This window comes from Chiloscyllium punctatum, chromosome 9, assembly GCF_047496795.1.
Source record: "Chiloscyllium punctatum isolate Juve2018m chromosome 9, sChiPun1.3, whole genome shotgun sequence".
Lineage (NCBI taxonomy): Eukaryota > Metazoa > Chordata > Chondrichthyes > Orectolobiformes > Hemiscylliidae > Chiloscyllium > Chiloscyllium punctatum.
In genome coordinates, this window is record NC_092747.1 from 94,039,536 (window position 1) to 94,183,714 (window position 144,179).

Here is a 144,179-nt window from a genome sequence, read left to right on the forward strand (position 1 = left end):
TTTATTAATTAAGAAGATCAATGTCCAAAACAGTTATATGGGGTCAGATTAATTGGAATACAATAAAATCAATTTTAGGTTTATAATACATTTGTGTAAATAAATAAATGAGATAATTAATATTCATGAGCTGTCAGAGGTATATATAGATATATATATATATCTGTATATACATATATATATATGCATGGTTTAGAACTCCTGCTGATTTTCCATCATTTTTATTTTTATTCTTTTAGTGATTTTTGAATAGCCACCTGGAAATGATTTGTGGACTTTGAGACAGCCTGCAGTAAACTTAAAACAGCAGGGCAAACAAGTTTGTTTGTTTTTGAGGCCAGGCCTGAAGGCTAATTGGAGTTTGAAGCTTGATTATAAAAGATTCTCACAGACACAGTATCCCTGGAAACAACATTGTGTTTAAATACATAACAGGAGTTGGCTAGTAATGAGGTAAGTACCTGTAAATTGGTTCTGGCAAATCTGGAAGAGACCTTACGTTCAAGCAGGTGGCAGTTTTTGAATGGTACTTGAGGCCTCAGGAAGAGATGATCCGTCTGTTATGGCGGAACTAGAATTAGAAGCTGTTTCTTTTGAACTACATTTTCTGAGAGATGGTTCTGGGCTTCTGCTGAGACATCATGAAGATTTAAAAGTTCCCTGCCCAATCTGCCACACAGACTGCTGGAAGCCCGAGGAATAGAGAGTAAAGTTAGAAGTATCAATATATTTGTCTGGGTGAACTAAGAAGGTGACCTTGATCAATATTTCAGAAACATAGCCACGACAATGTGAAACAACACATTGTGAAAGCCAATTAAATAATCTGGCCAATTTTGTAATTTACTTTTATTTATGCCTTCACTGTGCTTGTTTGTGTTTCAGTATTTGTGTGAATGGGAGCTAGTAATCAATGCTTCAAGTTTAAACCATATACATGAATCAGCTTACTGTGTTGTTTAACGTTCTCTCTGCTAAAGTTATTGTGTACTTCATTTAAAGTTAAATCTTTTGTTTACAATCCAAAACCAGTGACTGGGAATTAATTATTTACAAAGTCTGAAAATGGTTTTTCAAAGGTCCAGTTAGGAACAATTTGCGTGACTACTTAAGGTCTAAAATGATTTAGTTTTGCTGTGTTACCAATGCAAAGTTAAAATGGCCGATTTGACTTGGTTGTGTGTCTCTATATCATAACAATTGGAACATGATGTTTCATTGCTCGCAGAGTTCTGGCTTAACAAACATCAGAATCAAGTGCTAAATATTCCTGGATCCAAGGTTCTCAGGCAATATCGGGAAGGAATGAAAGGAGGAGAAGTAACAGGATAGAATCAGAAGAATTTAACAATGCTGCTGAGAAAGGATGTCCTGGAGAATCAAAGACAGAATGGTTTGTTTTGACTAAGAAACAAGTGATGTTATTAGTGGGTGTATCTGACTGTCCTCGAGCTACTAAACAAGATATAGAAGGAAAATTACAGAGTTGGAAAGAAAAAAGCAAAATGATCATATGCAATTTCAATTATCCTAACCCAAATTGGGATAGTAATAATGTAAACAGCAGAGAGCAGAATAAACCTCTGTAGTATGTTCAGGAGAATTAATTTGATCAGTACATTTCAGTTCCAATGAATTGTGAGGCATTGCTGGAATCGGTTTTGTGGAATCAGATGGGTGAAATGTACCAAATGCCCATTGAGTAACGTTTAGAGAACAGCAATTATTGCATCATTCGATTAGATTAACAATGAGGAAGACCTGAGTGTGAACCTGCCAGTCTATTCTGGTCATACAGGACTAAAGCACCATACAATATGATAGATAGCCATCATTTTCACTTTTGTCTTTTGGGCCATCTTCATACTTTGGTCATTTCTCATTGTTTCATCTTCTCCTTATTCAAATTAATGGCTGTGAAGTTTTTTGGCCACTTTTCAACTCATTTAAATTTTAGCCATCCAGACTCCTGATGATGCCAATGCACTGAGCCACTTCCAACCCCATCCTTTCCCTCTCCCGCCACAGCAATTTTGATTAACCAATGTCAGGCCTGAGGTAAGGCCTCAGGCACACACAATTGACTGACAAAAGGGGAGTTGAGAGACTGGATAAAAGCAAATTTTGGGAAGAGTTTGGCTGAGCGCAGAGCAAGACCAGAGTTAGAGAAAAATCTCCATAAGTGGAGAAGAGGTAAGGGGGTGATATCTGAACTTGGTGAGATATTAGACCAGAATAATAATAGCTGCCGTCTTGATTCCCTCTTCAGGATGATGATGTGTAGCCTATTGGTTGACATCATTGTCTGGATTGCCAGAATATGATTGTCGGAAACTCTAATTAGGCAAGAGACTCGGATATGTGTGCTAGGTGGTTTGTCCCAGCATCAGCAAGTTAATGTCAGAATGGTATTTTGTGGATCCATCCCAACAAATCCCCCATGATGTTTGAGTGTAACAACCAATGGGTTGTGTATAGGATGGCAAATGGGAGCTCAGATTATTACTACCAGAGTACAGGTACCACGGGTGACTGGCAGGGTTTTTCTACAAATGGATGTTTGGCTACAGGCCCAGAGTAGGGACTGGCAATAGGGCAACCAATCCCTGGGATGGTCACCATGGGAAATATGTCCTGTACAGGATTAGAAATGGTCTAAAACTAGCCTGAAGTGCACCTCTGCACTTTTGTCCAAGAACTACCCCAGGACTGCAAAATGGTGTGGTTTTAAATCAGGCAAATAAAATCCTGTACAGCAACATATATTATGCATTGGTACTGGTGGTGTTAGACATATCCTGAACCCAGCTGCTAGAGTGGCGCCCTTTCCAACTTCAGAAATTATACTTTTATTTGACCTGTCAGCTATTGGGTTGGAAAACAGGGATTGACATGGGGGAGGCAAGGGTCAGGCTTACCTTATGCAGTAAAAATGATATATTGAATGCTTTGGCAACAGCTTACAGAGCATTCCACAGTCAATACCCTTGATTTGGATAAGAAGCTCTGACTTTTGATCAGCAAGTCAAACAGACCTTGAATGAAATTAATCTGGACAGTTGGCAAGATGCTGAGGGGAAAATAAAACAAAATCAGGCAGACCAACATCTGGTAATGGTGGTCGAAGGGCACACCAGGACTATAAACGAGATCATCAGGAGAATAATAGATGATGATTGTAGGCAGCTGAATAGGGGCCTGTGCAGTGTCTACAGCCAGTAGATGATAGAATATATGAGGGAGAATCTTGAGCAGGTTAAGCAGAGATTAGTCCCATTTTGGATGAGTGATAAACAGATAGAGGACTTGTTCCCTTGGAAGAAACACTCCAATGTTTCAAATTGTCAATTACAGCAACTAACCAAAGTCTGGTTTAATGATGATTGAAAGGCACCCTAGGAAAGGTGGTACTGGGGATCCCGATCACAACATCAAACCAAAATCAGTTACAAGTCTTCAAGGTGTAAAACATCTGGGAGGGAGTATGGTTAAAATAACATGGCACCCTTCCATACTCTGTTGAGAAAGAGAGAAAGCTCATAGTTACCACTCTGGAGAAATGTTAGCAGAGAAAGGAAATAATTATATGCCCTTATCCTGTATATTCAAATGAATGTGCCTTGCGTGGTTTTCAGATGAATACCACTCCAAATTGAACTGTCGTGATCCAAAGACTGAACACAAGCATCACCAGGGTAGCATATAGGGAAAGGAGATTACTGCAACATAACTTCCCTGAAACACTCTGAGCACAGAACCTTCACAAATGTACACCTAAAACATAACATTTTGTACTAGACCAGATACCAGTCAGAGTCGACCTAATCGAGCTCACAGACACCCACAGGAGGAGTGAAATCTTTGTCAATGTCAGTGACAAACTCAGATAAATTTTAGGTGATTATTGGGAGAGATACAACACTGCCATTGAACTTCTACTATATCACAGCGAGTCTGGGCACACATAAAATATTTGCTCCTGTTAATCAGTAGACAGAAATTCTGGGACTGAGGCTCAAATGTCCAGATAAATCCAAGGATATGTCTCCTCTTACACCTTCCCCATAGCATTGTTCACCTTGTTTACTTTGATCTACCTCACCACATTAATGGTTAAATTTGTCCAATGGAAGTTGGAACTCATCCAGAGACTAACTATAGACTCTGTGCTCCTACAGCGGGAGCCAAGAAATCAAACAATCAAGAGTGCTTTGTGAAAGGACTATGTAAATTGTTGCTAGGTATAAATTTTACTCTATTGAGTTCTGCTGATTGCCAAAGAGGCTTGAGGGGAAGCCAATATACATAAATAGTAGTTAAGCCTCAATTTATGCATTAAGTTTTTTTGTCTGTAGTATTGTTAAGCTTATTGATGCACATAAAGAAGATAGTCTATAGGGGGTTGTTTTATAGGATGGGGAACCCAGATACCAGGCTATCTGTCTGAGAATTGATACATGCATGGTCTGAGCCTATGATTCCATTTTTGCTGGATGTTTCAAGGGATTAATAGGAAGAACTGTGCTCAAAATTTGGCATTCTAACTTGCCCCACAGGTCTGACAGAAAATTAGCCAAACTAAATTAAGCAGTCATTGGCTGCAAAGAAGAGTGGAGACCAAGGTCAAAGAGGTGACAAAGGTTTGGGGGAATCAGTTACAACCAGCCCCCAAGGGTTGTGTATTGGAGAATTACCGATCAGACTTTCTGGCACCTTGATTTCCAGCAGTGCCTGAGGATATATTTTATGGAAATATGGAATTCACATTTTACGGAAACAATGAGAGGTATTGACGTGCTTGTGACAATGATGTCACTTTAAAATGGTTATTTTGTTCCTGGTGTTTTTGAAAAGATGTTGCAAATGCAGAGGTGATGAAGAGTCTAGAGACCTAGAAAGCTAAAACAGTTTTACAATGGAAGGGGAGTGGCCTGTTCTCCCAGTTCAGGGTCTTCTAGTTTTATTTTAGCTTCGGCAGTCACAAGATGTGTAAGTACCAGAAGGGTTGCAAGCTTCAGTAAAGGATTGCTAGCTGACTTTCTCTGAAATCTCTTTGGTTGTTGTTCCCTTCTACATGTAAGAATCTGTGTTTGATTTTTCTTTTTTCCCATGGCATGGATTCATGGGATGTTACTATATTAAAACAGTTAACTAGTTAGGTTGCTCTATAGTTATAGTTTAGTTATAATTATCGTTGCACAATAGTTAAGTTATTCTAAATTCTGCTTTCCTTTGTGTTTCAATTATAGTGGTTAAATAAATTGTTTTTTCTCAAAGCCAGGTGGTTTGACCAGTTGCATCACACCTGGAACACATACTTCACATCTCCCTTTAAAATAGGAAGAAGGAATGGAATCATGTATGTATCAATTCTCAGATGGATAGCCTAACTGATATCTGGGTTCTCCATCCTATGAAAAGAACCCCCTTAGAATAAGGTCTAGGCTACCTTCTTAAAATACATTGAAGGGGTCCAGCTGGTCCATGACACGCAACCCTATTGGATGCAATTAACCTAGCTCATGGTCCCATTCACCAAAGGCCATAGAACATTCTGGAATGTTTGGAGCAAGGGAGGATAATATTACACAAATGGAGGCCACGCACCCCTCAGCAAAGACTCATAGAAAGACTCATAGCAGAAGATCGTGTAAGAAACCAAGACCCAGGAGATGATCTGCTCTGACCTGAGAGATCCAGCCTTACATTGAACAGGAAGGAGATCCCAACAACTAATACCCTTTCACAGATGGAAAGAGCTGGATAAACAATAAAGTACTGTGGGAATTTAAAAAATGCTCACATGGTGTTTTCAATAAGGAATATTTTGTCAATATAATTGAATTGAACTGCAAACCAAAGTCTGTGACCATTTGCCTGACTTATTGACAAGCGCTCTTGGTAAAGAATTTTTAATACATAAGCTGGTCAAAGTGTCCAGAACAAGGGCAACACAACAAAAAAGAAATATATGGGCCCTCTTGTGGTGTAGTGATAGTGTCGCTATTCCTGAACCAGGAAGCTGATGTTTAAGTCTCACTTGCTCTAGAGGTATGTAATGACATATCTGAACAGGTTGATTAGAAAAATAGGTTACGTTAGAAAAAGAAATAAAACGGACCCAAGGAGAGAGTGAAAAAAGTGATTGTTAGCTACTGTAAGTTGAATTTCAACACTTGATAAAATTGTTGAACATGGATTGTACATGGATTGTAAGAGGAGTAATGAGGGGTATTAAAGACCAGGAAGAATCAGAGGTCAAGATAAGAAAGCAACTGAGCACTTTTTATCTGTTTACACTAAGGAGGAGGATGCTATCAAAAGTCATAGTGGAAAGGAAAGTGATTGGAATACAATGTGGCCAAAAATTGATCAAGCAAAGAAAGGCCATATACATTTACAATTGGTAAGTCAGCTTCACTCATTAAATACAGGCTTGGTTGCAGAGGATTGGAGAATTGCATTTGCTATAGCTTTGTGGGCCGCACAGTGTTTAGCACTGCTGCCTCACAGTGCCAGAGACCGGGGTTCAATTCTCGCTTCAGACAACTGTCTGTGTGGAGTTTGCACATTCTCCCTGTGTCAGCGTGGCTTTCCTCCGGGTGCTCTGGTTTCCTCCCACAGTCCAAAAATGTGCAGGTTAGGTGAATTGGCCATTCTAAATTGCCCGTAGTGTTAGATGTAGGGGAAAGAGTCCGGGTGAGTGGGTTGGTGTGGACTTGTTGGGCCGAAGGGCCTGTTTCCACACTGTAAGTAATCTAATCCAATCTTGTTCAAAAAGATTATAAGTAATATCTCAACAATTGAAGAGTACTTTAAGTGTAATGATATGAAATATGTTTGAAATGATTGTCTAGTTTAAAAAATTAAAGAAAGTTAGCATGGATGTTTTCAAGCCAACTATGTTTAACTAACTTGATTAAACTTTTTGATGAGTTAATAGAAAGGGTTGATCAGATATTATGGGAACATTTTGTGAATATCGACTTCCAAAATGCATTTTAAAAAATACAACTCAACAACCTTTTTATCAAAGTGGAAATCTATGATAAAAAAGCAAAAATGCCAGCATGGATCTGAAATGGACTGACAGTTGGGAAGTGGAGAGTAATGGTGAATATTTGTTTTTGGAGCAGTTGGAAGACATTCAGTGGTGGATCCCAGGGGTCAATTGTAAGATTTATGTTTTTTTAAAAAAGCTATATTAATGATTCACAAGGCACAGTTTTGAAATTTGTAGATGACATAAAACTTAGAATTATCGTGAGCTGTGAAAAGGATAGAGATAGATTTCAAGAAGATATAAACAGGCCCGAAGGATGTGAAGAATGAGAGAGGATGCAGAAAAGATTAATGAGGAAGATTCCATGAATGAGAGATGTCAGTTATGCCAGAGGAGTTGGGGCTGTTCTCTTGAGAAAAGGGAATGCTGAAAGAAGATTTGATAGAGCAGTTAAAAGCATTGAGAGATCTAGACTGAGTCACTAAAGAGAAACTGTTCCATTGGCAGAAGGATCATGCAGCAGAGGATAAGGTATTTGACAAAAGAATTAAAGCAACATGAGGAAAATCTTTTTAAAAACAACATGGTTAAGACTTGGAATTCACAGGTAGGTCCAACTCAGAAGGGAATTGAATAGGTTCCTGAAGGGAAAGGAAATTGCACTGCTATGGAGAAAGGATCAAAATGTGGGATTAATTTGGATTTGCAAAATTATCCTTGAAGACTTGAACTCTGTGAATTGAATGACCTCCTTCTGTCCCGTAACCATTCATGATTCTACAATTCACCTTGACCAAGTTTTCGCAACTTTTATAAAAATACTGTAGTATCTGTTGTGTTGAGTCACAGAAGATGTGTGATACAGAGAAACACAGAAAGTAAGTGCAGGTGTAGGCCAATTAGTGCTTTGAACCTGCCATATGATTCAATATGATCATGGCTGGCCATACAATGTCAGTACCCCACTCCCGCTTGCTCTCCATAACCCCTTAATCACTTAAGACAAAAGGGCTATGTCCAGTTACCCCTTGAATATATCTAGCATAATAGCCCCAACAGCTTTCTGTGGTCAGGAGTTTAAGGCACCTTTAAGGTACTTATGATGTCATTACCATGTCATGGTATTTAACCAAATGGTGTTGTATAAGGGTGTAAATGTCTGAAAGAGTTCATGCTAAGGAGTGCCTTAGACCCCACCCATTAGGATGTTAGTGGAGTAAGATCTATCGTTCTTATGCTTGTTATGGTTTCTGTAACAATGCCTGTAAAATCAGTGTTACTTGTATGTAATTATCATCATGTAAAAAAGCTACCTCTGTTTAAGACAAGAAAATCTTATAATTAAACTACAACATGTTTTGTCTTCTACCATGTAACTCCTCATGGTTCTTGTAGACCTGTAACCTAAAAGGATTTGGTGGCAGCTAATCTACCCCATAATGTTCAATTTCTGGATTTCACAATATGATTGTTAATAAAACAAGGTGACAAGAAGTGCAGATTGTATCTCACTGTTGCCTATAAGTTAGGCAGTTTTGGAGGCCTGAACTCGTTTTTAGACACAGCTTGAAAAATGTTCCTCATTCTGACCGTCAACACGTGGAAGAACCCAAATTAAGAGATCTTTGTTCTGGCTAAATGATTAACACTGCTGCTTCACGGCGGCAGAAACCCAGGTTCGATTCTACCCTTGGATGACTGTCTATGTGGAATTTGCACATTCTCCCTGTGTCTGTGTGGGTTTTCTCCAGCTGGTCCAGCTTCTTCCCATAGTTCCAAGACACCCAGGTTAGGTGCATTGGCCACGTTTAATTACCCATAGTGTCTAGGAGTGTGCAGACTTGAGGATTAGCCAAAGGTAATGCAGGTTTACAGGGATAGGATAGGGAGTTGGGTCTGCTAGGATGCTCTTTGGAAAATTGGTGTGGACTTGATGGGCTGAATGGACTGCTTCCACACTGTAAGGACTCTAAGTTTGTGGCAAGGTTCAACAAGGCAGAATCTACAATCAATGGTAATAACATTGTAGACACACTGCAGCATGAAAGTGTACAGATCTCTCTGGAGCTAGAGTATTAGTAATTCCAAGGCAATTATAGATTGCATCAGGTGCCATGGATTGAGAAGTGGTCTCGAATTGGATTTTAGCCAGACAGCAAATGGTTATCACTGGCTGTGTCAATACAGGTAATGTCTCTGGCAGACAAGGGAGAACTTGATACAGAGCAAAATCTCAGATTTATTGGCAAGGAAACTGGAAATGAAGTGTGTTGTTTCCTCAGCGAGTAGACATCACAACAGTAAGAGAAATCAATGACCTCAAAAGCTGTTTGAAAAAAGGTTGAAGTCCCAGGAGCATTAGAGAGCCAGAATTAAAGCTATAAAATGGCACTTCAAAAGTTAAAGCAGACATAATCCAATGGAAGAAGAAAAGCAGGAGATTACTGCAGATGTAATAAAGGAGAGGGAGGTCCATTATCAAAACTGTGGTAAAGGCAGGAAAAAATTATTCAAACCCCTGACAGTGGGAGTCAGATCAGAGAAAAACAAGATTAATTCATTAAAACTGTTAAGGACACAAGGGTTATTACATTGTCCGCAAATAGAAGGATTCACCCACGGAAGTCACAGAAAAGGTGTTAATCCTCTATTTTACTTGCAAAATCCGTTGATCTTCAAGATCTTCCATTTTACTCTCACAAATTTGGAAATTGCCATTTTTTACCACAGAAACATTGGAAAAAACCATCCTTGCAGCATTACACCTCAGTAGCTTTGTTACATTTCAAAACGAAAAGCATTTTTAAAAAGATATGGAAGCAGAAGTATTTGCCAGGAAGACTTACTTTCAGAGATGGGCAAAATGTAATGTAGAAACCAAAAGAACTGCAGATGCTGCAAGTCAGAAACAAGAACAGAAATTTCTAGAAAAACTCAGCAGCTGTGGGAGCATCTATAGAGAGAAATCAGAGTTAACATTCTGCAGGAGGATCACTGGACCTAAAACATTAACTCTAACTTCTGTCCACAAATGCTGCCACTCCTGCTGAGCTTTTCCAGCAATTTCTGCTTTTGTTGTTATTGTTGAAGATGTAATGTATATTTGGACATCTTGGAGAAACTAAAACGATTCACTTATAGAATAGCTTCCAGATTTGAAATTCAATCTGAAGCTGAACAAATTCATTACAATTTATAAACAATTATGAGTATAGTTGATGGTATTACAGCTCAGAAAAATATAGAAGAAGCCAAAGATATTTTTGATGAAGCACTGAAGCCTTTTTAACTATTTTAATCTCGGAACAAATAAAATTATTCAAAGAGGTACATTAATTACAAGAGGTTAGCATTCAGGAGACTCCATAGTTCATTCCATTAATGAACTCTCCAGATTAGTCAATAATGTGACTATAGTAATTTCAAGTCAGAACTTTTAAGAGAAAGAATTATTGGAATTGCTCATGAATATTTGAGAGATTTATTACAGTCAAAAGAAGATTTGACTCTACAGAAAACTGTACTGATGGTGAGTGAAGCTGCGGTCCAAAAACAACACAGATCAATTCTAAGAGGAGAAGATCAATCTCATCACAGGAGGTCAGCAGAACAAAATCCCTGGAGACACATGAGAAAACAATACATCAAGCAGGACAGACATCAGATATTAATATTCATGGTTAATGCTGGTCCTGGAGCAGTCATTGTGGAACACCAGTTCAAAGGACAACCTGAGAAGATTTTATAAGATTCTCTTGGTTCAGGGAAGGATTCAGAGAGATGACAGAATCCATTGATACTTCTTCCCAAGTAGTAGATAAGTGTGTTAACCTGCTCTCCACTGGATTGATGTCAATTAAGAAGCTGTTTGAAACCATAGGAATTGTGTATTCCATGTCTGCTAATTCACTGAACTATCAAATAGATCTGAAATCTTTGATATTACTTGTGGAAAAATCGGGATCAGATCATTTGGTTGCATTGTTTGTTTAGCACTTAAATTTTTTTTAAAAGATTGTTTTGATTTTGAAAAATATTGCTGGTGATGGATCTTTGTGTACACCATTTACAGTCATAGAGTCATCGAGATGTACAGCATGGTATGAGACCCTTCGGTCCAACTTGTCCATAACAACCAGCTATCTCAAACTAATTTAGTCCCACCTGCCAGCACCCAGCCCGTATCCCTCACCCTTCCTATTCATATAACCATCCAGATGCCTTTTAGATGTTGCAATTGTACCAGATTCCACCACTTCTTCTGGCAGCTCATTCCATACACATACCACCCTCTGCGTGAAAAAGTTGCCCGTTAAGTCTTTCCCCTCTAACCCTAAACCTATGCCCAGTAGTTCTGGACTCCCCCACCCCAGGGAAAAGACTTTGTCTATTTATCCTATCCATGCCCTTCATGATTTTATAAACTTCAATAAGGTCACCCCTCAGCCTTTGACACTCCAGGGAAAACAGGTCAAACCTATTCAATATCTCCCTATAGTTCACATCTCCCTATAGCTCAAATCGTCCAACCCTGGTAACATCCTTGTAAATCTTTTCTGAACCCTTTCAAGTTTCACAACATCTTTCCAATAGGAAGGAGACCAGAATTGCACACAATATTCCAACAGTGGCCTAACCAATGTCCTGTACAGCCGCAACATGACCTCCCAACTCCTGTACTCAATACTCTGACCAGTAAAGGAAAGCATACTAAATGTCTTCTTCATTATCCCTATCTACCTGTAACTCAACTTTCAAGGAACTATGAACCTGCACTCCAAGGTCTCTTTGTTCAGGAACACTCCCTTGAACCTTACCATTAAGTATATAGGTCCTGCTAAGGTTTGCTTTCCCAAAATGCAGCACCTCACATTTATCTGCACTAAACTCCATCTGCCACTTCTCAGCCCATTGGCCCATCTGATCAGGGTCTTGTCGTAAGCTGAGGTAACCTTCTTTGCTGCCCACTACACCTCCAATTTTGGCATCATCTTCAAACTTACTAACTGTACCTCTTATGCTCCCATCCAAATCATTTATATAAATGATGAAAAGTAGTGGACCCAGCACCAATCCTTGTGGCACTCCACTGGTCACAGGCCTCCAGCCTGAAAAACAACCCTCCACCACCACCACCTTCCTGAAAGTTGTGTATCCAAATTCCCTGTATTCCATGAAATCTAGCCTTGCTAACCATTCTCCCATGGGAACCTTGTCGAATGCCTTACTGAAGTCCATATGAATCACGGCTACCACTCTGTCCTCATCAATCTTCCTTGTTACTTCTGTGGATAGCACCTTACAAAATGTCTTCACTCAGTAAGACATTTGGTGATTTTCCTAACAAATTCAAAGATGTCAGCCATGATGTTATTTGTACCAATTTTTTTCACTGTTTAAGATACAAAAAACAAAGAACAAAAAAACAAAAAAATTACAGCATAGGAACAGGCCCTTTGGCCCTCCAAGCCTGCACCGATCCAGATTCTCTATCTAAAACTGTCGTCTATTTTCTAAGGATCTGTATGCCTTTGCTTCCTGCCCATTCATGACAATAGACAATAAGTGCAGGAGTAGGCATTCAGCCCTTCGAGCCTGCACCACCATTCATTATGATCATGGCTGATCATCTACAATCAGTATCCTGTTGACGCTTTATCACCATAACCCTTGATTCCACTATCTTTAAGAGCTTTATCCATCTCTTTCAAGAAAGTATCCAGAGATTTGGCCTCCGCTGCCGTCTGGGCAGAGCATTCCATATATCAATCACTCTCTGGGTGAAGAAGTTTCTCCTCAACTCTGTTCTAAATGGCCTCCCCCTTATTTTTAAACTGTGTCCTCTGGTTCTGGACTCACCCTTCAGCGGAAACATGCTTCCTGCCTCCAGAGTGTTCAATCCTTTAATAATCTTATACGTCTCAATCAGATCCTTTCTCATCCTTCTAAACTCAAGTGTATACAAGCCCAGTCGCTCCAATCTTTCAACATATGATTGCCCCGCCATTTGGGAGTTGACCTCGTGAACCTACACTGCACTCCCTTAATAGCCAGAATGTGCTTCCTCAAATTTGGAGACCTAAACTGCAGACAATACTCCAGGTGCAGTCTCACCAGGGCCCTGTAGATCTGCAGAAGGACCTCCTTGCTCCTGTACTCAATTCCTCTTATTATGAAGGCCAGCATGCCATTGGTTTCTTCACTGCCTGCTGTAACTGCATGCCTACTTTCATTGACTGATGTCCAAGAACACCTAGATCTTGTTTTTCTTCCCCTTTACCTAACTTGACTCTACTTAGATAGTAATCTGCCTTCCTGTTCTGCCACCAAAGTGGATAACCACACATTTATCCACATTAAACTTCATCTGCCACGCTTCCGTCCACTCACCTAGCCTATCCAAGTCACCCTGTATTCTCCTAACATCCTCCTCACATTTCACTCTGACACCCAGTTTTGTTTCATCAGCAAATTTGCTAATATTTCTTTTAACACCTTCATCTATATCATTAATGTATATTGTAAACAACTGCAGTCCAAGCACTGAACATTGTGGTACCCCACTGGTCACCTGCCATTCTGAAAGGGACCTATTTATCACTACTCTTTGCTTCCTGTGAGGACTGCAGATGCTGGAGACCAGAGTTGAAAAATGTGGTGCTGGAAAAGCACAGCAAGCCATACAGCATCCGAGGAGCAGGAGAATCGACGTTTCGGGTGTAAGCTGAAGAAGGGCTTCTACCCGAAACATCGATTCTCCTGCTCCTTGGATGCTGTCTGGCCTGCTGTGTTTTTCCAGCACCACATTTTTCAACTTCCTGTCAGCCAGCCAATTTTCAATCCAAGTCAGTATTTTGCCCCCAATACCATGTGCCTTAGTTTTGCTCACTAATCTTCTATGTGGGACTTTATCAAAGGCTTTCAGAAAGTCCAGTTACACTACATCCACTGGCTCTCCCTTGTCCATCTTCATAGTTACATCCTCAAAAAATTCCGGAATATTAATCAAGCGTGACTTCCCCTTCGTAAATCCATGCTGACTCTGACCTATCCTGTTACTACTGTTCAAATGAGTTGTAATTTCATCTTGTATAATTGACTCCAGCATCCTTCCCACCACTGATGTAAGGCTAACCAGTCTATAAGTCCCTGTTTTCTCTCTCCCTCCTTTCTTGAAAAGAGTGACAACACGAGCCACCCTCCAATCCGCAGGAACTGACCCTGAATCTATAGAACATTGGAAAATGTCTTGGTATATCTAGACAATGTCGAGATACACTGTAAATGATGCTATCATGCCAGCCTCTACCACCTCCGCTGGTAATGTATTCCAGGCCCCCCACCACCTTCTATGTAAAGAATTTCCCATGCATATCTCCCCTAGACTTTTCCCCTCTCAATTTAAACTTATAACCCCGAGTGAGTTCCCAACTCTGGGAAAAAGCTTCTTGCTATACACTCTGTCTTTACCTCTCATGATTTCGTAGGCCTCAATCAGGTCCCCCCTCAACCTCTGTCTTTCTTATGAAAACAATCCTAATCTACTCAACCTCTTTTCAGCGCCCTCCAAATGAGGCAACATCCTACTGAACCTCTCTGCACCCTCTCCAAAGCATTATTTTGGTAATGTGACCAGAACTGTATGCAGAATTCTAAATGTGGCTGAACCAAAGTCTTATACAACTGTAACATGACCTGCCAAATCCTGTACTCAATACTCCGTCTGATGAAGGAAAGCATGCTGTATACCTTCTTGACCACTCTATTGGCCTACATTGCCACCTTCAGGAAACAATGGACCTGAATATCCAGATCTCTCTGTACATCAATTTTCCCCATGACTTTTCCATTTACCATATAGTTCACTCTTGAATTGGATCTTCCAAAATGCATCACGTTGCATTTTCCCAGATTGAACTCCATCTGCCATTTCTCTGCCCAACTCTCCAATCTATCTGCATTCTCTGACACTCCTCTTCACTATCTGCTACTCCACCAATCTTAGTGTCTTCTGCAAACTTGGTAATCAGACCACCTAAACCTTCTTCCAAATCATTTATGTATATCACAAACAACAGTGGTCCCAGCACAGATCGGTATGGAACATCACTGGTCCCAGGTCTCCATTTTGAGAAACTCCTGTCTTCTGTTGCTCAGCCAGTTCTCTATCCATCTAGCCAGTAAACCTTGTGACTTCACCTTCTTCATCAGCCTACCATGGGGAACGTATCAAACACCTTACTGAAGTGCATGTAAGGTGAAGTCACAGGGTGTACTGGTTAGATAGATAGAGAATCAATCAACTTTGTCAATTCCTCAAAGAATTCTGCTAAGTTGATAAGACATGACCTTCCCTGCAAAAAACCATGCTGCCTTTCACTGATAAGCCCATTTTCTTCCAAATGGGAATAGGTCTTATCTCTCAGTATCTTCTCCAGCAGCTTCCCTACCACTGATGCCAGGATCACTGGTCTATAATTACCTGGATTATCCCTGCTACATTTCTTAAACAAGGGAACAACATCAGCAATTTTCTAGTCCTCCAGGACCTCACCTGTGTTCAAGGATGCTGCAAAGACCCAGCTATTTCTTCTCTTATTTCCCTCAGTAGCCTGGGAGAGATCCCATCCAGACCTGGGTACTTGTCCTCCTTAATGCCTTTTAGAGCACACAACACTTCCTCCCTCCTTATGCCAACTTGACATAGAGTAATTAAAGATTTATTCCTAACCTTAACATCTGCCATATCCGTCTCCTTGGTGAATACCGATGCAAAGTACTCGTTAAGAATCTCACCCATTTTCTCTGACTCCACGCATATGTTTCCTCCTTTGTCCTTGAGTGGGCCAACCCTTTCTCTAGTTACCCTCTTGCTCCTTATATATGAATAAAAGGCTTTGGGATTTTTCCTCAGCCTGTTTCCTAAAGATAGCTCATGACCCATTTCAGGCATCTTAATTCCTTGTTTCAAATTAGTGCTACATTCCCGTTTTCTTCCAAAGCTTCATCTGTCTTCAGTCATTTAGACATTATGTACACTCCCTTTTCCCTCTGCGATAGTTTCACAATTTCACCTGTCAGCCATGATTCCATAATCTTCCCATTTCGATGCCTAATTTTCACAGGAACATATCTCTAATCAACCTCTCTTTAAAAGCCTCCCACATATTGAATGTGGATTTTCCTTTAACAGCTGCTCCCAATCTATATTCCCCAGCTTCTGCTGAATTTTGGTATAGTTGACATTCCACCAATTTAGCTCTCTTCCTTTAGGACCACTGTCATTTTTGTCCATAAGTATTCAAAAACTTACAGAATTGTGACCACTATTCCAAAAGTAATCCCCTACTGAAACTTCAACCACCTGGCCGGGCTCATTCCTCAACACCAGGTCAAGTATGGCCCCTTCCCAAGTTGGAGTATTTACATTACTGCTCTAGAAAACCCTCCTGGATGCTCTTTACAAATTCTGCTTCATTTAGACCTCTAACACTATGTGGATCCCAGTCAATGTTAGGAAAACTTAAAATGTCCAATCACCTACATCTCCAATCAGCTGCTCCTACATCTTTCTACGATCTCTCTACATATTTGCACCACTACTCACATTCGGTGTTGGAAGGCCTGTAGTACAGACCCAACATTGTTACTGCACCCTTCATATTTCTGTGCTCTGCCCATATTGTCCTACTGCTCAAGTCCTCTTTAGCGCCCCCCTTCAACACAGCTGTGATATCCTGTCTGACCAGTGTTGCAACTCTTCCACCCCTTTAACTCCCTCTCTTTCCCACTTGAAGCACTGATATCTGAGATATTTAGTTGCCAACCATAGCCTTCTTTCAACCAAGTCTCAGTAATAACAATAACATCATACTCCTAGGTACGAATGCAGGCCCTAAGTTCATCTGCCTTACCTACTACACTTCTTGCATTAAAACAAATGCACGTCAGGCCATCAGTCCTTTTACGTTCATCATTTGCTTCCTGCCTACTCTTCCTCTTAGTCACGCTGACTTCATTATCTAGTTCCTTACAGGCTTTAGTTACTACCTCCCTACTGTCCACTAAGTCCCTCATTTGGTTCCAATCCCACTGCCACATTAGTTTAAACCCAACAGTGTTAGCAAAAGCACTCACAAGAACGTTGGTTCCCTTCCAGTCCAGGTGTAGACCGTCCAATTTGTAATAGCTCCACCTTCCCCAGAACTGGTCCAAATGTCCCAAACATCTGAACCCCTCCCTCCTGCCTCATCTCTCAAGCCACTCATTCATCCTCTCTATTCTTTCATTTCCACTCTGACGAGCATGTGGCACTGGTAGCAATCCTGAGTTTACTACCTCTGGGATCCTACTTTTTAACTTGGTTCCTAACTCCCTAAATTCTACTTGTAGGACCTCATCCCATTTATTAACTGTTTCATTGGTGCCTATACACACCACGACAACTGGCTGTTCACAGTCCCCCTTCAGAATGTTTTGCAGCCAAAGGAGACTTCCCTGACCTGTGCACCTGGGAGGCAACATACCATTTGGGAGTCTCGTTTTCAATCACAGAATCTCCTATCTACTCCCCTTACAATTGAATCCCCTATGACTATAGCCCTTCCACTCGTTATTCCCGATCTTCAGTACAGCAAAGCCAGCCATGAACCTGGCTAGTGCTGCCTTGCCCTGGTGAGCCATCTTCCCAAAAGTATCCAAAACGGTATATCTGTTCTGGAGGGAGATGACAGCAGGGGACACCTTCCTGCTCTTTCTCTACCTTTTAGTCACTCATTCCCTTTTCCCTCGGCAATCCTAATCTGAGGTGTGACCAATTCACTAAATGTGCTGTCCATAACCCCCTCAGCATTGTGTCTGCTCCAAAGCGAGTCCATCGGAGCTCCTGAGCCATCATGCGGTCTAACAAAAACTACAGCTGGACACTTCCTGCACATGAAGGAGCCAGGGACATCAGACACATCCCTGATCTCCCACATTGAGCAAGAGGAGCATAACATGGGTCTGAGATCTCCTGCCATTTTTAATCTTAAACTGAAATTAGTCTTAACTTAGATAAATGAAAAAGGAAAAAAAAAGTTTTTACCAATTACACTCTATAAAAAATAGAGAAACCTTACCTTATCAACATACCACAGAGTCCTTTTATTTTGTTTAGAGGAGGACGGCGGGTGGGAGATGCTAAATATGCAGTATCTCGGGTTCAGCCGCTGCCCTATATATCAGTTCACTCACCTTCCCAGAGCGTAATTCGACCGCTCCCACTCAGCTCCTCACTGTCATCACTCGCGCAGCTACTGTTAAGGGAGGCCTCTGACGCTTGAGCTAAGTCCCTTTTAAGTGGGAAATTTACCTTCCCGGCAGCCCCCGGTCCTCTCTCTCTCACTCCTCCCTAATATGTTTGCACTAAATTCAAACTATATGATCTGATTATTTGGATTGAATTACTAAAATTGGGAAAAAGTTTTATTCAACAAAGCAAACTTTGAATTTGTCATTCAATCCTTTGAAATAATAAAATGTCAAAACTTCACTGGTAGATCTCTGATACTTGAACTTGCAGAATCAATTTCTGTTCCTGGATTTTTGTTTCTTTTTTAATCAATGTTCTTTTAACTTGTACTTGACAAATCATCTTAAGTTGTTGTTGTTAACTTTGTCACAAAGCAAGTAGTTCAGAGATTTGTTAACTTACTGTTGGAAGTTTTAATTGTGCACCTCAGCTAAGATTTTCAAGTAGAAGCATAACATTTTTGAACTTTCCCATAAACGATCGAACTTGCTTTGCATGTCTGGTAATCAGACTTTTTGTGTGTGCTCAATTCAGATTTAGCTGTAAGTCCATTTTCATTTATTCACTGTTTTTTTTTAAATGTATTTCTCTTTTTATTAGTTTTAGAAATTTCCAGTGCTCTGGTGGTTTATTTGAAGGCTTTTTCTATTCAGAGCTGCAACCTTCAGAACTCTGTGGCTACTTTGGATGGTGGAAGGCCTTCTTTTCCCTGGGAAATCTCAGGTCTGTTTCTTGATCATTACTGCTGCTACAATTTTCTAGGCAGAATATGTCATCGTGCCACTGTCTATTATTGTGTGATTTTTAAAAAAAGAATCCTTACAGTGTGGAAACAGGCCTTTGGCCCAACAAGTCCACACCAACCCACCCACCCAGACTCTTTCCCCTACCTATTATCGTACTTTTCCCCTGACTAATGCACCTAACCTATACATCCCTGAACATTATGGGCAATTTAGCATGGACAATACACCTAAACTGTACATCTTTGGACCGTGAGAGGAAACCGGAGCACCTGGAGGAAATCCACGCAGACACAGGTAGAATGTGCAAACTCCACACAGACAGTCTCCCGAGGCTGGAATCGAGCCCAGGTCCCTGGTGCCGTGAGGCAGCAGTGCTAACCACTGAGCCACAAGGTGAATGCCGCATGTTGGGATTGGGTTCAAGATGGAGTCATCAATGTGAGGACAATGTCAAGAACTGACTTCAGGCTTTAACCTAATATTACTTATTATATATTATTGCAAAATACTGCTCTACATGTTAATCATAGATATACCAGGCTCTGACTTGCAGTAACAACAAGTAAGGGCTAAACTATCTTTTTATGTTTTCATGTCTGTGTACTCATATGAGTCTTGAAAAGTGTTCTAAATTTTCCCAGAATGTAATATTTATGCTTCATGACATGAAGCTCCATGACATCATTGCAGTGACACTCATGGTCCTGATGAACTACTACAATAATATTCTCATGCCAAACATATTTCATAAAGTTGAATTTGCCGGTCAAGATTGGGAATCTACAAAGTACTGCACACAAAGTGAGAATGAATTGGAGTCCTATAGTAATATTTTAAACATATTGCAAGACAATTTTGAAATTTTGACTTCCTCCTTCAACTTACTTTTCAGCAACTCAAGGAATGCCACAGAATATGGAATTATAGTCATTGGTAGGTTGTTATTACTATTAATGTTTAAGCCATCATGTTAACATTTGCCTATCATTATGTAAGATTATATACAAATATGTCACAATGATAGAATTTTAACTCAGCCTTTTCATGGAATAATCATTCAAGAGTACATCTGATTGATTGTTTCATCGCTGGATAAAATAGAGGAAGTAGCTATAACTGACAAAACTGAATGATTGATGTAAGTAGGAATTTGATGAACAACTAAAATATAATCACCCACCAATGTCTCTTGGTTGATATCTTATTTACCAGTTTTAAAAATCTAACTCTAAACTTTGAAATTATTTTGAACATTTCAAAGATAATTGTTATTGTACTGAAAATTTATATTTAAAATATGTATTTCAATATATTCTATGACAGGTGTGACACATATATCTTGGTCATCAATTTTACTTCAGCAAAATTGTGCATTCAATGGCTGATTAAAGAGAATTCAATGAAGACAGAATGCAAATATGCAGGTGCGTTGCCATTCAAATACTTGTTTATATTGTCTTTCACCTTTAAATAAAAAACAATTTTCAATTATATGCTTCATCTTTAACAATGTTTGAAGATAGTTACTAGTTTGAAATTCACCATAGGCAAGAGAGAAGCCTGTGGCATACAGATTGCCGTTTGACAGGAACTACGATATAGGAAAATATAGTGAGTGCCAGTGTAATGAGGACTATTTCAGTAGCTAAATTAAAATCTGAAATTGAGATCTGAGATGCAATAAAACAAGAGCAAGTTTTGTTAAACATTTCCAGCTTTGTCCAAATGGAATGGAATTATGTGTTGGTTGTGACTTCAATAGTCTGTGGAAGATATTTTTAGAGTCATACCTTTTTATATGTTCTCCTCCTGCTCCTAAATTACTATGTTCCTATGTCAGAATGATGTGTGATTTGGAAGGGAATGTGGAAGGTAGCAGTGTTTCCATGTAGCAGCTGTTCCTGGTCTTCTAGTTTGGAGACACTGTTAATTTGCTTGACAGTATTGGAGGAGTCTCGGTGAGGTGTTGCATGCAATATTATGGTACACACTGCTGCCATGTGTACCATCGGTGATAGGAATGAATACTTAAGGTGGAGGATGTAATACCAGTAGTGCTGCTTTACCCTGGGTGGATGGTGCCATGCCTCTTGGGATTTGTTGGAGCCGCAGTCATCCAGATATGTAGTGGGTGTTCCATCATATTCCTGACTAGTGCCCTGCAGATGGATAAGCTTTGGGCAGTAGGGGGTTGCATTTATTGACCATGAACTATGCAATATTGATACTTCAATTATATTGGATAGTGATGTGAAATCACATAACTATGAGGAGATGTTTCTCTCCAAAAAACTATTTGCAGAAGTTAAGCCACGACCCTTAAATTAATTATCATTGCTATTTTAAATAAAGAGATAATGTTTGACCTTAAATAAAAAAAAAACACAAGCAATATTGACCATGTTCTGTACTGTACCAAGTATTCGCACAATTCCCACCGAGTTATTTAACATTAGGATGTTGATGGTTGGGGTTTCACCTATGAAACTGCCTTCGAATGGAAAGTGTGAAGTATGTTTTTATACTACTTTTGTACCATTTTCTTAATCCAGCGATTTGAAATTCTGCATGTTTCAAAGTATTACCTCATTGAATTAGCTTTCATGATTCTAGTTTCAACAGAAATCATTCCTCACTCTCATGGCCTTGGAGGGAAGTAATCTCTCTCTCAAAAAATGTGAGAATATCAATGAAGCAGAGATATCAATAAAACTTTGAAGTCAGATACTTCTTCGATAAAACCTCTGCTTATTAACTTTTACTTCCCACTGAGTACTTCACTGAAGGTAAATTGAATTTTCTAGCTTTAGATCAGAACTCCCTGGAAAGCTACACATAATAAATAAAATATTTGCTTGTTGCAGTACCTTACGTCCCCTGGAGAGTTTTTATCCATCCACAAGTTTCAAAAACATACATAAGATGAGTGTACAATGAGGTTAAGAAGAACAGTTCACTTTAGACATGGGACAAGGCAAGACAAGGCTCATTAATACCCTTCAGAGAAGGAAATCTGCCATCTCCACCTGGTCTGACCTACATATGACTCCAAAGCCACAACAATGTGGTTGACTCTCAAATTACACTAGATTATATTTAGATTCCCTAGTGTGTGGAAACAGGCCCTTCGGCCCACCAGTCCACAATGACCCTCCGAAGAGCAACCCACCCAGACCTCTGACTAATGCACCAACACTATGGGCAATTTAGCATGGCCAATTCACCTAACCTGCATATTTTTTGGATTGTGGGAGGAAACCTGAGCACATGGAGGAAACCCACACAGACACGGGGAGAATGTGCAAACTCCACACAGACAGTCACCCGAGGCTGAAATCAAACCTGGGACCCTGGTGCTGTGAGGCAGCAGTGCTAACCACTGCCACCTTGTTCTCTGAAATGGCCTAGCAAGCCTCTCAGTTGTACCAATCGCTACAAAGTCTCATCAAAGAAGTGAAATCAAATGGACTACCTGGGCATCAACCTAGGCACCAGAAAAATATGACTTCAGAACCAGCTCAGTAGACCTTGCAAAGTCCTCTTTACTAACATCTGGGGGCTAGTGCCAAAATTGGGTGAGCTGTCTCACAGACTAGTCAAGCAACAGTCTGTCATAATCACAGTCATGGAATCATACCTCATAGTCAAATCCCAGACATGGCCATCACCATCCCTGTATATGTCTTGTGTCACCAGCAGGACAGAGCCAGCAGATCTGGTGGCACAGTGGAAAACAGTCAGGGGGGTTGTCCTGGGATTCCTCAACATTGACTCCAGATCCCATGAAGTCTCATGGCTTTAGGTTTATTATGGGCAAGCAAACAGTTTCCTCCCACAGTCCAAAGATGTGCAGGTCAGGTGAATTGGCCATGCTAAATTGCCCGTAGTGTTAGGTAAGGGGTAAATGTAGGGGTATGGGTGGGTTGCGCTTTGGTGGGGCGGTGTGGACTTGTTGGGCCGAAGGCCCTGTTTCCACACTGTAAGTAATCTAATCGAATCTAAAAAAAAACCTAAGGCTGAATATGACATTCAAATGATGAATCGGTACTCCTCCATGTTGAACAACACTTGGAGAAGGCACTTGGATGGTAAAGGTGCAAAATCTACTCTGAGTGGGGTATTTCAATAACTACTACCAGGAGTGGCTCAGCAGCAGAACAATGGATCGAGCCGGTCAGTTTCTAGCCTGAGTCTGCAGCAAGTGGTCAGGGAACAAATAAGAGTGCAAAGCGTACCTGACCTCACCTTTACCAATCTGCCAGCTTTAGATATATCTGTCCATAACAGGCTCCATAAGCTCTACCACTGTACAGTCCTCGTGGAGACAAAGAATTGTCTTTAAATTGAGAGTACCCTCCATCGTGTTGTTTGTTCTATCACCATGTTAAATGAGACAGATGTTAAACAGATGTAGCAAATCAAAACTGAGCATGCATGAGGCGCTGTGGGCCATCTACAGGAACAGAATTGTACTCCAGCACAATATTACAACCTCATAGCCTGATATATCCCCCACTCAAGCATTACCATTCAGTGGAAAGTACAGGAGGGCATGTCAGGAGCAACATCAGACCTACCTAGAAATGAGGAGTCAACTTGGTGAAGCTGCCAAACAGGGCTACTTACATGCCCAAAGGCATAAGCAGCAAATGACAGACAGAACGAAGCAAGCCCTCAACCAGTGGATCAGATCTAAACTCAACAGCCCTGTCACATTCAGTCATGAATTGTGATGGACAATTAAACAACTCACTGGAGGAGAAGGGTCCACAGATATCCCCATCCTCAATGATGGAAGAGCCCAGCACATCAGTGCAAAAGATCTGGCTAAAATATTTGCAGCAATCTTCAGCCAGCAGTGCTGAGTGGATGATCCATCTCAGCCTCCTCGAGTCATCCCCAGCATCACAGATGCTCAGCTAATTCAATTCACTCCACATGATATCAAAAATGATATTGGATATTGCAAAATGCAGTGGACCCTGACAATATTGCAGAAATAGTACGAAGATTTGTGCTCCAGAACTTGTAGCTCCCCTACCCAAGCCCTTCCAGTGCAATTACAACACTGGCATTCACCTGATAATGTGGAAAATTTCCCAGATACATTCAGTAAACAAAAAGCAGGACAAATAAAATCCAACCAATTACCACCCCATCAGTCTACTCTTAATCTTCAGTACAGTGATGGAAGGTGTCATCAACAGTCCCTATCAAAACTTGAATTAATGGTTATCAGGGGGGCAAAATCTGCACTGGTTGGAGCCATACATGGCACTTGAGTTGTGGTTGTTAGAGATCAGTCAACTCAATTCCAGAACAGCTCTGCAGGAGTTCCTCAGGGGAGTGCCCTAGGCCCAATCTACTTCAGTTGCTTCATCACTGACCGTCCTTCCATTGCAAGGTCAGAAATAGGAATGTTTGCCAACGATTGCATAATATTGAGCACCATTTGTGACTCGTCAGATACTTATGTGCTCCTTGCACAAATGGAACAAGATCGGCTTGGTCTGACAAGTGGCAAGGAACATTCATGCCACAAATGCCAATCAATGAACATCTCCAAACAGAGACAATCGAACCACTGCTCCTTGACATTCAATTGTGTACCATCACTAAATCCCACATTATCAATGTCCTGAGCATCACCACATGAACTCAGTGGCTGTAAGGACAGTTCAGAAGCAAGTAATACTGCAGCAATTAACTGCCCTCCTGATATCAACTAAAAGGCACAAGTCAGAAGTGTGATGGAATCCTCCCCTGAATGGGTGCAACTCCAACAACACTCAAGAAGCTTCACTCCATCCTAGTCAAAGCAGCCTACTTGATTGGTATCACAACCACAAGCATCTACTCCCACCACTAGTGATGTTCAGTATCTATAGTGTGTACTATCTGCAAGATGCACCATGGAAATTCATCAAACATCCTTGGACAGCACATTCCAAACCCAAGACCACTCCTATCTAGGAAGACAATGTCAGTAAATACAAGGGAACACCACCACCTGCTAGTCCCCTCCAAGCCACTCACCACCCTGACTTGAAAATATATTGCCATAACTCTACTGTCACTGGGTCAAAATCTTGGAATTCCCTAAGACCATTGTGGAGCACCCCACAGCAGGTGGACTGCCGCGGTTCAAGAAGACAACGCATCACCATGTTCTCAAAGGCAACAAGGGATGGGCAAGAAGTGCTGACCAGATAGCATGCACACATCCCATGAGGGAATTTTAAACAAATCACTTGTTTTGAAGAACAAAAACTCATGCTGTTAAGATCAGTAAGACCTATAAAGTTATAATTTCCTCTGGCATTACTGAGGCTTGAGCTGATAATCACAGGATTCAATCTGCATACCAGACAGTGCTACTCATTAGAAGTGCAATTGCCTTTTTGATCTAAAAAATACTTAAAAATACACAAATTGTTCTTATAACCATTTTAAGTCATTTGCAAATTATGTTGACCTTATATCCAGCTGATATTACAGAGTTGCTTTCTAAAGCAGTGCCATTATGTCAATGAGTATTATTGTAGTTGCTACCAAGAGTACAGAATAACAATGTCATAATGTGGATTTGTGCCCTCGCTATGAAGACAGAGCAATAACATTTGTAACAATAGTGACCACTTTTAGAGGTCATCTTTTAGAGGGATGGCAGTGAAGGCAGTGCAATGTTCCTCTTGCAACATGTTTGAGGTAAGGGATGCCATGGACGTCCCTGCTGATTACACTTGCAGGAAGTGCACCCATCTCCAGCTCCTCCAAGACCGTGTTAGGGAACTGGAGCTGGAGTTGGATGAACTTCGGATCATTCGGGAGGCAGAGGGGGTCATAGATCAGAGCTTTAGGGAAGTAGTAACTCCAAAGATTGCAGACAGATGGGTGACAGTGAGGGGGACTGGGAGGAAGCAGCCAGTGCAAGGACCCCCTGCGGCCGTTCCCCTCAAGAATAAGTATACCGTTTTGGATACTTGTGGGGGGGACGACTTACCAGGGGTAAGCAATGGGGCTCAGGCCTCTGGCAGGGAGCCTATCCCCGTTGCTCAGAAGGGAAGGGTGGAGAAGAGAAGAGCAATAGTAATTGGGGACTTGATAGCTCGGGGCACAGATAGGCGGTTTTGTGGGGGCGAGAGAGACTCATGTTTGGTATGTTGCCTCCCAGGTGCAAGGGTACGTGATGTCTCTGATCGTGTTTTCCGGGTCCTTAAGGGGGAGGGGGAGCAGCCCGAAGTCGTGGTCCACATTGGCACCAACGACATAGGTAGGAGGAGGGCTGAGGATGTTAGGCAGGCTTTCAGGGAGCTAGGTTGGAAGCTCAGAGTTAGAACAAACAGAGTTGTTGTCTCTGGTTTGTTACCCGTGCCACGTGATAGAGAGTCGAGGAATAGGGAGAGAGAACAGTTAAATGCGTGGCTACAGGGATGGTGCAGGAAGGAGGGATTGTGGTATCTGGATAACTGGGGTTCTTTCTGAGGAAGGTGGGACCTCTATAAACAGGATGGTCTACACCTGAACCTGAGGGGCACCAGTATCCTTGGCGGGAGGTTTGCTAGTGCTCTTGGGGCGGGGGTGGGGGGGGTTTAAACTAACTCTGCAGGGACATGGGAACCTAGACTGCAGCTTTAGGGTGCAGGACCTGGAGTATAAGGAGGTTAGGAACAAGGCATCAATCTCAAAGGAGGGTGCCTGTAAACAGGAAAATGGCTTGAAGTGTTTATACTTCAATGCAAGAAGTATACGAAATAAGGTAGGTGAACTTGCAGCGTGGGTTGGTACCTGGGATTTCGATGTTGTGATTATTAACGAGACATGGGTGGAACAGGGACAGGATTGGCTGTTGCATGTTCCAGGGTTTAAATGTTTTAGTAGGGTCAGAGGTGGGGGTAAAAGAGGGGGAGGTGTGGCATTGCTTGTCAAAGATAGTATTACAGCGGTGGAAAGAACGATGGATGAAGACTCGCCATCTGAGGTAGTTTGGGCTGAGGTTAGGAATAGGAAAGGTGAAGTCACCCTGTTAGGAGATTTTTACAGGCCTCCTAATAGTCCTAGAAATGTAGAAGAAAGGATTGCGAGGATGATTCAGGAGAAGAGTGAAAGTAATAGGGTGGTTGTTAAGGGGTCTTTAACTTTCCTGATATTGATTGGGAAAGCTATAGCTCGAGTTCGTTAGATGGGTCGGTGTTTGTCCAATGTATGCAGGAGGGTTTCCTGACACAATATGTAGACAGGCCAACAAGAGGTGAGGCCATACTGGATTTGGTTCTGGGTAACAAACCAGGCCAGGTGTTAGAATTAGAGGTAGGTGAGCACTTTGGGGACAGTGACCACAATTCGGTGACTTTTACTCTAGTGATGGAGAGGAATAAGTGTGCACTGCAGGGCAAGAGTTAGAGCTGGGGGCAAGGAAATTATGATGCGGTGAGGCATGACTTAGGATGTGTGGCTTGGAAAAGTAGGCTTCAAGACAAGGGCGTAATTGATATGTGGAGCTTGTTCAAGGAGCAAATATTGAGTGTCCTTGATAAGTATGTACCTGTCAGGCAGGGAGGAAAGGGTCATGTGAGGGAACCGTGGTTTAATAAGGAATTGGAATCCCTTGTTAAATGGAAGAGGGCGGCCTATGTAAAGATGAGGCGTGAAGGTTCAATTGGGGTGATTGAGTGTTATAAGGGAGCAAGGAAGGTTCTGAAGAGAGAGCTAAGAGCAGCAAGGAGGGGACATGAAAAGTCCTTAGTTGGTAGGATTAGGGAAAACCCTAAGGCTTTCTTTAGGTATGTCAGGAATAAAAGAATGACTAGGGTAGGAATAGGTCCAGTCAAGGATAGTAGTGGGAAGTTGTGTGTGGAGGCTGAAGAGATTTGGGAGATACTGAATGAATACTTTTCGTCAGTATTCACTCAGGAACAGGACATTGTTGCCGATGTGAATACTGAGTCACAATTAATTAGAATGGATGGCTTTGAGGTATGTAGGGAAGAGGTGTTGGAAATTCTGGAAAGGGTGAAAATAGATAAGTCCCCTGGGCCTGATGGCATTTATCCCAGGATTCTCTGGGAAGTAAGGGAGGAGAGAAGCAGAGCTATTGGCCTTGATTTTTATGTCCTCGTTGTCGACAGGAATAGTACCAGAAGACTGGAGGATAGCAAATGTAGTTCCCTTGTTCAAGAAGGGGAGTAGGGATAACCCTAATAACTATGGGCCGGTGAGTCTCACTTCTGTTGTGGGCAAAGTCTTAGATAGAATTGTAAGGGATAGGATTTATGAACATCTGGATAGGAATAATGTGATCAGGGATAGTCAGCATGGTTTTGTGAAGGGCAGGTCGTGCCTCACAAACCTTATTGAATTCTTCGAGAAGGTGACTAAGGAGGTGGATGAGGGTAAAGCGGTAGATGTGGTGTATATGGATTTTAGTAAGGTGTTTGATAAGGTCCCCCATGGTAGGCTACTGCAAAAAATACGGAGGTATGGCATTGAGGGTGAGTTGGAGGTGTGGATTAGGAATTGGCTGGCTGGAAGAAGACAGAGGGTAGTAATTGATGGTAAAGGTTCATCTTGGAGTGCAGTTACTAGCGGTGTTCCGCAAGGATCTGTTTTGGGACCATTGCTATTTGTCATTTTTATAAATGACCTGGAGGAGGGGCTAGAAGGTTGGGTGAGCAAGTTTGCAGATGATACGAAAGTCGGTGGAGTTGTTGACAGTGAGGAAGGATGTGTCAGGTTTCAGCGGGATATAGATAAGCTGCAGAGCTGGGCAGAAAGGTGGCAATTGGAGTTCAATGTAGCTAAGTGTGAGGTGATTCACTTTGGTAAGAGTAACAAAAAGATAGGCTAATGGTCGGATACTTGGTAGTGTGGATGAGCAGAGGGATCTTGGCGTCCATGTACACAGATCTTTGAAAGTTGCCACCCAGGTAAATAGTGCGTTGAAGAAGGCATATGGCGTACTGGCTTTTATTGGTAGAGGAATTGAGTTCCGGAGTCCTGAGGTCATGTTACAGTTGTATAAGACTCTGGTACGGCCACATCTGGAATATTGTGTGCAGTTTTGGTCACCATACTATAAGAAGGATGTGGAGGCACTGGAACGGGTGCAGAGGAGGTTTACCAGGATGTTGCCTGGTATGGTAGGAAGATCGTATGAGGAAAGGCTGAGGCACTTGGGGCTGTTTTCATTGGAGAAAAGAAGGTTTAGGGGTGACTTGATAGAGGTGTACAAGATGATTAGGGGTTTAGATAGGGTTGACCATGTGAACCTTTTTCCACGTATGGAGTCAGCTATTATGAGAGGGCATAGCTTTAAATTAAGGTGTGGTAGGTATAGGACAGATGTTAGGGATAGATTCTTTACTCAGCGAGTCATGAGTTCATGGAATGCCCTGCCAGTAGCAGTGATGGACTCTCCCTCTTTATGGGCATTTAAATGGGCATTGGATAGGCATATGGAGGATAGTGGGCTAGTGTAGGTTAGGTGGGCTTGGATCGGCGCAACATCAAGGGCCAAAGGGCCTGAACTGCGCTGTATTCTTTTATGTTCTATGTTCTATGTTCTATGGTCACTAGCAAATTGGACATGACTGGACACCATTCTCTTCAGATTGAAGTCAATCAGAATCAACATACTGTGTCAGCCCACATTATAGCCATTCAGTTATTGGCTTATACATGTGACATTTAGAATGACATTTGAACAGGGAGAGAAAGCGTAAAGGAATCTGAGTGACTTGAGCTGTGGTGAAATTTGTGGCAGAATTAGATGAGAAGTCAGCAAACCTATTTTGACATCGGATGTATCTCCCTCCATCTTTAGTGTGTTTGATAAGCGGCAGGTTTCTCATGAGGCAATGGTGAATTGCCAATTAAGGGAGGTTATTACTTGTTAAACTACTTGTCCTTGGCCCAACTTGTCTTCTTCATATTCAGCTTTCCATTTTAACAAATTCACCCAACAAGGGAGATATGGAGAAAAATGTGACATGTAAGCCAATGTGGACACCTGTTGCAGCCAACCTACCAGGCCAAAGGTGTCAGCAGCAGTCATAGCCCTGCATGCACCATGTTTACCTTGCTTCCAGGTGAGATAACAGGCTCTGAACACAGATCTCCATCCATAAAGCATCAGCTCTGGCCATGATGAGGTAATTGATGATGTCACCATCTTTTTTGTCCCAAAGAGAGAAAATTATAACTACATGTCAGGTTAAAGCAGTTTCATTAATACAAAAGTAAAAAAATCTACTACAATCCATTATTACCCTCGCTGCCAAAGTGTCCTTATCAGATCTTGTTCCTCCTTTCCTCACTGCATCTTTGTGCAATCCCTGGTTAGATGGGGTGGGGGAGCCTGTTCCACAGCGGAGCTCTTCAGTTTTAGAGATTTGGTGGGTCGACTTTAGTGGCATTCACTTCTAGATGGGTCAGACATGCTGGGAGTTTTCTTGCTGACGAAAGCAGACCTTCTTCATTTTGAACTTGACGGGGGTATGCAGTGTGGAGGTTAAGGGCAAAGTTTGAAGGGCCTCAGTGTGGTTCCTCCTCCAACCAGGTGTCTTTTAGCACTTGTCTGTTTCTCTGGGAGGAAAGGGCACCTACAAAGTATGCCAGGTTCAAAGTACTCCTGCCACTGTGCTTTTGATACTAAGAAACAGTAGCTGGGGCAATAGAATGCAGGTGTATGTGTGTTGGGAAAAGACCATAAAAGGTTCTGGATCAGGATCTCCACAGCAACCACTAACCTGTTCATGCAGACAGCCAACTGATCGCATGATTTGCTGCACTACTGCAGCTTCTGGGCAATGAGGGCCATTTTATCCCACATACCTGTCTGCTGCTCCTGTTCCTCCCTCTGCATGTGGATAAGGCATGAGTGCTTACATGTCAAGGTCCTTTTCTGCCTGGGGCTGAGCAGATGCCTGATATCAAGCTTCCAAAGTGCCAGTGACCTGGAGGTGTTACTTGCTTAGCCTGCTTAGAGAGATGCTGCAGTGAGGTGCTCACCAGATTGTGCTCCCTGGCACTGGAAGGCTAACGTTTCCATTGGGTTGTTAATATCTCAGTTGATGTGGAGTGCAGGAGGCAACCTCTGAGGCCTCAGAGCTCTTTCCTCAAAGGTTGAGGAAGTGGCTTCTCCATGGCAGTGGTGGCTGCAGGCTGTATCTGCAAATCACAAGACAGAGAAAGAGAGAGAGAGAGAGAAAGAATCATGGCCACTGGTTAGAAAAGGTTTGCAATGGAAGATACTGACAGTGGAGTTAATGTGAGAGCTCTAGTAGAATGAAGAGTGGTGCTTACTCAGTTGGCAGGATATTGTTGTCTCCATATCCCCTGTATCTCCACCTTCGCCTTTGGAGGTGCAGGATTCTTTCCATAGAGGAGACCAATAAAGAGCTTAATAAAGAGTAACCCTCCACCTATTAGAGCTCACTGTGCCTTGTTCTGGGCTGTCTTGCCTTGTGATTGAGGAAACAAAGGGGATGAAAGTGGTTGGCATTTCTGATAGACCTGGTGCAGGTAGATACAAGGTGGTGCGGTGTGGCAAAGGATTGAAGAGGCAGTGCCAATGCCATGCAAATAGAGAGGGGTGTTAGAGGCTGGGATGGATGAGACCAGATTGCAAGCAATAGTAAACATGGTGAGCACAAACCTTGGTGGGAGGTGTGTAAAGTAGCTGAGAGAAAATGAGTCAGAGGTGGCAACAAGAAGAGCTGGTACTTACCATGGAAGGTTACACCCGAAACGTTAACTTCTCCACCTCCTGATGCTGCCTTGCTGTGTTCTTCCAGCCTCCTGCTTGACTTACCCTGGAAGATTGGTAAAGCTAATTAATCATCTTATGGCACCTCTGGACATTCAGACCATGGATACTGCACTGACCCAAAAAGGGACCTGAGACTAGGGTGCCAGGATCAGGTGGCATAGCCTACTCTACTTGTCCCCGAGAAGAGGTTGGCCCTACCTTGCATGATCTCCTCATCAAGGACTACAGATCTCTGTCAGAGAATTGTGGTACCATCTTCCCCTCTTCTGACATCTTATAGAAGCATCCTTTAGCCAACAGGCAGTTTCAGAATCCCAGTATTTGTCCTAGCTCACCGTGACTTTTAAAATGGCATTGACACAAGGGGTACTGGTCTTTAGTAATGAGTTCTTTGTAGTAAAATTAGGCCATGACAGATAGCATGACAGCTGACTAGGTAGTTAATGTAACAAGTTTGGTAAGATACAGTGGGAGAATTCACTTGACATCATGAAGAAAAACCTTCCAAAAGCTCAACCTTACTCAGATATAAACCAAAACAAAATTGATTCAGGTCAAATGAAGTAAATTATTAGAAGGAGAGGAGGTCTCCTGCTCATCTCTTATTAATTTATTCAAAACCCATGGGCACCTAAGAAAGTTGTGATGGAAGAGAATTGAACCGTCAGTTAAATTTGCTTCAACTGGGTAACAAAAAAAACCAATGTTTCCCAATAATTGTAACTGTGATCATTGTGCGTCAATGTTGTCACTTTATAAGGATTATTTTATCCTGATTTTTGTTGAAGAGAGTCAGAGAATCATAGAGATGTACAGCATGGAAACAGACCCTTTGGTCCAATCCATCCATGCCGACCAGGTATCCCAACCCAATCTTGTCCTAACTGCCAGCACCCGCCCCAAATCCCTCCAAATCCTTCATATTCATACACCCATTCAAATGCCTCTTAAATGTTGCAATTGTACCAGCCTCCACCACTTCCTCTGGCAGCTCATTCCATACATGTACCACCCTCTGCATGAAAAAGTTGTCCCTTAGGTCTCTTTCCCCCTCTCACCCTAAACCTATACCCTCTAACTTTGGACTCCCCCACCCCAGGAAAAAGATTTTGTCTATTTATTCTATCAATGCCCCTCATAATTTTGTAAACCTCCATAAGGTCACTCCTCAGCCTCCGATGCTCCAGGGTAAACAGCCCCAGCCTGTTCATCCTCTCCCTATAGTTTAATTACTCCAACCCGGCAACATCTTTGTAAATCTTTTCAAACTTCACACCATCTTTCTGACAGGTAGGAGATTTGAATTGCATGTGATATTCCAACAGTGGCTGAACCAATGTCCTATACAGCCGCAATATGACCTCCCAACTCCTGTACTCAATACACTGACCAATAGAAGAAAGCATACCAAATGCCATGTTCACGATCCTATCTACCTGCGACTTCACTTTCAAGGAGCTGTAAACCTGCACTCCAAGGTTTCTTTGTTCACCAACACTCCCTAGGATTTTACCATTAAGTGTGTAAGTTCTCCTAAGATTTGCTTTCCCAAAATGCAGCATCTCACATTTATCTGAATTAAACTCCATCTGCCACTTCTCAGCCCATTGGCCCATCTGATCAAGATCCCGTTGTAATCTGAGGTTACCTTCTTCGCTGTCCACTACACCTTCAATTTTTGTGTAATCTTCAAACTTACTAACTATACCTCTTATGCTCGCATCCAAATCATTTATGTAAATGATGAAAGATAGAGGACCCAGCACCAAACTTTGTGGCACTCCACTGGTCACAGGCCTCCAGTCTGAAAAACAACCCTCCCCACCACCCTCTGTCTTCTACTTTTGAGCCAGTTCTGTATCCAAATGGCTAGTTCTCCCTGTATTCCTTGAGATCTAACCTTGCTAACCAGTCTCCCTTTGGGAACCTTGTCGAAGGCCTTACTGAAGTTCATATAGATCACATCTACTGCTCTGCCCTCAGCAACCCTCTTTGTTACTTTTTCAAAAAGTTCAATCAAGTTTGTGAAACATGATTTCCCTTGCACAAAGCCATGTTGAAGATCCCTAATCAGTCCTTGCCCTTCCAAATACATCTACATCCTGTCCCTCAGGACTCCCTCTAACAACTTGCCCATCACCAACTTCAGGCTCACTGGTCTATAGTTCCCTGGCTTGTCCTTACCACCCTTCTTAAACAGTGTTACCACGTTAGCCAACCTCCAGTCTTCTGGCACCTCACTTGTGACTATTGATGATACAAATATCTCAGCAAGAGGCCTAGCAATGACCTCCCAGAGATCCCACAGAGTTCTAGGGTACACCTGATCAGGTCCTGGGAATTTATCCACCTTTATGCATTTCAAGACATCCAGCATTTCCTCCCCTGTAGAATGGACATTTTTCAAGATGTCACCATCTATTTCCTTACATTCTATATCTTCCATGTCCTTTTCCACAGTCAATACTGATGAAAAATACTCATTTAGTACCTCCCCCATTTTCTGTAGCTCCACACAAAGGCTGCCTTGCTGATCTTTGAGGGGCCCTATTCTCTCTCTAGTTACCCTTTTGTCCTTAATGCATTTGTAAAACCTCTCTGGATTCTCCTTATTTCAATTTGCCAAAGCTATCTCATGTCCCCTTTTTGCCCTCCTGATTTCCCTCTTAAGTATAATCCTACTGCCTTTATACTCTTCTAAGGATTCACCCGATCTATCCTGTCTATACCTGACATATGCTTCCTTTTTTTTCTTAACCAAACCCTCAATTTCTTTAGTCATCCAGCATTCCCTCTACCTAGAGCTATTCCTTTCACCCTAACAGGTTGTAAAGGTAGAGGTTATGAACTGGCTACTGTTTGGCTTAAGTAAATAACGTAAGAGGCCTTTACGTTTTTTTTAAACAGTTGTAACAATGGAAGGGAATAGCCAGCTCTCACAAACCAAGTTTCATGTTTCTTTTAACTGTAGCAGTCAGAGCTCTTTGGGGTCCCAGAAGGGTGGGAAGTTTCCATAAATGCTTCCTAGCTGCAACTTTCTCTGAAATCTCTCTTAACATTGTTTCCTTCTGGATTGTAGAACTGCATGTAAGAATCTGGGTCTGAATTTACCTTTTTGACAAGGGGGTGTGTTTATTGGATGTTACTATAATTAGTATTAGGTACTGTATCTATTATTTGGTTACATTTTCCAATAGTTAAGTTATTCTCAAATCCTCTTTCTTTTGTTTAGATTACTTACAGTGTGGAAACAGGCCCTTCGGGCCAACAAGTCCACACCGACCCACCAAAGTGCAACCCATTCCCCTACATTAATCCCGTCACCTAACACTACGGGCAATTTAGCATGGCCAATTCACTTAACCTGCACATTTTTGGACTGTGGGAGGAAACCAGAGCACCCGGAGGAAACCCAAGCAGACACGGGGAGAGTGTGCAAACTCCACACAGTCAGTCACCTGAGGTGGGAATTGAACCTGGGTCTCTGGTGCTGTGAGGCAGCAGTGCTAACCACTGTGCCACTGTGCCACCCACAAAAATATAGCTACTTTAGCTATAGCATGTAAATAAATTGTAATTTGCTTAATATTGAGAAGCTTGAGCAGATGTGTTGCATCACATCTGGAAGACACACTTCACATTGACCTTTAAAACAAGAAAAAGTTTGAGTCTAGGCTATCGTCTTACAATATTTTGAGGGGGTCTGGTCTGGGCCATAACAAATTGTAAATCAGAACAACACATGAAAAATATTGCATATTATTGTACTGCATATCATTAGTGTAGTCAAAGAGGAGCTTATTAAGATAGAAAAACATTCTGTTCCCTAATGACAGTAAATGAGAGTGCAGAAAGTTTTGAAGTTGGCATTACTAATCTGAAGCTGTTGAATGGAGCTTTATATTGAACGTAAATTGCTCATTCAGACAATTCATCTCTGCGGTCCACGCGCAGTCATGTGAATCCAGCAATAGACTCATCTTGAATTCAGTCAGCTATCAGAGTGCCTGTTTCTAAGTGCAAACTCATTAGTCCCATTTCCCTGCTCCATCTCTGTATAACTGCAGTCTCACAGAAGGTGTGACAGGGCTATGAGGTAAATGGGAGGGCATGAGATGGCATTTGAGATGTCATGAACGTGTGTGCATATGACAGTGCATGTGTGAGTCCGTGTGTATGTAGTATGAGAGGTGAGGGTTGAAGGGTGGGTTTTGTTTTATTGCTCATTCAAAGAAAATGTCAACCAAATGCCAATTTCATGAGGCAGGCCTTCAGCCCAGTCTGCATCCAAATGCACCTGGCAGCCCCCACAATCATCGTGGGATCACCCAGCCTGATTCCCAGAAAACCCAGGCACCCGATACAAAACTCCCATCATCTGGAGTATTTCCAAGCCCCAGGATTGGGCTTGCAGAGCCAAAATGTTTCTCAACTCTAAAAGGACTAGATTGATTTCTTCTTGTACAGCACCTGAAATTGGAGCATTTCACTTGCGTTGTCCCTTCTCAGTTTTCTCATTAGCATGCATCACAAAAATGGCAACTTGTATTTACGTTAAGCATTTACATAACACAAAATATACCAACGTGCTTCACAGATACAGTATATAAAACAATATAACACTAAATATCATACAGTGGTATTAGGGTCAATTGACAAAGCTTGGTCAAGAAGATTTACACTAGTGACAAGTGTCATGGGAACAAGAAGGGATTTCTCTCCTGACACTTTTCCTCCGTCATAACAGGAGCCCACTAGTCTCCCTGTAGAGATATAACCTTATTTATAAAGCCTTGGTCAACTGTCTTCCTATCACTTTGAGTGGCTCACTGTCAAATATTGTTTCATGAATCTCTTACAATGTGCCAAGGGACATTTTATTACATTGAAAGCACTATATTATTGTAAATTGTTGCTGGTTAATGGATCATCCATGAATGTGAAATAGTGAACTTTTTTTCTCTCTACTGTGCCTCATTTTGGGTTTACATGGAATTAAAGTTTAAATTTGGCTCAAAATGAGTCTCTTATGAATTTTTCTAAAGGCAGTGCTCACTTGGTTGATCTTTATACTGTAACTCATTGATCATATGTGTACAGAACATCATATTAGTAAAAGTTCATTGGTTTAGAAAATTACCTGTACAACATGACATTTTCTATCAAACCAACAGAGATCCAATCTATTGTCTGACTGCCCACTAGACAGGTAAACTACAAACCTGTTTTGAGTCTTTAACAATGTATACTGATTGCAATTGGAACACAAGAAATTATCAAATTCAACCAGTTTGGTAATTAACATCAAATCTGCCTGTTTTCTGAAAGATCCCTATAATGAGTTCAAAGGAAATTTGAACTCCAGTTCTGTCAGGAATCATACTCAACCACCCATGTATATTCGCAGAAGCATAAAGTCTCTTGTTCAAAGCTCATTTCAGAAATTTGAAGAGGACATATCTGGCACCAACCACACCATATCACATACTTTGTTCTTATTAGGAAAGCCAGTGCTTATATCTGTTCCTAACAGGCACTCTGATAACTGACTGAACTCAGGAGTAGCCTACTACTGGATCCAGATGATTACACATGGATCTCAGAGGTCAATTGTCTGCAATGAGAAATTTATTTTCAAACATAAAGCTCCACTAAACATCTGCAGATTAGTGATACCAAGTTCGAATCTTTCTGCATTCTCATTAATTTTCTGAGGGCACAGAATGTTTTTCTTTCTTGACGAGTTCCTCTCTGACTACACTAATGAGTTTCAATACTATGCCCTTCATCTGTTGTTTCAGACTGTCCAACACATGCTTGACAGCTATGATGGGGGGGGGGGGAGGGGGGGTGTCTTCATGTTTAGCATTCAGTATGTTTATTGGCATCAGCTTTGAGAAGCTTGACGTTGCCTTTCTTAAACAACTTCTCCCTGTTTCTTATTACCTCACAAATGTGGCTCACCGAGCTCCAAGTTGCAAACAGCTATTTACTTTTCTTTCTGCAGTTCGCAACTGCAACCGTTTGCCAGCGATTAGTGAAACAAGTGAACTGCATCATTTTAAGTGCCCACCGAATTATATTAAGTATAGAGGAGAAAATGCTGTATTGCTGGAAATTTGAAACAAAAACAGAAAATAATGGAACAGATCAAGGGTGAAAGAAGCCTAACATATTTTTCCTACCGTGACATATTAGAGTCATAGAGTTTTTACTGCATGGGAAGAGGCCCTTTGACCTACCATATCCCTCTTGGTCATCAAAGGTCTATCTATTCTAATCCCACATTCCTGTACTTGGCCCATAGTCTTCTGTGCTATGGTGTTTCAAGTGCTCATCTAAATGCCTCTTAAATGTCGTGAGTGTTCCTGTTCCTTGAACATAGAAGTGATTTCAAATACCCACCCTCCTTTGGGTGAAAAACATTTTCCTCAAATCCTCTCCAAACTTCCTGCTCTTAACTTTAAAACTGAGCCCTTGATTATTGACTCTCTACTGCAAATCCTAGAATCATTGAATCCCTTTAGCATGGAAGCAGGTCATACTGCTCACGAGTCCACACCAACGCTTCAAAGAGTGTCCTGTCCAGATCTACCTCCAAACCTATCCCTGTAAACCCACATTCTCCATAGCTAATCCACCATACATACACATCCTTGAACACTATGAGCAATTTGGCATGGCCAATCCACCCAACCTACACATCTTTGGACATCTAAGGGGAAATGTTTCTGCCGTTCTACTCTGTTTATGACCCTTATAACTTTGTATTTCTAGATCAGGTTCCTTGTCAATTTTCTCTGCTTCAAGGGATACAATGCCTGCCAATCTAATCCCTCGTCATAGCTGAAGCACACCACCAAACAACATCCTAGTGAATTTTCCCTATAACTTTTTCTAATGCAGTCACAAATTTCCTAGAGTGTGGACACCAGAACTGCTCACAGTTCTCCAGTTGTGGCTTAATTAATATTGTATAATGGGCCAATATAATTTCATTGCTCTTGTATTCAGTTCTTTGACTAATAAAGGCAAGCATCCTATATACCTTCTTAACCACCTTACCTATGAGACCTCCAGTCTTCAAGGATCGATGGAATTGCAATCATGTCTCTCTGATCCTCTGTACTTCCTCGACGTGAATTTCCTTGCCTTGTTAGTCTTCCCCTTGTTAGTCTTCTCCTCACACTTTTCAGGATTATGTTCTATTTATCACTGTTTAGCACATCTGGTCAGCCCATCTATATTGTCCTGCAGTCTAAGACTTTCCTCCTCACTATTTACCACAACATGAATATTTGTGTCAGCTGCAAATTTACTGATCATATCTCCTATATTCATATCTGGACTATTAATGAACATACCAAGCCTATGGTACAGCACTGGACTCAGGCTTGCTATCATAAAAACACCCTTTGATCATCACCCTCTAAACTACTGCCACTAAAACAATTTTGGATTATATTTACTGAATTGGCTTGAATCCCATGGGTTGTTAATGTCTTAACACCTCTGCCATATGAGACCATGTCAAAAGCCTTACTGAAGTTTATCAACTCCACTACCCTTATCTTCGCACCTAGTCACCTCCTCAAAAAATTCAATCAAATTTGATGATCTCCTCTTGACAAATCCATGCTGACTATTCTTGATTAATGTTTGCCTTCGCGGGTCTATTATCAGCAGTGAAAATCTCTTTGACCAGGCTTTCAGTTCTTTGCATTAATATCTCCAATTGTGGCTTAATTTTATGTTTTGTTGTACACCACATCAGTGGAGAAAGAAGCAGAGATAACATTATCCTAATTTTTGTCACTTTAACCGTTGACAACCCATGCTTTCAGCTACCTAATTGTTAAGCTTTAGAAATTCCTCTTTCCATTCCTCTCTCATCCTTTAAAACACTTCTTCAAGTTTAACATGTTGATCAGTTCTCCTGATATCTTTTTATGAACCTTTGTGTTAAAATGCATTTGGTAATTTTATTATGATGTGAAGGTGCCAGTGTTGGACTGGGGCAGACAAAGTCAAATATCACATGACACCAGGTTATACTCCAAGAGATTTATTTGAAATCACAAGCTTTCAGAGCAAAAGTCCTTTGTCAGGTGCAGTGAGAGACAGCACAGAACTTATAGGTAAAGAGATCAAAAGATCATACAGTTGGCATAGATAGAGTGAACAAATCTAAAATGGCTGATGGAGAACTCTGTTAGAAAGGAGATGCAAATTTCAATTGTTTAACACGAAGATTCAGAATCTGTTTCAAGTTACTGCCTGGAAATAATTAAAGGTTTTATCAGTGTCTGCCTAACTATAAGTTTTCCTATAAATTATCTTATCATGTTTTACTATGTTAACATTACCTAGTAAATTTAGGCTGTTGCTTGTTGCTGTTTCAGATCTGTAGCATCTCATCTAAACCATTTGCATGTTTTTATCATGTTAATGAATACAGAATAGTTAGACAGTAATACATTAAAAATTCAGCAAACATTGAATAAGCAACACAAGGGTACAATTCCCACAAGATAAACAATGACAGAAGAACAGTGAAAATGCCATTTTTTTCTGTGCAACACCACAGGCAGAAAATATTAAAGAAAAGAAGTAAAATGTCATCACTTAACAAAACCAGCCACTTGTTTTCTCAGAGAGATTCTAGAACCATCTTTTTTGATTTCCCCATAATCACACGGAGCTGTAAATGTGTGTATTTTTATATGAGTTACACACTGGATATTTATGTCGAAAGTGTGGTGCTGGAAAAGCACAGCAGGTCAGATAGCATCCAAGGAGCAGGAGAATTGACGTGTGGGCACAGGTTTTGCAATTCCTCCGGTGGCAGGGGAAGGTGCCAGGAGGGGAGGGTGGCTTTTTCGGGGGTGTGGACTTGACCAGGTAGTCATGGAAGGAATGGTCTTTACTGAAAGCAGATAGGGATGGGGAGGGAAATGTATCTCTTGTAGTTGGGTCTGTTTTTAGGTGGCGGAAATGGCGGGGGATGATGTGATGTAGAGGGAGGTTGGTTGGGTGGAAGGTGAGGACCAGAGGGATTCTGTCCTTGTTGTGGTTGGAGGGGTGGGGCTTGAGAGCGGTGGTGCGGGAAGTGGATGAGATTTGCTGGAGGGCATCATCGATCATGTGGGAGGGGATATTGAGGTCTTTGAAGAAGGAGGCAATCTGGAGTGTTCTCTGGTGGAACTGGTCCTCCGGGGAGCAGATGCGGTGGAGGCAGAGGAATTGGGAATAAGGGGTAGTGTTTTTACAGGAGGTAGGATGGGAGGAGGTGTACTCCAAGCAGCTGTGAGAGTTGGTGGATTTGTAGAAGATGTCCATGTTGAGTTGGTCACCAATAATGGAGATAGAGAGGCCCAGGAAGGGAAGGGAGTTGTCCAAGATGGTCCAGGTGAACTTAAGGTTGGGGTGGAATGTGTTAATGAAGTTGATGAACTGTTCAACCTCCTCATGGGAGGACAAGGTGGCGCTGATAAAGTCATCAATGTAATGGAGGAAAAGGTGGGGAATGGTGCTAGTGTAACTGTGGAAGACCATAAGATCATAAGACATAGGAGTGGAAGCAAGGCCATTGGGCCCATCGAGTCCACTCTGCCATTTAATCATGGCCAATGGACGTTTCAATTCCACTTACCTGCACATAGCCCTTAATTACTTGCGAAATCAAGAATTTATCTATTTCTGCCTTGAAGACATTTAGCGTCCCGGCCTCCACTGCACTACATGGCAATGAATTCCACAGGCCCACCACTCTCTGGCTGAAGAAATGTCTCCTCATTTCCTTTCTAAATTGACCCCCTCTAATTTTAAGACTGTGCCCACAGGTCCCTAGTCTCCCAGCCTAATGGAAACAACTTTCCAGACTCCACCCTTTCTAAGCCATGCATTATCTTGTAAGTTTCTGTTAGATCTCCCCTCAACCTTCTAAACTCAAATGAATACAATCCTAAGATCCTCAGCCGTTCATCATATGTTAGACTTACCATACCAGGGATCATCCCTGTGAATCTCCGATGGACATGCTCCAGTGCCAGTATGTCCTTCCTGAGGTGTGGGGCCCAAAATTGAACACAGTATTCTAAATGGGGCCTAACCAGAGTTTTATAAAGTCTCAGAAGCATATCTCTGCTTTTATATTCCAACCAGCTTGAGATAAATGACAGCATTACATTTGCTTTCTTAATCACGGACTCAATCTGCAAATCAACCTCAAGAGAATCCTGGACTAGCACTCCCAGATCCCTTTGTCCTTTGGCTTTATGAAATTTATCACCGTTTAAAAAATAATTAATGCCTGCATTCTTTTTTTTTCAAAGTGCAAGACCTCACACTTGCTCATGTTGAATTTCACCAGGCATTTCCTGGACCACTCTCCTAAACTGTCTAAATCTTTCTTCAGCCTCCTCACCTCCTCAGTACTACCTGCTTGTCCACCTAACTTTGTACCTTTGGCGAACTTTGCCAGAATGGTGCCCTGTCCCTTTATCGTGGGAGAGGAAGAAGTGGAGGGCGTGAAGACCCTCGTCATGGTGGATGAATATGTACAGGGACTGGTTGTCGATGGTGCAGATGAGGCGTTGGGGACCAGGGAAACAAAAGTCTTGGAGGAGGTGGAGGGTGTGGGTGGTGTCCTGAATGTGTGTGAGGAGCTCCTGGACCATGGGGGAAACGACAGTATCAAAGTATGTGGGGATCAATTCGGTGGGGCAGCAGCAGGCCGAGACAATAAGTTGGCTGGGGCAGTCAAGTTTCTGAATCTTGGGTAGGAGGTAAAACTGGGAGGTGCAGATTTCCCAAATCATGAGGTTGGAAGCTTTGGGTGGAAAATCCCCTGAGGTGGTGAGGTTGTGTACAGTCTGGGAGATGATGGTTTAGTGATGGGAGGTGAGGTCAAGAGGGCAGTAGAAGGAGGCGTCTTCTTGTTGGCACCTATCCCAGATCCAAACTCACAACTCAGAACTGCCCTCTTGACCTGTCCTACCTGTCCATCTTCCTTCCCATCTATCCGCCCCACCTTCCTCTCCGACCTATCATCATTACCCCCATCTTCATCCACCCATCGCACTCTCAGCTACCTTCTCTCCAGCCCCACCACCCCCTTACCCATTTATCTCTCCACCCCCTCGGCTCACTAGCCTCATTCTTGATGAAGGACTTTTACCTGAAACGTCAATTCTCCTGCTCCTCAGATGCTGACTGACCTGCCATGCTTTTCCAGTGCCACACACTCGACTCTGATCTCCAGCATGTGCAGTCCTCACTTTCTTCCACTGGATATTTATGTTACCTTTCAGCATGCTCATTGTTTGCAGATTGCATTCAAAAATTGATGTAAAGAATATCTGTTCCTTACTGAATGTAGTCCAGTGACAAGTTGTCACAGATGTTTACATTTCACAGCTGATTTTTAGCACCAGCATCATGTGCCCTGGAAAAACAAAATTTGGCCTTAAACATCACAGGCAGAAAAACGACAAGTTGTCATACTGATTTCTCATCACTGGAAAGCAGATTAAAGCTGAATTTGTTGTCTGAGGCACAGAACTGGTTTTTACTGATTCATGGCTTGCTGATTGCAGAGTCCAGATCTAAATCAGACTTTTTTGTTTCTCTTCAATGGATGAGTGGAAACAACATTAGTTCCAACCACTGCAGGAACATTCTACTGAATATTATCATTCCACTGAAAGCCATGCCAATAGCTTTGCACAAATTCATCACAGTTTGCCTGGATAAATTCAGGCACTAAACTGTATATCAGGTGGAGCACATTTTTCAGCTTGTCAGGACAATGAAACAGCAATCACCAATGCTCTGACATCCCTGGTCTGCATCTGTTAATGTTGGTTTAGCTTTCAATTCAACTTATTTCATTTTAATACATTTATCATCCATGTATAATTTCATTTCTGATTCCTTTTTCCTTCATCTGAAGGACAGAAATCTCAGATAGATATTAGATCGGTGAGGAAATATTCTTCATCAATCTCCTTGCTCCATCATGACCCAAGAGGTAGAAAGTGCAGGATGAGCAAAATGCTGACTTACAAGCATGGGATTGGGGTTGAATCAAAGTCATAACCACTGTCTAAGTTCAATGCAAGATCAAGCAAAGTAAATATGAACATTAAATGTAAAGAAAAGGAACTGTTTTGACTCTCTAAAGACTGACAAAAAGCTATAGGAGATAAACAGGCTGGTTATGTTCAGACCAGGTACAGGTCAAGCAATGTGTAAAGGAAATTTGAGTTAGTGATAGAGTGCGTGCAACTGCAGCTAACTGTGATTTAAATTGTCTACCTACCATTTTACGCTGGAGCCTTTTTCACCTTTGCTCTTGGGTCCTGCAAAGATTCAGTGACAAATATAGTCAGAAGGCCAAGCAGCAAGTGTAATTCCAATGAAAACACACCCACTTTCTCACCATGAGCTGAAAACATGCCCCTTAAGACCTATCTTCAGTTTATTGATTTCTGCTACCCCAGACACCCCAGACCAGTTTCAGCATCACTGACAATATCTGCATGTTGCCATCCCCCACTCTCCCAACAAAGTCCCCCTCTTTGCTCCTTCCTGAAAATGCTCACAAAACTTCAAGCTCAAAAATGCTAACTCGCCCTCTTCAACAATGTTGACTCTCTTAACATTGGCCAACAAAAAAAAGAGAGTCAGGGGTGGTGACCATTTTTTCGGGCTGGGGCAAACGGTGAGCTTGTCAGGAGGGTGCTGCAGAGTCTGGAGTGCAAGTTCTGCTACTGAGCAGTCTTTACATATGCAAAGATAAGCTTTGAGTAAATTTCATTAAAAACCAGGGTAAATATAGAGTGATCAGCCCAAATTTCTGTGGCCTGGCCATCTGATCTCACTGGCATGGGGAATAAGGCAACAATCTAGGCAGGATAAAATCACAAATGGAAATTTTAATTTCCTGTGTAAATACACTGCATATGTTAGGACTTCCTCAGTAGCTTGAGCTGAGTCATTTCACATTTGCTATAACAGAAGATTAATCTGCTGGTAGAGGTGATATACAAACTCCAAACACTTGAATCAAAGTAAACATAATCTTGAAGCTAAATTTTACCAAAAATCGGCAAAGTGGTAATTATGGGGAAGTTCATGGAAGACTTCTCTCTGTGAGTTCTAGTGATTAATCTCATGCACCTTGTTGCAGTTCACCCTAATATGTATGCACTCTGCCTCTATGGCACCCTGTTTGCATTATTGTGCACTCTGCAATAGCAGAAGTACTTGCCATTGCCATGATGTTCTAGGTTTCACAAAAGCGGTGTCATATTCACAACCCAGCTGTGCTCCAGGTCAAACACTCACTGTAGTACTTATACTTAGTGAAATGTGTTCTGTGGCATCATTGCAAGGTGGCTCCAGGGCCCCAATGTTCTTCCTTTGAATTTCATGAAATTGCTTCATTATTTGTATTCTAATTGCAAATTGAATACACTACAAAATGTTAAATCTGTACTGACAGTATGCAGACATTGTTAATGATGTGACAATCAATGCTTGTCAATAAACTAATAAACTTCTCTTGCCCAGAGAAAATATGGAACTTCATTACTTGAACCTGTAATTTATTGAGGTAAAAATTGTTCACATCACAGTCTAACAGAGCATACCATGGAAAGCTCTTCTTCATCAAAATCTAGATCTTCAGGAATTATTGAACTGATGCCTAACTACCAAAAGAAACTCATGAAATGCACTAAATGAAGCAGTTGTTTTGCAGCTGACTAATTTTGATGTTAGTGACTATTCTATTCCAATGAGATTAATTGCGTGAAGCCAAGAGGTTATAATACATGAATGGTTAAATCTGCTGTCGTTTTGATATACATTACTAGTTTTTCCAGTTTGATTCTATAAAACTCCTTTGGTAAACCTGTAAGTTACTGGCTATTAAGTACTTGTCTAAATTGGAGCATCACAGGACCTGTATTTCTGCTGCTTCCAGGAATGTGCTCTCGAAAATACACAATCTGTCAAGGGATGGGCATTTCTTTTTTGCGAGATCTCATGCTGCATAGTAAATGTACTCATATCACTATACACTCCTTGTTAAATCCCACTTTTGGATTATTTTGAAAGCCAATAGTACAGGTGCAAGTATTTCATCCTGCAGATTGGTTTGTGAAGACTCATCAGTTTGGAACCAAGTATAGGAGTGGAGGTGAGAGTGAATTGCAACAGGAATACTGTATAGATTTGGGAAGAAGAGGGCATTGCATATCCTTTCTATTTTAGGCATAGGAGCTTTCTGAGAATGAATGAATGGAAATCCAGTGTTGTGGTTTAAATAATATGATTAAGCACATAGGAACTAGCAGTCATTTTTCCTTTCAAAATGATACATTCATTCTTAAAGTCAGTCAGGAGGTGGTATAGGCTTTTACCCCAATGAAACAGCCATAAAAAATGTTCTTGTATCTTTCTTATGTTCCCCTCATCAGCGAATAATAAAGCTGTGTTGAATGCTGCTGCAGCCTATGCTTTCTTGCAGATAAGTAATATCTGGTCCATGGAAAGTGCGAAAGAAAAAGAGAGAAATTTTTAAATGTTTTAAAAATGTGTGATGTTGTATAACATTTATGAACTCATGCCCATGTTTATGTCTTTATTAGAGATGAGGGTGTACAATGGTCAAAGGAACTGCTCACTCCATATTCAGCTCTTAGCTGTACCATGCAAACACTGAATAAAGGCATGATAAATGTACCTTAAATTGGTCCAAAGAACCTGCTTCAGTGAAATTTTGAAGAAATATTGGTAATGTATTGATATGCCTTTTTAATGCCCTGCATATTGTATTCTTTCAACTTCAAAGATCAAGATATCTGAATTTGTACTGAATAGTGTCAGATTCAAGGCTGTTTTGTATGTTGGCTGTGTCCACTTGGAACTGAATTAGAACAGTTCATTAAACTTATGACCATTTACAGCTGACAGACCAAGGCAATTTTCATGTCATCTCAGCTGGATATAGAACCAAAATCATGAAATAAAAAGTCTTTGTATTTTGCTCTGTTCCTCTGCTAAGCTATGAAATTGTGTAATTATTACTGTCTACTGGGCAGAACAGCAGCATTGAATAAGACACATGCTCTGTTTCTTCATGAGAATTGTCCTTACTTTATTAAAAAATTGTATGTGTCTTATTATTCATTTTGGTAAAAAGCTGCTACCATCATCTGTGCATTGTTAATGAATGATCGCAAATAAAAAAAGAAAACTCCTAGGGAACCTGACAATGAAGTAATTTACTACCATGTAAGAATAAAGACAAATGAAGGTCCAATTTATTGTACACTTTGTTGGCATACTCATGTGGTGATTGAAAAATAAGTTTAATGTGAATAAAATAAAAAATAACCAAACTTATTTTTGGCATACTTTTGATTCTAAACTAAATATATTTCCTCAATATTACAAACAGCAGTGTCCGACACCATGGATTGACTCCACATCTGTGGAGACAGATGTGCAGCATCCGTAACAGCTAAAGTAGAAGACAGCTCACAGATGCCTAATTAATGGCTTTGAGAGCAAACAAATAACTTCATTAAATATAAATTACCAAGCTATTGTTGAAGTGGTTGTTTGCAGACTTGAAAGTTAGTTAATCTCCTTTAAGTGCAGCATTTGTCTGTTTGGGTATGGTGACTACCAAATTACTGAAAATTATATCGTAATTCACTAATTTACAGTTTTTAAACTGGGTTTCTCATTACTTCTTCCCCAGTGCCAAAGGTAATGGAGGTTGATTTATATTGATATTCAAGCTTCATTTTATAGCAAAAGATGCAGTTATGTGGAGTATAATGCAGGGAAATAAGAGGTTCTCCATTTGACAAGAAGAATAATGAAGCAGACTATTATTTAAACGGAGACTGCGGAATACTGCAGCACTAGGAATCTGGGTATCTTTTAATGTAAACTGTAAAAAGTCAGCATGCAGGCATAACAAGTAAATGAGATTTTAGCTTTTATGGAAGGGGAATGTATCCATAAAAGCCTTTCTACAACTGTACAGGGCATTGGTGAGATGGCACCTAGAATATTGTCTACAGTTCTGGTCTCCTTACTTAAAGAGACATATATTTGCAAATCAAATGAAGGAAGGTTCATTAGAAGGATTATGAGAAGTGGCCTGTCTTAAAATGAGAGGTTAGAGCAATATTGGATATGAGAAGAACAAGAGGTGATCTTATTGAAATATATAAAATGTTGAGAGAGCTTGTCAGGGTAAATGCTGAGAGGATATTTCCTTTCATGGAGAATCTGTGACTATGGGAACAGGTTAAAAGTAAGCCAGGAGGAAAAAACATACATTTCCAAAAACCAGTGTATATATATTGGTTTTTTTTCCCCTTCTGGGAAGGATCGCCAAGTTCATACAGGGATTAGGGGCGGAGTGTTGTAGATTCTGAGTGATCTGGCTTTGGCAAAATCTGTGACAGAATCAAGCGACAAGGACAGCAAAGCCCATCTCAACACCAAGATCATTTTGCTCTATTCTTTATTTATTTCACAAGTGGTGTGGCAAGATTATCACCAGGAGCAATGATTGAGAGGAATTAATGCTTGTTAAGTGTCTTGTTAATGCGTCAACCCACATCACTGCTATTCAGATTCCCATTGCCAAACAAGTTGGACAGTGGGAAAACTCACCAAGGAAATCAAAGTGGTCAGATGCAGTTGCATCAGCTCCAGACAACAACATCTCATGATCTACTAGCAGTAGCTGAAGTCAATTGCTCCCATGGACAGTGGCATCAGAACTAGCCAACCCATCATGATCATGCTGGTGCTGCCATTATACACTGGCAGTTTGCTTTGAAAGCACAAACATATATTGCAAGGCACACCGGTAACTTGCAGTGAAGACTACAGGTGAGACAATTTATACAGGGGGACAGACATCCAGGTAACACACTGGACAAGAATGCATTTCAGTGTTGCTCATTTTCTTTCTTAATGTTCACTCACTTTACGTCTTCCTGCATGCTCGCACTGTCTGTGCCATGCCTCACCTTGCCAATTAGCGTAGTCAAACAACCATGCTGCTTACCTTTACCGTGCTGGTCAGCAGTCCTCTGTCCACTTTTTGCTGCATAACAGTGTGCTAGTCAATCTCATATCCGATCTATGTGCCCACAACTTACATAGCAAACACACTGCACATGCAGCAAGCAATCAGCCATGTATCCAATTCTCACTGAACTCCATCGAGGGAACTATTCTGACACATTTAGTCAAAAGCTGCCTGCACTACCAGCCCAGGGGATTGGACATGATCAGGTGTCTGGCCAGGGTGGGCCTGGCCAGGGAACTCATAGGGTCCTGCCTGAAATGTCGACTCTCCTGCTCCTCAGATGCTGCCTGACCTGGTATGCTTTGTCCAGTGCCACACTTTATCTATTCATACATCAACAGCCAAGGGAACAGGTCGTAGTCAGGCCATTAGCTCTGCAGTGCCAAGTCTACGACGATGGGCGTATATGGTTGGGGAAATCTGTTGGCATAAGTCAGGGGTCTTGACATATCTTTCTTGGGGCAGTTCAGTCCTGCTGTTTGAGGAGGTTGGCCAAGGTAGTCTGTGAGGTCTGTCCACAGAAATGTCCGCAGCCTAACATGGTCAGGTTAGGGCTGTAAGCCACTGAGAGACGACTGCCCACTGTTGTCTCCCATTGCACCAGGACTCAAAATTGCACATTGGGGAAGAAAATGGCTGCAAGTGTACTTGAGGGTGGCGACATATGTGACTTGACCCCTGAGGGAAAAGGCAGCATAACACTATCCAAAGATCTTTTAAAGGGGAAAACATTAGTCACATGCCAATGATTGTATTCTAGGGCTACAGCTCTGCAAATGGTTATAAACACTTCACACACATCTCTACCTTTGTTTTTGGTTCAGAGCTATATCAAGACAAAGCTGAAGTTGTTTGATTGGATCTACTGCTTTAGATCTTCTTGTTTCCTTCACTTATTAAAGTACGTTTTATCAATCACTGGAGCACTCTGTTGAAGATCATGAACAAAATATTTCCAGACTCTAAATAGCAGACGCTATGGCGAAAAATTTGGGAGAATCACATGAAATTTCAACCAAGGCCTTTCTCAGTGTCAAGACGAGTTCCCAATCAAGTTGCAAACATTAAAGTAATAGTTTCACTAATGAGCATCATGTGTCCTATTAATGGGGATTATTGCTCATTATTATCCTCATTGCTGCATGGTAGTGTCCCTACCTTTGAAGCAGGAGGCCCAGGATCTGCTCTCGAGGTGTGTCTTGACATTTCCAAACAGGTTGATTAAAAATATCTATGTAGTCTCTCATTCTTCCACTCACTGGATAGAAACTAAATGCTGAGAATATCTGACATTAAAGTCAGACTGTGTACCTGGTGTCTCCAGTACGCTACTTGATGTCAAAATAGCTGCCAAGGCTTTTACATTTCAGGATATGGCAGTTGACTGTTGTGAAAGGGATTACATTCCTCTGGTTAGCCTGCGTCTGACATTTCTATGTTACTAAACATTATCAGAATATAATTGTATATCTTCACTTCTGAGAGAGGCATGAACAAAATCTCCATATTGAAATTGGAGCTCTCTTCTTTCATTAAAAAAGAATGGCTAGAGTAAGATTATCAATCTTCAGAATATCAATGAAACAATGTGAGGTGCAGTATGGAGACAATATGTATGTAAGAGAGTAAACATATTAAGCATAACTTGAAAGGCATTTTTGTCATAAGGCTTGCTAATATCAAATGTTTACTTCAAACTTTAATTTATTGTCACATATGGTGCAATTTGCAGTACATGCTAATAAGGTGATCACAAACACCAGTTTATCACTTGTGCTATGTTATAAATAAATAGTTAATGGGATACTTTCCTGTCAAGTTCACAATATCTAATGATGCTGTTAAGATAAGATTTGTAGTTAGGTTTGTTTGGTAGTCATGGTGAGATCACCCATGGGGCATAAGCAAGTTAACACTGCCTTGTATTATGGCTGCATATAATATTAAAAGCTGAAGATGTAAGTGGATACCAATAATGTTTATTAGGACTTCTCTGTGATTGATGAATTTTTGAAAGGTAAGAAAATACCATGTATGACTGATTGTGAACGTCAAAGGTTTCTTTCGAGGGGGGCTTGCACCACAGCCCATGAATTTGTCTCCCAGCCCTGGGTAAATCTTTTGCTGCAAACTCTCAAGGCGTGGTGTCTAAAACCATTTTATCAAGCTACAGCCATGCACAAAGCCCAAAGGCTGTAGCATGAGTTATTACGCTTAACTTATTAATTGTTTTCTTTACCCGTTTGTAGTCTTTTAATGATCCATGTACATGGATTCTCATGTTTTCTCTAGAGTTCTGCTGTTTCTAGCTTTTCATCATTTAGATAATACTGTTCCCTGTTTGAAGACCAAAGTGAAAGTTTTTACATTTGCCTATACTGAAACATATTTGCCAAAGTTTTGCCCAGTCTATTATTGTCTCTGTAGTTTTCAATTACACTGTTTACAACACTGCCATTTAATTTATTCCTTCTGACACTATGTCGTCTAATCTGTTTAATCAATTTAGTTGAACTTGATTTCTCATCTCATTAGAAACAGATTTCTTAGAAGATAAACTGCCCAAAAACTCACCCATATTACACTGATGCAGAGGGATTTGTTACAAGTGTTTTGTTTCTGCATTCCTTATATCGTTCATTACACAGTGGAACACAATGCCACAGCTCTTACAGCAATGAGGAAAATAAAGCCAAGATTTGAGTACATTGCATTCAGATTTATAGTGACTCAAAATCCCATTATTCACCATCTGTTTCATTAGATCTAGATCACTGCCGATCAGGTTGTAGATGGCAGTAGCTGTGATAGGAGAATAATGTTGCACATTTAAGGAGTGACTTAATTACAAGACATTTGAACCTATGATTGATGCCAAGTCATATAGATAAAAACAAATGAATTGAGTTTTGTGTTGACAAACACTGAAATATTATTAAATTTTTTTAACACTTCTGTTTTTAAGATGCTGTAATTTTCATGTTGTGAAATAAAGGTTATGCATCTATTCCCCAGCTTTTGTTTTTCAAGTTTTGCTTTGATTCTCACATCCCAGATTAATTTGCAAGGGAAAGCTTGGCCCGTTAACCCATTGCCACTGAGCTGATGTTGTGTCACCATCTATAAGTAAACAAGAACCAACAATCCTCCTTTACCTCACAGGAAACAAACAATGGACTGAATAAAAGTATCGCGTTTCTCCCTGCTTTAGTTTGCCTATAAATTATTTGCACAAAGACTGAATGGGACTTCATACAAGTATAACTTTGTTTTTTTTCAATTTGGAGCACTGATCTATTTCCTTATATATAGAGATTTTAAAAATGGGTCTACTTGAAGTGCTCTAGATTGTTAAACAATTTGATACAATATATGTAAATGATTTCTGTGTTGGGAAATGCCAGGAACAAAGAGTATAAACTTAAATCATAGAGCTCAATATTCAGAGTTAAGGTCAGCAAACTTTACACAGTGTATAACTGCAATGTGGAACTCTGTTTCTCAAAAAGCTGTCAAGGCTCAATCAATGCCAACTAACACAACTAAGGTTAATCAGGCAAGGTTATAGAAACAAGGTGGCAAGATCGAGTTAAGATATAGATCAGCCATGGTCTATAATGGACTATGAGGAAGTTAAATTGCTTAACAAAAACTGGAAGAACTAAGGGTGCTGCAAATCAGAGACAAAGTAGAAATTGCTGTAAAAAAAAACTGAGTAGGTCTGGCAGCATCTGTGGAGAGAAATCAGAATTAACGTTTTGGGTTGAGTGACCCTTCCTCAGAACTCTGAAGGAACTCGACCAGAAACATTAACTCTAATTTGTCTCCACAGAGGCTTCCAGACCTGCTGAGCTTTTCTAGCACTTTCTAGTTTTGTCTGTGAGTTAAACCATTTACTCTGCATCCTGCAGATTGAGGCATTCTTCCTGCATAAAGATCAGGGTGAACTCAGCACCATTCGGTCAGATCAACCTGTTCCAATTTTACAGCTGTTTGGGCAGTGAATTGGCAAAATGTGACACCTTCGCCCCTTAATGGTAGCTATCTCACCTATGAGAGCTGTCAGCCAAACAGAAGGATAGTAAGTCCAGTCAGAGCAGTATCATAGGCAGTGGCAAACATCACTGGGACTACAGGTGGATATCCATGGAAATCAGGATTTTAGTTAGATCCAGGCTGGCAGCCTCCATGATGAGGTGAGGTGGAATGGCAGGCTGTTGGAAGGGATGAAATGCAATAGAGGATATCTACCTTCAGGAATGGGATGGCTCTAATGGGGATAGGATGCCCAAAAGGAAGGAATCCCTCAACAAATAAATGCCAAGAAGGCTAATACTGGGGAGAAATTTGAGACAAGAGTTTTGATTCCCATGTTCTTTACTTGGAGCTCCTTGGTGATACAGCGAGGAAGAGGTCTCTGGAGTTAGACTTGAGAACATTCACCCTCTTCCAAAAAAAACAGGATATTTATACATTCTCTGTTACAATGATGACATGCAGCAGTGAAATCAGTGCTTGTCACCTCTCTCTAAACGTTATGCCCTTCCCCAAACATTTGTCAGTGACATCATACTGAGTGGGTGTTGTTTGGTACCTTGTGAAGCTGCATTAGTTTATTTTCCCAAAGTCTTAATGACTAAGCAATGTTCTGTAATTGTCCCCCTTACAATGCTATCCATTTTCTAATGTTCTTTCATGGGGTTATCTGTTTTTACCATTTGTCATTTGCCCTCTGACCATTGGCGTTTATGCCAATTGTCCTTCAATCCCTGTTGATGGGATGTGGGATTCTCTCTATTATCTACAGCCATTCGTCCAAAGGAATTCAGCTGAATCCCTGAACATTAGTTTGTTGGTTGCACTTATAATTCCACTATGCCTACCTGCTTCATATGTGATAGCAATTACCTAAAATGTCTTTAATTTTGGTGCAGTCAGACATTCCTTTCTACATTTTACTAAATATGAAACTTTGGATGAGTTGGTACCAGGTGCTCTTTATTGAGGCTATCATGCATAGAGCTGCCCATATGCTGGAATCTAATTAAATTCCCTGATGTCTAATATGCTAAAGCTAAAGCTACTAATATTATTGTATGAATGTAAATATGTGTACATGTTTATGTACTTATAATTATTTAAGAGTCTTAATCTATGTCAGTTTCTTGCCTTCTATCCATGCTAAATAACAAGTTTTAAATTAGCTTGCTAAAAGGCTTCCATCCAAGCTTTCCATCAGAATGTCTGATGCCTACATTCCTTCAGTCTTTCTCACTAAGATTTCTATGAAGCACTTCATTGTCCTGTCTGGTTGCCTGCCTTGAGTAGAAGGTCATAATTCTGACTCTGGAAACTGCTGTGTTCATTAAACAATTTTCCAATTCCTGATGAAGGGCTTTTGCCCAAAATGTCGATTTTCCTGCTCCTTGATGTTGCCTGACCGGCTGTGCTTTTCCAGCACCACACTCTTGACTTCAACCATATTATGCCCACTAAAACCAAAAGCAGCCATTAAATGTTACCTTCAGCTCCAACTGCCATCATGTTTACTTATCAGCCTTCCTTCTTAACCTTCGCTTACAAATGCTTGAATAAAATACCAGTAGCATTTAGAGGGTGACCTTAAGTGGAATTAATTCGCCCATGGGCACATGAGCTGGCTGGATTTCACCTATTGCGGGTAAAATACAACCTGGCACTATGTAAGGCAATGCCACAGCACTGCTGGCATGGTGCACAATTTTTTGAACGTTTGCAACCATTGCCAGCCCATTTCTGGGTGGGTGGGGGGAGAGGGTGTGCAAAATTGTATGCAAAATGCCACCCATAAACCATAGTCTACATATGAAACAACACTCTGAACAATCGATAACCAATAACTATGAAATTAAGAACATCACAAATCAGGTCAAATGGCCTCCTTTGAGGCCTTTTCTTCCTGCCTGGATTTCTGACCTGCATTATAAGGTAGACTGTCAAAATTTGCAAATTATTTTCACCTTTCTTTGCTATCTGCTGTCACTAGTCCATCAATACAGCCAGAATACTGGAGGTAATGGAATATGGCAGCAATTCATCTTAGATAACCTGACATTGTCCTAGCAGTTGTAAGGATGTTTCCATAACAACGCCTCCACAATTACATCAAGCAACATCTTTAAACTTGCTGAACTACTGAAACTCTTTTCCCTGCTGGAATTGCATTTTATCACCAGCAAACTTAGTCTAATCACAAATCCTGCTTCATAACAAATCCACTTTACTCCCACCATTGCTCAGTTCACATGACAGTTGATAGTATTTCCTACATATGGGTAAAACAGCAGCAAATTAAGCTTAAGGGACAATACTTTCATTAAATGCATTTGCTAATGTTTTCTTTATGTTGGTAAGGTGAAAGAAATGGGAAGGCTTATCCAGAATAGTGTTGCACACAGATTTCAGGAAGATATACTTAGATGTAATTTATGATTTCTAACTTGTGCTCCCCGCCTTGCTCGTATACATATGGTTTTTAAATATAATCTGTGCTTCTTCAAACCTTCACAACACATTCCCTGTGCAGAGGTTGTCTCAAAAAGCAAGACAAATTTAAGTACATAAAAACAGCAAAACTGCGCATGCTAATATGACTGATAGAATAGTGTTGCACTGCACCATTAGAATCAATATTCCCTGCTATTCATAGACCATTGTTTTCTTTCATGTTTTGCTTCCATTTGGTAAAAAAAATATAATTGCCTGACTAGATAAATGCAATTCATTGGTTGATAGACTAAGGGTAATTATCATGAGTCACTGAGGCTGAAAAGGTTTAAGAAAAACTGCATTCCATTTAATTATACTGCCTTTGAATATCTATCTTGGTATCCCTTCCATCACTTGAGTATATACATTAAAAATATATGCCAGCAATAAAAGCTCTTTAAACCTGAGCTACTTTTTTTTTTAGAAAAGGTTGCCAAAGAGATGCTGTTGACTAGCTTGAATTGTGATATGGGGAGAACTTTCACTTTATCATGTGCTGAAGCATGAATGTATCTGCCACCTGGTTTAAATATGAACCCAATGAAGCAAATGGAAATCAGACACGGTGTATGATGAATAGATATATCCTCTTTCGTGGATTTTTACCACTGCATAGTCAAAGTGAAATAACCTGTGTTGCATATTTTTAATTAAAGTTCAAATACAAATATCAGAGTTCAAAGTTTGTGAGAAGATTTGTAGCTACCAGACTGCATACTCAAACTACTGGACCTGTGCCTCACAACACACTTAACATTCAACAACCAAATATATGAGCAAATCAACGGCACACCCATGGGCTCACCCATCTCTGGACTCATAGCAGAAGCGGTAATGCAAAGGTTAGAACAAACGGACTTACCGCAAATTCAACCCAAACTCTGGGTCAGATATGTAGATGACACCTTTGTAATAATTAAAAACACAGAAATAGAAAACACACCGGATCATCAACGCCACACTCACAGGAATCAGATTCACTGGAGAGGAAGAAAAGGACAACCAACTCCCAGATCATCAACGCCACACTCACAGGAATCAGATTCACTAGAGAGGAAAAAAAGGACAACCAACTCCCATTCCTAGACGTGATGGTACAGAGAACACCGAATGGAGAATTCACTGCAAAGGTATACAGGAAAGCCACACACACAGACCAAGTCCTGAACTACGAAAGCAACCACGCCAACACACACAAAAGAAGTTGCATCAAGACACTGTTCAAAAGGGCCACAATACACTGCGGTACACTAGAACTGCAAAAAGAGGAAGAAGAACACCTCTACAATGTATTCGCCAAAAACGAATACCCCCGCAATTTCATCAACAGGTGTCTAAGGGAAAGACAACAGAATGAGGACATGCCACAACCCAAAGGGACAGCCACACTACCATACATCAAGAACATTTCTGAACTGACAGCCAGACTACTATGACCACTAGGACTCATAACAGCACACAAACCAACAGCCACTCTCAGACAGCAACTCACCAGGACAAAGGACAAAGGACCCGATACCCAACATGAGCAAAACCAACGTAGGAGACAAAATCCCATGCAAGGACTGCACAAAACACTACATAGGACAAACAGGAAGACAGATAACGATTTGTATCCATGAACACCAACTAGCCACGAAACGACACAACCAGCTATCCTTAGTAGCCACACACGTGGATGACAAGCAACATGAGTTCGACTGGGACAACACCACTATTATAGGACAAGCCAAACAGAGAACAGCCAGGGAATTCCTAGAGGCATGGCACTCAGCCACAGATTCTATCAACAAACACATCGACCTGGACCCAATATACCGGCCACTGCAGCGGACAGCTGGAACTGACAACCAGAAGCTGCAGAGACAAACCACTATAAATGCTGGAGGAAACATCACAGAAGCACTTCACAGGAAGCTCCCAAGCACTGAGGATGTCACCTAGGCAGGGGACGAAACGTCTGCAACACAAATTTCCAGCTCGGCGAACAGAACCACAAAAACAAATATCAGAGAAAAGGATTGGGTAGAAAGTGATTATTTCCTCCATCACTTGTGGTTGTGTTTTAAGTTATATGTAGCTTGAATTATAAGTCCTTTAATAGATACGACAGAATGGTATTTGCTGCAGGCTGAAGTACAAATTAGTGATAGTTCTGACACTGTCAATTATACTTTCTTATTAACATTGTGACCACTGTGCATTTATATAAACTCAAAACAACCTGAGTTGCTTTACATCCTCTTTTATTTGCATTTTACATGGTGTGATGCTTGCATCATTATGCACCCATTGGCTCATTGATCAGTGTGCTTCAGAAAAATATAACTGAACTAAAATAAAATGGATGTTAGTGAAATAACGTCTGATGCACAAGAGCCTCTGGCCGTTAATCCAAACCTTGCAAGACAAAGTTTTAAGCTGGTTTCCTGTGTATTTGATCCAGAGTAAGATTCCATGAGATTTACATGTCAGTTCATATTTTGATGACATATCTCAAAAGTGGGCCTTAGCTCAGGTCTTACATGGCTTGTAACTGTTCATAGGCTCTACTAAAAGGATGAGCAAGGTCTTTTTTCATCAATACCTAAGATATAACTGAAATGCAACAACCTAATCTCTATCAGCTTAAGCAAAAATAGGACAAAATTTAATAGCAAGCGTGGATTTGTCTGAAGTGTGCCAGTACATAAAATATGTGTCTAGTTACTAAGCATGAGCAAAAGGAGCTGTGTCATAATGATGTCAGGTCACATGGAACCGAAACATGACCTACAGGGCTGTCAGTACAAGGTACTCTCTTAACTGCCCCGTATATATTTTTGTTTCATTAAGTCATTCACCAGAGTGGACATCAGACATGATGAAAACATTAACAAGAACTAAAGAGCAGGAGGCAGATTCCAAGTGTCCAAAGGAAAAATAATGAAGGTAATCTACAAGTCCAATTCACTTTCCTAATCTGAAGTGAAGCCCAATGGTTGTAGGGTGAAATAACTACAGAGGCCAGTATCTCATCAACCTTTGCTTATATCTGCATAGTATTTGACCTTGGTCCAGCTTCCTCAGAGCCAGCTTTCAGAGTGAACAGAACCTCTGACACTTCTGCTTATTTTTCTGTCAGAGAATCATAAGTCTTTGGAACTCAGGTCTCCTGCTCTGGGGGGAACATTTGTTTTTCTAATCAACCTGCTCAGAAATGTTTTTACACACCTCTGGAGCCGCTGGGACTTGAACCCAGGCCTCCCTGATCCAGGGCAGTGACTCTACCATTGGATCACAAGAGAGCGTCAGATACTTCTGTTTATATCTGTCAGCCATGGCTCTCTGATTAGACCAGGTTAAGAGCCCCAGTCAGGGAATTCATATTCTATGAGGTCCACCTGGCTGACTTTGTTACAATCACTACATAGGAAAGCACGAACTATAGACTTCCAGGTAGGCTTAAGCACTAAACTGTGAAATAGGAAAGCTGCACAGAAGCTAACAAAGAAACAGAGAAGGCTTACAGCAAAATACACAACAGAGAATAAAATTGAATCAGCCACAGCAAGTAAAATAATATAGATCAAAAATGCTTACAGAGAAAGGAAAGGAATGAGTACTCAGGAAACTCACTGACAGAAAGCATGCAAGGGAATGGGGTATGGTTCAAGCAATGGAGGAACTCCACCAGTGGTAACCAATTTTATGAAGTGGTGTGAGTGTAAACAAAAAGAACAGGATCAGAGTGTAACGACACAGCAAATTAAACATAGACCATAGTTGTGTGCAAGAGTGCCAGCAGAAAGGGGTACAGAAGCCATAAAGCCATAAGGCCATAAAAAATAGGAGTGGAAGCAAGGCCATTCAGCCCATTGAGTCCACGCTGCCATTCAATCATGGCTGATGGACATTTCAATGCCACTTACCCATACTCTCCCAAATCTCATAATTCCTTGCGAGATTAAGAATTTATCAATCTCTGCCTTGAAGACACCCAACGTCCCAGCCTCTACTGCACTCTGCGGCAATGAATTCCACAGGCCCACCACTCTCTGGCTGAAGAAATGTTTCCTCATTTCTGTTCTAAATTGATACTCTTAAATTCTAAGGCTGTGCTCACGAATCCTTGTATCCTTGCCTGATGGAAACAATTTTCCAGCATCCACCCTTTCTCAGTCATGCATTATCTTGTAAGTTTCTATTAGATCTCCCCTCAACCTTCTAAATCTAATGAATACAATCCTAGGATCCTCAGCCGTTCATCGTATGTTAGACCTACCATTCTAGGGATCATCCGTGTGAATCTCCACTGGACACACTCCAGTGTCAGTATGTCCTTCCTGAGGTGTGGGGCCCAAAACTGGACACAGTATTCTAAATGGGGCCTAACCAGAGCTTTATAAAGTCTTAGTATCACCTCACTGCTTTTACTATCCAACCCTCTTGAAATAAATGACAACATTACATTTGCTTTCTTAACTACGGACTCAACCTGCAAGTCAACCTTTCGAGAATTCTGTACTAGCACTGTCAGATCCCTTTGTACTTTGGCTTTATGAATTTTCTCACTGTTTATAAAATAGTCCTTGCCTGTGTTCTTTTTTCCAAAGTGCAAGATCTCGCACTTGCTCACATTGAATTTCATCAGCCATTTCTTGGACCATTCTTTTAAACTGTCTAAATCTTTCTGTAGCCTCCCCACCTCCTCAGAACTACCTGGCTGTCCACCTAACTTTGTGCATTGGCGAACTTTGCCAGAATGCCCCCTGTCCCTTCATCCAGATTATTTATATATAAAGTGAACAGTTGGATCCCCAACACTGAACCCTGCGGGACACCACTTGTCATCAGCTGCCATTCCAAAAAAGAACCTTTTGTCCCAACTCTCTACTTTCTGTCAGACAGCCAATTCTCAATCCATGCCAGTAGCTCACCTTGAAAACCATGGGCCCTCACCTTACTCAGCAGCTTCCCGTGAGGCACCTTATCAAAGGCCTTTTGGATGTCTAGATAGATAACATCCACTGGGTTTCCCTGGTCTAACCTACTTGTTACCTCTTCAAAGAATTCTAACAGGTTTGTCAGGCACAACCTCCCCTTAATAAATTGATGCTGACTTGTTCTAATTTGACCCTGCACTTCTAAGAATTTAGAAATCTCATCCATAACGATAGATTTCCTGAGTTCTTTCATCAGCCATGGTTGTCTAATACCTACCCGCCACACCCCCCCCCCTCCCCCCAACAGATAATCTTTCTTTTCTTGGGGATGTATCTCTGTACTGTGTCCTCAATTACACGCAGAAACTTCTGCCATTGTTGCTGTACTGTCTTCCCCACTAGGCTCTGCTTCCAGTCAATATTCGTCAGTTCCTCTCTCATGCCTGTGTAATTACCTTCATTTAACCATAACACCATTACACCTGACTTTGCCTTCTCTCTTTCAAACTGCAGACTTAACCTTACCATATTATGATCACTGCCTCCTAAGTGTTCTCTGACTTTAAGATCTTTTATAAAATCTGGCTCATTACATAGCACTAAGTCCAGAATAAACTGCTCCTGTGTTTCCTAAGCGTTATGATTCTATATTCAGTGGAATGGCTGGTACAGCTTTAGACATCCTTCAGATTGCAAACAACAAAAACATTGTTGTTTGCAATCCTAACATTGCAAGAGGGTTGGCAGATCCTTTATTTCTCTGCACACGGTAATTAGGATTGATGGGAATGAAAGCATTAAGAAAGATAGTCACTGTGGTCAGTCAATAGGCAGCATGGTGGACAGTGGCTTGTTCCTTCCAAATATATTTATAGGGATGGAATTTAGCACACAAGTTGCCTCACAGCGCCAGAGACCTGGGTTCAATTCCCGCCTCAGGCAACTGACAGTGTGGAGTTAGCACATTCTCCCCGTGTCTGCTTGGGTTTCCTCTGGGTGCTCCGGTTTCCTCTCACAATCCAAAAATGTGCAGGTTAGGTGAATTAGCCATGCTACATTGCCCATAGAGTTAGGTGAAGGGGTGAAATGTAAGGGAATGGGTCTGGGTTGGTTGCGCTTTGGCAGGTTGGTGTGGACTTGTTGGGCCGAAGGGCCTTTTTCCACACTGTAAGTAATCTAAAGTCATTCATTTACTAGAATCAAAAATTTTCGATCTTCTTAATCTTTTGGATTCATGTAACATGTTTCTTGAAAATATATTGTCTGTTTTGAATAGAATCAGCCCTTTCTTGAATAATGGAAAGAAAACGTTGTTTCTTGATTGTATAGAACCTGCTCAGGAGATACAGTAATTACAGTCTCAGTTAGATGAAGAAAGCTTTGTGGTATGGGGAGGAGAAAGCCTCTTGTTTATACTAATTTTCCAAAATCATCATGAATATCTAGCTGAATAAAATTCTGTAATTAATCAGCAAGGATCTAATCTTTCAAAAAACAATACCACAGAGAGAGAGAGCAAGAATCTTCATTCCCTTATGAAAGACAGTAATCACCCACAGAAGTAGATTATCCTTTCAAGTAGCTCTGCAAATCACTGTGCCACACAAGGGTTCACTATTAGTGCTGCACCGGTGGTTTGATTGTTTGATCTCGATAATTGAAGCCTACTCTCTAATGGGGTCCCTGATATGTCCTTGTTGCATGTTAGTAGCCTAATTGCAGCATATATTTAAGTGATAACATGACCTAGAAAAGGAAAAATTCTGGTGGAGAAACGTTTGTCTCCTTACTTCGGGCAGGATCTTCAGAGCACCCTTCATTCTTCTTTTTAACTATTATAGTCATCCTTTAGTCAAACACTGAAGGTGATGAAAATTAGAGTAAGAATTTCATTTCCTTGACTTCCTTCTCAAGAGGCTGGAATCTCATGACTCCTTGGATCTTCTGTTGTGATTCAGTTTTTCATTGATTGGTCTTCACTGCACCTGCATTCGAATCTTCGCCTGAGTCAGAGCTCAAAGACTGGCTGTCACCAGAAGTTGTCATTCTTCTCTGTCAAATGAAATGATAAGACTGCAAGCAAATCCATCATATTGCCTAGAACAACTATCTGTTGTTAGAGACTTGTGTGGTGGGGAAAGTGGAGTAATATTGTGAAATGCTTTTGGTTATATGTTAATGTTAAGAAGGGATGCTGTAAAAATAATTTGGGAGTTGGGAGATGGGAAGATAGAGTGAAGCAAATTATAGATGACATTAGATAATGCAGACAGTATTTTGAATCGCTACAGCTTTAAGAAAGATGCTCACTCTTATCATTCCCTGAATATAATTATTGAACATAAAGCCTATTGCTGTTCACTTACAGGAGTGTTGATCGCATAGGCCCCTTTTAAAATTCAGCAATAGACAATAGACAATAGACAATAGGTGCAGGAGTAGGCCATTCTGCCCTTCGAGCCTGCACCATCATTCAATATGATCATGGCTGATCATCCTTAATCAGTATCCTGTTCCTGCCTTATCTCCATAACCCTTGATTCCACTATCCTTGAGAGCTCTATCCAACTTTTTCTTAAATGAATCCAGAGACTGGGCCTCCACTGCCCTCTGGGGCAGAGTATTCCACACACCCACCACTCTCTGGGTGAAGAAATTTCTCCTCATCTCTGTCCTAAATGGTCTACCCTGTACTTTTATTGGCCAGATATGACACCTGCACAATCATTAGCTCTCCTTCAGATTTTACCCTGGCCAAAACCAGTGATCCTTAAAGGGACCACTGGAGATGCAGAAAGAATCTTGCATTTAAGATTTTTATTTACTCTGATGTTCAGGCAGAAGGAATGGAAGTATTTCTCCTGTCTCCACATTCAGACAACTATGAATATTTTTCCATGCTCATTTCATTCTTGAATTACCAGCCCTCAACGCCAGCCCTCTCTCCATCCACCAAGCCCCAAAACTTTCACCAGTTGCCTCACAACTGTTCTCCCAGGGTCACCATTGTCAGAGTTTGAGTTGCCTGCAAATGGTCAGGTGAGCTGCAACATAGCTTCCACAGGCAGCCGTAGCTCACCATCATGCAAGTATTGAAGGTAGAATCCCAATTTAGGATGGTCACAGCCCTGTGTATTCTGGAATTCTTTGGGCTTGTTGACCATGGATCTGAAGGTTGTTCAAAAGTCTCTCAGTATGAATTCATGCACCCAGATTGGGAGCAATACAATTTCCAACGAGTTCAGCAGGTCTTTGCTGAAGTTAACACAGTTGTTTGCTTCAACAGCACTAATTTCATTAAGATGGGAGCAGCGAATAAGAACGTTTCATTATGAAATAATACAAGAAGAAATAAGTTTCTTTTCAATACGATAGAAAGAAGAGATGATGTGATAGTAGTGTGAAACATTGTAGATTTTGATAAGATAAATAGGAAAAGAAAAGCTTTCCTCATATCATCGAGCTGCTAATTAGATGGTGCAAAGTTTAGATTAGATTAGATTAGATTAGATTAGATTACTTACAGTGTGGAAACAGGCCCTTCGGCCCAACAAGTCCACACCGCCCCGCCGAAGCGCAACCCACCCATACCCCTACATTTACCCCTTACCTAACACTACGGGCAATTTAGAATGGCCAATTCACCTGACCTGCACATCTTTGGACTGTGGGAGGAAACCGGAGCATCCGGAGGAAACCCACGCAGACACGGGGAGAACGTGCAAACTCCACACAGGCAGTTGCCTGAGGTGGGAATTGAACCCAGGTCTCTGGCGCTGTGAGGCAGCAGTGCTAACCACTGTGCCACCAGCACCAAAATAATAAATTGAAAGATTAGGAGATTATTTTGCCATGCAAAGACTTGTTGAAACAGGAACTGTTTGGACAAGAAAGTAAAATCTGTGAAAGTCAAACGTAATATTTTTTATAAATAAGCAAAAATGTAAATGAGTGCCTGAGGGAAGGAGGATCTTTGTTGATTGTTCCTTCAGAAAATTGGCACAGGCAACTTGTGCCAATTGGTCTCCATCTGCGCACTGCAACTCTGAAATTCTATGATCCATTAACAATGTGTGTTGTGATTAACAGATTTTTTTTTCCTTTTGTTTTGATGGTATTAGTGTGTTTTGACTTTAATCTTATTCACAGATTGCATACTTCAACAAAACATACCAGTGCACCTCTGAGATTAAAATAAGTAGTGACCAGATGGGCACATATTTGTAAGCCAAGCTCATCTGCCTTTGCTAATGCTGTGAGACTGACTCTTTCTAAACTATTCAATTGCATACACCATTGCTTCACAGTTGAATGCTACAGATTTGGTCAAAGAAGTCTGAGTATAGCCATGTTTTTACAGGACTCCCAGATTTTAAGTTGCTCCTCAAGGACAAATAACACTGGCTGTGGTCAACTGAAACAGAAATATTTGCAATTGCTCTTGAGCTCCCATGTTAATGTATGGCATTTCCAATGCTGTAAGAAACAAGTGTGTTAAAACAGGACAAAATGTAATATCCACTAAGTAGCAACTTTCAAGATAGGTTCAGATTTTATCTTAAGCCTGGAAAACAAATAAGTGCTGACTGATTCCTCTTACTAGCTGTTTTGATTTCTTTAAGCTGCCTGTGATACTGTTGATGTTTAATAATAAGTTTTAATGATAATAATTCAGATGTCATTAGCATATTTATCGAGGAACAATTTGTAGATGATTGACTTAACATTAAATGGCCCACACATCAGACCCCAATAATTTGCAAATCATAATGACTGAACAGAAATGGCAGGCATATAAAACAGAATATTTTCTAGACCTGTAGGATCACACAAAGAAACATTACTGGAATGATAAGATAAAGCAGAAATCATTTTCTGAAATAGAAACCAATCATTCCCGAGCTCGAGTAGGGGTGAAAGGTTTCTCTTTTAAATAAGGATTGCTTGGCAACAAAATTATAATCTAAATAATGATTTCAGAGATTGTCTGACTCAGAGATAGAAAAGCAAAAAAAACAGAAGTTTCTACTTTGTTGTTAAAGCATGAGGTCTGTCGAAATGCAGAACTCCCAAAAATACATTGTTAAAGCTGCCAACATATTTTGGAGCATACTGAAGAGAACAAGGATTTTAGAGTCTGGTCTACTATGGAAAAAAAGCCCGAACAAAAAACACCACAAGTGTAGTGGAAATTCATAGATACATCGATCATATAAAACATTATTTACCACATCACCCTACACTCACCACCAATTTCAATTTGGTGCTATAGAAAGGTTACTGATCTTAACATGATGGACAAAGAAACCAATCTCAGCCACCTCTTCCAAAAGTACATGTGCTAAGATCAGGTGAGGGTACAGACATTATTGAACATAATTATTTCCAGGGAAGTGTCAGAGAGCCTATCTTCTGAATACTCATACCCAGGTCCCAGTTCCATGAGTCTATGTGACATTGCCCACATCTCTTTTTGTTCATGCATAGTAGTTCGTCTAAGAGTTAAAGATATAGTTAACTCCTCACCCCAGATCTCCCATCAAGATCTTTCACCATACTCCTTTTAAGCATTAACATTTAACCGATCATATTTGATTATTTATTCTCACTCCACTCCTCCAATACCAAGGTTACTTTTAGTGACCTGCAACATGATCTTTGGCCCTCTTGTCTGATGTCGAGAATATGTGTGCTCCTTTGTCAATTCCCAGTGGGGCAACCTCATTGCCAGAGTGGGAGGGCAGCTTCCCATGATACCTGCCTCCCGGGCTGTGATCTTTATGAAGAACTAACTGTATCAGCAGAGGTGAGCAATCACAGAAGAAAAAAACTGATTCAAGAAAGAATAGTCCAGAATTTGAACAAGCACAACTTCTTGAGAAAGGATATTCTGAAAAAAAAAATTCTGGAGGTGCAGAAACAAAGATTTCCATACTTATTCTAGGGTAGGATGGATGCCTCTTTGTGAAGATAATGTTGTCACTTGCTGTGTGAGGTGGTTGTGATGCAGAGAATGATATTCTGGGAACTTTATCAGAAAGTAAGATTGCATCATATTTAACAATGGAATAAATCTCTCGGTGTTCACCTATAATTACTTTGTGTATTATACCCTGATTTGCTTTAAAGTTCAACCTGAATATTAGGCATTTCCTGTGTCTTCATACAGTTATTATGTGGCTTGATAGTACTGCGTGATGACTGTTAGCTGGGTTTTCAGTTCAGCAGTCTCTTATAGGTGAAGGCTTCTCCAACTCAAGCTTAATTTGAATATATCAAATTCCTATTTCATGCTGAACTTTAAGCTTCTTTTAGACACTCCTCAGCTTTATTAACTCCGGTTCGGATTTCTGCTTCTTTACTGGAAGGATACATCCATAACTGGTTAGTGGGACTTAATTGCTAAGTTCAGTGTCATCTTCATGGATCAGTAATCTCTGAATCTTCCTGTACTTTGTCCCTATTGTGCGGTGTTCCTCTCTATGGTCTTGTCTTAGTGGGCCTTGAAGTCCTTCCCCTACTGTTCCCTATCACTGCCAGGCTTGTCTTCACCTTACCTTGCCATTGACCTCTAGTTCCACAGAATGCAGCTTCAACAAGACTCAAAAAGCTCAATCAGGACAAACCCATCCACCTCATTAGCACCCTATCCACTGTGTGAACAGAAAGTCCTTTCACTAATGATAAGCTTGGCAACAATATAAACCATCTATGAGATGCATTGCAACAACTCTGCAAGACTTCTTTTACATGGCCTTCTGAATCAGAAGCCAATCCCACCTATAAAGACAAAGGCAGCAGATTCAGGGGGAAACCTCCACCTGAAATGTCCTCTCCAAACCACACAGAATCCCAGCTTCATTTACTTATTGCCAATTCTTTTCAGTCATTTAGTTCGCGAGAATGATTTCAGAGTTGAGAGGATTGTGCTACAGGAAGAGATTAAAGTCAAATGAGTTTACATTTTTGAGATTCAGAAGAATGAGAGGCAAACTCATTGTTATGTCATAAATTTTAAAACGGCTGCCAGAGCTCAGACAATATATTGTTGAATGGCAAAACAAGCTTGAGTTACTGGATGGTGTACTCTCACTCATATTGAAGTCCTCAGTAAAGTCACAAGGAAGTAATTATATAGGAGAAGGAAGTGGTCGTCAAAGCTTCTGATAGTGATGAGATGAAAGACAATATCTCTGAACACTGCATTATCACAAAGGATAGTGTTCGTTATGACTGACTTAGCCTGGAAGCAGAGCAAGAATTCAACTAAACAAAGTACTTTTGAATACCTCAAGATAATAAAATGAGAATTAAGGTGAAGCACTCATGATGAAGAGCTCACGGTGTCTTTTTTTTTGTGATGCAGAAGGATAAATCTGAATAATGGAATATGGGAACAGAACTTCTTCAAGGTGGGCATGCTGGGAAGAAAAGTGGCAGTGAGTTAAATTTTATATAAAAACCGAAAGAACTGTGGATGCTGTATATCAGAAATAACAACAGAAATTGTTGAAAAAGCTCAGCAGGTTTGGAAGATCACACAACCTGAAATGTTCACACTGATTTCTCTTCACAGATGCTGCCAGATATGCTGAGCTTTTCCAGAATTTCTCTTTCTGTTTTGGATAGAAATATAGGACTTAAGAGCGGAAGTAGGCAATTCAGCCATTTGAGGCAAAAGTGAGGACTGCAGATGCTGGAGATTAGAGTCAAGGGCGTGGTGCTGGAAAAGCACAGCGGGTCAGGCAGCAGCCAAGGAACAGGAAAATTGATGTTTTGGACAAAAGCCCTTCATCATGTTTCCGGATGAAGGGGTTTTGCCCGAATCGTCGATTTTCCTGCTCCTCGGATGCGGCCTGACCTACTGTGCTTTTCTAGCACCACACTCTTGACTCTAATTCAGCCCGTTGAGCCGGTTCTGCTATTTATCATAATCATGGTTGATTTATGCAGGTCTCAACTCCATTTTCCTGCCTGTTCCCCATAGCCTTTTATCCCGCTCTTTGTTAAAAACATGCCTATTTCTTTCTTAAATTGTTGACTTGTCCTGCATCCATCGCACTCTGGGGCAGTGAGTTTCACAGATTCACAATCCTCTGAGAGAAGTAGTTGCTTCTCATCTCGGTTTTGAACTGACCTTCTCTCATTCTATGTCTATGACCTTTTGGTCAAGACTGTCCCACGAGGGTGAACATCTGTTCAATATCTACCTTATCAATCCTCTTTAGCATTTTCTATAACTCAATCATATTACCTCTTCATTCTGCTGAATTCCAGTGAGTACAAGGCCAAGCTATTCAGCCATTTGTCTTACAACAGTCCTTTCATCACTCGAATCAAGCTGGTGAACTTTCTCTGAATTGCCCCCCAGTGCCAACACATCCACCCTCAAGCAAGGAGACCAAAACTGGAAACAATATTCCAGGTGGAGTCTCACCAACACCTTACATAATTGTAACGACACTTCATTACATTTATAATCCAGTCCTTTTACAATAAATGTCAGGATTCCATTTGCCTTTCTTATTACATGCCACACCAGCCTATCTACTTTCTACGATTCATGCACGATAATGCCCAGATTCCTCTGTACTAATGCACTTTGAATCTGCTTCCTATTTAAATAATACTTTTTATTTTTATTTTTCCATCCAAAATGGACAACCTCATACTTATCCACATTAAACTCCATTTGCCAGATTATAGCCCATTCTCCTAGCCTATCAATATCCATCTGTAAACTCTTGGTCTCCTCACCACTGCCTTCTTCCTCATCTACTTTACAATCATCCATGAACGTTTCTACATTACGCTCTGTCCTTGCTTGCTGAACATTTTGATAGATTGTGAATAGTTGAGGTCTAAGAACTGAACCCTACGACACCCCACTAGTTATGGTCTGCCATCCAGAGAATGCTTCATTATTCTGAACATCTGCTTTCTGTCAGTCAGTCCTATCAATGTTAATACTCTACCCTTAATCCCCTGGTATTGAATTTTTTGGATCAGTCTTTTATGCAGTACCTTGTCAAATGCATTTGGTAAGTCTAGATATACCACATCAACTGGATTCCCGTTATCCACCTTGCTGGTTACATCTTCGAAGAACTGCAGCAAATTTGTCAAGCATCACTTGCCCTTCATGAAACTGTGCTGACAGTTGAATTAAGCATTATTTTGTTTCTCCCAAGAAGACTTATTAGTCATTTCAGGGACTGCTTAACCAAAAAAAAGTTTTTTAGTGAATATTATATAAAACAACGTGTGAATGATCTTCAGGGAGGAAATACTCATGCTGAGAACAAGGGTCAATGTTCGAAGCTAAAATGGTTTGAGATATGCAGGTTGCTGGATTTAGATTTGGATACTTGAGAGGCTAGTTTAATCATCAAGACAAAATAAACATGTGATTCTCATACTTTACATTAAAGATAAAACAAGTACATACTTAAGTATTTTGTCTTAAGTCTAAAGAAAATATTTTTAATACATGGCTTCAGCTTGCTGCATTACAAGTCATGAAACAAAGAATCAACATATTATCAGTGACTGAAAACACCAGAATGCTTGTTTGCAGAATGTTGTTCAAACAGAAGAAAATCTAAACAGAAAATAAAAAAAACTAGATCAGTCCAGGGAATAAGATCAAAAACGCAAATCATATCATCTCAGGTTGTCAGCTTCTGAAAGAATATTAGATAATCCACAAAGATCTCAAGCAACATATGAAGCTAAAAGTAAGATATTTCTTATGTTGTGTTTCAACCTGATATAGGATAAAAAATGATATGCTGAACTAATTAGGTTATTTACTTTATTGCAGTTTTTACAACAGCGATGAGAAGTAAATCCTAACTCCAGTATTAAGGAACTGAATACAATACTTATCCCTCTGAAAATGATATCACTTGTATGGACTTCAACTAAAGTCTGTATTTGTATAATATCACACACAGTTTCTCAATCATGAAATCTCGTCTTACCCGTGTAGTGATTGTAACAAAATCAGCCAGGTGGACCTCATAGAATATGAGTTCCTTGACTAGGGCTGTTAATCTGGTCTATTCAAGGAGCTCTGGCTGACAGATAAGGTCAGGGATGTCAGGCATCATGCTCACTCTGACACCTGGCTCTGAGGGAGCTGGATCAGTGCCAAGGACCTGTGAAAAAGAGGGTGACTTGGTGACAGGATAATGACCTCTGTGGAGTTATTACCGATTGCAAAATCTGACAGTTAGTTCACTTTTGTGGACATTATAAAGAAACAGTAAATCGCTTTTCACATAGAGGATTTATACATAAAGCTAGCAGGGAGCTTTTCTTCATGAAGCTGCACCTCAACCTTGTTGAATTATAATTGCTGTTAGATGGGGATGCTCAGAAGTATGCAACAATTAATACCCATCTGAATATGTACCAATATTATTAGACTGCCATTTGGGTATTGTCAGACTGTGCAATTTTTCAATAATGATAAAAAACATTTTACAAGGTCTATCCCAGGTCACCATTTATCTAAATGACATGGTATTAACAGGGAAGACTATAAAGGAGCACTTAAAGAGTGAGAACATAGTCCTTTGATTTTTCTCCAAGGTAGACATAGTCCTGAAAAGCAGAAAATGTGTGCGTTCCAGGCATCCTACTTGGCTACAGTGTCACCAAGACTGTGTTACATCTGTTGTAAGATAAAGTGAGGGCATTTAAAGGTATCCTGCCTCCCCCATCTATTTTGGAGCTCATGACTTTCCTTGGGCTGGCGAATTAGTTCAGACATAACCTGGCCTCCAAACTGGCACCTTTCCAGCAATTCTGAAAAAGGGTCATCCTTGGAAATGGTCAAAGAGTTAGAGAATCATAGAGATGTACAGCATAGAAACAGACTCCTTGGTCCAAATCATCCAATGCTAACCAGATATCCTAAACTAAACTATTCCCATTTGCTAGCACTTGGCCCATATCCCTCTAAACTTTCCTATTCATATACCCATCCAGGTGCCTTTTAAATACTGCAATTGTACAAGCCTCTACCACTTCCTCTGGCAGCTCATTCCATACCCGCACCACCCTCTGAGTGAAAAAATTGCCCTAGGTACCTTTTATAAATTTCCCCTCTTACTCTAAATCTATGCCCTCTAGTTCTGGACTGCCCCATCCCAAGAAGAAGTCTTTGTCTATTTATTCTATCTATGCCCCTCGTGATTGTATAAGTCACAGCCTCTGATGCTCCAGGAAAAACAGCCCTAGCCTACTCAGCCTCTCCGAGAACTCAAATCCTCCAACCCTGGCAACATGCTTATAAGTATTTTCTGCACATTTTCAAGTTTCACAGCATCATTCCGATAGCAAGGAAACCAGAATTGCACACAATATTCCAAAAGTGGCCTAACCAATGTCCTGTACAGCCACATGACCTCCCAACTCCAATACTCAGTGCTCTGCCCAATAAAGGAAAGCATACCAAATGCCTTCTTCACTATCCTATCTACCTGTGAGTCCACTTTCAAGGAGCTATGAACCTGAACTCCAAGGTCTCTTTGTTCAGCAACACTCCCCAGGACCTTACCATTAAGTTTTTAAGTCCTGCTAAGATTTGCTTTCCCAAAATGCAGCACCTCGCATTTATCTGAATTAAACTCCATCTGCCACTGCTCAGCCCATTAGCTGACCTGAACAAAATCCCATTGTAATCTGATGTAATCTTCTTCGCTGTCCACTACACCTCCAATTTTGGAATCATCTGCAAACTTACTAACTATACCTGCTCTGTTCACATCCAAATCATTTATATAAATGATGAAAAGTAGTGGACCCAGCACCGATCCTTGTGGCACTCCACTGGTCACAGGCCTCCAGTCTGAAAAACAACCCTCCACCACCACCCTCTGTCTTCTACCTTTGAGCCAGTTCAGTATCCAAATGGCTAGTTCTTCCTATAATCCATGAGATCTAACCTTGCTAACCAGTCTCCCATGGAGACACCTTGTTGAACGCCTTACTGAAGTCCTTACTGATGTCTACTGTACTGCTCTCATCATCCTCTTTATTATTTTTTCAAAACACTCAATCAAGTTTATGAGACATGATTTCCCTTGCACAAAGCCATGCTGACTATCCCTAATTGTTCCTTGCCTTTCCAAATACACGTAAATCCTGTCCCTCAGGATTCCCTCTAACAACTTGCCCACAACCGATGTCAGGCTCACTGGTCTATAGTTTCCTGGTTTGTCCTTACCCTCTTTCTTAAATAGTGGCACCACGTTAGCCAACTTCCAGCCTTCCAGCACCTCAGCTGTGACTATCGATGATAGAAATATCTTTGCAAGGGGCCCAGAAATCACTTCCCTAGCTTCCCACAGAGTTCTAGGGTACATCTGATCAGGTCCTGGGGATATATCTACTTTTATGCACTTCAAGACATCCAGTACCTCCTCCTCTGTAATATGAACATTTTTCAAGATGTCACCATCTATTTCCCGACATTCCGTATCTTCCATATCCTTTTCCACAGTAGACACTGATGCAAACTACTCGTTTCGTATCTCCCCAGTCTCCTGCAACTCCACAAAAAGGCTGCCTTGCTGACCTTTTGAGGGGTCAATTTCTGTCCCCAGTTTAACCTTTGTCCTTAATGTATTTATAAGAAATAAATTGGATTCTCCTTAACTCTATTTCCAAAGCTATTTCATGTCCCCTTTTTGCTCTCCTGATTTTCCGCTTAAGTATACTCCTATTGCCTTTACACTCTTCTAAGGATTCACCCGATCTATCCTGTCTATACCTGACATATTCTTCCTTCTTTTTCTTAACCAAAACCTCAATTTCTCTAGTCATCCAGCATTCCCTACACCTACCAGTCTTTTCTTTCACCTTAACAGGAATGTAGTGTCTCTGGACTCTCGATACCTCATTTCTGAAGGCTTCCCATTTTCCAGCTGTCCCTTTACCTGTGAACATCTGCTCCCAATCAGCCTTTAAAAGTTCTTGCTGAATACAAGTTCCTCTCCATCAAAATCATTAACACTATGGCAGACCCAGTCTATGTTTGGGAATTTAAAATGCACTACCATAAGCACCCTATTATTTTTACAGATAACTGAAATCTCCTTGCAAATCTGTTTCTCAATTTCCTGCTGATGATTAGGATGTCGATAGTACAATCCCAATAAGGTGAACATCTCTTTCTTATTTCTCAGTTCCACCCAAATAACTTCCCTGGATGTATTCCTTGGAATATCCTCCTTAAGTATAGCAGTAATGCTATCTCTTATCAAAAACTCCATTCCCCCTCCTCTCTTGCCCCCCTCCCCCCTTCTATCCTTCCTATCGCATTACTATCATGGAACATTAAGCTGCCAGTCCTGCCCATCCCTCAGCCACATTTCTGTAATTGCTATGATATCCCAGTCCCATTTTCACCATGCTCTAAATTCATCTGCCTTCCCTGTTAGGCCTCTTGCATTGAAGTAAATACAAATTAATTTATCAGTCCCACCTTCTTCTCTGCTTTGTCCCTTCCTGCCCTGATTGTTTGACTCGCTCCCTTTCCCAACTGTACTAGTCTCAGATTGATGTTTCCTCTCTATCTCCCTGGAGCCCCCATCACCATACTAGTTTAAATCCTCCTGAATAGCTCGAGCAAATCTACCTTCCAGTATATTAGTCCCCTTCCAATTCAGGTACAATATACACTTCTTGTACAGGTCACTTCTACCCCAGAAGAGATTCCAATGATCCAACCATACTTCCATACACCAGCTCTTCAACTGTCACGTAGCCAAGCCACAGCTTTCAGTGAAGTGAAGAAAGAGCTATCATCCTCTGATGTGTTGGCACACCATGATCCCAACTGAGATCAGTTATCAACATGCAATGCCTTCCTATACAGCATCAGAGTGGTATTAGCTCATAGGTTGCCCAATGCAGTAGATTTGCATGAAGATAAGAGGCCAGCAATTAGTATAGTTGTAGACCCCAATTTCACTTGAAGGTGCAACCGGCCCAAGAGCTATCCTCACAGCTATCTCTAGAAGACAGATCCCAAACAGTTAACTCCTTGACAGTGATCCCCAGCTGTTATGCCTCAGGAGGCATTCCAAATAATGATCCCCGGAAGAAGTGTTCCAACAGCTAATTATTTCCGACTGCTATCTCCGGAAGACGGATCCTGACAGCATTTCAGAAACCTACCATCCCAGGCCTGTTCCACACCAAGGGAATCAATAGCAACTAACCACAACCAACAGATCTAAGTACCGCCAACCTCCTAAAACCACCAACACCACAAGTTCTCCTACACATCCTCCTACCAGCCCACAACACCACCAGAAAGTGAGGAAAACCAAGTACTCACTCGATAAATCCAACATACATCCTACCGAATCAGCAGACTTAACCCAGACTAAAAGCTGGAATCGAACCTGGGACCATGGTGCTGTGAGGCAGCAGTGCTAACCACTGAGTCACCATGCCACCCTAGTGTCAAGGACTCTCCTTGTGGAAATAAAGAGTGACTTGGTGACAGGATACTGGCCTCTGTGGAGTTATTTCAACGCATTTTAGTACAACAAATATTTGACTGCGAATCAAAGATTCTTTTTCTTGAGCCGCTGCTACCCTGCAGCTTATTACTGCATCCAAATGTTCCTTCAGAGAATGTAATGAAAACTTACCACAGAAACATTTACCAACCCAGTACACCTTTAAAGATGAATTACAACCATGAGTGCTTCAAGAGCACAGAGTGTAGATTCTAAAGGGATAGAGGCATACATGCACTGAATGCAGGATTTATTTAGAGAACAGCTTGATGTAGGAAACTGATTAACTAGCAGTTGTGAGTAATTTCATTTGACATTATCACTTACGCCCAGCATTTAGATAAGTGTAAATGTTTTGAGAAAGGATTCTATGTAACAGTAGGTGGGAACACAGGAGTGGAAAAGAGACTTGTTTTTTTTCAGACATATCATTTATTTGCCACACTTTCATCAAACAAGTTATTATATTAGTTGTGTGGTCTATTCACATTGCAATTTAGCATTAGTGTGAGGTTGATGAGACTTTTCAATTGTTGGAGATTTGTGGGGTATTTATTAGTTGTTAACTTCCTCTAAAATAAGTGGGAGGTATATGCTGCTTGCTCTGGCAATGTCACTGCTCTTTGTAGTGGTGTTCATTTCTGGATTTGGGCAGCAATGACAACATAGGGTACTTTTTTTTCAATCCTTATCAGTAGCCAGGCATCTTGCCTATTGCCAGTGGAAAATCTTGAGCAGGTTGTATAATTTTCTGACTGGTAGGGTTGAGATAGGTTTGTGTGTAAACCTCAGAAAATATTCCCTTACAACTTAGTCACAATATTAATGTGTGCTAAACTGTGAGACTACAGTCAATAGCCAGTGCCAAATGGGATTGGAATAATAGGCTTTGTTGATTCTTGGCTTTATAAAGTTTGTGCATTAAATACAAATTAAAAAGAAGGGATTTTAGTCCTTTACACATCTTTGGTTGGGCTTCAGTTTGATTATTGATTATAGTGCGAATCAATATGCTTTAGGAAAGATATAAAGACCTTTGAGAGATCAGAGGGGGTGTTTAGCAGGATAATATTGTAGTATAAAGGATGAAATGCTAATGTGACACAGAAGAGATCATCACTGGCAGTGATAAAGTTGCTTTGATTTTGATCTGTCTTTGAGGCATATGACATGAGGAAAACTTAGTAGTTCATTTCTTACATGAAATTAATGTTTCCCTTACCTCAGCAAACTTTGTAAATATTCTTTAGCAGCAGAATGAGACCAAGATAATGACACGTGCCATGAATGAGAGAATTCAGGATGTTGAGAGTTTGGAAAATTTGGGATTCTTCTTCTGAGGACAGTGAAAGTTAAAGGAAAAACTGGAGATATTCAAACTTAAAATAGTTTTTGATAGTGCAACTAGATTAAAACTATTTCTACTGACAATGAATCTCCAAATGAAGGTCACATTTAAAAGAAGTAGAGACAAAATGAAGAGAAACTTCCTCATACAAATCCATGATAAGATCTGGAACATACTACCTTAAAGTACAATGGAAGCAGATTCCATTGGAACTTGTATGAGGTATTTGCATCTGCATTTCATGAAGTCGATATTTGTGTAGTCAAGAAAGGGTGAAAGGATTAACTTGCACATTTCTTTCAAAAGGCCAAATTTTTACCTTTTGTACTGTACAATTCAACGGTTTGACACAGAACCAAGAACTAAAGGAATCAGTATTAAATAAATACATTGTGAGTTCATTCACTAGCGAAACAAAATCCAATGGCTCTGAAAATTTGTGCCATCAGGGAGACAAGAGTCTTTAGTTCTGCCTCAGACACTTTTTCTTTTATATTACACACTTCAATCTTTAGCATAGATTCTGTTGTTTCTTTGGTTCACAGGAAGAGACTTTGAAAACATATCTTAATAGGGGCAACTGAGAAATTTGTTGAATTTTCATATCACAGAGCACAGACTCTGACAGATGTACAATAGCATTTCCTTTCACATTCTGTCTTCGCAAATGACAAAGTTAAAATTCAACAGATTATAGTCCAACAGGTTTATTTGTAACTATTAGCTTTCAGAGCACTGCTCCTTCATCAGGTAGCTGTGGAGCAAGAACATAAGACACAGAATTTAGAGCGAAAGATTACAGTGTCATGCAACTGAAATGATATGTTGAACAAACCTAGACTGCTGTTAAGTCTTTCAACTTTTAGAGTGGGTTGCAGGTTTCAGTGCTTGTAAGTCACATTCTCAAAATAACTTAAACTTTTATACAAAAATGGTGACACCTCAGCTCAGAGGAAACATTAAAGGTGTGAGGGTAGAATGTGTCTGTATTCCAATCACGATTCAGACTGGTTCTATTTCCAAAGTGGAATTTATAAAATATTTCATGGATTGACTGCCTGCATTGACTGCCTGCAGATTGTGCATTTTTTGAGCAAAATAGAATGTATCTGAAAATATAATTCTGCAAATGTAAATTCACCCCATAGTCTTATATGTGAACGTGCATGCATGAGTGTGTGTGTCTACATGTGAGTGCATGTGAGTGCGAGTGTGCATGATAGAGTGTGTGTTAGTGAGTGCACATGCTTGGTAAACTGTGTGTGAGAGTGTGATGGAGAATAAGCCTTTGGGAGAGTGTGTACGTGGGTGTGCGTGTGGGGGCATTATATGTATGTGTACGAGAGAGGGTCTGCACGAGTGTGTGAATATGTAAGAATGTGTGTGAATATGTGCTTGTGTGAGTGTGTGTGTGTGAGAGAGTATACAGTGTAATGGGATCACCTGTAGTGTGGCATGAATCCAATGTCCCTTTTGAGGCCATCCTCATGGGTACCAAAGTTGGCTATCAGCCTGTGCTCAGCGAATCTGCGTTGTTGCGTATCCCAACATCCACCTTGGAGGATGGTCACCTGAAGACCTGAGACCAAATGTCTTTGACCACTGAAGTGTTCCCCAAAATGAGGGGTGTGTGTGTGTGTGTGTGTGTGTGTGTGGGGGGGGGTGGGGGGGGGGGGGGGCACCTGTCTGGTGATTGTTGTGTGGTGTCCTTTCATCCATTGTTGTAGAGTCTGCCTGGTGTTGCCAATAGACCATGCCTGGGGATATCCTTGTTTGCAGCGTATGAGGGAGACAACATTGGCTGAGTCACATGAGCACCTGCCTGTCAGTGGTGTCCCCATGTGTAATGGTAGTATCTGTGTTGACATTCTGACTTGTCTTGCAGTGGTTGCCACGACAGGATTGTTCAAGTGTTGGCAAATGGGACTAAATTAGGTTCGGATATCTGGTCGGCATAGACGAGTTGGACCGAGGGGTCTGTTTCCATGCAGTACGTCTCTATGACTCTATGACTTAACAGCAATCAAGGTTTGTTCAATATATTATTTCAGTTGCATACCACTCTAATCTTTCGCTCTAAATTCTGAGTCTTATGGTCCTGCTCCACAGCTACGTGATGAAGGAGCAGTGCTTCGAAGGCTGGTGCTTCCATATAAACCTATTGGAGTATAATCTGATGTTGTGTGATTTTTAGCTTTGTCCATCCCAGTCCAACACCGCTCCTCCACATCTTTGCAAATGACAGTAATATAGGATCCTGCTTTTAATGTATTTTGGAAGGGGTGCATGGAAAGATTGAGGAATGGGGTTTGTGTGGAAATTAGCCAATCTATTTCCAAAGTGTTTTAATACTATTAGATAGTAACTACAATCTGATAAATCTTCTGTTCTGTTCACAATGAAGGATCTAAACACTATTATTGCATTCTATATGTGTGGATTCCAGAATTTTGTATTTTTATTTCAGATGCTGAACATTGATAGTTTAAAAAATCTTTATTCAAATGATGTTTGTAATTGAACATGCCTTTGATTAAATGTCAGCTGAATAAGTTATAGAGACATTTACCTTATCCTGCAGACATTAAATTTTCTCTCAGATTAATTGCCATCTCAGAAGTATTTTGTTTAATTTCCAAGTTAAAACTAAGTTTTCTGAACTTCCATAAAAATTAAAAATAACAATATCCAAAATTCACCATAACAAAGTTTTATACCCATACCTCTGAATGTATTTGTATCTCTCTTTGATTTCTTGTTTGATGTTATCAACACAACTGCCAATTAAGGACAGCATGTGGCATCGTAACAGTGGCATCAGAAGAATTAACAATTTTCAAATGCAGTGCTCAACCAAAGCCCTGTCAACCCTCTCAGTAGGACAGAAAAGACTCTGCAAATAAACAGGTGCAAAACATTGTCTCTTTCCATTCTCTCCAGTGTCCTGGTCAATAATTGTTCTTCAAGAAACACCTAAAAAACAGATGATCTGGTCTTTCCCTCATTCCAATTTGTCAGGTTTTATTGTCTAGCCCATTTTGACATTGCAACAGCAGCTGCTCTTCACATATTTCTTTCTTTACTGTCAAGTGCTCAGGAATGTCCTGAGGTCATGTAAGTTGCCTTATAATTTTTTTACTTTTCATGATCAAGATCACTCAAAGTTCATGAATACAAAAATAATGTGGAATGCATTCAGAAAGCGTTGTGTTTTATCAGTTGAAGAGTCATTGGCTTCTTCTCAGCTCATTATCTAATTGTGTGCATGTTAAATATCGAATTTTATGAGAACAAATTTCTGAAACCTGCAGGGAATTGCAGTCTCTAACATTCAGATGCCATACTTAAGTAGCATTGAATCAACACTTCACTCTCTGCAACCCAGGAGCGGTACTCAACCTCAGCTCGTTAACCTCATTAAACCCTTGAGATATCAGGCAAAAGCAGCATCATACTCCAGCAATGCAGTGGAACCCTCTTCGGCAGTTGAACTCTACAGGTTTATAATAGAGTGCTGCTGTAATAATAGTCACAGCAATGTTAGTACAGTCTGTAGCGCCCTATGTGGGGAAGTTAGCGATGTTGGAATATCCCACTTCCTGGGCTGCTTTATTCTCTTTGTCAAGGGAGAAAGTTATAAACTGGTATAATCTCAAGAAAATAGTATCAGTGATGTACTGGATGCATCTGAGGGTAAGGAGATGCCACACAAGTGCCCAGTTGTGGAATGAGCTCTTATCTCAATGGCCATCAGGATGCCATGGCCACCCATTCCTTCTGAGTGTACATCATTCTTCAGCAGATGATACTGTTCAGTGGTGATGGAGACTTTTAGTCTGTGCCTGCACTAATTCTCCAAGAGCTGTAGAAATGACAGCAAGGTCAGGAGATTTCAGGTATGGTTATTCTCCTTCATCTTTATCAAGGATATTCAGCTGCAGCCTCTCCCTCTGGAAGACTGTCCAGCAATCATGGAGGTTCCTGATTTTGCTAGCCTTTGTTATGACATTGTAACTAATATCTTCTTTGATTCTATCATCTCATGTTTAGCAATGACACAAGCAATCCTTCCAGCACCTGCTGTATCTCAGCTGAGTGATCAGACAATCTGTGCAGAATGTCAGAATGATAACAAGCATCAAGCACAATGAAGCAGTGTGTTGTGGTCTCACATAAAGCGGCTTAGGAACTTTGCCTTTACAAAGAAGCCAATGTCATGACTCAACATGAAGTTTTGAAATATGTTACCGATGCAGATGTATTTTGCAGATCCAAAGTGTTAATGCAACATTGGAGAGGTTAAATTCAGGTCCCTCTCCATTATAATAGCATCACCACTCCCTCAACATCACACACCATGCCATCTTATACTTACAATTAGACATAGAATGTGGCAGCTCCAAAGTGTTGTATTCTAGGGTCAAGTATTAAATGAAATGCAAAAATGGCAAGCCCAGGTGAGATTGCATATCTGATATGGCACGGAGGGAGCAGTTAAGGGAAAGTATGTAACAACCATGGTTGCTTAAAGAAATAACTTTAAATATTGATTGTTGCCAAAGGAATGAACTTTCAATTATATCCAATTTGTTGACAGAATGATGGCAATGCACATGATTACACGATTAATATAATTGCCCTTAGTGGGGCCTCACATGCAAAGACTCACATTCTGTCACCGAAGGGAAAAAGATTATCTTTCCCCATCTACTCTGCATTGGTAGTAGTAATTTTGTCTCCCAATTATATTTTGTTTGAATTGGTGCAAAGACGGCAAGGTTTCAACCTCATGTGAGAGAGTTACAGGCTCTGCCTAAGATAAACAAAGATCCTCCATCCTTCATATTTCCTTCTCTTTTTCTGTCTCTGTGACCTTTCAGTCACACACACCCACTCTCTGTTTCTGTTTAATCCCCATGGCCACGTCCTTATCAGCCATTCACTGATCTCATACTGAGGCTAAGGTGATTGTCACTTGTGAAAATCCCCTTTCCCTTCTTTTCCTGTTCCTTCCTATTTTCCTAAAAATGCCACCATTCTATCACAAATTGCATTCATTCACTACAATTAATCTCTCAGCTATGTGGTTCAGTGAATCCCGGACCTGAGCTTCAAACTTCCAATAGGACTGCAAGGATCAATCCCGTGATGAAATTCCTGGCTATTAGTGTCTAAATCCAGGACTGACCTTGTCCTGGGAGGATAGTCCTGACTAAATATGACATAAGTCAAAAAGTGTGGTGCTAGAAGAAGCACAGTAGGTCAGACAGCATTCGAGAAGCAGGAAAGTCAATGTTTCGGGCACAGGACTGATGCTGCCTGACCTGTTGTGCTTTTCCAGTGCCACACTTTTTGACTGTGACTTTTCAGCATCTGCAGTCCTCACTTTCTCTTGAACATGGACATGACCTCAGATTGGATATCTCCACAGCAACCATCTGACATGTCTCATGTTCCTGGACTGGTGGTTCTGGGCACGCAGGACTGACCATGACCCATTTCTGGGATTGCAAGGACACAGATCACCAGAGTCTAGTCTGACAAAATACCTGACTGCCTGAGGCTAATCTATGACAAGCCCTTGACTGAGTATAGCAGCACACCGTTTGACCATTACTTCCGTTTGCTCTACTAAGGATTTTGGCTTTCAGGCATAGTTATTTGCTTCAGGAAGATGTGTGTTTCTGTGTAAGCTGATGGTACTTAATGTGATTTTGACATAGCACAATGCTATAGAGCTGCATGTCCATCTTCTTGACCGTTCAGTGCTCTGAACCATGACAAGCTACCTTTGCGCTAAAACGAAAGCCAGAGAATCTTTCAGCATTTAAGTTATGACTGAACAGCCTATGTATGACAAAGTAATGCAAACCAAAAGAGAAGCTGGCAGTCTCCAAGTATGCACAAAGTGAAAGAGATCCTGAAGGATTGAGATGATGTGTGAGTTGTCCTGAAAGTAGTTGCTATGATGTGGTGTGGATGATGGTTTGGTGAGACCAACTTTTGTGAATGAAATGTTTAGGAGGACAGTGTCCATGGAGTATGTGGAAATACGATGGTGATAGTCAAACTTGAAGTAGGCCTCAAGAAGCAAATAGTGAGCTGGTTCCCCGAGGAAACTACTTATGATTTTCATGTTGGGAATTGGCTTTGTCTAGTTTCTCAGTGAAGGTGGGGAGAATTGAAAAATGTATTGAAGTGAGGAGGGATTAGGTAATAATGAAATTCAAATACCTAGATTAAAATAATTGCTGTTTATTAGCGAGATTCATAACTCAGCTTTTAAACCTTAAGCGGAACTCAGAATATCTTTTTCTTGACAGTGGAAATCTGACTTTTCAATCTCACCATATTTGTTTCTTTCTAGCCATTGCCATATTGAATTTCTAACTATTGCCAATGCCACTCAAAGGAGGGGAATATCCTGCCTGATTTCCAGTTTGGCTGGGAATGAAGAACACAGTCAAAGTCTTAGGATAAGTTCTTGGCAATTTACAAAAGAGATGAGGCGAAATTTCCTCACTCAGAGAGTGGAATACTTTCTTCATCACTTCCCTTCTTATTATTCTTCCATTTCCTGGTTTCCCTCCCCTAAATCACATCCAAGATCACATCCAAATGGTATTGTGGAGATGTCTGAGTTTAACTAGAGTCTGTCCCAATACTTATTAATACCCTGCCTGTAGATTCACTCTCAGGTCATCAGAAGATGGCCAGAGATGGTTATTTCTCATAGGCAGCAACGTAAGACCGTCCTGCCTGACCCAGTACAGGAAATGAATCAACAATCTGTATTGTACCCTCAGAGTAAGTAGTACAGTTGCATATTTAACAAGGAGTCTTACATGAGTCAGTAAGCAATTCATCTTTATGAGTGGGCAGTGAGGCCAGATAAAAGAATGCATAATCAGCATCTGTATCACAAGAAATTTAAATTAATATGTATGAGACTATGAATTTTGTGTGAACATAGATCAAAGGTATCACTGTTGCATTAGCAAATGTGCTGGGATTGATAAGGACAAGGAGATTGTTTTTCATTTGATATGTCACTAAATGTGAACTTTAACACATATAGCTGAAGTGAACCCACAGCTCAAAGGAGAAAGCATGAACAGGAGAAGGCCTATTAGCCCTACCAAGGGAGAGTCATGGTACATTGCACAAGAAGAAGGCAGCTGCGTGATTGCATATGGTGAGGATTGGTAACCAGGCATTAGAATGAAAATTAATCTAATCAGATGCTAGCATACAAGAGGAGCATATGGAAATGTGAAGCACACACAACAGTGCTACTCCTTCATGCAATTCTTTTTGTTCTCTAGTAAAGGCACTCAAAGTCTTTAGTCAAAGCCAAGCCAAAGTCAAAGGAAGAAACCTGAAGTATGCATTAACGGTTACAATGTAACGAGGGAAATTTTATTATAATGAGGAAGTTATGTAGCTTGTTTGCAATAGTTTTTAATTAAATGTTGGTGTCTAATTTTGCCCTTGCCTGACCATGAGCTAAATATGCGGGTTTGGCTGACCTTTCCTTATACGCATTGTCAAGGAAAATGTCAGAGATTACACTGACTAGGGATAGGTGACCTATTGTAGATGCACTCTCACCCGATAATCATGTTACAGGATTGGTTGGTCAAATAGACTTTGTGTACAAAGCATGTGTCTTTGGAAAGAGTGTTCACTCGTGAGTATGCCTTTCAAGTTAGCATAGGAGACAGATTCAGGTAGCCACAGCACAGAGGTTGGAATGGAATTTGTTGACATCCAGAGAAGACAATGGATGTCCTTTAGGAGCTTTACTCCAGGGTGGCTTTGTGTATGTGAAGTTGTTCCTGGTATCCTGTGCATGTTCCTCCATTGTCCTGGCTGCATGTAAAGGATCACACATATCCATGTCCTTCTCAGTCCCATCAACTTTATGTTTATCTGAATGGGAGTCCTGTTCCTCCCTCTTATCTTGCTGCAATGATTCTTTGAGATGCACAATCCCATTGCAGTGCTCAGCAAGCCTTAACTAAGCCTTAACTAATTTGACAAGCCTCTCCAGACAGGAGAGGTTTGCCATTGGTTTGCCCAATGATGGTTCTAGTGGACTACATGCCTCACTGGGTCAATGATCAGGCATAGAGTGGTCAGCCCTTGACATTCCAAAGTTCAGCTAATAACCTGGCCTGTGACTTTAACCTTACAGGGAGCTGCAAAGTTGTACAAAATGATAAGGACATGAGGTCTGTGGGAAATGAGCATAGGTCTGTTTGTTTCTTTCCCTGTGGTGGCAGATTATGTTGCAGATCCAAGGAGTGAAAGCCTTTGTTGTTTGACAAAGCAGTTGGCTGTTCCCAGGTCTCTTTGATTTACAGAATACAATCAAGGGAATCTTCCCAAAACCAATGCCTTTGTTTGCCTGTCTGCCCTTATCTGTGGAGGATTTAATGAAGTTGTTTGAACAATGGAAAAGGGCAAAGGTCATCTTGTCTATGCAGTCATCTGTTGCAGTTCTGTAATGCCCATGTGTCACCCATGTTGTCCTGGAAGCAACTGCTGCTGAAAATATTTGTATGAGTTAGTGGGAAGTTCAGGGAGAAGAAGAACTCAGGGTTCTGGCATTGCTTGGGAACATTGGAATGATAGAGAGCAGCTCAATGACCTATCTGAAAGGGTTCATATGCTCTAACAGGAAATATTGGAAGTCAAGCTCATTTGCAAACTGAATGTAGATATATTTCCCTCCATGGTCATGAAGAGCATTGAAGAAGTGTTCAGATGAATTTGGTGAATTTGGAACCAGTTACTCCATGGAAAGCCCAACTATCTCTTTGTTTTTCCTTATTAAGGTTTCTATTAGCGCTGAACTATAAAATCTACTATAATAAGGTAATTACTGAAAATAAATAAGACCTGTGCCAAAATTGATATAGTATAGACTTCTGTGAAATTTCCTACATTCATAGGTAGACTCGTTATACAATTCCTGATGTGAGAGGAATAGGTCATAGGTAGACTCGTTATACAATTGCTGATGTGAGAGGGTTCCTCTGTGAAACATATTTCTGCCAGGGCTACACAAGAAAGACATAAATGAACAAGGAGATTTGGGCTGTCTTCACAACCAATCATAGAGATCCAACATATCATCCATCATAAAGTACAAGTGTTTCTTAAATTATTAAAGGATTTTTGCCTCCACCAGCTTATAGAGAAATCTTTTGCATACATCACTGTCTCTGTGATTTCCTAATATCTGTTTTAAACCTGTTTGGTTCTTCCAACCTCTCATCTTTTGCTCCATTTTTAAAATTTTAAATTGGAAATATTTCTTGGGATTTAATTTTACTATGATATTTAATACTGTATATCTAGGTGAGGTTCACTTTCTGTCTCCTACAAAGGTTAACATGATTTCCACCTTTATTATTAATAACTCAATGACCTGACTCAAGGAAGACAGATCGAAGTTTTTTGCACCACCTTCAGGTTTTGAGCAGTAATGTAAAACACTGAGCAGTTATTTTCCTTAAATATGCTACAATTTTAGACTTATATTTCAGCAGTCTGTTTGATTGCAGCCCCAGTAATTGAACATGAAAGACGATATCTTAATTCAACAAGAAGAAATCAATTCAAATAATAGCTAAGGTAGTTTGATGAATGAGACAGCATTTTATGTTGCAGATATTTTAAAAATGCAAATTAGTGCAAGAGACAAAACATGAAAGAAAATTCTAGAACTTTGCTTTCTTCCTACATCAGATGCTAATAATGAAAGTGCTGGAAAATGTGTAAAAACGCCTTCTGTTAAATAAAATCTAAAATGTCACGTGCAATGTTTTTGTATTACAAATTATTAGAAATGACATCAGAATCAAAAAGTTGTTTTGGAATTTAAACACATATAAATGATCACCATGAAGAAGAATAAGTGTGAACCAAAATAGGGAAAGAAATAAACATACATTTTTTCTGAAGCTATTTAGATGATGTTCATTTACAGAATTTTTAGAGGAACTCTACTTTGGAAGAAGCTTTAATTGATGAGAAACTTTGCAGAGATGCACCAAGGAAAGTAACAGAACTCCGGAGTAGAATTGGACACGCTATCAATTCCAATAAAATACCTTCAAAGGGCTATCAGAACATTTCACTTATAATGTGATATAGCAACAATATACAACATGTTTAACTTCACAGTCAACCAAATTTTCCTATGGCCTACAGCCAAACCAAAAGCAAAAATGTTGTAATACTGTCATTGCAACTTTTGTTCTGTACAAACTCACATGGATTTTTGATGGATGAGAGTGCATAATTTAACTGTGTTTTCTAAACTTGTAGGGCTGTTTGAAAATGCTGCAGTGTCAGAGGACAGAGCATAGAAAGAGTTATATAAGATGGATAAAGCCTCCACATCAAAATACTTGTGAAAAATTATATTGTAAATCTTTGGATATGATGTGCTATATGAATAATAAATAATTTCAGGTCTTATTTTGAGTAATGAAAATTAGTTTTTTTTTGGATATTTTGGAATATATGTGCATTCAAAGCTCCCTTATTGTTCTTTTTTTCCTGGTGGGAAGGAGTAAAAGTTCATATTAAGTATAAATATTAAATTTCAGATTGATTTGAAATGCTTATCCAATGCTGTTGTCTGAACTACTCAATCAAACCAACATTTTCTGTTTCTATATAAAATGTTCAACATCTTTGTATTTTGTTTGTATAAATGTCAAGATATGTGTTAAAGAAGTAATTTTCTGATTGTTGTGAATTATAGGAGGATCTTCTTCAACAGATATATCTGGCAGAATAGGAGGAATGAGAAGAAATGTACTGACAATAGAAAAGATGAAAAGATGTAAGTGCTTGACGAGATAGTGGAGACATGCAACTGATATTCTCTTTAAGGCCAGGAAGATGTTAAAGCATTATGTGGATGTAAATGTACAGTAATGAGATAGCAATATGTTTGGTAACATGACAGTCTGTCCATAGTGTACTTATCTAGAATGGTGCTGGAAAAGGTTAGGCAGCATCCGAGGAGCAGAAAAATCCACATTTCGGGCAAAAGCCCTTCAGCATCTGCAGCCCTCACCTTTGCCTACTTATCAAAGGTATAGGTCTTGCAATGGTGAAAATAAAGGAGTTTTGAAGAATCTAATCGAGTCAGACCTTAGTTCTACAGTGTCTACAAAGTACTCAGAGTGATATCCAAACATACGTTGGACTAATCCACAAAACATTGTAGCATTGAAGGTAGCAGGACAAGTGGAAAGAGTAGTAAATAAAGCATAGAGTATTCTCAGCTTGACTAATAGGTGCATAGAGTACAAGAACAAGGAGGTAATATTGAACTTGTGGAAGACATCAGCTGGGCTATTGTGTACAGTTATGACTACCACATATAGGAAAGTTGTGATTGCATTGGACACAGTGCAGATGCAATTTATTCAAATGGTTCCAGATCTGAGAAACTTCAGGTATAAGAATAGTTTGCAGAAGTTATGACTGTTTTCCTCGGAGAGAAGAAATGTGAGAGGAGATCTGATTAAGGGTTTTCAAAATCATGAGTGTCATGTATGGCTGGGACAGGGTAGATATTGTGAAGCTGTTTCCACTTGTAAAAGAACAAGAATTAAAAGGTGTAGATTTGAAGTATTGTGCAAATGCAGCAAGGGTGGTGTAAGAATAAAAGTCCTTTCACACAGCAGGCTGTAGGGGTATAGAATGCACTGCCTGGAAGAGTAGGCAAGTTCATTTGAGGCATTCAAGCAGTCAATTTTTCTTTGAATCGTAATTGTATGGATGGATATAGGGAAAAATCTAATCTCCTCAACAGATCAACAAGAACCATCATTCAGCACGGTGGGCGGCACGGTGGCACAGTGGTTAGCACTGCTGCCTCACAGCGCCAGAGACCTGGGTTCAATTCCCGTCTCAGGTGACCGACTGTGTGGAGTTTGCACGTTCTCCCTGTGTCTGTGTGGGTTTGCTCCGGTTTCCTCCCACAGTCCAAAAATGTGCAGGTTAGGTGAATTGGCTATGCTAAATTTCCCGCAGTGTTAGGTAAGGGTGGACTTGTTGGGCCGAAGGGCCTGTTTCCACACTGTAATCTAATCACACCCGGATCTCTGCAAGCTAATGGCAGAACATGTATGGTCATCCATTTCTGTTGATACTGGCAGCCTGATTAGTTTTAAGAGCCATAGTCAAAAGCTGCTATACACTTGAAGAGATACACAAAAATTATACAGTTTTGTTTGCGCTTCAAAAAGAATGTGGAATATAGTTATTGACACAATACGTTTTTGGTTAAATTTGATCATTTTAAACTAAATTTAATAATATTGACTTTTTAAAAAATCAAACACCTGAAACTAAAATTGGAATCCTAAACTTTCTGAAGTCTGATGCTGAATATTACATATGAGCCAACACTGAGATATACACAAACCTTTATGCAAAGAGTAGACACTGAGCTGAACTCCTCTTCAGATATATAGAATTGAGAATCTATGATGCAGTATTCATACTAATTTGATTTGCCAACATTAAAGGGGACCCAATTCATTAATCTCCTTCAAAAACACTGCAAAATCCTCAGTATTGAACACAGACGATCAATAGTATGGCTTTAATGAGTGGCTTTAGATTAATACTGAATATTAAAATCTGCTGGTCAATGAGCAGTGTCCAAACCATTCCCTAGCCCATACTTCTGGTCTTGAAACTTCTGACATTACTGCAGTGCAATTGACCTTTCTATATATAAAGTGAAACACACTGTCTATACTTTGATTGACAAAAATGAACTTGACACTTCAGGCATTTCATTAATTTATCAAGCTGCGACTCATCTGCAAAGTTAAATTGTACAATTTATTTGATTGCAGTGTTGCAGACAATGAGGATTCTGCAAAACTTTCATTGCAAACAAGCTGAGTGATTGGGGAATTGCTGGAGTACTGCATGAACAAACAAGGACAAATTAATGGGATTGACTAGTCAGGAAAGCAAGATCAATAATCAATCATAAAGCATCCCTGTCGGGAAACTTGCCTCAAAGGTTAAGCGCTTGTCATGTAATTAATTTTGGTTGGATATTTCACATTTAGCTTTGATCAATAAAATGAACGAAACCGTCATTGTTCAATAAATGATTTTATAAACTTTGTGCTTAGTTCGACCCTACACGCAGCAGAATAGAGTTAAATTCAAAGATATTATGATCTTTTCTTTGTATTAATATAAATTTTTAGATCAATCATCGAAAGCAGAACACATTTGGAGCTGTTAATTACAGATACAATGGCTGGTCTGAAATACTGAGATCAAAGAACAATCCTAAAAATATTTGACATTTTAAAGACTAATGCTGGAATTAGGTTCAGAGAGTAGAATTTAATGCCCTTCCTTCAGGGAGATTTGGTGTTGAAAGGGATATTTACTCAAATAGAAGTGTGTATGATGAATGCCCCACCACCTTCCTGTAAGAGCCCCAACTCTGCCACAATTAAGTAAAAATAATCACTGCAGATGCTGGAAACCAGAGTCTGGATTAGAGTGGTGCTGGAAAATCACTGAGGAGCAGTAAAATCGATGTTTCGGGCAAAAGCCCTTCATCAGGAATACAGGCAGAGAGCCTGAAGGGTGGAGACATAAGTGAGAGGATGGTGGGGGTTGGAGAAAGTAGCATTGTAGTAGCTCTATCCTACTTTCTCCCCATCCCCACCCTCCTCTCACTTATCCCTCCACCCTTCAGGCCCTCTGCATGTATTCCTGATGAAGGGCTTTTGCCCGAAACGTCGATTTTACTGCTCCTCGGATGCTGCCTGAACTGCTGTGCTCTTCCAGCACCACTCTAATCCAGACTCTGCCACAATTAAATCCCACTGAAGTGCCTCAAGCAACTGAAGCTGATATTCTGTTGTTGGTGGGTAGGGGAATACTCACCATGGGGCAAAACCAACAAACAAATCCTGTCAGGGTTATTTGCAGACTTCCAGAACAAGTCCCTTTTCAAAGGCAAACAGCACCTGATTGAAGAACTCTGGAAGGCCTTTGGGAGGGTGATGAGAGGGAATAGCTTTAGGAGTCACTCCACTGTCCCTGTTATCAAGTCTCCACTCTTCTCCCTGCAATGAACAACTTATGATCATTCAATCCCCAGCATCATTGTTAACCTGTGGACCAGGACCCTCAGTGAACGTGAACCAGAGAGAAACAATTCCCCATTCATGAATGGATCAAGAACAGATTCAACATAATTGAAAAACAAGGAAGTGCAAAATGAGGTTTTTATTTTTACACCGTGTGCTGTTAGAACCTAGAATGTGCCTTGAAGCTAGATTTAATCATAGCGCACAAAATGGAAATTGGGTTATTTTCTGAAAAAGAAATATTTCCAGGGCTCCAAGGAAACGACACAGAAATGGCAGAAGCAGAATTGATCTTGCAGAGACAGCATTGACATGGTGGGTCGAATGGCCTCCTTTAATGCTGTAACCATTTCATAATCTCACCCAAATCAGCATAGGCTTCAAGGACATTTGGTCAATGAGGCCTCATCTCCTAATTTAGGATTTGTTATCCTTCCAAAGACACCAGAAGGGGTTATATCCTCACCAACTGCTTGAAAGCATTTTGAGTATGTTGAGGTTGTCTTCATAGAATCCCTATAACATGGAAACAGGCCAGTTGCCCCAACAAGTCCATTCTAACCCTCAAAGAGGATCCCATCCAGACCAATTCCCCTATCCTATTACTTTACATTTCTCCTGACTAATACACCTAACCAACACATCCCTGAACACAATGGGCAACTTAGCATGGCCAATTCACCTAGCCTGCACATCTTTGTGACCATGGGAGGAAACCAGAGGAAACCCATATGGACACGGGGAGAATGTGCAAACTCCACAGAGACAGATACCCAAGTCTGGGATCGAACCTGGGTCCCTGGCACTGTGAGGCAGTAGTGCTAACCACTGGGTCAACATGCCACCCTATGTCTTTTTCGGAGGTATAGACCAGCTCCTAATACCAGATCTTATAGGAGTCAGTCAATCTCAGGGAGGATTGCTGAAGGTCCCAAATTCACCAGTTGGGAAATTCATTTCTGCTGGTGTCCTCTCCCTCTAATCAGCCCAAGGCACATACTGACTGTGTTGATTTGGAGATGCCGGTATTGGACTGGGGTGTATAAAGTTTTAAATCACACAGCACCAGGTTAAAGTCCAAAAGGTTTTATTGGAAGCACTAGCTTTCCAAGCGTTATTCCTTCATCAGGTGGTTGTGGAGTACACGATTGTAAGACACTGTGCTATAAAGTCTGTGTCTTACAATCATGTACTCCACAACCACCTGATGAAGAAGCAGCGCTCCGAAAGCTAGTGCTTCCAATTAAACCGGTTGGACTATAACCTGGTGTTGTGTGAGTTTAAATTTTCTGTGCTAGAAGTCTTCTTGGAGTTTATGAGAGTGATTCATCTCGTGGTACTCTGATGGGGCTGCAGCACCGTCCTGATAGTGAGGGTACTGCTAGGAATTGGCCAAGCATGTGCAATCAGCTGAGACCCAACAAAATAGGTCACAGCTGGTGTATGTAAAACCCTCGGCACAGATTGCTGTGTGATATAACTTCCAGCAATCTGAAAACTGTACTGAGAGATCAATGGACCAGAGCACAAGATTGCTTCTAATTTGACACTGAATAACAATTTAATTCAAAGTAAGCCTGAGGGAAACTACTGTCTATAATGGAAAATTAATCACATTGCTTGAGCTTGTGTTTCAATTTTTTCAATGAGTTTAGAAGCAACTTGCATCAAGAGAGTGGCTTCAAAAAAATTGAGATTTTCCAAGGAGAGTGAACGAAATGAATTTGGCACCAAGCCATAAAAGGACATATTAGGATAGCTAAAGTGGTAGGATTCACAAAATGTCTTCTAGTTGTAGAGAGGTAGAAAGGTTTAGCAATTGAATCTGAGAGCTATCAGCTGAGGCTGCTGAAGACATAATCATCAATAGTGGTGTTGTGTTATTTCTCAAAATCAGTTTGTCAGTATAACTTTAAGAGACATAGTGAATCAATATGCCTTTAAGAGACATGCTCAATAGCATTATCACAATTATATCATGTGACATAGGATTTAAAGATCTCAAGACAGTATCTTAACTTCAATCACCTGAAGCATGACCTACTATTGCAAGTAATGTTGTATTTTAATAGCTTAATACTAGCCCAGAAGTGATGAGTAAAATCTTATGATACCTAGGCTCAATGTCTTTTTTGACTGGTCTCATAGAGGGTTTCTTTCTGTAATGCCGACTGAATTTGCTTGTATTATTATAAGAACACAAGAACATAAGAACTAGGAGCAGGAATAGGCCATCTGGCCCTTCAAACCCACTACACCATTGAATAAGTTTGTGACTGATCTTTTAGTGGACTCAGCTCCACTTAATTGCCCTCTCACTATAACCCTTAATTCCTTTACTGGTCAAAACATTATCAGTCTTAGCTTTAAAAACACTTAATGAGGAAGTCTCAACCACTTCGCTGGGCAGGGAATTCCATAAATCCAGAACACTTAGATGCAGAAATGCCTTCTCAGTTCAGTCATAAATCTGCTCCCCTAATTTTGAGGCTATGTCCTCTTGTCATAGTTTCACCTGCCAACGAAAATCCTCTCTACTTCATTCTTATCTATTCCCTTCATAATTTTATATATCTATATAAGATACCCCTCCTTCTTCTAAATTCCAATGAATATAATACCAGTCTCCTCATTCTCTCCTCACAAGCCAACCATGTCTACTCCAGAATCAACCTAGTGAACCTCCTCTACACTCCTCCAGTGCCAGTACATCCTTTGGATGTAGGTTTGCTCACTGAGCTGGAAGTTTCATTTCCAGATGTTTTGTCACCCCACAAGGTAACATCTTCAGTCACTTAGTAGGATGACGAAACGTCTGGAAATGAGGCTTCCAGCTCAGCAAGCAAATCGACATCCAGAACCGCAAACTGAGCTGCAAATCTTCTCAAAACTTGCTAAGTACATCCTTTCTCAGGTCAGGAGAGACCAAAACTATATACAGTATTTCAGATGTGGCCTCACCAGCACCCTGAGTAGTTGCAAAATAATCTCCTTGCTTTTAAACTCAATCCCTTTGGCAATAAAGGACAAAATTACATTTGCCTTCTTAATTACCTGTTGTACCAGCAAATCAACCTTCTGTGATTCCTTAGGCACACCACTACTTATTGATTGACGTTTCTTTGTTTCCTGGTAATTAACTAATCTTTTATCCATGTAATACCTTGCCCATAAAGACTTACATCATTATCTTATGCAGCAGCCTTTTATGCGGCACCTTGTTGAATGCCTTTTGGAAATGTAGATACACCACATCTACTGGATCCCCATTGTCTATCACGCTCATAATGTCTTCATAGAACTCCAATAGATTAGTTAAGCATGACCTGCCTCTCACGAACCTATGCTGCATCTGCCCAATGAGACAATTTCAATCTAGAATTCTTGCTATTTCTTCCTTGATAATATAATAGATTCAAGCATTATCCCAAAAGAATCTCATTCACTACCTACCCAGCCCCTGTGTCTCTGTCTCATCTGCCTCCTCAGCTTACAGCCTCATTTCTGATAAAGGGCTTCTACCTGAGACATTGATTCTCCTGCTCCTTGGATGCTGCCTGACCTGCTATGCCTTTCCAGCACCACACTCTCAACTCTGATTTCCAGCATCTGCAGTCCTCACTTTCATTCCATCTCATCCGATTCTAGCTAGATTCTACCACTCATTACAGCCTGAAGCACTCAGCAATGTTAAAATATCCCATAGGAGGTCATCATCCTTTCATCGGTGCTAGTTTAAAACAGTGCTGCAAAGGACAAGCATTGGCTTTCTGGAGTCACATTGCACAATTTATGATATTGCACTGGACTTAGTAGGGAAGTAGAAATTGGTCACCCAATTTGCAGACGGGGACCTTGTGGTCTTGGTGGTGGAGGTAGGACCATTACTTTCCTCAAAGACCAGCAGAGAAGACCACAACACTGGAATCTGCCTGCCTTGTCCAAAGTGGTCATCTGTGTAGGATTGAGCAAAAATCTCCATCATCAAAAGTACTGGATAAGACACTCAACTTTTTAAATATATAAAATACTGGACAAAATCCTGAGGTCAGGCTACAACAGACATACAACAGAGCCAGGATGATTTCTGTCTGGGACTATTGTTCAGCCTGGAGTTCCACTCTAAGAGAACAATTAACTAAACCTAACATTCTAGACTGAAACTAACTTTTACACCATGGGCTACTGAACACAGACTACAAAAATACCGAACATTCAACTTCAATCAAAACCTATTCACACATATTCTTAACTAGTGGGAAACCAAATGACTTCAAAAGGACCAACAGAAACACAATGAGTGCTCAGATTTGGTTCAAAGATAAGGGACTCACAGTTAGTATTATAACAGATTCCAACCTCAACTGAAAGTGTGATCCCCATAGCAACCCAAGGACGTGTTCTAGGCAGCGATCCCTGAGAGCAATTCCAAGAGCTACCAACACAAGCTTGTTTTGAACCAGAGGCAACTGACCACGACCAACAGATCTGAAAATCTACTAACTCCAAAACTCACTATCCTGAATGACACCATAAGGCTTCAGCCATGCTCAGAGGTGAAAACTGGGCCCGCAAAACTACCAGAAAGTAAACAAAACCAAGTACTCATCTGATTGGTATACTATGTATCTTACCGCATCAGCAGACTGAAGCCAGACCAAAAGCCTATACCTTTCGAAGTCCTCGGATGCTGCCTGAACTGCTGTGCTCTTCCAGCACCACTAATCCAGAATCTGGTTTCCAGCATCTGCAGTCATTGTTTTTACCTCGAAAGCTGACACCGTCCAAAGTCTTCGTTCAGGCACAGGTACAGCAAGCGGGAACAGCCAGCTGTACTTCAAAATTATATTTTCCTCAGTAGTGAGCTTAAACTTCCCAAACTCCAAAGTTTCTAACCTAGCTAGCACCTAACCTAGGGAGGGGAAGGCTGGTGGTAAGAGTTGCGTGGGACCCCAAGTGTAGGAAACCTAATTAAAGTTGCTGCAATTAAAGCTGTTGTTTGTAGGTTCAAAAAATGTTTAACCTGTTTTTAATTTATAGTGTATTTAATTACTGTCCTCTGTATAATTGATTGTGTTAATTTCACTGTTTATTGGATTTCCTGTGTTATACTTACCTTTTTGCATTTAAATAAGTGCAGGGATTCTTTTGCCCTGAAACAATCGTCTACTGCCTTCTTCATTTCACATTCTCTAAATAAGCCAGTGTCCAGAACCAGGGATCTGGGGGGGTGATTTTAACAACTAAAATCAGCAAATTATTAATTACCAACCAGAAACCCTATGCCTGGGTCACTGATGGCTCAGCCATCTGGAGGGATGTCTACCATTACAAGAGAAAGGTCAATGACCTTCACTGCCCTGCCAGAATAAATGCTAGCTTATTCTTTGTGCCAAGTCACACACACTATCTGCTACCATACCTCCCACTTCTATTATTCCCTCTACTGCATGGAACATTTTCCCCCCATTGTTACTCATCCACTCAAATCATTACCCTGTATTGCCTCTGCACCTCAATGTCATTTACTCAAGACATTTCAGCATCTTTATCTCATTCACACTGGATTTAATGGCAATTCATTCACTTTCATTGCATTCAATCCTTCCTTTTATTTTGGTGCAGGAGGAAATACCTCATAACGGAGCTAAAAGAGCTGATATGGGGGTGGCATGCCTAACATTCAGTTCAACGTCCCTTCTGAGGAGAGGGCTTTGACCCTGACTTCTCTAAAAAGCTGAATGCCCGTATCAGAGCTGCTGGGCTAGCATCGGAGGCTGTACTTGACTAATATTCTGGGATGAAAATGTGTTGCTGGAAAAGCGCAGCAGGTCAGGCAGCATCCAAGGAACACAAGAATCGACGTTTCGGGCATAAGCCCTTCTCCTGTTCCTTGGATGCTGCCTGACCTGCTGCGCTTTTCCAGCAACACATTTTCAGCTCTGATCTCCAGCATCTGCAGTCCTCACTTTCTCCTCTACTATTCTGGGACACCTGAAAGAAGGGTGTGCCCCTTGAGGTAGCTGAGTACTATTCCTTTCTAACTTAAAAGCATGGCCATTTGAAGGACATACAATGTAACTGCCAGGGACACTGCTGGCATATGTGCAAATGTAACACTGACAGAGTATGGTGACATTTAACAATACGTCCACTCTCTTGACTGATGACTGTTGCAAGGGCTCATGCCCGAAACGTCGATTCTCCTGCTCCTTGGATGCTGCCTGACCTGCTGCACTTTTCTAGCAACACATTTTCAGCTTTCTACACTAAAGAGCAAGATAAGGCAGGGCAAGGAAAGAAAGAGGTACTGTGAGCATCTGATTAGGCACAGGGTGAGTGAGTGCCAAAAGAGCAGTAAAGATTTATCCTGGTAGGTTTTACCAGAGTAAATGCCTATTTCTGTAGATACAGGAAAAATGCTTTCATAGCTGCAGTGCAATGATAGTTGGCAGTGCACCCTGAAGTGCTGCATTGAATTGCAGTATTCTATAGTCAATAAATCCAGGATGTGCCATAATGTTGAGAGTGTGGTGTTGGAAAAGTGCAGCAGGTTAGGCAGCATCCAAGGAGCAGGAGAATTGATGTTTTGGGCATAAGCCCTTTATCAGGAATCCTGATGAAGCGCTTATGCCCAAAATGTCGATTCTCCTGCTCCTCGGATGCTGCCTGATCTGCTGCGCTTTTCCAGCACCACACTCTCAACTCTGATCTCTAGCAACTGCAGTCCTCACTTTCTCCCCATGCCATAATGTTTCAGAGAGATTGACAGTTGTCAGATGCCAGCATGCATGGATGTGATATGCATGTTTTTAGTATCTCTGTGGTAGCTGCCCATGGACTGCGCTCTGAAATGTTGGTTCTGGATGTCCAAGATGGCAGTCTGAAGGAGCAAGTGACAAACTAGTGACACCACCTTCCTACTCTGACTTCCATGTCAGGAATTCTCAGCACCTGGTTTCCAAATGGTAAATGGTAAGATTAGAACCTGCATATTAATGAGGTGAGCTTCAGAATTAATAGGCATCTTACTGCTCCCTAGTGAACATTTGATCTTGACCCCTATAACTCTGCTGGAGTTACTCTTGGCATTGAGATAGGTTTTTCTCCAACTCTAATGAAGTTTTCCCAGATTTCTCACTATAGCCCATATCATTCAGGACCTTGTAAGATTCCATCCTTTGCATCAGAGGAATGTAATGTTTGCATATAACTACTTTCTGTAATAAATGTCCATTGGATTCTTCAATACTATTATTTTGGCACACCATTTCTTGTTATGATACTTGCAAAAATATTAGTGCATCAGATTAAATACCCTACTGCAGTTAAAACAGACAGGAGATACAGCAGAGAGGAATGTGGATGCTCCAAAGTTGGCATTGGAACTTGGGAGTGAGAAGATGGGAGGAGGGGAGCAACCATGGAAATACTTAAAGTCATGCTGTTACTGGATGAGGAGCTAATGTAAGTCAGTGAGTAAGTAATGGGTGATTAGGATTTGGTGAAAGTTCAGGCACAGGCAGCAAATATTTGGATGAGTTCAAGATGAAGGAGAGAAGGAGCTGGGATCCTCACTATGAAAGGGTCAGAATAGTCTTCAGACTTGAAGTTTTCCAGCGTTGATTTCCTCCCTCTCCCTCACACTTTAATCTCTCCAATCTCATTTGTTAGTTTGCTAATATTAGATTGAAATAAGATTAGGAAACAATCTGGTTCCTTCTTTGACCACTGGACAAAACAACTCCACATCAAAAGAAATATTCTGCAGTTATCTCACCACATCATTTAGAAATATACGTTCCAATAGAGTACACAGAACATGAATCCCAGAAAGTGTTATCAGAACAAACAGAAACAGCCATTTTTCCTGTAGCAAGATCGTGCAACAAAACAATGAGATGAAGAAGTAATTCATCAGGCCGAGATTTTCCGCTGGACAGGCAATTGTTATTCCAGTGTAGAAGGGAATTACATGTGGGGAGCTTGTGGAATCCTCATCATAGCACACACCATAGGAATTTCCTGGAAAATTAAAGATTCCTCTGGGCAATTCCTTTCCACTTTCAAGCTTCCCACAACCCGCATTGAAATCAGAAACTGCAGAGAATAAAATTAAGCAATCAGTTATTCAGTAAAAACTGCTGTTAATCTAACTTCTGGGTAATGATTAAACTGACTCCAGACTTGGCTCAGGCCCTTTTCCCAGCTGCTTTCCATCCCCCAGACTCAGACAGCTCCACTCTTCATCTGCGACCCTCATTCCCCTGCTCCAGACTTGCACCCCACTTTTCCCACACCAAGCTGTCATTGGCCTCAAAGTCCCCTCATGCACTCTGGATCAGAGCTTACAAAGCTCTGGACAACACCCCATACCCATCTCTCAACCCATATCCCCTCCCTCACCACTGGAACAGATCTCCCTTCACCCCCTTAAGATCCAACCTTTGCATCCCAGGGGAATGGTGTCCCTTCCCATATTAAGGACCTGACAACCTTCCTCCAGTTTCAAATCTGACCTTAACCGTTATCTCCCGACCCCGAATCTCCCTCACTACATACCACTCCCTCTTTGTCCCACATCTCTTTTATCCACTCCAGTCCCAATCTGCCTCCACCAGCCCTTCCCTGTCATGCCACCCACCCTCCCTGCTCACCAAATGTCTCTCATCTACCCCAACCGACTCTATCCTTTGGATCAATTACCTGACACCTAACCACCTTGCATTGCTACCTGCTTGCAACCGACCACCAACTCAGCTGACATGCTAACAAGTCAGCATCTTACCGACCTGATACCCTATCCAGCTAGCCCCTTACACACTTGATACCCAACACACCTGACATCCTACTTACCTGACACCTGACCGTCATTGTGAACTTACTGTTTGACAGAAACAGTAATTATGGTGATCTGTGGTTCTGGATCTTTCAATGTCAGAATGCAACAGTAGACCACTTTGCTTGCACTCTGAGAGAACTGTCAGAATGGATGAATGTCTTTGCATTTCCTAAGGAGCGTTGATTGAATTTCCTGTTCGAAATGCAGGAGTTTCTTTTTGTTGGAGGGCCTTTTGTTAAAAGAACGGGCAATTGGTGTGACATTGCCACCTCTCAGAAAATGTGGTCCAATCTATTTTGGACCGAGGAAGGAGTATTGACAAAGGAACCATGCATTGTATATGGTGTATTTTGTAGCAAGATACCCGTGACAATAAATAAATCAAAACAAAATAGAACTGACTGTTCTTTTAGAATAGTGGCATGAAATCTGTAATTTTTATGTGAACAGGCAGACATAACTGAGTAAATATTTCTTTAAAAAGGAACAGATAAATGATAGAGCATTCCCTCAACATTATTGCAATGTTCAAACCTTAAAGATTCTGAAGTGGGGTTTGAAGCCACAATACCCATGATACTGGAATCAGAATATGACAAGCAAGCTTGTTGTTATGTCTCAGTATCAATTTATAATTGGGCCTTTAAGAGATATGCTCATGACCTGAGAATATAATATTTTCATATTCTGTCTTACCTCAGATCACTTGAAACATGATACTCTACTGAAACATACTGCTCTTTTGTAAACTATTAACTTAACTTTAACTAGGTACTTGTGTGCCTGAGGAATTTAATATTTCTATGAGAGTTATTTGTAATAAATATCTATTAGATTCTTCAATACCATGATATCCTTGCCCAGTTTCTTATATTAGGGGACATGGTATAAACATTTACACATCAAGTAAAGTCACTCTTTGTTGGTAGTACACTCACTAAATCTCAGTAAACATGGACATTTGAATCATGGAATCAAGTCACAAAGAATTTGTTTAAGTAGCAATTGTCTGTCTGTCAATTCCACTTTTTTTTATTTTTAGGATATTTGCGACTGACAAGAAGAATGATACTAATATATTTTGCATGAGAAGAGTGTGCTGGTTGGGAGGGCCATCGTTGGTGAGGAGGCACAGCAAGATCAGTTAACTATAAATCTTAGCTCTCAGTCCTGGCAAGTAGATTGATCAGAGTGTCACCATGCAAATGGCAGTTTGCACGATCTTTTTCCTTTAATAAAAAGACAGAATGTGTTTACAAATTACTTTTGCCAATATAGAATCCTGTGTATTAATATTTGCAGCTTGTAGTGCGTGCAAATGCATCACACCGTGAGATTGAATGATTTTCTTAAATTGATTTACGGTGGAAGTCTTAGCACACACAGGATTATTTAGTCAAGATTTGGAGATGCCGATGTTGGACTGGGGTGTACAAAGTTAAAAATCACACAACACCAGGTTATAGTCCAACAGGTTTAATTGGAAGCACACTAGCTTTCAGAGCGACGCTCCTTCATCAGGTGATTGTGGAGGGCTCGATCGTAACACAGAATTTATAGCAAAAATTTACAGTGTGGTGTAACTGAAATTATACATTGAAAAATTGATTGTCAGTTAAGCCTTTCATCTGTTAGAATACAGTGATAGTTTCACTTCTTTCATGTGTAAATCACAAAACCTTTTTGTATAAAAAGTTGCATTCTTGGGTTAGCTGTTAACATGGTGATAGCTAGACAATATGTTGAGGGTGTTGGCCCCCTGTGTTCTCTGTCTATGCCATGATGTTTAGATTGATTCTAATCTAAAAAGTGAGATAACAGAGTTTTACATAAATTCATGCAGTTTTTGAGCAATGTACAATGTAACTCTGCAAGTACAAATTCACCCCACACAATATATGTGTGCATGTGGGTCTTTGTCTGTGTGTGTGTGTGTGTGTGTCTGTCTGTCTGTCTGTCTGTCTGTCTGTCTGGGGTGGGGGTTGTGAGTGTGAGAAAATTTGTGTGTGTGTGTGTGTAGTGAGTGCTGAGTGTCTTAAGTCTGTGAGGGGGTGCATGTGTGAGTGTGGGAGTGTGTGTGTGTGTATAAGGGTGTATGTGGGTGTCTGTGTGCACGTCTGTGTGTACCATTGTCCGTGTGTATGTGAGAGTGTGTGTGTGTAGGAATATCTGTGTGTGTGTGTAGTGCAATGGTGATCACCTGTAATGTGACATGATCCCAAGGTCCCGGTTGAAGCCCTCCCTATGGGTACCGAACTTAGCTATCAGCCTCTGCTTGGCCACTTTTCTCTGCTGCCTGTCCCGAAGTCCACTTTGGAGGATGGTCACCTGAAGGTCCGAGGCTGAATGTCCTGGACCACTGAAGTGTTTCCCAACTGGGAGGGAACCCTCCTGTCTGGTGATTGTTGTGCGGTGCCCATTCATCTGTTGTTGTAGCCTTTGCTTGGTTTCTCCAATGTACCATGCCTCTGGGCATCCTTGCCTGCAACGGAAAAGATAGACAACGTTGGCTGAGTCACCTGAGTACCTGCCATGTACAAGGTGGGAGGTGTACCCACACGTAATATTGTTATCTATGTCCACAATCTGACATGTCTTGCAGCATCCACCATGACAGGGTTGTATGGAGTTGTCCTGAGAGCTAGCAGTTTGCTACGAACAATGATCTGTTTGAGGTTTGGTGGTTGTTTAAAGGCAAGTAGTGGAGGTGTGGGGAAGGTCTTGGTGAGGTGCTCATCCTCATTTATAATGTGTTGCAGGTCACGAAGAACATGGCATCATTTTTCAGCTCCTGGGAAGTACTGAACAACGAAGGGTACCCTGTCAGTTGCAGCACGTGTCTGTCTCCTGAGGAGGTCATTACGGTTCCTTGCTGTGGCATGTCGGAACTGGCGGTCGATGAGTTGAGCATCGTACCCCGTTCTTGTGAGGGCATCCTTGAGTACTTCCAGGTGTCCATCACGTTCCTCCTCATCTGAGCAGATCCGGTGTATGCATAGGGCTTGTCCATAGGGAATAGCTGTTTTAATCTGTTTTGGGTGGAAGCTGGAGAAGTGTAGCATTGTGAGGTTGTCTGTGAGTTTGCGGTAGAGTGTGGTGCTGAGGTGTCCATCCTTGATGGAGATGCATGTGTCCAAGAATGAGACAGATAGTCAAGAGTAGTCCATGGTGAGTTTGATGGTGGGATGAAACTTGTTGATGTCACTGTGTAGTTTTATCAGTGACTCCTCGCCATGGGTCCAGAGGAAGAAAATGTCGTCAATGTACCTGGTATACAATGTTGGTTGGAGATCCTGCATAGAGAAGAAGTCTTGTTCGAACCTCTGCATAAAAATGTTGGCATATTGGGTGCAAATTTGGTCCACATGGCTGTTCCGTGTGTCTGGATGAAGAACTGATTGTCAAAGGTGAAGACATTGTGATCGAGAATAAAGCGGATGAGTTGTAGGATGGTGTTTGGAGACTGCCAGTTGTTGGTGTTGAGTACTGAGGCTGTTGCCGCGATGCTATCATTGTGGGGGATGCTGGTATAGAGTGCAGAAACGTCCATTGTGACGAGGAATGTTCCCGGTTCAACTGGTCCATGGGTGCTGAGTTTCTGTAAGAAATCCGTAGTGTCGTGATAGAAGCTGGAGATCCCCTGTACAATAGGTTTCAAGATGCCTTCCACATAGCCAGAGAGATTCTCACACAGGGTCCCATTGCCTGACACGATGGGACATCCCGGTGTGTTGGTTTTTTTGTATCTTTGGAAGGCAGTAGAAGTCGCCTACATGAGAAGTACGTGGGTTGAGGGCACGTAGGGAACTCTGAAGGACTGGATCCAAAGTTCTGATCAGTGTATTTAACTCTCGGGTGTGTTCTTTGGTGGGATCAGCTGGTAGTTGCCTGTAGTGTTCCTGGTTGTTCAGTTGTCAGTACACTTCCTTGCAGTAATCTGTTCTATTCTGAATGGCAATGGCTCCTCCTTTATCTGCTGGTTTGATGACAATGTTGTGATTGGTTTTGAGAACCTGGATGGCATTGCGTTGTGAACGGGTGATGTTTTGCTCTACCTTGTGGTTACGGCTGATGAATCTGGCATTTATATATTGCCTGACAGTTTGAGCATTCATGTCAAGCCCAGGGCAGCAGCCCTCCGGTGGGGTCCATGTTGACACCTTCTTTGGTCACTCCTCTACAGATCCCTGTGATGACTGTTCCAGTTCATCAGTGGGCTCAGTGGGATCACTGCTAGCACCTTGAAAGAATTCCCGGAGTCTCATTCATCTGATGAACTCCTCTGTGTCTGCTGCCAGAACCAACGGGTCCATTGTGGTGGTGGGGCAGAAGTTGAGACCCCTACTCAGGACTTCAATCTCTTCCGGTCGAAGGGTGTGGTTCGATAAGTTGACAATAGACTTCCCCACAGTCATAATGTTGTCTACTGTGGTTCCAGGGCGGGCTTTGCTATTACTGGTGGGAATGCCAAGTTTCTCCAGTTTTTTGTTCTTGGCGTGCATGTACGTGGTGTAGTTTTGTCGCCTTGTCTGTTTGGCAATGTCACGTAATTGTACTGATGTATCCTGTGTGCAGGCTGGGAGTGTGGACTCCATCTGAATTTCAAGGTTGTGGCATCTGCTGTAGAGTTAGTGCATGAGATGATTGAGGAGTTTACGAGATATGCGGTCGCAAAGTCTCTCTGCGTAGTCTGTGTTGTAGGTCGACCTAAGTGGGTTCATGATCCGTAATCCTTTCGGGATCTTAACAGCTTGCCTGCATTCCTGTAGAAACTCGATGTCTGTGTCGATATGTGCAATCTTCTTGGAGATCCTCTCCACTTTAAGCCGGCAGTTAGTGATGTCGATAGTAGTAATGATTTGGAGATGCCGGTGTTGGACTGGGGTGTACAAAGTTAAAAATTACACAACACCAGGTTATAGTCCAACAGGTTTAATTGGAAGCACACTAGCTTTCAGAGCAACGCTCCTTCATCTTGTGGGGTGAATTTGTATTTGCAGAGTTACATTGTACTTTGCTCAAAAACTGCATGCATTCATGTAGAACTCTGTTATCTCACTTTTTAGATTAGAATCAATCTAAACATCATGGCATAGACAGAGAACACAGGGGGCTAACACTTGCAACATATTGTCTAGCTATCACCATTGTTAACAGCTAACCCGAGAATGCAACGTTAAAAAAAAGTTTTGTGATTTACACATGAAAGAAGTGAAACTATCACTGTATTCTAACAGATGAAAGGCTTAACAGACAATCAATTTTTCAATGTATAATTTCAGTTACATCACACTGTAAATTTTTGCTATAAATTCTGTGTTACGATCGAGCCCTCCACTATCACCTGATGAAGGAGCGTCGCTCCGAAAGCTAGTGTGCTTCCAATTAAACCTGTTGGACTATAAACTGGTGTTGTGTGATTTTTAACTTTGGATTACTTAGAAGTGATTTCCAACAGCAGAATTAGATCTAATGCTGAATATGCTCTTAAGAATGGACTAGCTGAACAATATCAGCATGTTGTCCTTTGTAAATGATCAACATGACATATTTCTGATAACATATACCAGTTGTTGGGTGTATAGCCTACATACCTGTGGTATTTGGTGAATGAGGGGTCATGGAGATTTCCAATCCATGGTGCATTCCCAGGATGAATTTGTCTGGTCTAAGAACTAAGAGTGACAGTTAACTATTCTTGCTGAATCTCCATGCCAATATGGCCAAACAAATCAGTATCTTATAAGTTGTTGCTGCCTTTTGTGAATCAATTTCTTGTGTGCTAGTCCTGATGAGTGCAAGACAAAATCTTTGGCCCCTCATCTGCCTTTAGCAGTTTTTGCTTTTATACTATATATTATTTAAGCAATTACAAATAGAGTTTGCTGAAAAAAAAAACAGAAGGTCTTACAGTATTTGTGGAGAGAAAGCAGAGTTAACATTTTGGGTCCAGTGACCTTTCCTCAGAACAGTTCTGAAGGAAAGTCACCGGACCCGAAATGCTAACTCTGCTTTCTCTCTACAGTATGCTACCAGAACTGCTGAGTTTTTTTTCAGCAAACTCTGTTTGCATTTCTGATTTCCAGCATCTGCAGTTCTTTGATTTTAATTATTTTAAGCAATACTATGAGAAGTATCTCTATTAGCATCTATTAGATTTGAATTTTCAGTTTGGTGGCAATAAAATTAGAACTTGTAATTTATTATCTTCAGGCAATTGATGTCAGAATGTTTCCCTAAACTTTTCCTGACACTATATTACTGGCATTAACAGATATACTTACTTAATTGAATCTTTTTTTTTTACATTATGTATGTTCCTTGGGAATCATAATGACAATATTTTTGCAGGAGTTATAGATAAAAAATTGCTTTTAAAGAAAGCTTTTGCTAATTTTGAGACTGATTGATTTTTACTTAATTTGGGAAAAAGAAATTAAATCCTTCCTAATTACAAAATCTGGGACAAGTTAACATCTTATTAAGGCCAAATATACAGTACAGAATAACTTGAACTAATGCATTTTAATCAGTGAGTCGTGAAAGTAAATGGCTATAAAACAAATGGCCCTGATATCTGTTAAAAAACTGCATGTCTTGCCTTTTACTGTTCAAACATGGATAGCACCAGTCAGAACTGAAAATACTGCAGTGTTATCCAGCAAGAATCCAGTATTTTCTAGTTATTATACATGTACTGTGATCTTCATACTCCAAACAACATTTATCAACGTCATTGTTATCAACACAGAGCACAGTTTTGTCATCACAAGGATTTATTAATGCTGCATTCAAGGATGGTTAGAAGGTCACTGTTCTAGGATGGAGAAAGGGGTCAGTCATTCAATGGCAAATCCAAATAAATTCTCATTTTAATTCTTCATGTGTATCAAAATCTGCACCATTGCTGGGATAATCAAAAAAAAACCAAAGGCAATTCATGAGACAACTGCATTTCTTGAATTGATGGAACAAGTTCTATTCATTTATTTTCCTGAATCAAACATTTAATAACAGAAATCCTTTTGAGAAATAATTGTTTGGCTTTGCAAAACATTGCTAAAAAGAGAAACAATGAGTGTGTCCTGATGATTACAAGATGAAAAATAAGAAACCCTTTCAGAGTTTGACATCTTGTACGTCCATACTAATGAGTACAAAATCAAAATCCTTGTTGCGTTCAAGAAAGTGAAACTTCCTAACAGGCATGAGGGATGTCTGTTAATTGGAGAGACTGTATAACCTAGGCTTATTCTCTTTCGAACAAGCAGAACTTAATATAAATGTTGAAACTTATGAAGACTTTTGAAGGAATGGATAGGGACAAATTGTTTCCACTGGATGGAAGTTTGGTAATCAGTAATGAAATGTTCCAGAAAATCTGTGTGAAAATGAGAATTTTGCTTTGTACAAGTTGTGTACAATATAAAAAAAATCTTTATTCACACTGGGAATTAAGTGTTCTCCTGAGAGGGGTGAAACCCATGTGAATACCACAAATTGGGAAAAACGTTCTGAGAGATTTTTCTCTAAGCTCGTTAGAGTAGAGTAGTTTTTATTTGTCATTTCTATCATACACATCTGATACAGTAAAAATGAGATGGTGTTCCTCCAGGACCAAGGGTGCTGCATGGATAGCACAAACTACACGAGTTTATAACATCTCTCTGCCTCTAATTCCATACAGTGCCCACCATTTAGGTGAGCATATCATTTGGGATTCAGTGCTTTCAAAGACTGAGGAAAACAAATTCAATCATTGCCCACAGAATAAAATTAAATTGCTACCCAAAATGAAAAAAAAAAGTTTGTTTGAAAAGAGGAACATAGTGCGACAACTTTAATTTGTTTTTTTCACTGAAATCACAAAGGTAAATTTAAAAATGTGCATTACCTGCTTCATGACTGCAGATTAATAATATTTGGAATTTGAATCTCTCTGACCCGTTCAAAAAAAAATCTAAATTTTTAGGATGAGAGATATATGACCCATTTACTAGTTTTAGTAACAATATAATCAAAATCTTGAATGCACTCCCTGATATGAAAACAGTTGGTTAAAGAAACTTAATCTAGACTTACATATTTCAAAAGAGTATCCAATTAGATAAACAAAACATTTCCATGTAATTCCATTTTCATAATCTCTTTAAATAAAATGTTAGTGTAATTACATTGCATTTAAGGAAAAACGATCCACTTATCACAACCAAGATCTGTCTTAGCTGAAAATTGGTTTCTAATTACTTAGAAAAACGTACTCATTATTCCATGATAAAATGATTGATGACTACTATAGTTGAACAGTTCCAGCCACACCTTCTGGATCTGAATCATCCAGTATGATCACAAAAAAGTAAACAGCCATCTATCTGCCACTTCTGATCTTATGCTCGACTCAATCATATTGCTTTTACCTAAACAACCTGACAGTCAATTAAACCTTGATAAAGTGAAGTGAAGGTCTGTGTTCTGCTATCTTGTATCAGCTTCAGCCGACTGTGTGTTTGAATTCATGTTTCTTTATCTTTCCCATCAATGGGTGGACTTTTTGCAGTGTGCTTATGACTATCTGTCTTTATTTGACCAAATGGTGGCAATACCTCCTGCTGTAACTGTTTTTGCTCTCAAAGGAAAAAACAAGAGAGATGTAACAATAGATTAATTTTGTGAATAGAACAGGATTTGTAGTCCCCCCCCCCCCCCCCCCCACACCTTTTATGAAAAATGAAAATGGCAAAAGCTACATTTACCTGCTGTGACAAAACTCTGATGAAATGTTCTGGACCTGAAATGTTAACTCTGCTTCTCTACCTACCCTCTGCTGAAATGTTTGAATACGTGTGCCTTTTATTTCGGATTTCCAACATCTGCAGTATTTTGCTTTTCATTTCTGTGAAGGGGTTAGTCTGCAGTTTGAATCTTTGTTAAAAATAACATAACAAAGGTGACATGGCTGATCTGACATTGCAGTAGGGAATTATTTACTAGATCCATCGTTCCATGAATTTGTTTAACTGTTGGAAGTGTTTTGGGGATTAATGAATGAAGCTGGAAAAGAAATGAACATAATTGCATGTATTTGTTTCATACACATCACTCATCCAGCTATGTACTTTTCTGCTGTCTAAATTCGTCTGTCATCCTAGAAGTGATCTATCTAACTCAATGCTGATGACAATCAATTCAGCCTAGCAGAATAATAACAGAATGAAGGGAGGAGTACACTTTAATTGAACTTGTAATAACCTTTGTGAGTATGTTAATTATTAGATTAAAGTAAAACATGGTAATTCCTTTGGCTAATTTATCATAACTAGCACAGACTATAAAGCATATCAGTCTTGGCAATCATTTCATTTTCTGAGACGGACTCGACAGCTACAAATTGGGTGGGCTTCGCCCATACAGTTTATGTTAAAAATAGCATGATGATATCGAGCCAACAATCCCACTCCACCACACCCCAGTAATATGGAGGAAAGCAGGTGCTAATTCCAGAACTCTGTCTGCCCCGAGGCAGAATAGTGAGCAACCTGCTGGGCTTGTTAAAAAAATTGACTTCAATGCTTTTGTTTCCAACTCTTTTTTCTTGCTGGAAATGTGATGGGAATGAGATACACAAGATATACAGGTCAGACCGTAAACAAGACAAGTTTCATGTAGCAGCAGTAGAGTCAAGTTTAGGAGGAAAAGCACAGCAGGTTTGGCAGCATCCGAGGAGCAGGAAAATCAACATTTTGGGCAAAAGCCCTTCAACAGGACTACTTTAAACTTGACTCTGATCCCCAGCATCTGCACTACCCAATTCCATGTAGCAGCAATAGAGTCTGCTGTTGAATGTGACAGCATGTGGTTGTTGGTTGACTTTGCTTATTCCCGCTTTATACCCTCGCATAAGAATTAAAATGAAACCGAGAGGGAAGGCGGCCTTCAGATTTGTGAGCAGAGCCGACATCGACCCTGTCCCCTGTCAGTGGGAATTGGTTGGCCGATGCTTGCAACACCATACTGAAGTCATAGAGTCATAGAGATGTACAGAATGGAAACAGACCTGTCGGTCCAACCCATCCATGCCGACCAGATATCCCAACCCTATCTAGTCCCACCTGCCAGCACCCGGCCCATATCCCTCCAAACCCTTCCTATTCAAATACCGATCTAAATGCCTTTTAAATATTAAAATTGTACCAGCCTCCACCACTTCATCTGGCAGCTCATTCCATACACGTACCATCCTCTGCGTGAAAGCGTTGCCCCGTAGGTCTTTTTTATATCTTTCCCATCTCACCCTAAACCTATGCCCTCTAGTTCAGGACTGCCTCACCCCAGGAAGAAATCTTTGTCTATTTATCCTGTCTATGTCCCTCATGATGTTATAAATCTCTCAGAAATAGAAAGAGGAGTTGGGCATTCAGTCCCTTAATCCTTTCAGCCATTCCATAAGATCATAGAATCCCTACAGTGTGGAAACAGGCTCATTGCCCCAACAAGTCCACACCAACCCTCCAAAGAATAATCCACCCAGACCCATTCCTCTACATTTACTCCTAAGTAATGCACTTAATCTACACATCGCTGGACACTATGGGCAATTTAACATAGCCAATTCACCTAACCTGTACATCTTTAGATTGTGGGAGGAAACCGGAGACCCAAAGGAAACCCATGCAGCCACGGGGATAATGGGCAAACTCCACACAGTCACCTGAAACTGGGATCAAATCCAGGTTCCTGGTGTGGTGAGGCAGCAGTGCTAACCATTGAGCCACCATGCCGCTCCACAGCACAAGTGGCAGTGGTGGGATCATGGCTAATTAGCCCTGGGTCTCAATTCCTTTTTCAGACAATATCCTCATAGCCCTCAATTCCTTGATATCTCAAAAACGTTCTCCTCTTTAAATATTATCAGTGATCTTGCCTCCCTATCTCTTTGCAGGAGAGAATTTCAAACATTGATTGCCCTCCGAGTGAAAAAACTCCTTTGCATTTCAGGTTTAAATAACAGCCCCTTAATTTTGTAACAATGTTTTAAATAAGTGCCTCTTTATTCTGTAACTATGTCTCCTAAATTGAGACTCTCCATCGCATGGAAATACCTTCTCAACATTTACCATGTCACCTCCCACCTCAGAATCTTGTTTATTTCGGTAAGATCATGCTTTATTCTTCCAAATTCTAATGACTAAAAGCATTATCTTTTTCCTGTTTATTTTTTGTTCATTTTGTGAGTTATGGCCATTGCTGGCTGCCCGTCCCTTGAGAAGGTGGCGGTGAGCTGCCTTTTTGAACAAAGTCAATCCCTTCATCTCAGGAATAAGTTCATTTGAACTATTTCCGATTCTAATATATATTTTCTTAAATACGGGGACCCAAATTCTCACAGTACTCCAGATGCACACTCACCAATGTCTTGTATAGTTGTAACAAGACTTATTTTTAAACTCCAAACCCCAAACAATAAAGGCCAAAATTCCATTTGCCTTCATAATTACCACAGTGCCTGCACGTTAATGTTTTGTCCTTCATTCACAAGAACAACCAGATACCTCTGTGCTGCACCTTTCTAGAATCTCTATTTAAATAATAATCTGCATTATTCACCATACTAAATTGCACAACCTCAGACTTTCTTATTTAAAACTCCATCTAACACGTTTTTGCCCACTCACTTACCCTAACTATATTGCCTTGTGGAACCTTTAGGCCATCATCACAACATGCTTTCCTATTTATATTTGCATTGTCAGCAAATTTGCATGTGTTGATCTCTATCAGGGCCACAAAAAAATAAGATAAATAATCAATAATTGAGGTTCAAGGATTGATCTTTGTGACACTTGTTACATCTTTCCACCTTGAAAAAAAACCATTAATGCTAATTCTCTGCCTTCTATGCAGTAAATGATCCTCACTCCATGTTAATATATTAGTAGCAATACTAAGCTCCGATCTTGTCCAATAACATTTTAAGTGGCATCTTACAATATACCTTCTAGAAATCCAAATGCCTTATATTTACCGGTCCCATTTTATCAACTCTACTTACTATATCCTCAAATAGCTCCAGCAAACCTCTCAAGTATAATTTCCTTTTCATAAAACCATGTTAACTCGGTTTGATTGTAATAGTTTTTCTAAATGACCCTCTATTTCTTTCTTAACAATGGCCTCTAACATACTCCACAACAGGTGTGGAGTTAATTTGCTATGGTTATATTTTCTTGCTTTCTGTTTCTCTTCTTTCTTCATCAGGGTGTCCCATTAGCAGTTTTCCAATCTGTTGAAATCCTCCATGACTTCAGTGAGTTTTAGAATGTTTCAATGCCCCCATTATCTTTGCAGCCTGTCCTTGACTGTCTCGGATGTCTGCCAACATGTCTTAGGGATTTGATTGTCTTCGGTTCTATTAGTTTGTCAACTACCTTTGCCCCACATGATAGAGACTGTACAAAACCTTTTCTCACAGTTCCAACTTTATCTGTTATCTTTAGGATATTTATAGTATCGTCTACTGAGAAGACCAATGCAAAATACATATCTAAATTATCCACCATTTCCCTGTTTTCTGTTGATTCTCCAGTTTCATCCCCCAGGGGTCACACCCTCATTTTTGCTACTGTCTTTTTATATGCCCATGCAAACTATTGCTGTTTGGTTTTATATTTCTTGCTAATTTACTTTCATTATCTTTAGTCCCTTTATATTAGCTTTTTTACTCATCCACTGTTAATTCCTAAAAAAAAACAATTTTCTGGCCTATCACTAATCCTCACTTCTTTCTATATTTAGTTTTGTATAGAACCGATCGGGTATAATTGTCAAGACATCTGCTGCATGTTGTTACAAAATCGGTCATTCTCATTTATTGAGGCTGTAACCAGATCTAATAAAGGAATTGCAAATGGATGTCTGGTCCACAGAAAAAATAGTTTAAAGGTTAAAGCCGTGTTCTCGTTATATGCTGTGAGCTACAAGTGGGCTCATTACATCTGCTGGGTTTTATCTTCTGAGATCAAATGTCTTCCGACTTATAAAGGTAATCTCTTGTTTCTGTAGATGAATTTTTATTGGACTCAGAGATAAGCAGGCCAAAAGTTTCCCACTGTGGGCTAGGGTGCTGCTTTGTCAACATGATCTGGCCTTAAGACTGTTTTTCAAAAGACCTGGCAGGAGCAGAAATTTTCCCAATGATGGGATTCCTTCTTCAGAGCAAAAATTCATCCTTTGAAAGCAATAGGGATAGGGTTAGTTTTAAAATATTTGAATCACTCAGGCCTAGTTCTTTCTGCAACCACAGTGCCATTTTTGACAGCCACATTTGTAAACAAAACTGTACTTGACAAAGATTCACATGTGCTCACTTGCTTTAAAGTTGTCTTTCTAATGCTAAAGCAACCTTGAGATTACAAAACTTATTTATGTCCTCACAACAGAGAAAATGTGGACAGCTATGTCAGCAAAACATGAGGATTTGTTGTAAAACCATTTCAATGGGAACATAAATTAGCATCCAATTCAGGTGTGGAATGAATCAGGGAATCATTTAGCAGCATTTCAATGTATTCATGGGAAAATCACTATTTATAGTTGTCTGTCTTTCCGAAATTAAAAAAAAATCTCAGTAGTCTAGGCCTGCCTATTGATGTAATGATTTGCATGTGTGTGTGTGTGTGTGTGTGTGTGTGGTCATGCACAGCTAATTTTGGTTCTTATAAACAGGTTTTCTGGCACCACGTCTTGAGAGACAGATGTCTGTTTACAGATCACAGGAAAAACAGATGGAAGTAAGATAGGTCTTCTCGTCCCACACCATATAGAAAATTTCCTGATAGCACTTTGAGCTGTAATAAACAAAAAGAATCAAGACAAATGAGGCATTGCTCTTTTCCTTTGCTGTGAGAATGTTGAAAGGCTCATCACAGATATCATTGCAATTTTCAGATTTCCTTCATTCACCCTTGGGGGCAATTGTGTTGTTTGGATATTTTCACATCCAGCAGATTGTGGGTTAAGGACCTATATCTTGTGGAATTTGACCTGGCAATTTTAAATGAGGCCTGCATACCTTCAGTTATGCATGAGCTCCATGACTTTCAGATCCAATATCAAAACTGAACTAACCAATGAAAACCCACCTGCAATAAAGCTTCATGACACTCATTAAGTACATAAATCGTTATTTAATCTGTAAGATTGCCAACGCATTTGTTCATCCAACTGTGGAGTACACAGTTATTGAGCAGAATGAACAGTGGCATTCCCAAAATGCACTGGCTTACATTGAAATAATGCTCCAGTTTTCAGCCTGGAAGTCATTTTGTCATCAGAATGAAGAGCAAGATCATTAAAGGTGAAGTCATTGACAGGGAAAGACTTGGTCAACTACATAGTATAACTAGCTAAAGCAGTTCAGTTCCCAGCTTCTAATTAGACATGTAGACTGTAAGGTTTATTCATCCACAGCAGTTGTCTTCAAGTACAGCAATGAACAAGACAGCAATTCATTTCCAGCATATATTTTCTCAATTTCAACAACTTTCTCCGAAACTCATCTATAAGATCATAAGACCATACGAAGTAGAAACAGGAGTAGGCCATTCAGCCCTTCAAGCCTGCTTCACCATTCAACAAGATAATAGCTGATCTGACATTCTTCACTTCCACTTGCCTGCTCTTGCCCTTAACCCTTGATTTCTCTACTGATCAAGAATCTATTTGTCTATTTCAATCATAATTATGCACAAGGACTCTGTCTTTACAGCGCTCTGTGGTAATGAGTTCCAAATCCACTAAGAGAAAAAATTCCTCTTCATCTCAGTCTTAACTTGGCTCCCTTAATTCTGACATTATGCCATTAGGTCTTAGACTCTGCCATGAGAGTCAAGCCTCTCAAGAATCGTATAGATCTCAATGAGATCACTCACATTTTTCTAAACTCTAATAAAAGTCCCAAACTGTTTAACCTTTGCTTATGAGGCAATCTCTCCATCCCAGGAAATCATCCTATTTGCACTTCTTTCTATCTTTCATTCATGCGGTCTGCACATTATTCCTAATTAAAGGTAATTATAGTCAACAATTACTCGAAGGCGTTTTGTTGTGCTTCGGTTATTTTGACATATTTTCTACAATTTAAAGTTGTATCCCTATAGTGTGTACAGAACTTCACAAAACTAGGGTTCCTATATTATTCTTCCCTCATAGAGCACTGCAAGTTTTATAAACTGAAACAAAATCAAAATAAAACTGAAAAAAGATATTTTAAATTACAATTATGAAGGACATTTTTTACAGAGAAAGCTTTAAACACGTGCCAAGTTTTGAAAGGATTTTCATAATCATATTGATGAACTTAGAACTACAGTATAGTAAAACACACTTGGCAGATTGAAATGCTTTTTAAAGTGCAGTTACATTAATTTTCTATGAAATAAGTTGAATGCCCTAATGCACTGGTGAATGATTTTTATGCAGGCAGGAAAATCAATCCTCTTATTAATTCATACTCTTCGTGTGTTCTAAGGTTCAAGATGCATGAAACAACAAAGAAATGTGGAGATTCTTTTGTAAACCCGTGCTCTACACACTTTGAATTTTTCTGTTCATAAACATAAGACACTGCATGATGCAAATGACTGGTAATTTGCAGAATTTGCATTTTGAATGTGCCAAATAGGCAAATTTCTTAATCTATGGCCCTTGTGAATGCCCACTGCTCCAGCTCAGCAAGACCTGGCCCCTCCAACACTCATAAGGCTCCCATCAGGTGTCCAAACAAACACTTGGATTGGTACATCCAAAACAACAGTCCAGAAGCTCTCCAAAAATTAAGACAAAGCAGTTTGCTTGAGGACTAGTCTGACCACTCAAATATCGACATTGAAAAGGGCTTGTCATTTATGTTTCATTCTTTACTTTCTTGTGATTTTCCATCTATCTCTGATTAACTTCTCCCACCTTTAGCTATTTAATTCCTGTGGGAAGCAGCTCCTTCAAATCATAATGAAGTTGTCTGGGTTTGAAAGCTTTGCATAATACCTTCCCCAAGTTTCTTTCCCAAGTGTCAAAATCATTGATTTATATTTTGATATCTTATCAATTTAGCAGCTGAGGTAAAACCTTTTTAAAAATAATTTTACACATTCTTTTTTCTCACCCATTCCTCCCCAAGCCTTTGTATTTAGAATCCCTACAGTGTGGAAACAGGCTGTTAGGCCAAACAAGTCCACAGCGACCCTCCGAAGAGTATCCCATACAAACCCATTTTCTTTACTGTACCCCTAACTAACACTCCTAACCTAAATATCCTTGGACACTATGGGCAATTTAATATGATCATTTCACCTAACCTACACATCTTTGGACCACGGGAGAAAACCGGCGCACCTGGAAAAAACCCACAATGTGCAAACTCCGCATAGACAGTCGCCCGAGACTGGAATCAAGCCCGGATCCCTGGCGCTGTGAGGCAGCAGTGCTAACCACTGAGCCATCATGCCACCCTGATTCACATTGGGTATTAAGAAGTGATCAAGGAAAATTTATGAAAAGTTATAAAAATATTTGAGGCAACGTTAGAGAACTTTCTTTTTTCTTTGCTGGCTTCATTAGATCAGAGGTTGAATCAATCTGACAGCTGGAATGCTCACCCTGAATGGGTAAACCTTGCTGAATACTGATTGCATTGAGCCACCATGCCGTTATTTGGAAAGCTTGACTTTTTCAATTCTGCCATCGATGACTGGTTTAGTATGTGGAAAGAATGTGTTACACTTTCCAGGCAACTGACACTGAATGGATGAAAAACAATGAGTAATTCTCCAGAAAGATAATGGACTTGCAACTTTTTCAAATATTAGGAACCTTACGTTCTTGGAGACATCAGATACTAAAACCTTTCAAGAGTTGATGGATGTAGTTAAGGATTATTCTGATCCAAAGCCTCGTCTAATTCTGAGACACTACCAATTTTACTCGGTAATTTGAGGACCAGGGGAATCTGTATCAGCTTTTTGACAAGATTGAGATGATTGGCAGAAGCATGTGGCTCCAGTTTAACCCTTAATGAGGTGCTTAGAGATTGTTTAGTATGTAGGATTAATGATGTAACCATGAAAAAGTGCCTACTAGCTGAAACCCAACTGGATTTCAGGCAAGCATTACAACTGGCTTAGTCATTGGAAAATGTGGCAGGTAGAGCATATGAGTTACAATGTATTTTGATGGAAATGGACATCCTTGCCAGGCTGACTGAGCTTGGGGAACACCACTCAAGTGTAGACAATTGTACAACCTCACTTACGACATATCCAGATCAGCGGACTCTAGGTCATCCCACAGCAAAATCCCAAAACAAATCTAAGCTTCAGCCAAACGGTTAAAGTTTTCTTCAGGATCCAGGGCAGCAAGGTATAGTAGTTACTGCTGGTATGAGGAATTGTGACAGCAAAAGAGTCCCATGAGACCTAAACTGAGTAAGAAAACTTATAGGCCAGTATCCAGGAGAGTTCATATCCTGGAAAGTCCATCTAAATCTGATTTGGAACAGTCAAATCACTCAGCAACATCCAAATCAGAGCCAATCTAAATAAACACCTGGTTAAATGGCCACCCAATTCTACTCATGGTAGCCATTTCAGTGATCACAGAACCAGACTTTAAAAATTTTGCTCTGGACTTCAACCATTAAGTTTTTACAGTACCTTGTCTGGACTTAGGACCTATGCCAGGGAACATTTACAGATTTATTCTGAGAAACAGCTGGCTCGGTTACAATTAATGCTAGCAAACAGCTCAGGCCCAAACATGATGTGGCAAAATTACTTAAGAAAGGTATACCTAGATTGGCTCAAAGTTTTACAATTAGAAAATGGCTGCCTGAGTGAAGATCTAATTAAATACCTGGAAGTCTTTTTAGGAAAGTTTATGTACTAACAAAGGAGCTAAGGCCACATTGCATGTTGATCAGGATTCTGCAATACGCATCCAGTGCCATTAGCCTTATGGGCAAAAATAGATGCAGAAATTAGAAGGCTGGAAAACAAAGGAATTAGATTAGATTACTTACAGTGTGGAAACAGGCCCTTCGGCCCAACAAGTCCACAACGCCCTGCCAAAGCGCAACCTACCCATACCACTACATTTACCCCTACACCTAACACTACGGGCAATTTAGCATGGCCAATTCACCTGACCTGCACATCTTTGGACTGTGGGAGGAAACTGGAGCACCCGGAGGAAACCCACGCAGACACGGGGAGAACGTGCAAACTCCACACAGTCAGTCGCTTGAGGCGGGAATTGAACCCGGGTCTCTGGCGCTGTGAGGCAGCAGTGCTAACCACTGTGCCACCGTGCCGCCCAAAAATTGTCAAACAAGTCCAGTTTGAGGAATGGGCAAGATCAGTTGTCCCAGTTAGAGTCATAGAGTCATAGAGATGTACAGCAAGGAAATAGACCCTTCGGTCCTACTCATCCATGCCAACCAGATATTCCAACCCAATCTAGTGCCACCTGCCAGCACCTGGTCCATATCCCTCCAAACCCTTCCTATTCATAAACCTACCCAGATGCCTTTTAAATGTTGCAATTGTACTCGCCTCCAAAACCTCCTCTGGCAGCCTATTCTACACACCTGCACCACCATCTGTATGAAAAAGTTGCCCCTTAGGTCCCTTTTATATCTTTCCCCTCTCATCCTAAACCTATGCCCTCTGGTTCTGGATTCCCTCACTCCAGGAAAAAGACCTTATCTATTTATCCTATTCATGCCCCTCATGATTTTATATACCTTTATAAGGTCACCCCTCAACCTCTGACACTCCAGGGAAAACAGCCCTAGTCTCTTCAACCTTTCCTTATAACTCAAAGTTTGACCAGTTGTTTGGCTTTGTGGGAATTCTAAGCCTATCATAAACCACTTTTCACAGCTGGATAAATACCTAATCACTCACATAGAGGATTTATATGCTGGGGGTGCTGTCCTTCATGAAACTGGACACAAGCGATGTGCATTTGCAATTGTGGTTAGATGAAGATTAATTAGTACTCACAAAGCTTTGTACCAATATACAAGACTGCCATTTGGGGTATCGTCAGCCTGTGCAATTTTTCAGCAGATGATGGAGAACATGTTACAAGGTCTACCCCAGGTGGCCATTTATTTGATGACATGCTAATAACAGGGAAGACCAATAAGGAGCATTTAAACAACTTAGGCATCATCCTTAGATGTTTCCCTCAGGTGAACATGTGCCTAAGAAAGGAACCATATGTGTTCCAGGCAACCCAAGTAGCCTACCCCGGCAACACACCCATTGGAAGATAAAGTGAATATGATCAAATGTGCCCTGACTTCCAAGTCTGTGCCAAAGCTTACATCTTTCCTTGGGCTGGTGAATTATTATGGAAAGTTCATATGTAACTGGCCTCCAGCCTGGCACTTTTGCATCAACTCTTAATAAAAGGTCAGCCTTGGAAATGATCATACAGCCAATCATAACTTTCAGTGAAGTGAACAAAGTGTTGACAGACTATGATTCTTAGCAAGACCTTATATTGATATGTAATGCCTCCCCAGACAGCATTGGGTTTGTATTAGCTCATTGTTGGCCCAATGGAGAGTAATACCCAAAAGTATGTGCTTTCAGGGCTTTAACTAATGTAGAGAGTAAATTTGGCCAAATAAAGAAGGAAGTTTAGCGGTCATGTTTGGAATCGGGAAGTTCCACCAATATCTTCATAGACATAAGCTTGTAATAATAACAGATCTCAAACCCCTGCTAGGTTGGCTTAAAGAGGACAAGGCAGAGCTGGCCACAGCTTCAGGCTGAATTCAGCTGTGGGCTCTAATACTAAGTGCATATAATTACAAGTCGGAACACTAGGGGTTCTAGTAGTAACTGTGAATGCATTGAGCTGCCTCCCACTGGCAGATACTCCATCAGTTGTACTACCACTGGAAGAATCCAAAATTGTTTTAAATTTTCTGTCACTCATGTGTGACATGATCAGATTTTGAATGCAGAAATATCTGGTCCTGGAAAAACTGAAACAGCTGGTGGTGATGCGAGAAGCCAACAGATCATCACAGCAAGAATTGAAATCTCTTTGGACCTGTAGAGACCAGATCACAGTATAGGACAGTATACTACTTAGGAAACAAGAGTGATTGCCCCAAGCAAAGGTCATCACCAAATACTGGTTGATTCTACCTGGATCATCCAGGGGTTTCAATATGAAGATGCTGGAAAGATGTTATGTCTGGTGGCCAGGATTGGATTCAAACACAGCCACATTGATGGAGCAGTGCCCAAAGTGTCAGCAAGGACGAATATAAGCACCAACATCTCCCCCACATTCGTGGATTGACTGGATAAACCCTGGACTCCCTTACATGTCGACAATGCAGGTCTTTTCATGGGGACAATATTCTTATCACTGTGGATGCCCACTGTAAGTGGCTGGACATACATAGAGTTTATTTGTCAAACAAAGGGACAACAATAGAAAAACTAGGCACATTGTTTGCAATACACGGACTCCTGGAAGTATTGGTCACAAATAACAGGCCATCGGTTATCAACAGGGAATTTGATATTTCACATATAAAGACAGCTCCATACCATTCATTATCCAATTGTCTAGCAGTGACAGCAGTCCAGACTGTGACTGCAGCTTACTAGATACCAACTGTCCCCTATCCTATATGGTTATACAACCACCCCCCATGCAACTGCAAGGATAACTCCGGCAGAGTTGCTGATGTGGAGGAGACTCTACACCAGACCTGGGGTGAGAGTATGCAAAACATCAGGAATGCCAATGCAGGATAGCAGACACTGCTAAATGAAAGAGAAAATTTACTTCAGGGGATGAAGTTTGGTGTAGGAAGCATAGGAATGGCCTTGTGTGAGAGGCATGGTCAACGCAAAGTCAGGTCCAGTATTGGATAAAGTTCTGGTTGGTGCAATGATCTTGATCAAGCACGTGAATTATATGGAAGCTGCAAACTCACGAACAGTGCCGGAAAAAAACATACCCGGCTCTTTGACAGTCTTTCTGACTGTTTCAGAACCTGTGGAGTTTCTCCCTCTCCATCAAGCATTGAAGATACCTCCCAATCTGAGATGAGCATAAAGGATGTTGCCACCTCAATGCCTTTCCCAGCTGAAGGAAAGAATTAATTTCTTCCAAGATGCTCCAAGCACAAGAGGTGAGCTGCTGTGTCTTACACACTGGCATAATCAGGGGCAGACTAGGAGGAACCTGACCCAGTGCTAAGATGATCCAGGAAGAGCTACAAAATGAAAGAACCACCATTTGTCCTCAGACACAGATGATGACAGATGTAGTGATTGTAATGAGGTCAGCCAGGTGGACAAAATATAATATGAATTTCCTGATTGTGGCTATTAATCTGGACCAGTCAGGAAACCCTGGCTGACAGATAAGAACAGGAATGTTGCTTATTTTCCCCAGCACCCATGTTGTGTGAAAAAGAAAGAAAAAACAAGAAGAAAAAAAGAAAAAGGGATAAAAACACAAAAAAAGAAAAAAGAAAAAAAGGAACAGGAATGTTGGCCTTTGCTGAAAGGGGTACTGCTTGTCACCGGCCACTCTGGTGTTTCCTTTCTTCCTAGTGGTGGAATATAAAGAAAGATTCATGCACTTGTTCTTCACTATGTCCGACACCTACACATGCACGACTTGGGTGCTGGGGAAAAATAAACACTATGTTGTTAGGTGGTAGTGTGGGGAAAAAAGAAATTTAAAAAAATAAACAGGAGTTAAAAAAAAAACAAATAACCAGGAGTATCAGAGGTTCTACAAAAAAAGAAAAGGAGTGTCACTCTTTGATGAGAGGGGCACTGCCTGTCAATGGCCACTCGGGTGTTTCTTGTCTTTCCGTTGGTGGAAATGAGTAAAGTGTCATGCAATCATTGTTCATTCTCTATATCTTAAGGAAAAAAAGAAAAAAAAGAGTGTCAGACATCCTGTTCACTCTGAGGGAGCCGGATCAGTGTTTGTATGTGTAAGTGAGGGGTGACCTGGTGATGGAATACCAGCCTCCATGGAGTTATTTCAGTCACATAAAGGTATTTGTTTACTCAGTCATTGGCCCACTTGAATAGAGAACGGAAGTACATTTCAATTCTCCTTAAGTTTCATTGACTTTTGGAAGGAGCGACTTCCAAATTTCCTCTTAGCCTGAACGAATATCCCTTCTTACTGTTCATGGCTTAAGTTTTAGATTAGATTACTTACAGTGTGGAAACAGACCCTTCGGCCCAACAAGTCCACACCGACCCGCCACCCATTCAGACCCATTCCCCTACATTTACCCCTTCACCTAACACTACAGGCAATTTAACTTGGCCAATTCACCTAACCTACACAGTTTTGGACTGTGGGAGGAAACCGGAGCACCCGGAGGAAACCCACGCAGACACGGGGAGAATGTGCAAACTCCACACAGAGAGTCACCTGAGGTGGGAATTGAACCCGGGTCTCTGGCGCTGTGAGGCAGCAGTGCTAACCACTGTGCCACCGTGCCACCCACAACCACCCCTTATACATTCAGAAAACAAAAAGAAGAAAAAGCAAGAAGAGGAGTGTCAGACATCCTGCTGAATGTGAGAGCTGAGACTGAGGGAGCTGGATCAGTGTCAAGGACTCACAATGTGTAAATAAAGGGTGACTTGATGATGAGATTCTGGCCTCCTCTGTGAAGTTATTTCAAGAATATTAGACAATTAAGAATAAAATAAAGGCATTTATTGTAAAATAAATGAAGAGAACAGAATAAATGTTGCTGTTTATGCTTGACACATGTTTAAAGGTTTTGAAAGACATAATAAGATTCAATCCCATTTATCTGAGCAGCATTCCTATCCAATGCAACCCAGAGAGAATTCCTTTCTCTACCACATCCATTAGGCTTAATTTAACTGTGGTTTCAATTCCCAGTCTTGAGAATCCAATAGCCTTCATACAAATGAGCTTGGAGATTTTCAGCTTCAAATTGTTCACACTTTTCACCAAATGCTGCTCATTTGGAACTCTGAAACGTATCTCCTATTGCTGAGCTAACCTATATCTTGATGGTTCCATGTCATTTTCAATATACAAGAACAATTGTTTTAAACTTCTAGCTGCAGCCAAGACTTGTGCAAACTGAAATCAAAATAGCTTTCTTCAAGGTGTAGGTAAAACAAAAATAACTGTCTGGAACTTTCTGACGGAAGCCTAATGGACTACATGGGTTACTGAGTTGCTCGTAAAACTCCCAATGTAAACAAAACCCTGTTGTTCTCCAGGAAGTCACTGTCTCATGCAGTTTTAAAAATTATCACCATGGTTACACAAATACCCATAAGTTAATTATTAAACTCAGAGATAAAATCCCATATACCTTTAGTCAAAATCAAAAATCAAAAATAAATTATATTAAAATACACATAAATCACACACCTTATCTAACAGAATAATCAGAATATTGTTGAATTAAGGTCAGACAGTTTTGTCTTTGCTAATGTGAAGTTTTTGAACCATATCTGTGACAAGACACTGCAGTCTTTCATTGTTTAAGATTTTTTTCATTGAAGTTGCTAGATGCAAAATATTTTTCAATGCAAAACTTGTCTTTTCTGGTTGAATATTCTGTTGTGATTTACATATTCAGTAGATTGTTCTTCATTTAAGGAAACTTAACATTTAGTGTGTAATGCATCTTGAACAAGTTTCAAAGACTGTGTATTCTCTGCTATTTAGAACACTGATTCTAGACTTAGATTTTTTTTTGAGAGACGAGATTCACTGACAGAATTATCTACAGATCATCCTTTCAAAACTAAGCTCTTGTGAAAAGCTTCCATAACTTTTCGATCAGGTATTTTCCTAAATGATTTGTATGTATAATCTATAAACTCTCTTGGAAGTTGTTATCTGCTTAATCACTTCTTTAACCCTTTATCCCTGCCAAAACTTTATGCATGGAAATTTATGTTGAAGATTTAATTGGCAGATCTTTAGTCAATACCTGGACAGGAAAATGAGTCAAAAATCAAGTGTCAACGTCCTTAAGAGAGCCCTAAGTGAGTAAGGCACAAAGTGTGAACAGTTCGACTTTGTTCATGAAAACTGCTTGGGCTTTCAGTGACAATGGCATAGAAAGTCCAATTTTCTATTGAAACAGGATGCCTCTGGATTCAGGTTGACATTGTACAGTTGTGTACACCAGATCTTGCAAGTTACCCAGCTCTTATCATATTTTGTCATTTTTTAAAATTTTTGTTGATTTTACTTTGATGAGCTTCCTCATGATAATTTCTCATATCTCTGCTTTTTGCAATAAGGGCAATACTATTCCACTCTGACACACTTCAGTCAGGAAGTGACTCGCTTTAACTGCTAACATTGTCATGGTCTCCAGCAAGTAGAAAATTAATCTGCTAGATTCCCATCAGAAACACAGTTTGAGCTAAAATCCACTATATATTATTGAACACAATGTTGGAAACATATATCTACATTATTAGCACATACTTCCCATCACAGTTATAACATAGGTTAGGAACTCTGAGTGGAACTTGGCTGCAGTTTTAAAACTGGACATGGTGAAATAGTAATGAACAAAGGATAAAAGGACATGTACAGCTTTCTTATATTTCAAAACTAAAATGGCATTTTGCTAAAACTTTCTTATTCAAACTACTAGAACATACTTATTGTTGGAGGATGTAACTCTAACTGGTTTAAAATGTTTAACTAAAACTAATAGAGTTGACAGAGTAGTTACCTGCAAAAGTAAGAAAGCAAAGACAATCAACATGTTGGTACTGTATATAGAAAAGCAAAAATGATCAGGTACAGGTCGTTCTGCTCTAACATGTATTTTGTTAATGTGAATTCACTGTTAACATGACTGATGAACTGAGGACACTGTTTCTAAAGTGCAAACGTTTAAAACATGTGTTGGCTGTAACACAATTACATCGCCAACACTCTAAACGCTGTTTCTAAAGCACGATTTTTCAATAACACGGAGTTGCACAAGAATGCAATGATCACATTATAAAGAACTATCTGTACATCAAATTATTAATGAAAAGAGTTAGCAAGAATTTAATTGCCATTAAAGAAGCTTGAGCATGCAAAAGAATCATAGAAGCATCAAATGGAAAAGGCAATGGAAATTAAAATATGTGAACTTGAGGAAATCTCTTCAGAGAGAGATAAATGGACAAGAAAGAGTGATTTCAGACAAAACAATGAGAGAGAGATAGGGACTATTGTCTTCAGAACCTGAAGTCACAATTGAGTTTCATTGAGGAAGCATGACTATAAAATTGTAGAATTGGTCATTAAGATGATGAGTGAAGTAATTAATTCCAAAATTAGGATTTGAATCTAAATAGAATTATGAGGATAGGAAACATGAATTGACAGTAATGAATTGGGAAGACCTACTAGAAGGGTTGGTAGTGGATAGGTAATGGTAAATATTTAAGGAGTGCATTCATGAATGACACCAAACATTCATTATTATCTAGTGCAAAAATGAAACAGGGACAGTGGCTTGACCATGGCTTACAAAACAAATATTAGGTAATGTTAAATCAAAGGAAAAGACATATAAAAGTGACAAGTCTGAGGACTAGGAGCATTTTAGAATTCAGCAAAACCAGACAAAAAGTTTGATCAACAGGACAAAATGCAGTATAAGAGAAACTTGCAAGGAAACACAAAAACTACAGTGAAAGTTTCAATAAATGTGTGAAAAGAAAAGAAAATCGATTAAGACAAATATACCTTGCAGGTCAGAAGTGCAAAAATTATGTTGGGAAACACAAAAGAAATGGACACATTTTGGTTCTGTCTTCAAAAGCAGAGGACACAAGTAATTTCCCAGAAACGTTCGAGGTTCAAGTGCCTAGTGAGAAGATGCAAGTAAAGAAAATCAGAATTAGTTTTTAAAAAAGTTGTAAGAGCAAGTACTCGGGCTAGAGGCTGACAAATGCCCAGAGCCTAATAATAGCAGTCCAGAGTACAGATGCATTAGTGGTCACCTTCCATCATTCTGTAGACTACTCCCTACAGATTGGAGGTGGCAGTTATGACTATTAAAAAAGGAGAGAAAGAAAAAGCAAAGAATTACAGAACAGTTAGCCTAATGTAGTAATGGGGAAAACCATAGATTCTATTATATGTCAACAGAAGACTTGGAAAGAGTTAATTGAATTAGACAAAGTCAGCATGGGTTTATGAAAGGGAAATCGTTGTTCGATAAATTTTTGGAGTTTATTTTTTGTAGATTTGACTAGCAGAATTAAGAACTGTCTGACAGACCAGAAACAGTGAGTAGGAATATAGGGGATTGCTTTTTGGGGAGGGGGTGGTGGGGAGGGGTGAGCAGATAGTATCTGGTGGTTAATTACAGGGATCAGTGCTTGGGCCCCAGCTATTCATGATAAATAAAAATATAATAGATCCAAGTTTTCTGATGACATAAAACTCGGGGAGATTGTGAGTTGTGAAGGAGAAGCACCAGAGAAACAGAAGGAAATTGGTGGGCATGTCCATAGGCCCTTGAAGGTACCAGGTAGGTACAGTGGTTAGAAAGGCACATGGGATATCTGCCTTTATTACTCAAGGCATTGGACACAAGAGCAAAGAGATTATGATGGAGCTGTGTACAATGTTAGTTGGGCCACAGTTGGAGTAACTGTATAGTTCTGGTTGTCACATTATGGAATATTTTTGCACTATGATGTGGAGGTGTCAGTGTCTGACTGGGATGGACAAAGTCAGAAGTCACACAACATCAAGTTATAGTCCAACAGATTTATTTGAATTCACAAGCTTTCAGATCACTGCTCCTTCTCCCAATGAGGTGTTTAAAGAAATGAGGGGTATAAATAAGGAAGATAGGAAAAGAATTTATCACTTTAGTAGAGTAGCCAATGAATCCAGTTTTGCTAGGGGTCCCCAATGCCACAGTCTGCCAAATGCTGCCTTGATTTCAAAATTCTGAGAAGATGACAATCAAGTAGCATTTCTGAGCCTGGTACAAGTCTGCTCCATGCACTTTTCTTTTCTTTTCACTTCTTTTCTTTTTTTCTCTCTCTCTGTCTTCTTGTTTTTCTTTGCTTTTCTCTTTTATTTTACTTGCTTCTTGTTGAAGACTTCTTTGGCATCAGTGGCAGCAAGTGAGCCCAGCACAGACACGAGTGGGTCCAGTGTACACTTGTGGCGATGGCCTCACAGACAAGTTTGGGTTCCCAGAGGCTGCTGCATTAATGACGCAGTCCTAATACCAACTCCTAGCTGCTGTGATGGATGGTAGGGTGCACATTTATGGAGGCAGCAGCAATGGCACGTTTGGGCCCAGTATAAAACCCAACGGCATTGGTAATGGCTGCATCGGTGTGGTGAGCCCGAAACAGATCCATGATGTCAGCAAAATTAAGTTTGGGCCAGTGTGGTACCCAGTAATATCGGTGGCATCTGCATTGGTGAGGGTGTCAGTGGAAGCACAATGGCAACTTTCTTTTCAGTGTCGGTGGTGGTGAAGAGGAGTCGTGCCTGGCCACCAGGCCCACGGTCATGGTGGAGCATTTAACAAAAGGACTGAAAGTTGAACACTTTTTCTTCATTTCCCTTTTTTTTCTGCCCTTATATTCTATGTTTTAGTTTATTTTTCCACGCATTCAGATGGTGTTGGAGAGTGGCAACACAACATTTTTAACTGTATTTTGTAACAAAATACTCATCACAATAAACAAATCAAATCAAAGCCAAACACTTTCACCTCACCTTACATCTGAAATTCAGCCTTTTTGGTTATGTTTGAACCAAAAGGGTCAAGCGCTGAGTGGACCTAGTGGAATCCAAACTAAGCATCAGTGAACAGGTTATTGCAGATTTGAGCTTGATAGCACTGTTTGTGACCTGATTTATTGCTCAGCTGTTGGCTGACAATAGACTGGAAGGGCATTAATTGATTAACTTTGAATTGCACTGTAATTTTGCCTCATTCCTGGGCAATCGTCCATTTTGCACAGTTGATGCCAGTGTTGTAGGTGTCTTGAGACAGTGTGGCTAATCACATGGATGGAGTTATTTTTGTTAAATGTGTTCAGGAGGGTTTCCTTACTCAATATGGAGACAGACAAATGAGGGGAGAGGCCATTTTGGATTTGGTGCTCAGCAATGAGCCAGGACAGGTGTCAGATCTCATGGTGAAAAAACACTTTGGTGACAGTAACCACAACTGCCTCACATTTACCATAGCCTTGGAGAGGGAAAGGAGCAGTCACCAAGGGAATATATTTAATTGGGGAAAAGGAAATTATGACGCTCTCAGACAGGAGTTGCGAAGTACAGACCAGGAGCAATTGTTCCACAGAAAGGGCACAGCAGACATGTGGAGACTGTTCAAGGAGCAGTTGTTGCAAGTGATGCACAAATTTGTTCCTCTGAGACAGATAAGAAGGAATAAGATTAAGGAGCCTTGGATGACGAGAACAGAGGAGTTTCTCATCAAAAGGAAGAAAGCAGCTCATGTAAGGTGGAGGAGGCAAGGATTTAGCACAACTTTAGAGGATTACAGGCTTGCTAGAAAGGAGCTCAGAAACGGACTGAGGAGAACCAGGTGGGGGAATGAGAAAGGCTTGGCAGGAAGGATTAGAGAGAACCCAAAGGCATTTTACTCACACATGAGGAATAAGAGAATGATCAGGGAGAAGGTAGAGCTGATCAGGGATAATGTAGGGAACTTGTGTGTGGAGTCTGAGCAGATAGGGGAAGCTCTAAATGAGTTTTTTGCCTCAGTTTTCACTAAGGAAAGGGATCTTATTGGGAATGAGAAATTTGAGGAGCTGGGATATGGGCTTGAACAGATCAAGATTGATGAAGTTGATGTGTTGGAAATTTTGGCGAACATTAAGATTGATAAGTCCCCAGGGCCAGGCCAGATTTATCCTAGGTTACTCTGGGAAGTGAGAAAGGAGGTTGCTAAGCCACTGGTGAAGCTCTTTTCTCCCTCACTCTCCACAGGGGTCATACCAGAGGATTTGAAGGAGGTGAATGTTGTTCCTCTTTTCAAGAAGAGTAATAGGGAAATCCCTGGCAGTCAGTCTTACATCTGTGGTCAGCAAAGGTTTGGAAAGAATTCTGATGGATAGGATTTATGACTATTTGGTGAAGCATAACATGATTAAAGGCAGTCAGCATGGCTTTGTGACGGGCAGGTCATGCCTAACAAATCTTATTGAGTTCTTCGAGGAGGTGACAAGACAGGTTGATGACAGTTGAGCAGTAGATGTGGTGTATATGGACTTCAGCAAGGCATTTGATAAGGTTCCACATGATAGACTCGTTCATAAAGTCAGGAGGTATGGGATACAGGGAGATTTGGCTGTCTGGATTCAGAATTGGTTTGCTGACAGAAAGTAGAGAGTGGTTGTAGATGGAAAGTATTCTGTCTGGAGGTCAGTGTTGAGTAGTGTCCTGCAAGGCTCTGTTCTTCAGCCTCTGCTCTTGATAGTTTTTATAAATGACTTGGATGAGGAGATTATGGGGCGGGTTAGTAAATTTGCAGACAACATAAAGGTTGGAGGTGCCGGTGATAGTATTAAGCTATTGCAGGCTGCAGCGTGACATAGACAGGATGCAGAGCTGGGCTGTGAAATGGCAGATGGAGTTCAACCTGGATAACTGCAAAGTGATGCATTTTGGAAGGTCGAACTTGAATGCTGAATACAAGATTAAAGAGAGGATTCTTGGCAGTGTGGAGGAACAGAAGGATCTTGGTGTTCGTGTACATAGATCCCTAAAAGTTGCCACCCAAATGGAAAGGGTTGTTAAGAAAGCATATGGTGTTTTGGCTTTCATTAGCAGAGGGACCGAGTTTAAGAGCTGCGAGGTTTTGCTACAGCTCTACAAGTCTCTGGTGAGACCACACTTGGAATATTGTGTCCAGTTCTGGTTGCCTAACTATAGGAAAGATACAGAGGCGTTGGAGAGGGTGCAAAGAAGGTTTACCAGGATGCTGCCTTGTCTGGACGGCTTACCTTATGAAAAAAGGTTGACTAGGCTTGGACTGTTCTCTCTGGAGAGAAGGAGGAAGAGGAGTGTTCTGATTGAGTTTTACAAGGTAATGAGAGGCATGGATAGAGTCAGTAGCCAGAGACTTTTCCCCAGGGCAGGATTGACTGGGACATGGGGTCATAGTTTTAAGATATTAGGAAGAAGGTTTACAGGAGATGTCAGATGTAGGTTCTTTATGTAGAGAGTTGTGAATGCATGGAATATGTTGCCAGCAGTGGTGGAAGCAGAGTCATTAGGAGCATTTAAGCACCTGCTGGACATACACATTGACAGTAGTGAATTGAGGGGTGCTTAGGTAAGATTATTTTATTTTACATTCGGATTAATCCTCGGCACAACATCGTAAGCTGAAGGGCCTGTTCTGTGCTGTACTTTTCTATGTTCTATTTTTAACTTCTAATGTTATGGATTTGATATTCAATTATAGTCCTCTATTTGAATCTTCGAACTTCTCAGAGATAAATAAAATAAAATATACAAGATGCTCACATTTAATTGATTTAAGCAGTTTTCAGTTTAAATCATTTGATCTCTCCCTGATAAATTATTTAAATGATATATTTAACCTGTTTTAACCATTTATTTGAGAAAAATCAATACATGGTTGATTAAAATAAAATTTTATCAATTGGAAAAACAAATAAATCACAGCTCTGTTTCACATACATGTATTCTATATGATCAGTTTATTTACAATCATATAAATTAGGATCAAGCCATAAGGCACCTCCGGTCTAATCCACCATTTAATAAGATCCTGGCTGATTTGATTATGGCCTCAAATCCACATTCCTGCAACAAGATAACTTTTTGCCCGACTGAGCACATTACATTTGAAAACAGAATGCTTTATAGGAGATCTGCCTTGAATAAATATTCAAGAATTATATTTTTAGTCTACTGGTCAAAAAGAAGAAGCAACTGAGAAATATTTACTAGCGAACAGAACACAACTTTCTTGTTTTCAGTTACTGGTCTGGATTCTAACTTCCAGTTTAGGTGTACAGATAATTCCTAACTCCATAACCCTGACCTGGTGAAAAGAGATCTGGTATGTCAAGTTTTCATGTTTCAATTCCCTGAGAGTCAGGTTGGGCAGCTGTAGACTGTGTAAGAAGCCGTTGGTGTGGAGGCACACTTGGTGGAAAGCCCAGACAGACATAAAATCCTTTTCCATCTTGCACCCCTCTTATCCTCCCCACTACAAACTCCACATTCACCATCCAGTCCAACATATGCCAACTCATACCCACATTAATCCTCCCCCATAGCTTCCTTTTAAATCTCCATGTCATTCCATGCCAACATCAGCTCTCTTACTCCCTTTGTGCCCCATGAATCAACATCTGCCACTCTTGACACCCAAATAATCACTTATATTCGGCCATGCTGCTGTTGGGAAATTTTGGTCTTCCATTATTGAGGAGGAGAAAGTGAGGACTGCAGATGCTGGAGATCAGAGCTGAAAAATGTGTTGCTGGAAAAGCGCAGCAGGTCAGGCAGCATCCGAGGAGCAGGAGAATCGACATTTCGGGCAATCATGATCTGAAGAAGGGCTTATGCCCGAAACGTCGATTCTCCTGCTGCTTGGATGCTGCCTGACCTGCTGTGCTTTTCCAGCAACATGTTTTTCAGCTCTTCCATTATTGACCCCATATTTAAAGCCCTAGTTGTCACCGAATCAAATGCTTCCAGCCAGTACATGCAATGTGGGGAAAAGGAAATGGTCTGAGGAAACATGGTGCCATGAATGACACTTCATTGGAAACAGAATCTCACATTCATGAACATTTTGACACTTTACATCATCACCTGTCTGATTATCTGTTATTTTACCTGCAGCTGTAAGAACAAGATGATAAAAGTGAACCATCCTATTGCACCATATCATGTTAGAACCCTGTCTGAATGAGTGCTAATCTTTCCTTAATGCACAACATGTCATACCATCCTGTCATTGTTCTATGTGGGAGCATGACACATTGAAAAATTCTTCAAACAGTTCTTAACATTAAGTTTTATTAAACAAGACAAAAAGCAAAGAAAAAGCATACAAAGGGTGGCACAGTGGCTCAGTGGTCAGCACTGCAGCCTCACAGCGCCAGGAACCCGGGTTCAATTCCCGCCTCGGGCAACTGTCTTTGCACATTCTCCCCGTGTCTGCGTGGGTTTTCTCCAGGTGCTCCGGTTTCCTTCCACAGTTCAAAGATGTGCAGGTCAGGTGGATTGGCCATACTAAATTGTCTATAGTGTTAGGTGTAGGGGAATGGGTCTGGGTGGGTTGCTCTTCGGAGGGCCGGTGTGGACTTCTTGGGCCGAAGGGCCTATTGCTACACTGTGGGGAATCTAATTTAATCTAAAGAGCTGCATTTGCTTCTGGGACTCACCAGGAATTGCTTTCCTTTAGAGCAAAGTGCATTGTTAACAATGCTCATGATTACAGAGGGTAACCCCTGTCTCCCAACAGCTACTCTTTGATGACATCCTGCCCGTTGAAATGAAATAGGAATCTGACAGTTCTCAAGGAAACTTTCAGAGTGGCAGGTTACAGAGAATCTAGTGTAGACTTCTCAGATGTTATATGCACATTGACTGATTGGAACCACTTCCCATTGACAAAGTCAGCTCGGTTATAAAATGACATTTTCAATGTGAGATGTGTACGGTCTGCACCTGGATTTGTTGTCTTGGCCTACTGTGCAGGCTGCAGCGCAGATCTTGCACAGGGGCACAGAGAAACAAGATAAATTAGTGTGATCTGGCAAAATTTGCATTATTAAAGCCATAATATATTTATGGTTTGACAACTGATTAATTCCTTACAAGTCCACAGTGGGTATTTGGAAATAGCCAGATGCACAATAATTGAGTGCAGCTGTCACATTGACAGCTACTGGGTATCAGTCGGTCACCCAACCCTTCAGTTTACACGTCTTGTTCTAACAGATGACACATTTCTGTTTCAGTGTGCCAGAACATCCTGTGCTGGGTCTGCACTTTCTAACCTGGAAGAAAATCCATTGATCACAATAGATTCTGGGCCCTCTGTGCCTTCCCTGCATCCAGAGGGAACCTTCACTCATGATGTCTTCATGTGGAGTCTGTTTGACAATCGCTTGAAGTTACTGCTGGCTCTGCAATTGCCGACGGATTGTTCCTCCTCAAGTTATCTTGCATTTGTACAAGAGCCAAGCAATGATAGCGCCTGCTGGGACTGGATGGTTCCATTTAACTTGTGTTGGGCATATCAGAAACAATAGCACAATCAGCATGTCCACTGCATAAACTGTTGCCACATGTTGCAGGTGTAATACTGACTAAGCCCGGCACTGCACAGCAACTATCTTCCCCACTGGGTGACCACTGCTGACAAGTACAGCAGGCTAGGTGAAAACAATAACTGCAGATGCTGGAAACCAGATTTTGGATTAGTGGTGCTGGAAGAGCACAGCAGTTCAGGCAGCATCCGAGGAGCAGCAAAATCGATGTTTCGGGCAAAAGCCCTTCATCAGGAATAAAGGCAGAGAGCCTGAAGCGTGGAAAGATAAGCTAGAGGAGGGTGGGGGTAGGGAGAGAGTAGCATGGAGTACAATAGGTGAGTGGGGGAGGGGATGAAGGTGATAGGTCAGGGAGGAGGGTGGAGCGGATAGGTGGAAAAGACGATAGGCAGGTAGGACAAGTCATGGGGACAGTGCTGAGCTGGAAGTTTGGAACTAGGGTGAGGTGGGGGAAGGGGAAATGAGGAAACTGTTGAAGTCCACACTGATGCCCTGGGGTTGAAGTGTTCTGAGACGGAAGATGAGGCGTTCTTTCTCCAGGCGTCTGGTGGTGAGGGAGCAGCGGTGAAGGAGGCCCAGGACCTCAATGTTCTCGGCAGAGTGGGAGGGGGAGTTGAAATGTTGGACCACAGAGCAGTGTGGTTGATTGGTGCGGGTGTCCCGGAGATGTTCCCTAAAGTCTCTAAAGAAGGAGGCCATCTGGTGTGTTCTGTGGTAGAACTGGTCCTCCTGGGAGCAGATACGGAGGAGGCGGAGGAATTGGGAATATGGGATGGCATTTTTGCAAGAGGTAGGGTGGGAAGAAGTGTAATCTAGAAAGCTGTGGGAGTTGGTGGGTTTGTAAAAAATGTCAGTGTCAAGTCGGTCGTCATTAATGGAGATGGAGAGGTCCAGGAAGGAGAGGGAGGTGTCAGAGATGGTCCAGGTAAATTTAAGGTCAGGGTGGAATGTGTTGATGAATTGCTCAATGTCCTCGCAGGAGCATGAGGTGGCGCTAATGCAGTCATCAATGTAGTGGAGGAAGAGGTGAGGAGTGGTGCCAGTGTAATTACGGAAGATCGACTGTTCTATGTAGCCAACAAAGAGACAGGCATAGCTGGGGCCGATACGTGTGCCCATGGTTACCCACTTGGTCTGGAGGAAGTGGGAGGATTCAAAGGAGAAATTGTTAAGGGTGAGGACCAGTTCGGCCAAACGAATGAGTGTGTTGGTGGAAGGGTACTGTTGGGGATGTCGGGAGAGGAAAAAACGGAGGGCTTAGAGGCCCTGGTCATGGCGGATGGAAGTATAGAGGGATTGGATATCCATGGTGAAGATAAGGCATTGGGGGCCGGGGAAACGGAAGTCTTGGAGGAGGTGGAGGGCGTGGGTGGTGTCTCGAACGTATGTGGGGAGTTCCTGGACTAGGGGGGATCACCATACAGAATCTTATCACCTCAGGAGATCTCCCACCCACAGCTTCCAACCTCATAGTCCGTGAACCTCGCACTGCCCGGTTCTACCTCTTCCCAAGATCCACTAACCTGACCACCCTGGCCGACCCATTGTCTCAGCATGCTCCTGCCCCACTGAACTCATCTCTACCTACCTCGACACTGTCCTATCCCCCCTAGTCCAGGAACTCCCCACATACGTTCGAGACACCACCCATGCTCTCCACCTCCTCCAAGACTTCCATTTCCTGGCCACCAACACCTCATCCTCACCATGGATATCCAAACCCTCTACTCCTCCATCTGCCATGACCAGGGCCTCCAAGCCCTCTGTTTTTTTCCTCTCCCGACATCCCCAACAGTACCCTTCCACCGACACTCTCAATTGTTTGGCCGAACTGGTCCTCCACCCTTAACAATTTCTCCTTCGAATCCTCCCACTTCCTCCAGACCAAAGCGGTAGCCATGGGCACACGTATTGGCCCCAGCTATGCCTGTCTCTTTGTTGGCTACGTAGAGGAGTTGATCTTCTATAATTATACCAGCACCACTCCCCACCTCTTCCTCCGTTACATTGGTGACTGCATTGGCGCCACCTCATGCTCCCGCGAGGACGTTGAGCAATTCAGCAACTTCAACAACACATTCCACCCTGACCTTAAATTTACCTGGGCCATCTCTGACACCTCCCTCCCCTTCCTGGACCTCTCCATCTCCATTAATGACGACCGACTTGACTGACATTTTTTACAAACCCACCGACTCCCACAGCTACCTGGATTACACCTCTTCCCATCCTACCTTTCAAAAATGCCATCCCGTATTCCTAATTCCTCCGCCTCCACCGTATCTGCTCCCAGGAGGACCAGATCCACCACAGAACACACCAGATGGCCTCCTTCTTTAGAGACCACAATTTCCCTTCCCACACGGTTAACGATGCCCTCCAACGCATCTCGTCCACATCTTGCACCTCCGCCCTCAGACCCCACCCCTCCAACCGTAACAAGGACAGAACGCACCTGGTGCTCACTTGCCACCCGACCAACCTTCGCATAAACCAAATCATCCGCCAACATTTCTGCCACCTCCAAAAAGACCCCACCACCAGGGATATATTTCCCTCCCCACCCCTTTCCGCCTTCCGCAAAGACCGTTTCCTCCGAGACTACGTGGTCAGGTCCACGCCCCCCTACGACCCACCCTCCCATCCTGGCACCTTACCCTGCCACTGCAGGAACTGCAAAACCTGTGCCCACACCTCCTCCCTCACCTCCATCCAAGGCCCTAAAGGAGCCTTCCACATCCATCAAAGTTTTACCTGCACATCAACTAATATCATTTATTGCATCCGTTGCTCCCGATGCGGTCTCCTCTACATTGGGGAGACTGGACACCTCCTAGCAGAGCGCTTTATGGAACATCTCCGGGACACCCACACCAATCAACCACACTGCTCTGTGGCCCAACATTTCAACTCCCCCTCTCACTCTGCCAAGGACATGGAGGTCCTGGGCCTCCTTCACCGCTGCTCCCTCACCACCAGACGCCTGGAGAAAGAACGCCTCATCTTCCGTCTCAGAACACTTCAACCCCAGGGCATAAGTGTGGACTTCAACAGTTTCCTCATTTCCCCTTCCCCCACCTCACCCTAGTTCCAAACTTCCAGCTCAGTACTGTCCCCATGACTTGTCCTACCTGCCTATCTTCTTTTCCACCTATCCACTCCACCCTCCTCCCTGACCTATCACCTTCATCCCCTCCCCCACTCACCTATTGTACTCCATGCTACTTTCTCCCTACCCCCACCCTCCTCTAGCTTATCTCTCCACGCTTCAGGCTCTCTGCCTTTATTCCTGATGAAGGGCTTTTGCCTGAAACGTCGATTTTGCTGCTCCTCGGATGCTGCCTGAACTGCTGTGCTCTTCCAGCACCACTAATCCAAAGTAGAGCAGGCTGCCTGGCTTTATGTCAGTACTAGAGAACTGTCAGGCTGTAAGTTTTGAATGATACTGCAAAGTGCAAAAAGGTAAGGCAGAGATACTGTATCTCAGAAGGGGCAAACTGAGAGAGAAAGTTTAGTAGCCCTGAGATCTCTCCTGTTTTGAATTTTCTGTCCAGACATGCAAAAGATCCCAGCAGCAGCAATGCAAAGAAGGTTTCAGTGGGCTCCAAGGTGCAGTATTTAAATAGTGCATTGAATTCTAAATGAGTCGAGATGTGCCATAATGATGTGGTGAGACTGTTGTGTTTCCTGTGGCGCTTTCTCTGAGTTGCTTTTGAATGTGGGTCAAGAAGGATGTCCACAGCAGCAAATGACAAGCTGCAATTGCCAGGTAACCAATCAGCCTTTCGTGTCGGGGGGGTTGTCGCCATCTAGTTTCATGGCAACCTCGCATATAAGTGAGGTGAATTGTGGTAGTAATGAGATGCTGATGCAAGCCAATAGTCGCAAAGCTACTCAATAATAAGATTCTTATTCAGCCATTAGAAGCCTGGTTGGAAAATCAGATTTTGTTTCCTTGACATTGAGAATCCAATTTTCCTGACTTTGGCATATTTTCCTAACTGATTTATGATGATGGACAGGCTTTGGGAAACAATTGGGTGGCATAGTAGCTGAGTCATTAACACTGCTGCCTCACAGCACCAGGCAACCGAGTTCGGTTCCAGCATTGAGAGACTGACTGTATGGAGTTTTCACACTTTTCCCCTGTTTGCGTGGGTTTTCTCGAGGTGCTCCAGTTTCCTCCCACAATACAAAGATGTGCAGATTAGGTGAATTGGCCTTGCTAAATTTTAAAGTGTCCACGGGTGAGCAGGCACATTAGCCACAATAAATACAGGTTAATGGAGATCAGGTAAGGGTCTGTGTCTGTATGGGATGCTGTTCAGAAGGTCAGTTACAGGCTTGATGGGTCAAATAGCCTCTGTCTGCACTGTAGTGATTCTATGCTTCTAAGATTCCTAGCCAGTGACAAGCTCTTATAGGCATAATATCCAGACAGCTTGTCCAGTACAATTCCTTGTCAATGATAGCTACAACTTAACCATTGAATTCCTACAGTGTGGAAGAGGCCATTCGGCCCATAGAATCCTCCGAAGAGAAGCCCACCCAGACCCACCCGCCTTACCCTGTTTCTATAGCCCTGCATTTCACATGGTTAATCTACCAAGCCTGTACATCTTTAGTATGTGGTAAGGCACCAGAGCACCAAGAGGAAATCTGCACAGACATGAGGAGAATGTGTAAAAATCTATAAAGACAATCGCCCAAGGATGCATTTGAACCTATGTCCTTGGTGCTGTGAGGAAGCAGTGCTAACCATTGAGCCACCGTGCTGCCCAGGATGTTGATAGTGGGGAATTATGTGGTAGTGGTAATGCTATTGATTATCCAGGGAAACTGATCAGGTTGTCTCCTGTTGGAGCTGGTCATTAGGTGGCATTTGTGTGCTGTGAATGTTGCTTGCCACTTATTCCTCCAAATCTGGATCTTGTCTGCTTCAGTATCTGAAGAGTTGTCAGTGGTGCTGAACATCGTGCAATCATTGACAAACATCCTCACTTCTGACCTTATGATGAAGTAGTGAAGATGGTTAGGCCTAGAACACTAACCTAAGGAGCTCCCGCAGAGATATCCTGGAGCTGAGATGACTGAACTCCAACAACCACAACCATCTTCTTTTATATCAGGTAAAACTCCAATCGGCAGAGAGTTTACCACTGATTCCCATTAACTCCAGTTCCGCTTGGGTCCCTTGATGCTACACCTGTTCAAATACAGCTTTGATGTCAAGAGCAGTTGTTCTTACCTCAGCTCTGGAATTCATCCTTTTTGTCCATGTGTGAACTAAGGCTATAATGAGGTCAATAACTGAGTGGTCTGGCAGAACCCAAATGGGGCATAACTGTGCAGGTTATTAGATTAGATTAGATTAGATTACTTACAGTGTGGAAACAGGCCCTTCGGCCCAACAAGTCCACATCGCCCCGCCGAAGCGCAACCCACCCATACCCCTAACCCTACCCCTTACCTAACACTACGGGCAATTTAGCATGGCCAATTCACCTGACCTGCACATTTTTGGAGTGTGGGAGGAAACCGGAGCACCCAGGGGAAACCCACACAGACACGGGGAGAATGTGCAAACTCCACACAGTCAGTCGCCTGAGGCGGGAATTGAACCCGGGTCTCTGGTGCTGTGAGGCAGCAGTGCTAACCACTGTGCCACCGTGCCGCCCTTACTGAGCAGGAGCTGCTTGATAGCATTGCTGATGACTCCTTCTGTCACTTTACCAATGATCAAGACTGACTGAGTGCTAATTGGCCAGGTTGTATTTGTCCTGGTTTTATTTTTGCACAGGATATATCTTTGAATTTTTTCAGAACATTGGATAGATGTCAGTGTCTTAGCTGGAACCAGTTAGCAAGGTCTGAAACACAAGTCCTAACAACAGTTGGCAGAGTATTCTCAGGGCTCATTGTCTTTACAGTATCTAGTTACAACTGTTTCTGATCTAGAAACATAGAAATTAAGAGCAGGAGTAGACCACTCAATCCTTTGAGCCTTCTAATAATCCAATCCAGTAGAGAGAAAGCAGAGTTAACATTTCAGGTTCAGTGACCCTTGTTCTGTTCTGAAGAAGGATCACTGGCCCTGAAATGTTAACTCTGCTTTCGCTCCACAAATGCTGGCAGACTGCTGAGTTTTTCTTGCAATCCTATTTCTACTTCTGATTTCCAACACTTGCAGTTTTTCATGTTTTTTTATCCAACTGAGTACCCTGTTCATGCTTTCTCCTTTGATTCCTTTAGATGTAAGGACTATTTTTAACTCCTTCTTGAATACATTTAATCTTTGGTCTCAATTGCCTTCTGTTGCAGAGAATTTTACGGGCTGAACATTTTTTTCCTCATCTCAGTCCGACACGTCAATGTCATATCCTTAGATTGTGACCCCTAGTTCTGGACTTCCCAGTCACTGGGGATATTTTTGTTGTGTTTACCCTGTCTAGTCCAGTCAGAGTTGCGTAGGTTTCTATGAGATTCTCCCACCACCCTCATTCTTCTAAACAGAGTCCTTCAGGATCCAATCTCTCTTCATATATTTTGACAATCTTGGAGTGTTTTGAATTGGCTGAATATTGACATTTATTATACTGGCGACATCTGGAGGAGGCCTACATGGCTCACCCACTTAGCACATTGTTAGAAATGCTTTATTGTTCTTTTGAACTGACGTGCCCCATTGTTGAGGAAGTGTCACCAGACCTGAAACATTAACTGTGATGTCTCTTCACAGATGCTGCCAGATTTGCTGATCTGTAGTAGGCAGATTGGTGAGGATGAGGTCAAGTATGTTTTTCCCTCATGTTGGTTCCCTCACCACCCACAGCACAGCCAGTCTGGCTGTTACGTCCTGTAAGACTTGACCAGCTATTATCAATGGTATTGTGGCAAAACTACTCCATAGTTGGTGTTGACGTTGCCCACCCAGATTAGATCCTGCACCTTTGCCACTCTCAGTATTTCTTCCAAGTATTGTTCAATATGAGGAGAGCACTGTTTCATCAGCTGAGAGTTGCATGGCAATCAGCCATACTTCAGCTGAGGCTTGAGACTTTATGGGGTCCAGAGTCAATGCTGAAGACTACTTGGGCAGGTCCCTCCTGTCTGTATACTACTTGTCTGTCACATCTGCTGGCCTGTCCTGCCAGTGAGATATGACAAACCCAGAGATGGTGATAGTGGTATCTGGGCCCCAAAGTATAATTCTATATAAAGTATGATCAAGTATAATTATGTTAGGGTGTTGCTCGACTAGTCGGTAAGAGAGCTCTCATATGTGCTAGGTGACTTGCTTTCAAAAAATGCAACAATCCTTCAATAATATTTGGCTTTTTAAAAACAGTACTTTTCATATTTCAGTCCACAATCAAAAATACAGAGAAATAAAAAAGATATGTTCTTTACAATATAAACATTAAAGTGTTTCCTAGAATGTCCTTTTGCAAGATAACAATCCCTTTAAAGAAAGGTTCTATATGCAACAGCTTATCCTTATTTAACCTTGTTTTTATACCATACAATAAGTGAAGTTGCTTCCCTTAACCTTTTATTAGCCTTTAGACAACTGAAGCATTAGAGTTTAGCAAATATCGAATTCAATTTCGAACAAGTATCCAAGCGTAAGTGTTGGAGCTTTGTACTACCCGTGGTAGGTTAGAGGTTGTGCATTTCAGCAGTTCTGTTCTGTAGTGGATTTGTCATATAATCAGTGCCATTAAAGGGAAAACTCCTGCTAAGAATAGTATTTAAATTATGGAGCAGATTTCTATTAGAATTAAAAATTAGAGAGTTTTTAAAATTGGTGCCTGATCTACAATGCTAGTTTTATGACCAGAAGTCAAAACAACCATCCACCTGAATGATTTAAATAAGGTTTCTTCATACACCATAAACCAGATTTTTGAGTTGTGGTGTATTGGATGTCAGACAGGCCAGGCAGAATTTCATGTCTTTCTCTCGAATGACTGGCCAATGAAAGATAAAAATCTGCAATGAAGTGTTAAAATATGATAAGGTAGCAGGTCAATGATGTTCAATTTTGCCAGGAGTCTAAAATTTGTGGTAGCAAGTTGACTGCTATTGTACACCCTTGCCAACTTGTCTTCAATTAAACTCAAAATCTATATTTGGAAAGAATTGATGGTGAAATGTTTTCAGGTACAAAATTGGACATTTTAAATTGACCCATATCCAGAGAAGTCAGACCTGACGGAAAATTGTCCAAATGAAATGAGACAGCAGCCAAGAGCTACCTGTTTCGGATAACATTGGAAACTAAGGTCTAAGAACTCAGAAATGTCCAGGGGGATCCACTTTCAAAAAGCACAAAGGGTTGTCTATTGACAAAGTATCAATCAGACTTTCTGGCACCTTGACTTCCAGCGATTGTCTGAGGATGTGTGCTTTATACCTCCCTGGCATGGCTACAATGGAGTGCTACTCCATTGGATGCTTTGAACCTAGTTCATGACCCTATTGGTAAATACCACAGAACATTCTGGAAGGTCTGGTGCGAGGGGAGATGAAAATATGCATCTGAAGCCATGCTCTCAGTGAGGGTTCATAGCAAAACTCATGAGAGAAGATCATCCAGATCTCCAAAAATACCCAAACAATGATCAGCCCTGACCTGTAAGACTCACCTAAGTGGAAGAGAGCCAACCTTACATTGGAGATGAAGGTGATTCCAGTGGTCAAGATTAAACCAAATTCTGTGTCTGCTTGTCTGCCTAATCAACAAGAACACCTGGGTAAAGTGTTTTTAAAAAATTAACTGGTTGAAATGTCTAAAGCACAGACAATATTGGCATACCTGAGTACGCACGATTAGAAGTTTCTGCAAACCTGCTGAAGTCAAACCCTACTAGGGTTGAACTGCCAGATGTCCAGCCTGAGTGTGAATAAGAGGGCAGCAGCCCCATGTGATGACCAGGATTCAAGTGAGTGAAAGAGATTTCTAAGCAGTGATTGGGCCATAAAGCAAGCACTTATAACATGAGGCCAAACAGCCAAAGTAAAGAGCAAAGATAATCCAGGGTACAGGTACAATTGAGCAGAGTTTACTGACAGCTGAACCCTGTCATAACTTGATACCTGTGCCCATGCTACACATGGTGTGGGACCTGGAGAAAACAGAGACAAGGAAACTGATTACAAGGCCAGAGTACCCACAAAGTGACATGAAGCTAGATATTGGGATTGGAGGTCCATGAGGATACAGAGAAGTAAGAGTAGAGTTGGGTCTCAGGAGGCAGAGATGGTGAAAAGCATCACGGACCCAGAGTTACAGAGAAGCAAAGAAACAGTCTGTAGTGTCAGGGATTTATGTCAGAGAGATAAAGATAGAGCAGTAAATTGAAAGGAAATAATAGAAAAAAATGGCACATTGCTCAGAGTGGGAAAAGATAATCAAAATGTACCTGAATAAGAAATGTGCTAAGTGGATCAACCGTTGCAGTGAGCAGATATCGCGCTCAGGACCAAGGGACAGAACTACTGAGAGGCATTTAGAGATAGATAGACTGGACCTAAAGCCATAAAAATGAGACACTTACCCCAAGCAGACAGAGGAAGAGGTGGCCAAAATCTTTCGCAGATTGTTAAAGCAAGGAGTCCTATGACCTATAACATCAACTAATAACTTACCAATATGGCCAATTAAGAAACTTGATGACTCTTTGCAGCTCACCATTGATTACAGGAAACTAAGTAAAACCACCATAAACAGGGCACTGCCAGTAGTGACTGACCATAAAACCATAACCAGGGCAAAATATTTCACCATACTGGACATTAGGAATGAATTTTGGTCCATGCCCCTCCACCGACACTGGCAATGTGAATTCACCTTCACATTTCAGGGCCAGCTATACACATGGACCTGCTTACCCTAGGGTTTTCACAATTCTTCATCAACATTCCTTCAGAGACTGGCTAAAGGGCTTGAGATGTTTTCCCGACCTGACTGTTTGGTACAATACATTGACAATCTCCTTCTGCAGCTAAAGACAAGGACTGAAGCTTTGATTCTGTTAAAGGAATTGTTAACCCTCACCACTAAAGGATGAAAGGTTAATCCCATGAGGCAAAGATCATGAGGTCCCGGGTCTCACACTTGGAAACTATGCTAGCTCAAGGGAAGCATGGAATAAAGGGGAAATACAATAAGGCCAATACTAATTACAGAGAGGAGACTGATGGAGCAGTACTTGGCTAGGGTGGATTTGTCCTACTTTTTATGGAAAGGACATACCTGGGCAATTTTCCACATGATCAGATAAATCCTAATGTTGTAACTGTACTAGGACAGCTTGGCTAGGGCAGCGACAAGCTTTGGAGGACAAGTCATCATCATTATTGCCAGAATGTGTCAGGGCCGATAGCTTTTACAGTATTCAGTGCTTCCAACCATTTCTTGATATCACACGGAGTGAGCATGTTGTGTTCATTTATGGGCTTAGTTGGATACCTGCCAGTTAAACTCATCCGCAGGAAGAAGGAATTCATCCAGAAAATAACTATGGACTTTATACTCCAACAACAGGAGCCAAGAAATTAATGCATCTCAGCTGCATTGTTTAAGGCCTATGTAAATTGTTGTGTTGCATGGATTTTACCCTATCAATTGCTGCTAATTGCCAAAGAGGCTTGAGAGCAAGACAGCATATGTCAATAGTGACTAAACCTCAATTTATTTGTATATGGTGCTGTTAGGTTTATTAAAATGGGTAAAAAAAACATAGTTGATGCATAAGTTTTGTTGTCCCTGTACAATGGGGATACACAGGGAGTTAGCCTATCCGTCTTGATACGTTCCTGCATGACAGCTTGGTCTGAGCCTGTGATCCCATGTTTGTTAGAGGAAGAAGTGTGGTCAAGCGACCAGGGGCCTAAAACTGTACATTCCAAATTGAGGCACAGCTGGATCAATTGGGTCTAACAGAGAATTGGCCAATGTAAATGAAACAGTCACCAGCTATAGAGAACAGTGGAAATCAAGGCCAGTGAGCTCAGAAATGTTTAGGAGAACCAGTAACAACCGGCCCGTGATATTTGGAGAAGTATTGGTCAGACTTTCTTTGGCTTCCAGCCAGTGCTTTAGGATGTGCACGTTACACCTCGCTGCATGGCAACGTTGAAGGATGTTGGCACAACTCCATTGAATACTTTGAACTCTGTTCATGACCTCATTGGCCACAGGCCACAAAACATGTAGTAAGGTTTGGGGTAAGGGGTGATAAAAAATATACACCTTGGATACCACCCCTTCAATGAAGATTCCAAGCAGAAAACCCTGTGGCAACCCAAGAAAACCCAAGAGATCAATCCTAACCTGTGAGACTCACCTTCAATGAAGAGAGACAGCCCCGCATTGGAGAGAAAGGAAATTCAAACGGCCCAGCTCAAATACATAGATCATTGCAGATAATAACATTTCTCAGACAGAGAGAGGTAGATAGAGAGTAAATTTTGGCAGAATTTGAGAAATGCTGACATA